We start from the raw sequence: 112897 nt of genomic DNA, 5'->3' as shown, positions 1-112897 counted from the left end.
GGTGGCGCGCACCTGCGCTGCGCCCTCGGCCTCGCGCCGCGCCGTGAGGGGCGGCCGGTCGGTCCCGTCTGCCGCCTTGAAGGGACCACGGCGACCCCTCTGCTTCTTCCTCATCCTCTTCCTTCCTTCCTTCCTCCGACTCGCCGGGGGAAAGCCCAGGTGACCGCTGCCGGGGTTGCGTGGCGTGTGTGTGCGTGTCCGCGTCGAGTTTGTAAGTTCTCAGAGGATATCGGCCTCCCCCCCCACCCCACCCCAGGCGGGGTTTCCTCACAGGGGGTCGGTGAAGGATATCCCCCCCTCCCCCCATACTTGCCGCTCCCTCCGTGACCAAAAATAATCCTACTTTGAAATCGTGGCTGCTGAATAACGGGGGTATTCAGCACCACAGCCGGCCCCCACCCCAAATTACAGCGCTTGGGGGGGGGGGGGCGTTTAGCTGTTTTATGGGCTCCCTCCCATGCCTGTGCTTTTTTTCCCTATGCAGGTGAAGGGAATTACCGTTGGGATCACTCAGCCTCTGTGTGTCGGTCCCTTGGCAGATAATCTCGGGCAGTTTTAAATATTTCCCCCCCCTCTGGTTTTGGGTTTGGTTTGTTGTTTGGTTGGGGTTTTTTTGTCACATTTATGTAACAAGTGCCTGCCTGCACATTAGCTTGGTGTTACCGTCTAGGGCGTTGCATGCTCTGGGGGTGCTGTATCCAGTGCTGTGTCTGAACATTAAAAAAAATGTCTTTCCGTTGAAGAAGACAGGGGTTAAAATGAATGAAGATCTGAAGGTTAATTTGAGCTGGCTGCCCCAGGATCATGTAGAAGCCAGCTCTACCGAGAATGCCTCAGCTGCAGGCTCCTCCCTGGTTCCTGTCGTAGACCCAGAGCCAGAGCTTTTGGTAAACCCCTGGGACATTGTCTTGTGTACTTCAGGGACCCTTATCTCCTGCGAAAATGCCATTGTGGTTCTTATCATTTTCCATAATCCCAGTCTTCGCGCCCCCATGTTCCTCCTGATAGGCAGCCTGGCGCTGGCAGATCTCTTAGCGGGCATTGGATTGATCATCAATTTTGTTTTTGCATACCTTCTGCAATCGGAAGCTACGAAACTGGTTACGATTGGACTGATTGTTGCCTCTTTCTCAGCATCTGTCGGCAGCTTGCTAGCTATTACTGTTGATCGTTACCTCTCCCTGTATTACGCTTTGACTTACAATTCAGAGAGGACTGTCACTTTTACCTATGTCATGCTTATATTGCTCTGGGGAGCATCTATCTGTATTGGACTGCTGCCTGTAATGGGCTGGAACTGCCTCAGAGATGAATCCACCTGCAGTGTTATCAGACCACTCACTAAAAATAATGCAGCTGTCCTTTCGGTCTCTTTCTTGCTTATGTTTGCCCTCATGCTGCAGCTCTACATTCAAATCTGTAAAATCGTGATGCGCCATGCCCATCAGATTGCCTTGCAACACCATTTCCTGGCCACTTCCCACTATGTGACCACCCGAAAAGGAGTGTCTACTTTGGCCATTATTTTGGGGACTTTTGCTGCTTGCTGGATGCCTTTTACGCTCTATTCTTTAATAGCAGATTACACTTACCCTTCTATATACACCTATGCCACCCTCCTGCCAGCTACCTACAATTCCATCATCAATCCTGTAATATATGCTTTTAGAAACCAGGAGATACAGAAAGCACTTTGGCTCATCTGTTGTGGCTGTATTCCATCTAACCTGTCTCAGAGAGCAAGATCACCCAGTGATGTCTGATTGGCAGCTAGGAGGACGCTCCTTAACATGTTGCTTTCCAGACATTCTTGCAATGCTGTTTTTGGTTTAGATGCATTCATTAAATGGTGTGTGATGGGTTCATATAAAAACCACAGGATGCACTGACGTTTTGTAAACAGAAAACCCCAGTGACCAAAATGAATCAAGTGGTTTAAGGGAGATTTCCAAAATCAAAATAACCAGTGTTCTTACAGATTTATAATGTTGCTCAGGGTCTTTTTGTTATATTACCCAGACTTTGCCATGTTTGCCATAATTTTACATTGTTTGCTAATTAAAATTAGATTGAAACAGCATACCTCCTTTGAAATTATGTGATTGAGTTTAGTCATACTGCATGTTACAGTCTGTCAGGATATTTTTTTCTCTCTAATTCTTTCTGAAACAGAAAAAAAAAAGAAAAGAAAACCCAAGTCCTGTTACCCCATTTGTATGTCATCAGAATACTCTTCAAAATAATGGCCAATTGTACTGATTTATATGGTATTTATTGCAATAATCTCAGTGCAACAAATTTGCTCTAAGTGAGGAAGTACTTGTAATAGCTTTTTATTTTACATCTCAGCAGGAATTAGCTTGATAATTGTTTTAAAGGGTTACCTGTTCTCTCCTGAGTTCTGGCTGGATGTTAAAACAGAAGATATGCTTTGCCTTCCTTTTCAAAAGTCAGCCATATGTTTTCACTTAGATATGGGATAACAGAGCTCATTACAGTGTTAATTTTAAAAGGAATTCAGGGGAGATCTTCGAAATTGATGAAACAATATGGCCTCTTTTGGCTATGCATTTGTAACAGATGCGAGTTGCTCAGACAAGTTTATCTTTTCAGAAGTGTATAAGAAAATATCTAATAAAATAACCTACAAATTGCTTGTGACACGTATTTAGCACCTACATGAAATGGTTCCCCTTAAGTTTGTTACAAAGTAAAAAATATTACCACTTGTTTTCATTGTTCTGCTATATAATTTCAAATACTGAAGTTTATAAATACTGAGAGCATATCTAGTTCATAATTGTATGCAACCAGAACATGAAACAATATTTTCTCCTTTTCTGGCAGTTTCATCCGTTACAGATTGTGATTCTTCGCACTGTACGCATGTCAGTTCACTTCATTATAGGATGATAGTTCTGGTCTGAAAAGCAGAGCTTCCTCTCATGAATGGTTAAATTTCAAACCGCTTCTAACCTTTTACTGAAGCCACATTTGAATGCACTAGAAATAAATCATTGTTTTCTAATTTGAAGACATGATTGTCAGAGATGAAATTTTCTTGGCACCTGTCTTTGTGAAACTTAAGGTGTACCCTAATGACAGTGCATGGGAGTTTATAGTACCACTTCCATTAGTGTTGATGGGAGCTCAGTGTGTTAATGCCCTGGCATCAGTAGGAGGTTATATTCCCTTGAATGTCAAAGTCAGCATACTGTATTGTTGCTTCAGTATCTTCCATTACAGTTTAAAAAAAACCAACAAACTCAAGTGTAAAAATAGCAATATTTACAGTTCAATGAAAAAATATACCTGTATAGTATAGATAGTAGAGACAACTGTGTTGCTGGTCTGGATTTTTCCAAATGGAATCTGTCCTTTTTACATGGACATTTGGATGACTGTAGCTTTTTGTGGTAAAGTTTCTGTGACATTAAGAATCATACGCTATACACAAAGCTGAATCTCAAATGTGAATGAGTTGTCTGTAAACAAGGCTCTGTAGAGGTTTTTATGAGCAATAATTAATTTTAGTTGCAATGCTGGGTTCAAATTCCATTATATACTTGGTTCAACCTTCATAATATTTGGCTCTTACTTTGTAAAGTGATTAGTTTAATAATTGCATGGCATGGTCCAGTAGAGCTGTGAACTTGCAGCTCCCTTGGCTTCACTGCAATTTACAGATGCTCAGCACAGTTAGACTATGGCCCCTGCTCAGCATAGGATATTGGTGTTCTTTATCTACTTCCAAATGCTAATGAAACTCTAGTCATTGCGTTTTGTTATGAATTTTTGTATAAGAAATAATCACTTCCTAAATATCCATGCTATGTATGCGTGCAGTTTTGCAAGTATGCAAAGTATTGGGAATAAATGGCAGCAAAAGCCATGAGCTGAATAATGTAGAACGGCACTTCTAAAAGCAAAAAATAAGTTAAAGTCATGCAAAGTTTACCCGCCCCCTTTTTCCCCCCCATTTGTTCTTCTATATCAAATTGCCAAAAAGTGTTATGAAGATGAGCAGCTACAACTGTGACCAAGATTCAGTCCCGAGGGCAATTGTTGGTTTGCTTATGCAGACCTGTTCTCATCCTCTTGGGTAACCTCATAGGCACTAGTGTTTTTCTCTCCACAACACCTGGGTAGTAGGGAAGCCAGAAGAAAACAGCACAGAGGGAGAAAATGTAGTCCCCTCTTCTCTTGCTGGTTCACCTGGTGTCCTTGTCATCTTCCTTGCTCCACAGGCTGTCAAATCCACAGAGACTCTCCCGAGTGCCGGGGGAGCCGACCTTTTCCTTGTGCCAGAGCAGAGAGATTTGTAATTGGAAGCAGCTCTCCTGAGGAGCAATGCGAGTCAAACGGAGGAAAGAAAGATTAATTATAGAGGTCCCACAAAGCTAGCTCATAGGGATGTGATTTGCCCTTGTTTGAGGAGTAGCACATGGTTACCTTTCACCACAAACAGATGAGAAACATGATTATGCCTCCCAAGCTACTGCTGTGACCTCCAGTGAGGGTATTGTATCTTCCAGAAATACGTTCTTAAATTGAGACTGTGCAGCATAGGCCAGAAAATTCTTCTGGAAGTCAATGACATAGGTTTGCCCAGTTGTCAGACCAAATGTTAACATGGTTTGTAGTACCGGATAGATGCTATGTAACACACCTGTGAACAAACTCCTGGGAGTAGGGGCAGAGCTGTGGGTACAAAGCTGCCTACCTCACTTGCACAAAAGAAATGCTTGACAGACAGCCACTTTTCAGACCCTGCAGAGTTAAGCAACTCTCTACTATCACCTCAGAGTTACAGTGTAAGCCCCAGTTCTGTATGGTGAGGTGCCAGTATCCTTCTAAGATCCATCTGAAACTGGCAGAAATCCAGCCAGCTTGCAGGATTCTGTCCTTTTGTTGTCCCATCAACCACCACCTGTGCGTAGGACCAGAGGTGTTAGATTCACCATTCTATGTACAGTGAAGTATCTTTCATATCTCTATTGTAATGACAAAAGACATTTTTCTTAATGCATAATTTAGTTTAAAGAATTGCAGTTCATTTTTATTTATTAACACACATGACCCAAAGTCAGTAACAGGTTGTATCTTGATGGGCAAAATTTACTGTAGTCAGTTTTTTCATATATTTATCCTCAAAGCTTAGGAGAGGATTTTTTTTAATTGCCTCTTTTTTTTTTTTTTTAAATATTTCTCCTAACAGTAAGATTTCAGCAATAAGGGGAAATATGTTTTTAGCACAAGAGCAATAAAATCCTCCATGTTGCGGGTACTATAAACTGCTGAGTAAACTCAGAGCAACAGAGAGGAAGCAATATATTCTTTAGACAAAAAATAGTAACTTGCATAAGGACTTTAAGTAAGCAGAAGTCTTCCTTTGTTAAGCAGTTGCTATCGGACTGATGTGGGACATCGTTTCTGGTTGGTTTGTGTTACAGTTATTGAGTTCCTGAACAGAATTACTCAGCAATAACCTCTTACCTTAGTTCTTGGATCCTGAATTTGTGCTATGTGCAAGAGAGGATTATGTACTGCAGTGGGGATTCTTATTCTTTTCATTGTTTGGCATTTAGTTGTACAGCATTCTATGGATAAATTCACTGCGTTCAGGATTTCCGATTGTAACTTAATACTGACAATACTCCTCACCAAACAAAAACTGAGAATACCCAAATTTGTCATGCCCATCAAGATGGACATGATAAATGGTGCTAGCCCATTCTGAAGACAGCTTGGCTTTTAAAAGAATAAGATTATGGTATCATTGAAGAAAACCCCTAACAATGCCCAAGGTATTTGGATGCAAGCTGAAAGGCCTGCTGTCGCTGCTCTATCTTCCTACCATGGACACTCAGTGACATAAGCAGCTGTGTCCATTCTTTGGGTTCAGGGGCCAGCCTTGAGGCATCTTGGAGTCACCAAAACCCCTCCATGGACAGCAGTGAACTTTGGCTTAGACCAGCAGCCATTCTATCCCCAAAGAGTTATTTTTCTGTTGCCTCATTTTCTTAGGGTTTGTTTAGCTTTTGAAAATGAGGTACTTGTGGATTCATTTCTCCAAAGTGATAAGCAACCTGCCCTATAACTGGAAGTTTGGATAAAATAGCATCGCTACAAATCAAGCCCCTGAAACATAACTACACACTCCTTACTTTTAAAAAAAATGTGGTTCTGTAACATTCTGAACCATATTTTCAAAATGTTGGCCCTGACTTTTGTGGAGAGAAAGTATGTATGGTCTGGTTTTTGTATGTACAAGAAAGAAAAATAAGAATTGGACTGAGCAGTCACTATTTAAAAAACCACCAGCTATTCTGTCACTGTATCCAAGATACTGAATGGTTCTTAGTCCTTGAAACAGAAACCAACTCTGGCAACTTTCTAGAAAATCCTGAATACCCACAAGTCAGTGTAAAAGCTTTGTAGCAAAAGTAGGAGGTCTAGCATGGTTGCCAGTGCAAAAGAATTTGATGTAATGGCTCTCTTGTGAGTGGGAATAGGAACAGTGTACCTGTACACCAGCTGTAGACAGCTCAAGTCCTAGGTGTATAGGAGTAGCGCCAGAAAAAGGTGAACAGCATTTCTTTAAATTGTTCTGCTGCAAGAAGACAATATCAGGTAGACTGTCACTGGTACGGATCCTATGTTGTAAGAATTCAAGAATATTTTAAAGTGCTAGTGCCCAGCTATTCAGGAAAAGGTATCATGGTGGTGTACTTTTTGAGGGGGATCAAGAACGCAGCTAGATCTATGAAAGAAGTAATTAAGGGTGATGTTAAATACCTACGTGTAGACTCATCGCCTCTCTTTGAGAGAAGGTCTGAGAATCTTTTTAAGGTTTTACTTGGCTGCCTTTTGGAGCAGCTGATTCTAGAATAAGAGGTTGCTCCAGTACATACATTAAATGCAGTAAATAATCTGTCCTTCTTTACGTATTTATCAAAGGGAACAAATAGCTATTTGCAGTCAGAATTGTTGTTTGCAACTAAACAATGTCTTTTTAATAATACTACAAGAAGCCATTTTATGAAAACAGTTTGATAACTTCAGTAGTAAACTTAGAAAAACAAAATTTTCACATGCTTAACATATTGCAAACTTAGCATATTGCATGTTAGCAAGAAGCCCTGTAACTTGATTGGTATTAGGCAGCAGGGCTACTCAAAAGCGTGTGAAATTTGGTGCTTAAACAAAAAAAAGGCCAGTGCAGATACCAGTACATTGCTATAATTGAGAAACACAATTTTAAATAATATTTCGATTTCCTGATTTTTTTTTTCTGGTTTTTGAATGCTATTATATAAAGCAGTAGTTTACCCTCTCTTTCAGTGCCACATTTAGTTTAGTTCAGTGATAGTTCAGAGATGTGCAATGGAGAAAAAAAATAAGATGTCTCAATCTCTGCTTATAGAGAGGGGACTAAAAGGAAGAGGTGTGATTTATACGTCATGAATAAGCAATAGTACAGGAAAGGTAAATTAGGCATGCATCTCTCCCCCATCTGTCAGTAAAAGAATGATGGGATTCCCAGTAAACTTGAAAGGTCTCATATCTGGAAATACTTTTTTGGTGCAAAAGGAAATTACCCCATAAAACTGGGTGCTACTGGCTTCTTCAGACCAAAAATTTGCAGTCCTTTTTAATGGATCAGAAATCTGGATGAACTGCAAGGATATCTGCTTTCATATTAGGTGCACAATGAAAGATGAGAGGGTGGAAGTCTATGGCTTGGCAGATCAGCCAGGTACTCAGTGCTTGAGCTTGGATAGGAAGGATGCTTGAATAAATGTGTCCCCTGTGAGAAGGTTATTTTGAACCGTCCATTTTGAACATTACCTGACATACATGGAGCATCTGAGAGGGGCCCTGGGGCTGCCATTGTTCCAGGGTGTAGTGTAGCTGTCCCGTGTCCTTGAGGCTGGCAATATTGCTGTTCTCGTTGAATGCTGTCCAGAGAATAGAAAGGAGGAAATACGATCAGAAGTGAGGTCCTCCTTCCTCGAAAATGTGACCTCATATTTTGTTCAGTTTATTACTTGTCTTGTTACCAATGTCTTACATGGCCCCATTTGAAATCAGAAGAGGGTTTTTTGTGGAAAAATATTGAAAATATGAAAGTAGAACCAACAGCAGATTATTTTACAGTAAGTCGTTATGTATTTCTTCTGAGGAGCAGCTGAGTCTGTAAATTTGCAGTAACTGTTTCTTTGAAAACAATATGCCTTTGCACTAAAAAACTAAAAAAGTCCATGCTGCAGTTTATTCACAAAATTATTGTGATCTTCTAAGCCAGACAAGAAGAAACAGTTGCGTATTTCACCGTGTTACACAAGCTTCTTGTAGAAGAGAAGGAAAAAAACCAAACCTGAATGTAGGTTAGATGAAACCATATTGCAGTTAACTAGTGTATCACTGCTGTGATGCAAACTAATTCAGTGCCATTGAAAGGATTAGGGGACATTTTCCAGAGGAGGTTCTTTCTCTGCAAATGGGTTGAGAGAGTAAAACTCATTTTAAAATAACAGAGGTCAGTTCAACTTGCCATCCCACACTCCTTGAATTGGCTTTTAAGGAAATTGTCCTCACCTCACCAAACCTTTTGTTTTGCACTCTACATGTGCCAAGGCAATTTTTACAAACTTGCTGACATGCCTAGATATTTAACTGGACAAGATAGTGTTATGGGTTTCCCCCCTCCCAGGTGGGGGAAGACTTTTATGTCCCAGAACTAGTGAACTGATTTATCTGATACCTCCAAGTAACACAGACCTTTCTAAAAAGCACAGAGTACTTACAGACATCCACTGCACAATTAGGGGCTTCATTAAATTACTAGTGTAGAGTAATTCAGTTGATGGCCATAGGATTACAGGGGGTGGGGGGTGGTATATTTTCCTTTTTTTTTTCTTCTTTTTTTTTTTGGTGTTTTTTTGTGTCGTCGTCGTCCCCCCCCAGTAGTAAGATGTCTGGCACAGTCCTTTTTGTTTCAAGATAAACGTTGCTTTATGGTTGGACTTGATGATCTTAAAGGTCTTTTCCAACCTAAATGATTCTATGATTCTAAGAACCTGCCTCTCATAAGTACAATGCTGTGTTCTTAGGTAAAAGCTTATTTACAAAGGTTTTAATAGTTGGTTATAACCCTTTCAAATATATCAGCAGCACTTTTTCATTGAATAACTTCAGTGAGCATTTGCCTTACACTGGAAATTTATCTGATTCACCTGCGGGGGGGAGGGGAGAGGCAAGTGAGCTGCTACAGTTTTCTTTACACTGGTGATACTCTTTTTTTCCCTCAAACCATTTGATCCCAACCATATGATCTACTGTGATGTCTGAGCATATTCCTGGTTTCTTGAGGAAAAAGCAAGCCAACTGCACATGCTGAAGACTGCATCCTGCAGGGATTTACCTTAGAAAATGGAGGGACCTTCCACTTTTAAGGAATAGATGCCAACAAAAGAGATTTGAGGTTTTTTAAAAAGTATAAACTAATTCTTAAAAGGAAATACCTGTGTCCAGGTTTAACTAAAGAACTTAAGTACTAGTTATATTACATGCTGAGTGGAGAAACAGTTTCTTAGAGTATTTTGGTATGCCATTAACTTAAGTATTATGAGCTATCATACTTAAATACTTACATAGCATAATTACATAAATATATATACATAATCATTCTGATAATTTAATTTACTTTTTATACGTATGATATGCTAGATGTCATGCTTTATACCTTCAGTGTTGTAATGGTCCTGTAACCAAATGTAACCTCTTTGCTGAGGCAGTTTCATATGATTAAATAAAAAACATTGCCAAATTTATATGAATGTTGGAAACACTGAAAGATTCAGTGGTAAGTAATCGATATTTCAACAAAGACAATCCAGAAATTTTGGAAGGGAGGTGAATTCTCATGACTTTAATTTGGACAAATCCCACTGCCTGCTTTGGGATTGCAGGAATGTGTTATATGGCCACATATGGGACAGAATACAAGAAGGATATTTATCATTAACATGAGCCTGTATAGCAGTTACATGTTCCTGCTCATGCTGTTCCCTCTCTCTCTGTCTTTCATAGGTGATTTGGTAACAGGACTGCATAGATCATGAGCCTAAACAGCAGTCCACACAGTCATATGACACAGGTGCACATTTTGCACTGGCTGATGCTAACCTGGAGAATATTACAGTATCTAAAAAATCTTATACATTTATTTTTAAAGGGCACATGAAATACACATATGCTTCAGGGGCATTCTAGGAAAAGGGACTAGGACCTGTAAGATTTAGGGCCAAGGTATGGAGCTCTTAATGCATTGATTACTTATGGTCCCCATAGAATTTTCCTGTTAGTTCAGTGTTTGCTAAGATGAAAATCATCAAAATAATCAGGAATTCAGCTTCCACTGCTTTCAGGGAGGATATATTTTATAGTATGTAAATGAAAGCAGCATGACCTGGCCCTTCAAAAATTGAGATACCCACATTCTGAAAGGGATGTACTGTTGTGTCCCCGTGGAGCTCGGGGAGTTGTGCCCCATCCATGGGTTTTTGTTTTGCTGCTCTTTGGTTGCCCTCTGACAGTGTACTCCCTCAAGGTATGAACAACACTTGGTCTACCTTGTGGTGCCTCTGCCCCAGAGGGCTCACAAGAAAATAGCACGGAGGTGAGGCTTTTCCGCAGTGTTAATTGCAGGGTCAAAGCATGCTGGGTTTGGAAGGGAGTTCTGCTCTCAGCAGAGAGCTTTCTGAAGACGTGATAGAAAATAGTGGGCCTTCTTCAATCACATTCCAACCAAATTTCAGCTCCTTTCTTTTGTATTTGCCTTAAGCAGAGGATTCCCTTAGTCTAGGAGGAGGAGACTAATTCATTGCTGGGAGTTAGCACACTCCAGCATGCAGCTCTTTACACGGCAGCTGTCCCAGAGCAGAGCGGCTGAATGTACAGTAGTCTGCTTCTGAACTCAGGCTGGTCCCGTAGGTTAAAATGTATAGGAGGAAAATGTGGTTTTCCAGAATGTGGAAACAGTATGTGTGATTTGTGCCAAAAGTGTGGAATGGGTATTGCAGCTGAAGAGGCGGGTAAATTGCCTAGATTACATATACAGCAAAATACTCAGGCAATCTCTAGGGTTACTTGCCTGTGCTCAACTATATTTTCCATTGAAGCTGATAGCAGTCCCATGTATGTATGGAGGAGGAGAAGAATATGGACTTTCCTGTTGGGCCTCAGCCAGAGCTGAGGGCATTCTTATTTGTGTCATTATTTCTAGAAAGAGCCACATTAGACCTCTATCCATTTTGTATGTCTACATCTTCTTACTCTTTGGGGCTAAAATCTACACTTGTGTTGTCCTTTTTTTGGTCTCAGCTTTACTAACACAGCCAAAACCTACAAAAGTTGATTGTAAATGTGTTTATGAATAAAAAGAAACTTCATACCATAAAATGTTATAACTGTGCCTCTGAAATAAAGCTGTAAAACTCTGTATTTAACTTGAGGCCATGAAATTTGGAATACCCTGGCCTAGTAGAACCACTCCTAATTTTCTAGACTTACTAACTAGACCCCCTACTTTTTTTTTTTTTTTTAATTGCCAAATGCAATTAAAAATAACCTGTGGTTTACCGTGCTCATCTCATGAAATTCTCAGAGAGAGCTTTTCCTAGGAAACATTGTACAATTCATGTAAACCACTGATATTACTGACTGCAGTGTGGTTCCATGTTGAATTTAAGAAGCTTTAGCGAAAGCAGCTGCATGGATGTATTTCTCATGCTACACTTCTCATTAGGAGCCAAATGGCTTTAAACCAGTAATTTAAATTCTGCATGTTGTGCTTTTCATGAGAGAACCAATTACTGGTTTAGTACATGAAGGCCTGTGGTTATTTCTTATACTAATTTAGTTGGGGTTTTTTTTTTTCATTTAACTGTGGTTGAAGTTTGAACCATAGCTTGCCAGTATATGAAGTAATTTTAAAAGGAAGTGAAACATCTTTGCCTCAGTTTCCCTTCAGATTAAAGCTTTGGACTGCAACTACAGAGCTTCTTGTTGTATACAAGATAGTAATTTAATGCACTTTATTTAAAAAAGGCACAAATTATTTTGTTTATAAAATGTTACAATTGCACTATGCTGTAAGAATCGGTTACTAAATATGAACTGTACAGTTTTGTAGTCAACATTGTAAGTGTTTAGTCATAAATGATTGAAACAATTACATGTTTCAGTTAAATGTTAATTTTATATGTGGTATATGTAACCATAAATAAATTTTCCTTTCTAAAAAAAGAATGGTTGTCTGTTTAATTTCATTGAATTTCACATTCTATTTCAAATAACAAAACAATATTCTTTCTAAAAATATAAAATTAAATATGTTCCAGTGCAAAGAGATGGCAGATGACACTAACTAAACTTGGGGGATTAAGTTCAGATGTGTAAACTTCAGTTGAACTTCTGTAGATCCCCTGCAGCCACTAACACCACAGGAGGAAATACCAGGCACTACAGTTCTGTACAGAAAGTCTGAAAGAAGAGCTAACAGGAATTTTTGAATGTAAAGTTGTAAATGAAAGCCAGGGTGCCCTTCCAAGTCTACCTTTCTTATCCAGGTTGGTTTACCTCTACTGCACTTCGCTTCTGACACACAGCCATTTATTGTCATTGTATACACTCAGTTTTTGGGAACAAAATTCAACATGGATGTACAAGAGGGTCTGCACTGGGTCTTGCTAAATGGATTTAAATACTTAATAATTGAGTTAGTGATCATTAACTGGGAGAGGTAAGAGTTGAAAGAAACTATCTTAACCTAGATTTTTTTTTAGAAGTTTGGTCCTGATCCTCCAATTACGTAACTGCAAAATCAGATGCATGATCAGAGTTCTGTTTATTCAATTTGACTGTTACAGACAGGCTAAAAGAAAATGGTGGACTTTCTCATCTTCCAAATTAAATTTTTTTAAAAAATGTTTATTCCTCTGAATGGTTTTCTTCAATACTCAACTTATTTTCCAGGCATATAGATTGATGGAATGAGCTACATCTCGAACCATAAAACTGACTATTGTGTACCATAGCCAGTGAAAATGTGACTTCTGAAAGAAGTTGACCAGTGACTGACAAAAACCCAGGTAAGTAATGGAGAGCCAGGCTGCTTCCTTTATACTATGCAGGACTGCAGTCCTGCAACTCAGGTGTATCCTGGAGGAGATCTTAGTGATGTTCACTTCTACCAGACACAGCTATCCTCTCCACCTCTCACCATCAGACATTCAGGCACCAGCTACTTTATCTATAGAAGAAGAAATTCATATCATGGTGCAGAGATAGAGTCCCAGTTTGTCTCTCTGCAGTTGAACTGCAGCCAAAAGGACTACAGCACAATGGTGATCAGGATGTATTTGATAAGTGGGTTTTGCTTAACTAAACGTGAACTGCAATTATACAGTATAGACCCTTAGAAACTATCCAGCAATCCAATCTACTAAACGGGAAAATGAATAAATATTAATGGGAAAAAAATTAGAGAAGGAGGGGAAAAGCCAATACTGAAATCATGTGGTGAGGGCTGTTCGGGGATCTCTTTGGGCTTAATTGCTGGATCCTAAAGTAGGACAATAAACTGAACCCATTCTTACCATACAATGTGTGTTTAACCTGCTTCTGCAGTCAGGAGGACCAGGAATGAGCCAGGAACAGCAGGGACGGATGGTTCAAGCATCTTGGCGTTGCTGTGTTGGTGCCCCTTCCTCACCTGACAGCGTTGGCATCAGCTTAACGGCTTCCTAGCATTCTCTGGTGGAAATATCATTAAGATGGCAAAATAGCTGACCAAATCAATAAACAGAATAGTAAAAACCTGCCAAAACTTCGTGGTACTCAGCCAGAATTGTGAAGGAATTCCTGTTAAAATGATGGAAGTATTAATGGCTTTACAGAACTGGTAGGTATCCTGGCTGTGTTTGTTTAGTGTAGATAATGTCCTGCTTACGAAGCAATCCAGCAGTATCAGAAGCTCAGGAAACAGCACTGTTACTAAAACACTGTTTTGGATTAACGGGGAACTTCAGGCATTGGCAATGCTTAGACCACCCAGTAACAACTACTTTGTGCATCCTGCCAAATGTATAGTGCTTTATGCACTATGGTTGGATACCAGATATGTCAACTAAATCTGGAACTAAGCAGAGGGTAACAGCAGCAGAATTTTTAATAATGTATATGCAACAGAAAACTTCTGTGGCCAATAATAAATGGTCAGTGTATTTACAAGGATAAAATAATTGAAAGCTGTCAGGACATCAAATAATTTCCATGCTACAGTAAGCAAAAGAAAGTTTCTTTATATGAGGCCCACAAGTGAAAATTAAAAGACTGTAGTCCAGTGTTGTTCTTTGGTTCAAGGAGGCTCAGCTACAGCTTTCCAGGTGCACATGCCTGTTCTTACATTCCTTCTCTTAAGTGTCTGCAAGTCATGTCAGAGATAAGCTGCTGCATTAGCTGGACATTTGGACACAGTGTAGCTTATCTTACCTTCTTACTAAATTCTTATGAATCATCTTATTTATAGCAAGATATCAAAGAGCATCTACAACCTCACCACTGTCCTATAGCATGAATCTTTGATGTCTATGCAAAGTGCGAGGCCCATGCACTTAATGGATATTTACATTCAATCTGTCAAGTATGACAAAGACATTTCCATTTGCAGGTACTCAGGCTTTTAAAAAACCTCCATATATACCTTTAAAAATGATTTTGAAATTATTTAGGATCATATGGGTCTAAATGTTTTTTTCTCTAGAATTGCTTTTAAAGCTAGCAGCTCAAACATAATTATTTTTCTTTTTTTTTTAAATTGAAATATCCTCCTCCTAACAGAATTTCTCCCTGGGGTTGTTACTCTTTGCATTCCTCTGACTTGGATGCAAGCTGAGCAAACCCAGTGCTGTATGGCATGTTACAACCAACACTTGGTTCCTACATGCAAATCAGCTCTTACCTGAGCATCTTCTGCTTGAGGATTTTGTTGGGATTTTGTTCTTTCATATCTGCCAAAGTGTTTAATCCCCTTATTTTGTGCTAATTGTAAAGATGGTGGGCTTTCAAAGCAAGACATTCCTTATCTGAAGACAAAAGGTATTTTAATGTACCAGGACACTGTCTTTCCACCAGTAGCCTAGCAGAGCTGGTTTCATCTTCATTTTTTATCATGATGTATGGGGTTTAAATGATGCTTGACAGAGAGCCTATATAAATATGTTTTTAAGCTGCATCGAGTTTGCCATCATCATCATTTTGAGCTGTCAAGCTCAAAAGCATCCTCTTACAATTTCCTGAACAAGGATCATCACACTCCAAATCATTCAGCTTACAAGGGGAACGCAGAGGACGTGGCAAGCTAAGGTGGGAGAGAGCCCTCACAACTCCAGTTTCAGGCATTAGGCAGGTCTAATTGGGAGCAAGAGGATTCCAGAATCTCAAACTAACCTAAGGATTCCCCTTGCTCCGCTGGATATTCTTACCCTTTCACCTTCACAAGAGGGCTGACAAAGAGGGGGCTGGTGTTCAGGAAGCCTTCATGTTCCCCTCTTCTCTCTTACATACCATCCATCGCTGCAGCCTCCAGTTCCCATTTAGCTTTTTCCAAGAGCTGGCCTTTCTCAGTGGTGCCACTGGCAGAGCAGTGCAAGGACATCCATGGAAATTATTGTTAGCCAAACCATGCATCTCCAAGGGCATCAGGCAGGAGAAGGAAGCATTTGCTATTTGCAAATTTAACCCAACAGAAAAATATTTCCTTCCTGACATCCAAGCAGATCAGATAGATAGACCCACTGCTCTTGAGAGAGAAGCAAAGGGAAGCTTCCACTTCGCTCCCAGTGACCAAGAGGCAGGGGACTATTGGAGAAGAGGGGCTGGTCCCTGCACAGCCTGCAGACTCTCCCTTGGCTCTGTTACTCTGCAGATACAGTTGAGTTCACCGCCTGGCAAGGTGGCATATGCTACGCTGAGCCAGGGCCACGCAGCAGCAGCTCATCTCTCCCTTGATGCTTTGGCTCCTTCTGCAGCCTAGTTTTCTTTTTGAAATGGACTCCAGGATTTATTGTCAATGCTGGATTGCCAGTCCCTTCAGACAGCTTTCAGTGAGAACTAATAAAGCAGATGTGGGTTTTGTTATTGTTGTTTTTTAATTAAACAGCTGATTTTAGGGTCCCTGGAGTTCTCTGTGCTGAGGTTGGTTTTGGTGTGTTTTTTCCCCCCCTTCTAGGAAAAAGTTACAGAAAAATGTCATGATGCCTTAGTGCTTGGTCCATTTCATTCATCCTGCTCTTTCTGGACAGTGCTTACCCTTCTATCCAGCCACAGCTTGTGCACAGCCTTTACAGCAACACAGTCAGCCTTGCCAATAGATCCGTCTGGTCTTAGATCTGCAAACCCCTGGGTCTGCCATCACAGCGTAGTTCAGGCTAGCTCAATGTCAGCAGCTGCATGTCAGCTCTGGGGCTGCTCTCGCAAGCTGCCCACTTCAGCAAGAGCAGTGGCAGCAGCAGCAGCCGCCTTCCTCAGAGGGCGACAGCAACCCATCTCTGCACCCCACAGAGCATTTGCTAAAATTGACCGTTTCTGCTAGAAGCAGGGGAGGCTAAGAGAGCATTCCTGAGGTGCTGGCTGCTGCTGCTGTGGTCACTGCATCCCTGGGGCCTGGGAAGAGCGGGGTGTGAGGGGCAGACAGCAATGGGCACTGGTCAGGGAGGCTGACTTGCCTTCCCTTGTGATACCAAGTTGCAAGCAGGTGCAGGAATAGACATTTACCTGTCCAGGATACGTTTGCTGCTCAGACATCCACAATGCATCTCCTAGAGGGAAGGGTCACCAGGCTAGACAGGTATGTGTCATAAGCCAGACTTGTCCCATGGACGTGCAGCTAGGCTGTGCTGGTAGGAGTATGTACACAGCAGACCCACAGCAGCTTTCTGGTTTCCAGCTTGTATCAATTCAGTGTTTTCTTCACATTTACACATAATTTGTCTTACTAGGCAATGTTGTATTCTTCTTCAGAGATGAAATAAAGCATTCATCAGAGGCCGGTAGTTTCCCCTATTCTCTTTAGCGTTTTTCTGCTTTGACTTGATTCTATTAGAGACTGTTTTAATGAGCACTCATTAAACGCATGCGTCTCTCTCCAGAGATGTAAGCAGCGGAATCTCCATTTCTGCTGCTTCACAAAATGATGTAGCGCTTTGTTTTAGTTAAAAGCAGAACAAAATGCTGCTCTGCATCCCTTTCAATCTTCTCACCTTCAGCAGTCATTTGCAAAGAGACTGTTGCTTTTTCCTCTGCTTAGAAGTTATTTTTTACGCCATTTAAATGACAGTTTAATCATGCGATAAAGGGCTTCCCCAAGCACAGGTCTTTCCCATGTGTCAAAATATCAGTGGATTCCATATTTAACATCAGACACAGCTGCGTTGCAGCCGTAGGTGAAGTTTCCCCTGTGAATAGCTTGCATGGTATCATATCACTGCAGAGCGCACTTCCTTTTGGAAAGCTGTTCTGAGACTAAAGTCAGCAGGGCTCTGACCCCCCCAGTGGAATCGGCAGCAAAAATCCTGAACAGCAGCTAAGTAGCTGTAAAGATGTCAGTATACATGGAAAGGTAGGGCCATGCGTAGAATAATTCAGGCCATTTACGATAAAGTAGCGGTATTGTTTTCAAAGATACGGAAGTCTTGGCAAACACATGTAAAGTGCTTCACAGCAGATGGCAATGTGAGCCGAAAGAGGTCACATCAAGCACGCAGCAGATATACAAATATCTGCTGCTCTTCCTTCTTGCTTCCCTAAGTGTTTGCTATGAGAATGTGGCAGATAAGACTAGTGCTCTCTGTCACTGTGCATTTGTGGGTTTAATGACCCAAATAAATTATTACAGTGAATTTAACATCTACTTAAAAGTTTTGAACAATTTCCACTCCTGCAAAAAAGCTAGGTTCCATCACATTACCTGTACGTCTCCCTGTCAGTAGCTTACATCATCTGGAAAAGCGCACCACTGCATAGCAGTAGTGAAGCTTAATATAAAATTACCATGTTGTCAAGCTTACAGTGCAAAACAGGCTGTCATCAGCCTTCTGGTGAGGCAGAAGCAAATAGCAGTGTAAAAAAGAACCGGTAACTTGAAAGGCTTCCAGTAACAGGGCAGGGGAAAGGTACAGATACTTCACGGATTCTGTGAAGCTTTGGGCACTGTGTGCCACCTCCACTTGTGTACTGTAGACGTGTCTCCAGTCTGAACCAGTGAAAAACCAAGGGGAGACACGGAAACCAGGAGTTTCTGGTCAGTGGATCAGGTTAAAGGCTATAAGAAGCCTAAGGTTTACTTGACCCATTAGAAGTTACAAAAAGCCTCACCTCCAATAAGGTTTTACCAGATACTTGCTAACGCAGATGAAGAATGGGTTTATTTTTTCCTGGTGAAGACAGAGCCCAAGAGGTATTTTGCAACCAGCGTCCATTGGTTCAACTGCAGCAGAGGTACTATTTCCTGCAGAAAGGTCACAGGCTATTTGCAGCTTTCTGAGTCAGAAACAATCCTTAAAACTTCAGCTAAAAACCACCTAGCAGCTGTGTAAAGCACTGTAATTGCCCCTGGGCTGCAGCAGCAGACTACAAGAACCAGAACTAGAAACCAAATCCTGCCCAGGAGAGATTACAGGTTTGTTGCTGATGGTAAAACCAGAGCAAATCTGTAAGTAGAAGAGCAGGACTGTACTTTGTGTGCACAGCATTGCAGCTAGGATGTGGTGTTTCAGAAATAAATGGGGCAACAAGCTGGTGCCTGTGTTATGTGGGAGCTCATCCTTTCTACAGTGAACATTGTAAAAGAATTCAGGAATCAACGCGGAAACCTCTTGATAGCTCTGCTTTCCCACTGGTTCACCATCAGGAGAAACAGAGATCTGGGTAGCTGGCAAGGTATGGAGATGATATTTGAGATGATGGTGAGACAAGATGGTGGGAAGCCAGCAGGGCAGCTGAGAGGGACCCAGCTTGGACCAGCCTGGAGGAAAGGGTTTTAATCTTGATGCCTGAGCTTTGAGCTGGAGGGAGGGCAGACAGGTAGCGAGAGGAGAGTACAGTCCTGGCGGTACCAGTAACCCAAGACAACATCTTACCAGTGTATAGAATCAAATTTAGCAGATGAAATGAATAGAGGGGAACTGATGGGAAGCCTTGACATTTATATAAAAGTGTATAGACATCTGTGCTTTATCCTACAACAACTTTATAATACCCAAATTGTCATCAAGATAACTGAGATCAGACTGCTCAACAAATCAACATCACCTTGTGCTGCATTCTGATGTTAAGGGATTTGTTTTGTAAACACACACCCATGTGGGAAGGTAACAGTACAGGTAAGTCACGGGTGCTTCCACAGCAGCCCCTGAGGAGACACTGGGGGACCTCGGCTCATTCAGCCTGGAGAAGCGATGGCTTCACAGGGACCTAACAGTGCCTATGGAGAGGTTATCAAGACGACAGATCCAGGATCTTCACGGTGGTGCGTGATGAGAGGCAACAGGCATAAGCGAAACAAGTGAGGTTGAGACTGGATATAAGGAGAAACTTTCTACCTCAGGACAGTCAGGCAGTGGCACAGGTTGACCAGAGAGATTGTGCAGTCTCTCTTGGACATTTTCAAGGCTCCACTGGATAAAGCCCTGAGCAACCTGGTCTGACCCTGCTTTGAGACAGAGGTTGGACTAGAGACCTCCTGAGGTCCCTTCCAAACTGCATTATCCAATGGTCCTCATGGAGATACAGACACACCTGTGCATGTCTAACCATCTTACCCATCAGTCCATGAAAGGCAGACTGAGATATAAAATAAGGGGGGGGGTTGGTTGGTTGGGTTTGGTTTTGGGGTTTTTTTTTTTTGCAAAGTTTGATCTAAGCTGTCCCATAGTGCACTAGTAATCTCGAGTCAAGAGACCCATACCATGGTCCAGAAGGCTTAAACCTTGGCAGAGCAGTAGTTCATAACAAGGAGGCAGAGATCAAACTATGTCCAAGTATCAACCTCAAAACCCACTGCTCACAGCATCAGAAAATAACTAGGATTGGATGCAGTACTTAATGCAGTGCTCCAGGTGCATTTTCAGACCTGCTAAGTCAAGGAAAATAATCTCTGCTGGCTGCGCTCTTGCTAGTGCCACCCTCTATGTGGTATCACTTCAACAGGCCACTGCTGCCTCACATTCAGCTTGCTGCCCACCAGGACCTTTCCAGCCTGGACTGATGTGTGGATTTATTCCATCCCAGGTGTAAGAATTTGTGTTTATCTTTGGTGAACTTAATGCAGTTTTCCTCCAGTTTACCAACATCCCTGTGAAAGGCAGCCCTGCCCTCCAGCTTACCCATTCCTTCTCCCGATTTGGTATCATTTGCAAGCTTACATGGATCCTGTCCTGTTGTTCAGGTTACTGGTGACAATGTTAGGCAGTATTGGCCCCAGTGTCTGCTTCTGAAGAGTAGCTCTTGTCCTTAGCTACCACCTGGACTTAAATCAATGACCCTTTGAGCCCGATAGTCCTTCCACTTTTTCCACCCACACTGCAAGTCCGCCCATCTACTCCCACTTCTCAGTCTGGCCACTAGTATCCCACAGGGAAACAGTGTTGAAAGCCTTGCTAAAGTCAGGGTAAACAGCCTCGCAGCTCTCCCTTGTCCACACACCCAGTGTTTCCACCACGGAGGACGCTGTGACCTTGCTCAAGCTGTGCTGGTGGTTCCTGATCACCTTCTGGTCCTTTGTGTGCCTGGAAATGGTTGACACAGGACTTGGTTCAAAATATTCCCAGGGTCTGAGCCTGTAGCTCCCCATATTGTTGCCCTTTTTGAAGATAGGCATAAAATTTGCTTTTGCCTAGTCTTTGGGAAACTCCCTAGATTGCCATGACTTCACAAAGATGTTAGAGAGCATCTTCATGTACTGACAATGGCCTCGAGCTTCCTCAGCACCCATGGGTGCCTGCCATCTGGACACCCTTAGCACTAATTTCCTGAAGGAGTCTGTAGCTCAGAGTCGATATGAGGACAAGGCAGACAAAATTAAATGGTGCAGCTTGACGCAGCATGCCAGATTTTATGGTGTGACAATACCTAGTGAGTTTCTATGCAATGGCAGGGTGCCTGTGCACACTGCAGGGCACGAGCCCTGAGGCAGCAATGCCATGCAGTAAGTCCAACAGAGGCAGCTCTTCCCACCACGCTTTGAACGCAGCTTCCCCTGCAAGTGTGAAGATGCACAAACCAGCCCTGGGCGGGAGAAAAGCCAAAGGCTTTTACCCTGAAGCCACATTTTGAGATGAAGAGTCCTACAGCAGCTGCAAGGCTTTGGTCTGATCACACATTCCTTTTCCAGACAGACGCTGTGCCCCATCAGCAAGCAACACAGCATCACCAGATGGGCTGTAGCCCCAGAGCTGCTGTATCTTGCAGCACCCGCTGCACAACATCTCCTGCCCCTGCCCTGAGCCAGCCCTTCAGGGGTAGGTTTGTAACACAGAGCCTTTCTCGTCTGGGAATGACCTTCAGCACCAACAAACTCCTCTTCCCTCTTTCTCCTTGCTCAGCACAGCTGCCCAGCCCTGGCAGGAGGTGTCTCTGGATGACATGACACATTGGGTGCAGGTCTCTTGCTCCTTTAGAGCAAAACCTAATCAGGCTTTTAAAAAAAATCATTGCCCCAGATGAAAAATTCAACTCTATTTTGAGCAAAGCTGTCACAGGAGAAATACAGCTTGTTCCTCCCCAGGGGCTGGAGAGCTGCTTCCCACCAGCCATTCCCATCAGCAGTGCTGCTGGCTCTCCCACCCTTCTTGCTCCTGCTTTCCCATCAGCAACCAGTGGCAGCAGAGGACATCTTGATTTGGTCCCGTGGGTCAAATCGGCGCATCAGTGTTCAAAGAACACTCCCGGACCAGGTACCCCCAACCACTTCTTCCTATGTTGAGTCCTTGAATGGGAGGTGATCTTGCCTTTTTGTTTTGTACAGCTGAAGTGAGACAAGCCCCAAACACTGCAACCCAGTCTGTACTTGTAAAAGTATGTTTTACATAGTCTGAAAAAGCACATTTGATGTTCGTATGTAGGAAAGAGTCTGAAAAAGAACATTTGTGGACAATGGGAGGCTTGAGAACACAAGTTATTTTGCTTATCCAAGGAAAGCTGAAAAGTGACATGAATATAGCATTATGGGAAACACCATTTGGAGAAAATAAGAGGCATGAGGAGCACATGGGTCAAACAGAAAATGGTATAACAAGAGCTAATAGATGGAAGCAGATGCAAGTTAGATCCACTTCAACAGCTAGGTGTGTAAGCGTTGGAAGACACTCCCCAGAAAATGGGGGATCCCCATCTGACATCTAGACTTGCTGATGCGATGGCTTGAGCCAAGCACAAACTACTGAACTGGGTTGAGGAATAAATGGCTGTAAAATTAAAAGACCCTATAAAATATTGGTAGTCTGGCTCGATGATCTAATAGCCATTTCTAGTATTAAATGATAGGAATCAATGACCATGGTAACAGCAGAGTCATGGGCACAGCCTCCACAGGTTACACACTGGATCCTCCTCCTCTAGCTCGTGGTATCAGCTGCCTTAAACAGTAACAACCAACTTCGGTGCCTGCATTTTGGGGGAGGGCAGAGAAAGGATGGGCCCCTAGCCATTTTTTTTCACTTTTTATGTGATGCCTTTCATAATTTTAAGTATTTCCCCCATTATTCATAACATTGGGTGCACACAAAAGGTAACACAAACATTTTAAAATTTTAAATGTTACATGATGGTCTGCCTTGGGACATGAGCTTTGGAAATCCTTGGGCTACAATGTGTTTATGTCATATCAGAGGCATAAGTGTTATTTAAAAGAAAAAGTTAACACTTGTGTGTCAGTCTCCTCAACAGACAGACCAGAACAGCAGAAGGATCAGAGTTACGGCATGAGGCACCATTAGCATTTGAATTCCAGGTGGGAAAGATCTCCCGATACCATTAAAAGCATATCCTTTGTGAAACCGAATGGCTCACAGTCACTCAGCTCCAGCCCAAGTTGTAGACATCTTTCGAGTCCTCAGGTCCTGATCATCTGAAAGAGTTAAGGCAGGACTTTGTGTCTGCAGAGTACCTGGCACAACATACCCTGGTCCTCACCTTAGAATCGTAGATTCCTATGCTTAATACAAATAAAAAAATATGAACATCAATCACAATTACCAGGTCACCATGATTTAGTTCTCTACTTGAAATAATTTGGGTGTATCAGTCTAGTTGGTGGTGACTGACCCATAATTGCTCTGACATTTGGCTCTTTTATTCACAGACTGGAAAAGAACCAAGAACACGTAAATAACTTAAAGACGTCCTGTCCTCCCTAAGACTGAGGCACAACGAGAAGCTTGCACAATTTCTGGATGGAGTGAGACTTCCAGTCTCCAGGACTACCAACATGACATATTCACAAACACTGAAGTCACAGAAAAAAAAGAAAAAAGAAAAAAGAAAAAAATCCTGCCACTGCCAGCATTACCGATCAAGTACTAATGTTTATGAAATGAAAATTTTCTATGGCAGCTGGTGTTTTGCTAAACTAATATATATTCCTTAATACTATTTTCCATATTATCTCTGACATTGTCTCATTAAATATAATATAATTTTGCTGCAGTAATAGAATAAAATACTACACATCCACAGTTTATAGCAAATCCTGTTCCCTGCTCTAGCTTGACAATGGATCAAACCGCCTGAGTAAGTGAAGTAACAGCTCATTTGTTACTGTCCCAGATGGTTGTATAAACCACTTGCTAGGAGTCCTGTTCAAACTGCTTTTGTATCTGATTTTAGGCTTTTGTCCTGTTGAAAAGTTTCACTGAAAACCTTGAATCTGCAACAAGAAATTGTTCCTAACTTATATTACATGCATTTTTACAAAATTTTCACACTAAAAAATATCTGATTGAAATCTCCACATAAGCTGCCTAGACTGATTGCAACAGGCCCACTGCCATCCTACCCAGCCAAAACCTGCTCACCTGGCAGCTTCCAAATCCATCAGACTGGGAGAAGAACATTTCCCCAGTTCATTTGCAGTACTAACTCCTGAGTGATGTGTTAGTCCTCCTTGAAACACAGCACAAGTTGCCCTGCACCAAACTCTCAGCAACTTGCCCTTGGAGGGGTGTGAGGCTGCCGGTGAGGTTCGTCGCTCAGCCTGGGGATGAAGGAGGATGGGGGGAGGCTTGTCCTAAGGAGAATGTGGCTTATAAACTGTGCAAAGTTTCACCTTAAAAGAAAAACATTCTTTCCTAACTTTTCATGTAGAAAAGGAAGAACCACACACACCAAACCGTAAAACATGTCCCTCCCCGCCACTGAAACCCACAGCCTCTGACCTGGGTTACGTTACTGGCCACCAAAACCTCTTTTGCTTTGGGTAGGAGGGAAGTCCCTGGGAGGATGCAGAAAGTGAGATTTGGGGGAAGGTGTACTCACATCACTCCCCAAATACTTGTGGAAATGAAGGTGTGTGGAGAGTCCTGTCTGTGCGGAGTGTATTCCACAATGGAGACAAACAACAGAGAAAACGTGAAGATCCAGATGTATCAGAAATAGCAGCACATGCACATTTACATCCATCCATAAGGTGAAGCCCATTCATCACCACTCTGCTCCCCGACAGGAGGTGGAGCAGCTGAGGAGGAGTTCCTGGGGGAGCCTGCTTAGTATTGGTGTTTCCACAACCCATGTCTATGCAACAAAATGAAATATAGCTTACATACGCCCAGCAGAGCTGCATACACGCTAGCTGGGTGTAGTGTAATGGCCACCTACCTCTGGTAGAGCATGAAATCTTGCATGAGTTAATTCACCCTGCCAAGAAGCCAATCTTAGGATGCACCAGAGCATATTCTCACTTGAAAGACAAAGAAACTGAAATAAACTGAAGGAAGAAGATTTGTCTGGAGTACAGCTCCCAGGACAGTAGGGCTTTTCCTCAGCTTTATAGCACCAATAAAAAGGAATTACAGAAACTACATTACTAAAATTATCTTAGGCGCATGCATATTCCTGCAAGAATTAGGCAAAGATTAAAACCAGAGCAGCTAGTAACAGCACTATCTCATCTAAAAGATTTGCCTACCGATGAGAGACAGATACTGTCTGTGTCATCTCCCGAGGAGAAGCCGAGCACCAGGGACTGAAGGACGCGCAGCCGCAGCGAGGCAGTCCTGGCACAAGCGATGGGGCGGAGGTGCCCTTACCAAAGCCCGGGGGGGCTGTGCAGGACAAGCTGCGGTGCCACCTCCCTTTTTGTCCTGGTTTTCTCTTCTTTACCCATTCTGGCAGGTATTCTCTTCTCCCTTGTTTCTACTTCCTCTCTGCCTCCTGCCAAAGTAGTTCAGGAATTAGCAGGGGATGCTTTTTGGCCTCTGTGTCATTACATTTAATTAGAAGACACCCTCATTTGCTTTGCTTTCGCTCTCCTGCTTAGCAGAGTAATTTGCATTTCACAGGCAACTCTTGGGTCTTGTTGAACATCTTCTACCTGAATTGAGCAGCGCGGAGAGTCGCACTGAATGGCACGGCAGCAGCAGCTGTGGCACAGCCAGAGCCAACAGCTGAAGGACACCTGGAAAGTCTAGAGGATGGTTAAAAACTAACAAAAAAGGAAAAATGCTGAACATGCGGTAGGCCTAGGCTGTCAAATGTCAATGCAGACACAGAGAGCATCACGACTAGGTGGCACACAGAGAACAAACCAAAGCCCTCAACCCCTCTCCAACATAGAGTGCTAAGAAATTTATAGCAGCTGTGCCATCTACACCCTCTGTTTGTAATCATGTATGTGCCTGAAATTATTTGACAGAGAACATAGTTCTTGAATCCCCACCTCCTCTTTGAATGGCACAGCAGTGAGGCAGTGCTGCAGTTTCCATGCTCCTTCGTCATCAGGTTTTCCCAGTGCTGCTACCCAGAGCGATAACTCATACCAGATCCAGTGCTGAGTCGCTTTTTTGGCTTTGTTGCATATTTGCGTCACCAATATTGTAATAAGTCATCTACTTTCAGAGACCAGATAGCTTTGCAATGCCATCCCCCCTACCAGCAAGTTAATAATACAGTAACTGGTAGGTGCTCAGGTGAAGATGATCACAAACACTTCCAGAACTTACAAAGTAAATTGGATTTTTCAGGGACAGTTACCTTCTCAGTGGATGCTGAATGCTAAAAGCTTTTCAGATCTTTGCTATAGTAGTACAGATTATGTTGTACCATTTCAGACTGCTCTTGACTTCAGTTTTGTCCATGTCTATTAAGCTATGCTTCCATCACTGGAGCTTCCAGCCCTCAATAGTCACAAGTGAAATTTCCAACTTTTGCCATACACAGACTTTTCTTCAGGTCCACTCTTAAATTGATCCTGAATTATTAAAATTACTAGCAGGCCAGGAAGAATCAGTACATTGCTATGGATGTGTCAAATACACCCTGTGTGGTATGTGTATACATGTGTTCACCCAGTGCCCAGCACAGGGCAGCCTCTCATCAGAAAAAGTGGATCTTCACTGGAAGCGAATTAAAAAGCAGCAAAGCATGTACACATCAAATCCTAAAAGAGGTTCATTGTTGAGAAGGTACTTTAGGAACAGGATGATGAAAAGGAGCCTGTCTGCTGTATTTTTTTGCCACCTGTTCACATGAGGTTTTTGGTCTAGTTCACTTCAAGAAACTGGAATCATCTGGCAGAGCTGAAATGCAAATACAAATTAAAATGTCAGCCCTGGAATTTGTTTTGGCTAGAGATCTACAAAGATAGGAAGATACAATAATTGTACAATTCGCAGACTCTAGGCACTTCAATAGAACTATCTGTGGATAAAATGAAGCAAATTGCCTTGAAAGAAATAATTCATTGAAATAACAAATCAAATGGACTGCATCTTTTAAAAAAAGTAGTATCAGAATCTGCTCTCTTTTCTATAAAACATCAATCTGTTTAATGGGATTTGCAGTATCTAAAGCTTTCTTCCGTATTTTATTTGCCTAGATAGGGCATAACCAAAGAAATTAAATCACTTGCCCCTGACAGCATGATAAATAAGGAATGCAAAGTAGATATAGGCTTTAAATGCTGCAGTAGAGACACAGTTTTAGAGAAGAAATAGCCTGTCTAACATGTATTGGCTGTACACACAAAAGTTGCCTTACAGAAGGTTATTAAGCAAGCTGGATCAACACTTTAATTTTATTCTCCAAGAAATTCTGAGAAAGCCTTAGTCTAGAAAAGTCAGTTTTGAGTAATTCACTTGGAAACCATTATACATACTCTGAAAAAGGTAATTTTTCAAGCTATGAAAACAGCCCACCTGGAAAGCCTTCCAAAATTTCATCACGCACCCAGCACTGCCATCCCAAGGGCGAACCCAGCTGGACTCTCAAAATTCCTCACAACATGAGCTAGCGGACAACGCGCAGCAACCTGCGCCCGTGTTCGGCTCAAGTGAGGCACGCAGAGATCAGCTCTGCGGCTCCACCTGAAAGCATGGCAATGATTTGTCTAGGAGGCACAGCCACCCCTGTCCATCTCCCTCAGACGCTTTTCCTTTGCTTACCTTCTCCAAACCATGCTCATCCCACTTGCGCCTTGTCCTTTAGCTGACTGACTGTACCAGGTTTCTCTACTTTTGGTACCAGCAATCCCAGCTCCATCCTTTCAAACTCCCCAGACCCCTCCGTTCCCTGCTGTAGCCCCCTTGCCTAGCTGTCCCCCATCCCTGCCTGGGCAACCAACCCTCCTCCCACCATATCACACGTCTATTCTCCTCCCACTCCCACAGTTTTGTCATCCCCCCCCCCCACTTCAGTCCTCTCCCACCTGCTGGTTCTTCTTGCATCTTTGCAAGTTCAAGTATAGCAGATTTAAGACAGACCTAACTTGTTTGTGCAAAGCTGATTAAAATCAGAGGAGGAAAAAGTGATGAAAAGAGTCTGAATAAAGTCAATCTTGGACTAACGACTGTATTCATCATACAGAAGAGAACACGTTGGGGGGGGGGGGGGGGAATAGTACTGCAACTTGGACTTGCAGAAGCTGCAGAGATCCAGCCAGGGAGCATCAATACTCTGGTGCATCATGTTCACTGTGCTCTGCTACTGTGAATCACCATAAACTGCATAGCACAAGATTTTATGTACCAACTGTGGGTATTCAGTCAATTTTAATTGTACTTCATGTTGTGACAAGCCTTTGGAAAGAGACATTGTTCTGATGGAAATGTTTTCTTTCGTTGTCACCTTTCCCATCTATTCAAGATCAAAGCAAACTGTAGAAAAATAGAGCCTGAAGAACAGAACAGCTGAAGCAGATTGTTATACAGCTCCTGTCAGCTCACAGGAAAGAACAACAAAATCAAGCGGCAGCAATGCCCTTCCAAGACGCGGTGCAGGCGGCTGCTGTGGCTGCCCTATGGGCAGACCCAGACCAGAAGCAAGCTGGACTGGGAATCGCAGCATACGCTGTAGGAACGCACTGGCAACGTGGTCCTTCCTGAGACGCCTGGGTTTAATCTGAATCCACTCCCTGCTTGATAACCATGACTGCATTAATTGGAGTACAGTTTGGTCTACAGCAAATCTCTCTGCTCATGGGTGGGCTTTGAATTAAGAGCCAAGGCTCCTGTTCAGGTAATGTAGCTGCCCACCAACTACCCCTCAAATTCAGGTTAGACTGCAGGGATCACCTTTTCTGTCTGTGTTTATACACCACCTGGCATCGCAAGCTTCTGGCCATAACCTCAAACGCTAATAAAATGACAACACCTGCAATACATTTCTAGTTCTGAAAGAACAAAAATCCCATCAGGAAACTGCAGATATATCAGGTTTATTAAGAAAGGAAAAAATGATCCTTTTTATGCTATTAGTACTATTGGCTTGTAATCTCTTGATGCAGTTTAGGTATTATGGAGTTTCAGATTTAATATTCCGCCCAGAGGATGATATAAAAGCCACTATTGATTTCCACTCCCTGTAAGCAGGCTTCATCTCTATGTAAATTAAAGATTCTATAATATATTTCACAATATAGATTAGGTGTCATTCAAGCGTTGATCTATTCTCATACCAGCAGGCTGACATTGGCAAGTCCCAGACAATAACACACCTCATGAAATCCGGTTAGGCCTTTGCGTGTTAACACCTGCATCTACAGACACATCATCAAACGCCCTAAGGAACATTTGGGATGGATTTCTTATGAGAGGAGGAGTGGTGAACACAGCAATGCTGCAAAAAGCATCACACACCGTCATTGTCCCAGGGGAAGAATTATCCCCTTTCTTTCCACCAGATGAGGACAGGGGAAGACGCCAACATCTTCCACGTACCAACTATTCAAAGCCTTCAAATATTTGGAAAAAGTTCCAGAAAAGAGAGAGGGAGAGGGAGAAAGCGAAGCACCAGCATAAACGTGCTAAGGTCTTCCACGCAACACCCCAGACGGCTTCTCCCCTGGCAGCACGGCTGGGGAGCAGGGAAGGTGGGCACTGCCCACAGCTCTCCCCGGACCACGGTGCGGGTTTTTCCTATGTGCTCTTCCCTTAGTGACCAGGAAACATTTGCTTTCTCTTCAGAGCGATGGTGGAGGCAGTGGTGGGACCTGCATCATCAGTCATTGCACTTTGGGTGGGGAAAGCTTAGCCTCACCTTGAAGATCCTTGTCACACACTGGAAAAAAACAAAACAAAACAAAAAACCAAACCAAAACCAACCCACAAAACCCAAACAAAAAACTCAAAAGAAAAAAACATCTTACCGGAGGCACCAGGGACCACATCAAGCCCCAAGGAGCTTGGTCTGACCTCAGGGCTGACTCTGCTGTGAGCAGGACATTGGACCAGAGACCTCCTGAGGCCCCCTCGTGCCTGAATTACCCTGTGATCCTATGAAAAATCAGAGGAAAGGCTTTCTACCAAGACTTATTTCCACCACACAGGAGGGTACCGGAGTCTAAGGAAACAGCATTAGCTCTGGCTGCTGAACACGCTTCCCTTCTTGGCTGGGAGATGGGTTCCCAATTACCTCCCCATCCAAACCTCTGCTTGCTCACAGAAGAAAGGGGAAAAACTTAGGTCTGCCAAAACCTCACTCTGTCCCTCCAGTCCTTTTAGAAAAGGCAGCCTCAAAACTCTCTCCTCCTCAGAAAATACCCTCATCAAAACCAACCTAATGAGAAATAATCCAAGAGCAGTGCCTCCACAAAAACCGCATTTCTCAGGGGGAAAGAAGTTGAAGAGACATTGTTAATTATTAAGACAATTAGCAATTCTAAAGACACTGAAATTTCACCAAGGTACATAGGAATATTTGCTCTGTGGTTGTATAGAAAAATAAAGGCATTAAGAGTTTGGGGAACAGTGAAGTGCATGAATCTCCACATCTTGAACTTCATCTCCTGTCTGGGTTCTCATACAGCTAAATTTTAATTAGAATAAACTGTTATGATTGCTCCACTTGTCCACTGGAGGTCAGTATCTTTCTACAGAAAGACAGTCCCTCTTACCTGGTGTTTGCAGGGGACAGAAACCTTACAGCAACACCTCATTTGCCTGCCACAGGATTTTAAGGCTTTGGGTACAAGATGAAGACGGAAGCCTAGTACAGCTCCGTCGTTGCCAAAGAAAGCCCTCTCCTCACTTATCCCTTCTCAATCAAGCCAAGGTTTTAAAAAGGTCACACAAAGAATTGAAGGAACCTCAAATTTATTGTTTTCCAAGGTATTAAGCAGGCTCGAGCAGGGCAAAAGCTGTCGGGGCCCTCCTGCAGCTCTCCTGCCACGGCTGCGGCATTGTCGGAGCCCAATGCCTGGCTCTCCTCTTGGGTAAAACAGCATCTAGCTGGGCAGGGAATTCCTAACTGATGAATAAACCTGTTCAAACATTTTCGTGCTTCCTGCATTATCTGGCCTTGTATTTTAATCAAATACTAAAGCGTAATTGCCAGCCAACAGATTTTTACTATCTAGTTAATCCTACTTGGCTCGTTTGCTAGGATGAGCTCCAGCGAAGGCGCCTGTTTAGGCTGCTACACACGCTGCGTGGGAGACGTGCTGCACCACCGCTTTCGGAAACACTCCCTCATTAGCAATGCGTCTTCTGCAACTGCCAGCACTTCGCCAGACGTTCAGCGCACCAAAGATACGGGTGTTTGCCTCTCCCAAGCTGAGCAATAGATGATGCTGAAGGATGACAACAGCAGAGGACAGGAGCGATGGAGTGTGGTGGGGAAGAGTGAACAGACATGAGCCGTTTGGCGGTCACGTGTAGATCACAGCCGCTGTTTAGGCACTGTCCATACCAGTATTTTAGTTTGGATCGGAAGCACTTTTGAAGCAAATCTGCTCGTTCCCACTTACCACGCTTTAATTTCCATCATGGAGCAGCGCATGAATTCGATTCCTCCCAGACGCAGCTAAGCGCGAGACCTGCTCTCGCTGCAGCAGCGGGCGCTTAGTTCGCACGAAGCAGAACTCCTGAAACGTGGCGAGTGCTGCCAGCACCCGCTGCTCCCTGGTTGACAGACTCGCTCCCTTTGAGGTCCACTTCTGAGTAACATGGACACGGTCTGACAGACTAGCTGACATCATGGCTGTTCAGGCTGCAGTTTTGCCTGTTTCCAGTAGAAGACTTCTCATCCATAAATCACAAAGCAATTCCAGTGGAAGGAATGAAACACTACCAGGGACTCTCCTTGCCTTCATCTCTCTAGTGTGGGCACCAAATGGAAAAACCGAGGCATTAAGTCTGATGAGGCAAGACAGTCCCCATGCCACATATCTCAAGACCTAGAACTTTGTACATTCTACATAAACTTCTGTTCTAACAAATTAACGGTGCCTCCGAGACCTTCAGTTCTGTCCTGCCAAGAGCACTGATGTTCTCAGACACACTTTGCTCTCTCCATTCCACTGCCACTCCATTTCATTCCGCATGTGCTTCCTGAGCTAACAAATTTTTCTACAGCCTTTCTACAGCACTGGCATCCTTGTTAGCATTCAAATAGATGGGTGAGAATAAACCGTTGCTGCCCGAAACTCAGAGAGAAGCAATACCTGCAGCAGGCTAGTAATTACAGCAACTGTGCAAAGCTCACACCTGGAAGCCTTAAAATAGAGCTACATCTTGGAAGCACGCTTTACCCACATATTCCTTAAATATCCTACCATCCTGAATATTCATGTTTTCCTTTCTGAGCAGAAAACATTCCCAGTTCACTAGACTCCTTTAATGATTCTTGTATTCATGAATTTTAAAGAAGACCTATTTACTATTTAAATGTCAACTTAAGTCTATTTATCCTAATCGGGTATCAAGGCCAGCAGCACTGCCAATTCCGTTTGTACTCTCATTTCTCATCTGATCAGTGAAGGAAATAAAAGCTGAAGCAGGCAGATGGCTGAATTGAAGAGAAAGGTTATTACATACTGCAGCTAATAAGGTGAAGAGAATAGAGCAGGGAAGGTGATCTTCAGGGAGAAGGTTAAAAGTTAACCTCACCATTCAGAGGGTGTTTCTGTATGGAGATGAAACAAAGAGAAGTATCACCAATTATCACCAAAGCATCTTCTACACTTTAGCACAGGAAAAATCCTGGCCCCCTTCTCTTCTTCCCCAACTCTGTCCTAAATATCTCTATTTTCCTACCTCCCGTTTAAGAGACAGAAGAATGCCACAGATCTGTGCTGTTATTCTCCCCATTTAAGTCAGGCATCCTGTACTTAAATGCTTTTTCTCTGGTAACACAGTAAGCAAGAAGCAACATCACAGCTAGACAACTCCCATGTCTCTCATCTCAAATAATTCTAGTTGTTCGCAGCTGCCTCACAATTTGGTATATTTTAACTAGATTTGAAAATCCCTGAAGTGAGGATTTATCATCTCTTTCAGCAAAAACTGAAGTAAATCTATCATGCCATATAAATAATTCATACAAATTCTAGAAACATAGCAAGGAATATAGGTCAGGAGGGGCACCACAGGAGAGGAATTGAGCATCCTTTACTTAAAGCATGTGGTAGACCTAAATTCAGTTTCCTAGACAGACTATGTCAACTTGAAAAAAAAAAGAAGATAGCTCTTAAATAATTTAAAAAGCAAAGGGTGACTTGACAGTCACTGGTGGTTTTGAAGAGAATACAGAGGGTAAACAAAAATGAGATAATTAGATTTTTTTCAGATAAAAATTTGTCTGATGGAAGTCAGAAATCTTTACTAAAAGATTTGTGAAATATTACAAAGGTAGTTTTCAACAGTTATGGCAAATCAGTGACTGGTTACTGGGAAAAGCAACAAGCCAGCAGGATCCATCTATTTTAAAGTAAACTCCAAATACCCCTAGGAACCATTGATATTTATAAATAATCAAGATCCAGGTATATGTCAGTATTTCAATATACACATTGCAACGTGGCGCTGCACACATTACATACCTTAATGTTCTCTTGTCACAGTCAGATTAAATATTTTGATGAACCTATACAAGAGTTCTTCAGAGCAATCGAAAAAGTTCACTAAGTGCTATAAGCAAAACTTCTAAATCTTTGTTAGAGGAAAACGTGCCATAAACAGAAACCATGCAGAAATAAATTTATGGGAAAACTTTTACAGACAGTCTAGAAAGTTAGTTTGATTATCATTCTGAGAATATGAAAGACACAAAACAAATCCTTCTTCCTCAAACAGAAATGATATTTACAACATAATGGCAATCAGAAGCAGTTTAGCCGGCTATGTGCAGGCACCCCACGAAAAAAAGAGTTTTAGGGAGTATGCTGAATTTGGAATGAAACCCAAACAGAACAGAAACCCAAACCAATACAGGTGTAGCTGAAAACACCACAAAAATCAAACCAGAGAAAATTAATACAAACAAATCTGAAAGAGTGTCCCAACCAAAGTTAAGGTGAGGCCTCACATGGTTGGAAAGAGCAGTAACCTCAGAAAGATTCACATTTCATCACTACGCTAAGCCTATGATAAACAATCCTGCTACTACCATCATCCTCCTCAGTGGAGGAGAAAGGCCCTGAACCCGGAGGCAACACCCTTTGTAACATCTACTGTTACCAGCACAGTCACGTAACAAGAATCTATTCAAGGGAAAGAAACCACAGCCAAACCACCAAACCACAAGTCCTGCTGAAGCAGAGAACGGGAAGATCCTTGGCTGGTAACATGCAAATTATCCATCAAAAACCAGAAGGAAGAGACTCAAGACAGAAGGATGCAGAGGGACAGGCTGCAGGTGGAGATCAGCACTGGGCTATTGACTTCAGGCAACCAAAGGCATTTCTACAACGGCTGGTGACCCACGTCCAGTTTGTGAAGGGTGAAGCTGTGGGTGCAGGCCATTCGGCAAGTCCGAGAAAGGCAACTGGTAAGGGACTAGAAAGCTAAATTCACTAGGGAAACAAAACATTAACACCAGGATTACTCAGAAAACCGAACAAGGAATTCAGCAGCACTGGTGGACATCAAGAGCGCACCTGATTTTCAAGAACAACGGAGAAAACTGTTAGATGAGTTCTGCCACCCCCTTCAGTATAGTTGGTAGGACGCCTGTTCAGAGTTGCCGTGAAAGACAGATGCGACAGACTGCCCAGTATTGACTGGCATTAGGGTAACTGTCAGATCCCCAGCCCTCTCTTCCTTCCTTTAACCTACAATGGCAACGTCAGTGATTGCTGAACAGGGCAGATAGTTTTCACGTGGTATGACAGCATGTGAGCGACTGAAAATGCTGAGTGACTCGGAAAAGCAACACATCTTAGACAAGCTGTTGAGACATCTCAGAAAGAGCTGCCCTCAGCTCTAATCTCCAAAGTGCTCTGCCTGTGACCCCTCACCAAGAGAAATGCGCAGAAGTACGCCCTGCTCTGGCTAATCAGGTAAGAACTTCTCTATTTATCTGTAACAGTAAGAATTAATCTCCAAAGAGACTACTATATTTAGCCAAGAATCTCTTAGGGGCTACTTGTTTTCTCATGAAGCTGAAAAAAAAAAAGCCCAGTCCAGCACAAACACATGAGACTGCTTTCCCCACACAGGAGCACGCACCTCTGTGACCCACAAATGAGAACACATTTCTCCAGAGAAACCTACAGATATTTGACAGCACATGAAAAACCATTCTTTGCCTCTACCTATTAGTAGAGAAAGCAAAATACGAAATTTCTTCTCCCTGTTTTGTCCTGAAAGGATGGTTTTTTTCAGCGTTCTCATTCTTTCTCTTCACCTCTTTAATGGAAGATGATGGTCAACTGGAAACCCACAGTCCTTCCAAAGTTCCCACACTTCCTTTAAAGTCCAAGGGAATTGGGAAGGGTGTTCAGTGACAAGCTCAAGTCACTCCTGACTATTCTGTGGCAGACAGCAGGGCCTGAGGGATTCTAGCAGGGATCATAATTTATTTTCATTCCCTGTATATCACTGAGCACACCGACAATGCTTAAGTACCTGAATACAGAGCTGCCGCAAGATGCTGAAAATCCTTGGACTTCTGTGTGCATGTGTGTGTCTGTGTATGTACGTCCGTACTCGTATCAGGAACGCCTCAAACTCAGACTCAGAATTAACAATTCAGGCCAGCTGCCCCCACAGGGCAAGAACCTTTCCCCAAAAGCAGACTACAGCAAGTTGGATTTCTGTCTATTTGTTTTTTTCAGGAAGAAAAAAGTGCAATGTCACCTTAGAATAATAATAATAAAAAAAAAAATCACTGTCAAAGCCATCTTTGGATAAGCTGTTCTAACATTTTACTCTGCTGCTAGGAAATAGTACCTCAGCTCAAGATTGAATTCATGCAACTTCAGCTTCCAGCCACAAGATTCTAATGAACTTTTCATTATCATCAGGTTTATATTCAGTTCAGTTTACAGCGACATTTTAAACATTTTTAGAAATTACACATTTGCTGTATCCTTAGGCATGTTGCTTCAAGCAGAAGGGAACACCTCTTTGTTATTAAAACAATGCCCAGCACATGAGAAAGAACATACCTGCAAAATACATCACGAGAACCAATTTCCCAAGGAGTCATTTCCCTTCCTCCCAACGTCATCTGCATACTGCAAACGAGCTCAATTTTGAGCTTGTTCTGAACAGCACGCATCTCTCTTATAATAAAGATTTTTTTTCTTCTTCATGCAGTTCATCTTAGTACAGAGAAATCTGAAATACCTAAAAATCCAACTGATGTCATTTTAGTCACATGGAAATATTTTTTAACATTCAAAAGACAACTATAAAAGCTGCAGAGGCAGTATACTGAGTGATCGTTAGTCCTAACTCCAACCCCAACTGATAAATGAGCAGTTATAAATGCTTTACTAAGCCTTTAAATCAAAATTGCAAGCTCGTATATTCAGTTTCTATGTAGAATTGGTGTCTTTGCTCTAAATTACCGAATTAAGTTCAAATCAAAGATGGAAAATTTCAGCGAAATAAGAATTGAGCTTCAGAGGGACTGGAATTTTCAGATGAACGGAGTAAAGATTAATTTATGTTCCCAGGGAACAACCACAGCTAAGATGCATAAACAGATCTGTTTAATTTACAATTAGGCTACTCTATTACACAAATGGTTTATGTAAGTTCTTCCAAACATGATGAAAAGCCTCTCCTGTTACCATACCAGGTTTTAACCTGATTACAATTAAAAAATGAAATTAAAAATATTTTTCTAGTAGACAGACATGGGTTTGCATTTTATAATAATTTGCTTGGTGTCATTAATCTACAAAGAATCTTTCTTATTAAAAAAAGTGGGGAAGGGGACTTGCTAATACAACTCATATTCTGCCGTGTTCTTCCTGGAAGCAAAGCTGCTGTTTAATGCTTTTCACCAAAAAAAAAAAATAAAAAATTAAAGCTACCTGTAGGGAAATTAATACCTGTTTACACCAGCCAAGAATTTCAACTTGGGAGCTTGAATCAAGGTCGCAAAAGAACAAAGAAGTATGCGTGTTAGGAGGAGCAACAGTACCATAAAGGAGTCTGGTTTTGTAGACTCCAGCCTCCATCCCAGTAAAATTGTGGTTCCTGGGATCACAGATACCATTTGGAAGCCTTACATTTTCATTTCCGTTATTTATCGGTAAGAGATAAAGATTAATAGCAAAATCTTACTAATCTAAGGAAAGACAGACAGGGTCAAAAGTGAGATTTTATTCATATTTGTTACTTATTCACAACCCAAAGTATGATAAAACTGATAAAAACAGCCTAGAATAATGTTAGTTTACATCACTAAATTCAATTCACATTTTATTAATAAAATACTGAAAGGAAAATGACAACATTGCAGGTTCAGAAAAACAGGTTGGCTACTATGACTGAAAAATTGACACTACCTTAACTGGTCACAACTGATTGCTTGTTTAATGCTTATTATTTAAAATGAACACAAATTACAAAATTTCAGACACACCCAACTTCTGTGCTCATAAAATATATCTTCTGTCATATCAAATTTCAGTAGATTGGAAAGAATTTTCTGCTGAGATACTTCATTTCAGCACGTATTAAAAGAATACTGAGAGTACTCTCCCCACCTATACAGCGATGTAACACTGCAGTCCCAGTTGCACTTTTAGCCTACCCGTCCGAAGAATCCTTTTGGAAGCCACTGTGCAAGCACACCGTGATGATCAGAACAAACCGTCTCTCATACAGTGATGAAAACCACCATCCAGCTATGGCCTAAATTCTGTCCTCTGTGGTGGACACACAGACCTCAGACTCCAGGACACAAAATAAAGCAGACTTCAGCCCTGTATTTTAAGGCAAAGACAAAACGAGCTCCAACTGAAACAGAGATGAGTACCTTCAGCTGCCACCAGTTACCAAGAGCTGTAGATGCTCACCATTATGCAGAGATTGGTCATACTTCATGTGATAAATTTTAACACCAACATTGAGGCAGCGTGTTACCACCCCACCATAAAGACAGCCACCACAGTTTGAAAAATCATATGCAGATTAAACAGCAATGCAATTGCCAATAGTTTGCACACAAACATCGTGTTCTCAGGACTAAAACTGTTAATTGTGTAAACACAGGTTAGATAATTATCTTCCATTTCTCTTTATTTTACATTTTTTTCTTTTTTTTTTTTTTTTTAAGAACAGACGGGGCCTCACAGAACAAAAGGAGCTTTACCAAATGTTAGACCTGGAATTACACAGACTTCAGTTACAAAGATTAAAACTGTAATCTGGTAAGGAAAGAACTCTTCCCCTGCTATATATTTTTAAAAGCCTCATTAGGCAAAGCAGCAGCCTGACTCTCAGTCCAGAAGGGAGAAGAAAACAAAAAAAAAAGCCATTTTAATACTGTACTGAAAAAAAAAAAGGAATTATTTTTAAAGAAAACAGAGACAGCCAAAGCAGACTGTATGGCAGCAACTGTTTCTAAGGAAGGAGAAAACAAGGGTATATATACGGCATAGTACCTAAACAGCCAGTAAAACGGCTTTAACTGCCAATGTTTTATCAATGGGATGTACTCGGAAAGAAATACATTCAAAGTAATAGTAGTTTTGAGTAAACATGCTACAGGAAACACAAAACAATCTGTCATGACTATACAGGTACAAACCACCACCAACAAAACTTATTTACAAACATTTATACCGCCAGGCATAAAGACCAAGTTTAATACTTGTGAAATGTATCTGATTGCTAGATCTGGACTGTTCCAATCTTTAGTAATAACAGAGTAACATTTCTACACTGCAATAACCATATGGCTTCAATCAGGTCTACCCTGAAGTCTTTGCATTTAGCTGATCTGTATCATAAAACTGAAAAGCTCTACAGGTATTTTAACTTTCATTTGTGACATGGATGTGCATCCGCTACCTACCTGAGACCCCCTCCAGCACTCTACCCAACAAGCAGCCAGCAGCCTAGAGCTGACACTGTTACAATCTTATCCAGTCTGCTCACAAAATGTTAATTTTGGATCAGGTGGATTCATCCTTCAAAGCATATATTTCATCATCTGCTACATTTTTAAGATAAAAAGAAAATTACATAAAATCAATTCTGTATGCAAAAAACCCCTAAGCCCTAAGAAGTGATTAAAAATAGACTAAGGTGGGCATAATTAGTAACTAATAAAAAAGCTAAAAGTCATATTTATGGAACTCAACACTTCACTCAGTCATACAGTTAACTGTCCTCAAAGACTAACAACCAGACCAATTCACAAGTACCTAAGCTGCTTAGATAATTAAAAGATTAAGATGTAAAGTCAAAAAATATATCTTATCCCTTCAAGATCAGGAAAGTAAAATAAAATGCTGGTTCTGTAACAGTGCAACAACTGCAGCATATTTTGCACGCAGCACATGATTTGCTACATTTAGTGGCACTTAAGTATTATGCGGTAAATACTGAAAGTAAGACAAGTTTCTGATCTGCATAAGCATAATCACATCATTATTACCAGAGTTGCTAAGCTACAGCATTCTGAATAATACCAATTCAATTTTAGCACTTCGATCACTAGCCTTAATACATGTCAATGTCCTGCTTTACATCTTGCTAAGAAAGCAATCACTGAAGCCAAGTATTTAACGAACTTGCCACTGGGCTTGGACCAGGTTCAATCTGACCAATCGTTCTCATCAAACTCTGAATCATCATCTGAATCACTGTATTCCACAGCAATGCGTCTTGAAAGGATGGTGGCCACATCATTTCCAACAGGCTCTCGCTTTGCTTCTTGCTCACGTTGCTCCTGCACCTTTTTCAGCTGAATTCCTGTAGAGACAACTACTCTCAGACAAAGTTTTCTGCACAAGAGATTTTAAATTTCATATTGTTATTGGTGAGTTTTTTGTATTCTAACATATACTCAGGAAGAAGGAGAAAAAAAAAAAAGAAAAAAACATTGAGTTAGCCTCCCTGAGCAAGGAAGAGAAAAAGACAAAAAAGGCAGGTTGGAATATATTCTCAGAGACTGAATACTTCCAGACTTCTAAAACTGCCAACAATATGTTAAAACTAAATATTCAAGACTGCATTGGTCCTTTTGATCTAAAGATGAAAGTTTTCATATTTGTATTTGAAATACCATTACACCTACAGCTCCACATAGTAAGCAAAGACAGGAACAGCCATTAGTCACTGGTTAAGTATCAGAGGGCTGAAGCCTAGTGTTGGATAACTCAGTTCTTCTGAACAGAAGCAAAAATCCATGTACATCTACTGGCTACTGTGCATAATGAACACGAGTACTGTTTTAATTTGATTATGTCCACACAAACACCAGAACGTGTTTGACAAAGCTGTACATCTTTAGGCATTAGAAAAAGATCCAAAGTCAGGGTTGACAGATGTTAGCATAGGTGGGTGGTAGCTGAGGTTAACTAGGGTCTCGATGACATTCTGCCCAGCTGGGAACAGAAGCCATGAACTCAGATCACTGGAAAACACAGTGCTTTCATTGAAAAAAAAAGAGAAATATCTAAAACTCAGCGTCCACTTACCCATTCGAATGGCAGCAAGAAGATCACTCCGTGCATCACTTACTGGTGGCTGCACAGGTTCATGACGTTTTGCCTCTGTAGCTGGAGCCACATGCATTGGGGAGGAAGAGAGGGATGAACCTGTAGCAGGAGGGCCTGGAGGAGGAGGAGGTGGACCGGGAGGAGGAGGAGCAGTGACAACAAGCCCACTAGAAGGAGGAGGATGAGTAGCTGCGTATGTAGAGCCAGTAACCAGTCCAGAATGGGAAGGTGGCACAGGAAGCTGAAGGGGACTAACAAATGCAGTTTGTGCTGAAGGAATCATAGGGGGAGGAGGAGGAGGGGGAGGACCTGTAGGATTGTAATAATCCACCATCTGAGCTGGAAGCATCCTATATAAAACAGAACAAAAACATTTAATGCACTGAAAGTTAGGACTTAGAGAATCATCACCCCTTAAACTGCTCTCATCCAACCTCAGCTAAGACAAAAAATCAAAAGGAATTTCAACTGGTGAGTTAAATATGCAAGCGATTATAAACATATGAATTGTCAAATATTAATAATACATTGAGATTTAAGGCAGATGATTAAGTTAAAGGCAGTGTCCTTTCAGCACTCCACAAAGTGAGATTTTTATCTTAATACTCCTGCCTAGTTAAGTATAAAGCTGTATTTATTACTAAACAACTACTCTGTGAGAATATTAAATACAATGTCTATGATGAAGAATGGACCAAGAAAACTGCAGACTACACATACCACTTCCATAGAAGACTGAGTGTTAGAACAAATATTAAGAGATAATAAAAGACATAGGCATGGAGGACAATGGAAAGTATGAATAGAAAGATTCACCCAAAGGTATATCATGCATCTCATGTGTTGCTTTTGTCAAGTTTATCAATTTAAATATTATTTAATTAAATTGATACATTTGATTGATACTTTAAGGAGGAAGAACAGGGAAGAGCTAATTTTTCTGTTAAAGTGTCATTAAAAGAATTCTGAAGCAGAAAAAATGGGAGTTAATGTAAGAGTTTTGAAGTAAAGAATTAGATATAGGAGACAGGAGTTGAAGGAAAGTTACTGATGACATTCAGTGATACATGTCAATGTATCAGAACTGTGATACACTGACAATGGTCATGTACCTGGGGACTAAGCACAAGTATTTCTGTTATAAACTGGAAATAACAGAGAAAATGCAGGTTGGAGCAGTCAATCACAGCATAACTGAGTCATCTACAGCATGATACAGTCATGAATTGGGCAAATGCTATTCCAAGATGCATCAAGTGAGGCTGAAGAAGCTTGGCTTGCTCAGTTTAAAACAACACAGGCAAGAATGATTACAATTTTCCTGGGGTTACAAGTTGAAAGTTTAAGCTATTTAAGCAAAAGAACAAACAGGCACAGACTGCTTAGAAAACACATGTTTTCTTGCTATCAGAGAGCCAGTACTCTGGAGCAAGCCTTCCTTCAGAATGCATTCAGGCCAAATATCTACATAGGAGTTCAATAAATTCATATCTTGAATTATGGAGATGTCTGTGGCATTACGGAACTTGATCTTGTGTCTGAGGAGATCCCTTCCAATTCTGTCAAACTCCTTTAAAAAGTAATTTCAGGGATGCAACACATACTGCCATGTTTATCACCTTCGGCAATACTTATTCTGAATGCTTTCTAAAGTTTAAAATATTACTCAAATTATGCTGTAACTATTTTCAGCTTTAAAGGAAAAATTATCCCCTTTTTAATATCATATTAGGAAACTGTAATATTTTACAAGCATATTGATTTCACCACATTCAATACACAGTTCATTATTTCTGCTTTCACTGCTACTTAAAATTCAGTTCATACATAGAAATTATACCAATTTTTTTCTGTCCTCCCCAGGGAGATAACTAATGTATTTGGGGTTTCTTGTGTGTATGCATTGTATGTTATGATCGTTATGAAAAACATGCATCCCTCTAGTTTTGTCAAGAATCCACTGGAATAAATCAGGAGTTTTACCCATATTCTGCTGGTACCACAGGTACTGAGCTATGTTGGCCATCTGAAGGCTGGGGTGGAGGTGGAGGTGGTTGCTGAGGTCTGTTTAAAGTAGCATGTCGTACAGTGGTGGAAGGTGGTCTGTATTCATGCTCATGGCTTTGGGATGTTGCCATGTACTGTGGACCATCTCCTGTTCCATATGAAGGCATTACTATCTGCTGATGGAGGGAATGATTCGGAGTAGCAGGATAAGAATAATCTGTAACATCAGATGCATGGGACCTAAAATTAAAGTAAATGGATGCAGAAGAACAGATTATGTGAGTGTAACATGGTATTATCTAAATAGCTCACAAGAAAAGCTAAAAAGAATGCAATCAGAATTATTTTTCTTGCAACAGGACTCCCAGATTATCAAGCACCATTCCCTTGTAAGCCCACAGAAAGCACAAGAACAAATGCAACAAAAACCCATGGTTCAGCTTAACCCAACTTGAAAATAAATTAGTCTGACAAGTCAGCATAAAAGGACTGAAATTGAATGTTTTCAATATTTCAGCATACTAGCTGCATGCAGAATGTCCTCCTATAATGCAGACTTTTAAAAGGGCCAAAAAATTCAGAGCTTTCTCCAGAGTTTAGACTTATTTAGTAGCTAGAAGGAGGCATATTTTTTTTGTCAATGATTTTGACAGTCCATTGTTTGAAATGATAATACTTATCAGGCCTGCCTTAAGTTAACAATGGCAGCAGAAAAAGGAAAGCAATACTGCAAGCACTCGCAATTATGCAGAAAAATATATTTTACCAAAGCAGAGAAAACCAATTTTGAAAGTTAGAAAATGCTTTTTATTTTGTTCATATAATTAATTTTGCTGGAAAGGCTTAGAGAAACTGGGAAATGTAAATATTAGTTGAGCAGAGAGTTCATAAAGATACAAAGTCTAGGATGCTCTGTCAAATAAGCCCAAGAGAGGGAGCAAAAGGATCTCTTCATCCCATTACTGCAAGCAGTTGTTTTAGTAATGAACAATCGTGCAGCCTGGCTTTTAGTGAACACAGTAAACTGATGCATTATCTGTAAGACTGGAAGCAAGGTAAGCAACAAAAAGCCAGGGCTTTGAGTAAAACAAAATGACAAACCCTTTGGGCATTTTGTCCTCTTTCATGCTTCCTGCCTGTTCCATTTTCTTTGCGTCACTCATGAACTCAATGCCCATTTTCCTTCTCTCCCACTCTTCTTTTCTTGTTCTTACTTTTCTCACATTAATTTGCTGGTTTCTGTTTGGATTCAGCTTGTGTTTCTCTCTCTAAAGTACAATAAGTATAACAAATACATTGTAAATTGCCACAGTCCAGACACTTGGACATCAATGTTCAATGCCCAAGTCTTACAACTAGCAAACGAGAAGAAACATGAGCTTTTTTTTTTTACTTTAGCATTAAAAAAGAACCACAGTATAGCCAAATACACTTCTTTAGGACCTTATTTGTAAAACTGCTCATGCAGTAGCTGACAGCATAAAAATGTCTCTGAAACCAGTACTCATTTCTATATGCATGGGAGTTTTTTAATAGCTTAGTTCCTACAGTTAAGACTACCCAAAGGCAAAAAATAGAAAGCCTTCTCTCCACCTCACTACCACTCACAAAATTAACCCTTCATGCATGTAAAAATGCAGATTTCAGGATTCGATCACTGATATTTGGTTCACTGAAATTTAAACTTCTCAGTACATTATAAAATGTGAAGGGATTATATTAAGTACAAGATATCTGTCATACCACAACATCTATATCCAACATAATGATGCAGTCTACAATTTCTGCTTAAAAAAATCCTACAGGTTGCAAATACTATGGATATCTGCAAACAGTCAAATACATGTTGACATTGCTGGGAGATAAAAACAAATTACTTCAATATGATTATTTAAAACTTGGCAATCCTGGAAGCAAGGAGTTAAGGCTAGAGAAAGACTCAAAATGTGTGAAACGCAGAACTCATGATGAAAAAACCCACATCTTGCACTTGACAGCTGAACATCAATGCCATTCTATCAGATCAACCTATGGAAAGCATAGTCTTAATGAAACATTACAGACTGACAAAAAGGTGACAACGTTTTGCATTAGAAACTGTAAAAAAACCAAACTGGCAATAAGGCGTCTGAATAAATTATTGAAACAGTGGTAGCAATTTTCTTTCTATTTTTTTTGTTTCAATTACAAAATGATCACTCTTCACAAAGACCAAAACACTACATCTACAAAGTTCTGAGCAGATTTTTTTTTAATTAATAATTTAATTAATTTAATTAACCTCCACTGGACAGCAGACTAAAGGTATCAGTCCGCACTTTTGCAGTGGTGGCTGCTTCCTCAACCTACCCATTCAACAATTTGAACACTCAATTGTCACACGCTTTTTCCAGAAGATTCTATTTATTCCTAACATTACTACCAGCAATTAACCACAACAGAGGAAATAAAATATGTGGGAAAATCCTCTATGGAGACCAGCTTAATAAAAAAATAGAAAATCAGACTTCCATGCACACCAGAAGGTAACTCCCACTGAGCTCAAAGGGAATCTCAGCCAACAAAGATGACTTCTGCTGTGTGTCTCTAAGCAGAGATTTATGCTATTTCAAGCAATAATGTTGCATCTGGTTTTGTAGCTTGCTTTTTAGACAAATACAATGTCAATAAAGCTGAACTATTCCCCCATTAAAGCATTCTGTTAGAGGCAAAAGTATGCTTGACTGAGTAGATCACAAAAATATTTATTAAGCTATCAGCAGCTACATGACAAACTAGACACAAATGAAGAGGTACTGACATTATCTAGTAGACGCAGGCTTAAATGCTTTTGTAACTACAACTACTCAAGATCAAATATAAAGCATGCAGCAAACACTTATTTCACTACGGTGTATAACATTATGATGACAAATGCTCATCTGAAGCTGAGGAAGAAAAAATCATTACCGCATTTGTTATGTTTTTAAATAATTTTCAGAAGAACTTTAAAACATGCATTGTATGTTTTGTCTATTCTAACTATTCCCAACCTGCAAAAACACCTAATTCTACTCAGTATTTCTGAACACAGAACTGTGGTATAACAAACAGCTTTGCTGTAAACAGACCTAGTATCTGGGGACAGTGATCCCTCGGAAGATGCTCCATGGTACACACTTTGAGACAACCTGTTGTCAGGTCTAAGCTCTTTGTCATACGCCATCATATTCCACTCCTGGCGTCTGTTCCTGGCTTTTCTAACCTTTTTCACCTCACGGGTGGTGCCATCTATACGCTTTTGCTCCTAATGTTCAAACAAAAGAAATAAAGCATGCAAAGAGAGAAAAAAAGGAAAGGAAAAAAGCTGGTTAAAACGCAGTTAGAGTGCATGAAAATAAGACCAGATTTACAGATGAAGCCAAGTCTTCAAAAAATTTCTCTGCACTGAAAATGAGAATATCTCCTTATGCTATAAAGCTCATTAGTAGTAAGACTGCTGCTTTGCCCTTCTTCTGCAGGAACATGCTAGTATGATACCAACCTACTGTTTTTCCCAATTCAGAAATGTGACTGATTTTAAAAGCCAGAAAGTTTAACTTCTTATGACATCATACGTCATTTATTTAGACTGTCCTGAAGCACTTGTAATTTCCTTCTCCTGCAAATCAATCTTATGAGAATATGTTAAATGTGCTCAGGGTTATTTTGGTTATTCATTAGGGTCACAATCACCTGAAGCCTTGGGGAAGTATGGAAAAAATTAGAAACACTTTCTTATTTCATAGTCTACATGAAATTATTTTTTGTTTGGTCTTTTGTTTTAACTTCCTCTCCCTTCTTAGACCTGATTAACTACCAAAACTCCTCCTAGTTTTTCCTCATTGTTGTTTCCCATTATCTTATCTAAAAATGAATGACACTAATCCTCTCTGCAATGTGTCAGTAATACTCTGGCCAGTAATATATTACAGCTTGATAGCTTCATGACAAATCAGTGTGTTTAGTTTTTTTAAATCTTTCTATAGAATTTCAAGCTCAATCAACGTCAGTGTTTATCTATCAGTAACTTCTCCTAATAGTGGGACTCACTGCTTTCACACCTCTGAAATGTTGTCCTCACCTACTTCTGACTACTCAGTATGAATAGAAAAGCCTTACTGGTGCTTCAGTAGAAAAATAAACGTGTTTGCTCAACCCAAACTGAAAAGGGTATTTATGTGCTACTCCTTTTCTGAACATTTATGAGGGCATTGGATGTTTTTTAATCAGCTTTAGAGCCCATATCTTAGAATACTAATTCATAAATAGGTTAATCATGTTTTATTTATTAATAAGTTGGTATTAGGCTTTTGGCTGCTAGAAAAATAGTTTCTCAGGAAAGAATTACGTTGATATTCCAAGAATGCAGTCATTCAATTGTACTTAGGAGTTCAGTAAAATGCCGATATGCAAGCATTTTGTTGTAGAATCTCTACCTTCAAAGTAAGGGATAATAGTTGGAAAGCCAGTCTCGCCAAAAAGAAAAAAGCACACCACAAACACAGGTATTGTACTCCAACTGTTAAATAGTACTGAGTTAATAATTCTGAAATAATGTATTTGGCATTATACAACTAACAAAAATCCATCAAATGGCTTGTTTGCCCTTGTTTTGGATCACTTGCTTGTTCATGCATGTCCGCATGAGGGACTTCCTGATCCGCATCTGCTAACATTAAGAACGACAGAGAAAAGTCTTTTTGAAGTTCAGCACCCAAATGTTCCAACAACACTTGCTCATTCCTGGCCTGTGCAGTGAGTAGGTTTTTGATCTGATGCATGTTAAGTAAAGATTGTCATCTTCCTTCTTAACTACTTCCTATAAAATCTTTTTCCTCCCCAAACTTTTTAGAATCACACCCTTTATCCAGGTTATGCAAGGCTTTACTTTCTCCTTTGATACCACTTCTTCACATAAAAATTTCCCAATACGCTAACTGAAGCGGAAGGGAAACAGATTCAGTCATGCTTTATTTTAAATATATACATTTTTGCTAATTGCAATCATTGAATATATGATTTTTAAAGGCTTGACATCTGTCTTTTTCATTTGATTGCTCCAAAATTTAATTTGTTTTAATTTCTGACTTTTATCCTGGTTCATTTACTAGGATTTTGTTACTCAGCCATGCTAGATTTGAGAAGAAAGTACAAGTAAGCCTTTTGGTTAACTGAAAATACACTTTAGCTTTCTCTTCTCACAGAATAGTAACTCCATCCTCTAAGGGTCACAACTATGTATTTCTTGGAAGTTTCTAGATGAAGTAAATATCCACCTTTTGACCAATGTATGATGCTGCTCAGAAGACAACCATGTTGATACAGTTCCTGTACAATCAGGAGTGCTTACATGACTGCTTACATATAACCACCTATTTAAAAGTTTGGTTTTAAAGAGATGACTATGTTTTTTATGAAAAAGGTTGCTACATATGCATGTATAAATAAACAATATAAAATAAACACAAAGCTTAGTTTGTTTTTATTGGATCAGATTTCAGTTGGATAGGTTGTTCCAGACCAGAATCTCTAAGTGTGCTAATGAATAAATATGCTGGAACCCTTTTTACTCAAACAGTGATTTTTTTTTTATTAATTATTATATAAATACATCTCTAAAACATTCAATTTCTTCCAAAACAGTGGGGCAGGCCAATTACTAGCAGCTGACAAAACTATATATACCTCTAACTACATATACCTCTAAGAGCAGTTTTAAGTTCTTCCAGTAATACTTTCATTACCTTGACAAACAATGGTGATAGCTCTAGTTTTAGTACCTAGGGCAATGACAGAGTTCTAGGGGAGCTGAAGCCTTTCAAAATAACTACATTTAGAAATTTCTTAGGAAAGTTAAGCAACATTAAGAAGAGTTACTTCCTTTAAACCAAGTGTAATAGAAGCTGTGGCAGACAAGTGGATGCTGTAGGTTAAGCCAGAAAACAGGTACGTCATTCAGCTGTTGGCAGGAAGTGATTTCAGCAAACTCAACGAACATATTAGAGTCCTCAAACAGGGTTAAGTTAATTTTAAATTTGATATTTGCATCAAGAGTTAGCAAATGATATTTCAAGCGTCTTAATAAAGAATAAGAGCTAGTAACAGAAAGTAGCTTCAGCAAGTATTTGCAATACTTTCAAAAAACTGGAAGCATGAGCCTGAAGGATTTTCTTGACTTCACAAATTTACAAGATCCTATCACTCACACATCATTAAGAATAGTTTTTGAAATGCAAGCCCTCCTAATTTAAAGATTTCTACTTATTTAAATAACTAATTATTCCTCAGAAAACATGGGGAACAATAAAAAGTAAAGTAGAACAACTTTCCTTTGGTTAACCAATAATTAACAACTAGTCTACTATGGTCATTCAATTCAGAATATTACTGATATATGCACAAGTCAAAACTAATTTCATTGAACTCTTAAGACACTGATCTACTGAGAGTTTGACAGAAAAAAAAAAAAACAAACCGGAGACTACATCACAGATTAAAATTACAGTTTTCTTCAGAGAAAAAGTTCACCTGAAAAAGCCAAATCAGAGAAAACCTGTGTTAGATTTCTTCAGTTAACCTGAACACAGAAACAGTAAATAAGTATGATATTTGAAGTTCGGCAGGAAAATGAAACTTCTCACAAACCTGCTGCTGCAACAGCTCAAGCATTAAGGCAAATTACCAAAATAATATTGGAAAACTGATTTCTCTGGTGCAAGGAGTACTCAGGCTTCACTGACCACCTGAAAAATTGAGGTTAAAAACCAGCTATATTCGGTCAGCTGAGTAGGAGTGCATTTGGATGTCTCATTTATAATTTGCTAAACAATACACATCTGTTTCACCCGCACAGTTTTTCATATTTTGTGCTTCTCTAGAGTGTAAACTGTGTAAGGAATTCTCACTTAGCAGATTCAAAATACAACTTCAGCCACAAACTTGTTAATAGATGCTCTGGATTCATTCCTCGTCACTGCTATCATAAGGACAAGAACAAAAGAAAATGACAGTCTGTTAAGCCACCTGTGGAATGAACGGTGCCTGTGAGACATCTCACCCAAACTCTCCAGGCCTCTAAAGGTTCCAGACGATAAAAAGCTCATTTACACCCCAACTTCTGGAAACCATATTTATTCCTGTCACAAAGTCACACGTATCCATGCAAACTCAAATCTATGCTGCTTTCTTCTTAGTTGGTCTGTTATATATTTAATCAAATCAAATAGCACTTCAGGTAGAATTTACCAGGGGGTATTTCTGTGATGTATGTCTATAATCCTACATGATTGGAATTGAGTTTGTAGACTGTAATAAGACAATTAAAATCTACAAAAATATACCATGGATGGAAATAAGTGAGATGTGTTGCCTAAAATACATTCTAAAAGCAAGTTTATACATAAAGTGGTTTTGTAAAAATCTCTCTAAAGCTATCAAAAATTTTCAAGCAATATTGTTATAATATTTTTAAAAAGCGTTTGTATTTTTTTCTTTTTAATATTAAATCAGAATGAAAAAAATAGCAGTTGATAGTTTCTTTTTATCCTTCTCTCTAGTGAAAAGATCTAAATTTGAAGGGAAAATGGTGGGAGGAAAAAAAAAAACCCTGAAGGGTACAATTATCCCTATATGTTTTTCATAAAGAAATACTGAATGAAATTAAAAAAAAAACTAAACTAGAGAATGAAAGCTGCTTTAACTATTTCCAGTCTTTTAATCAGCTCTGTGACTTACCACACTGAGAATACGGTAGGATTATAACCTTGCATATACATTTGTATATGATTACAGAAATAACCAAGTGAATATTTTCCAATACTTAGCTTTAGACAGTAACTTCTACTGAAAATATTTACTCAGCTTTTTAAACTCTACTTAATATTTCCATACTGAGATACCTGTCAAAACAGAAAACATTTTTGACTTATACTCATAACAGGAAGACCCACTTTATTTCTTCCAAAACTTTTAAAATCATGAATTCACAAAATATTTTAGTTAAAACAAGTCTTCATGTTTTGTCTAAAAATATTGTGTTCAGAAAGTATTGTCTAGCAACAGGAACAAGGAATTAATAGAATTTTATAAAAACAGAATAGTAAAGCTTCCCAGCCATGCCCTACAAATTGATTTCTAAGCAGGTACCATATATACCACACATGATGTATATACCCAAATACATGTTAGCAGGTATATTCATGTATTAGACATTATGTATATACACATGTATAATACATGTATATACGCTCATATATTATGATACCTGCTTATATATACACATGTATAGATATGCTAGTATATATGATATATATGTGTATGTTTGTGTGTACACGTACTGAAAACTAAGTAGCTTCCTTCTTTTTCCTCTGAGCAGTCTGTGCATCCTGTTTGGACTTTTATTTTAAATCCCTTATCTCTCACTGAACCCATCTACAAGGGCACCTTCTGCCAGATAAGATAGGCAGTCATTGCTTAAAACTTTCCTTCTTAACTTTTTTTTTTTCAGTATAATCTGCAAAAATCTTAAAGCCCTCAGATTTGATAAAAACATTGACGGCAAAGAAGCTGCAGAAGTAGCAACTAATTTCTTCATTCAAAACTAAAATCCATGAAGAAAATCTTGATTGCATCAGAATACACATCTTGGATCAAACTGCTGAAGATATTCCAGAAGGACTGAAGACACTTTTCTATGAAAAAGCCTTTATTTGTTGGTTTTAAACTTAAAGGAAACAGAGAATATTACTCCTAAAATTAATCTTCTCTTGTTGCTGAACTGCAGAATAATTTTGTGTATTATCTTACTAACTTGTAACAGGTGTAGAAAAAGTAAAGAGTTACTATCAAGGAATTAAAAAAACAACAAAATATTTATTTCTGGATAAGTTATGTTTTGCTACAGGAGTTGATACTGCTGGATAAAGAACTATGAAAATAAAGGAAACCATAATTCAAATTCCCCTGCCCCCTGCCAAAATCACAGTGTCTTTTTCCAAAGAACAACAGGGCCATTTTGCTGAGGACTAATAAGCAGATACTGGCAAAGGATTAAAGAAAGTATCTTGGAAGATAACTACAGTACTCCTAAAATTCAGTTTGCCAGCTTCTTAAAATAAACAGTATGAGCTATAAAAACTGAACCAACTGAATCTACAGCCACATATAAGAAGGAATAGTGTTTCCATGCACACAAACTAAGTATGACCTAGCAATTTTTATGCCTGGACAACTGTACACAAAACTGCAATACATACATTTGCTATTATGTTTCTGCTTTTACCTTTTGTCTCCTCTTTTCTTTTCGCTTATCTTCAGTATCTTGTAACATTTTTTCTTTCCACAGATCGAAAAAATAGGAAGGATCAGTATAGAACTTCAATCCATCTTTCTTATCATCCCTGGAAATACAGTAGAAGAAAAGCTAAGAAAACATGAATTAATGTTTTTCAAACCAACAAAACTCACCTTCGACGATCATCCAAGCTTCATCTTTTTGGCATTATAGAATGACAGCATGCCAAGTGCGTTAAATGCTGCTCTTGGTAGTTACAGCTTATGATCAGCTTGATTCATGCCAAGAATTTCAGGGGAAAGGTGTGGAAGCCACAGCCTTTTGGGAGGCATACTCCCAGGCTATGCCTCATCAGAGCTCAGCAGGAGCTGACTAGGCTCCGGCATCAGTCAGCTCACAGGAACGGAATTCACTGGTGCTGCAAGATCAGTGCCAAGACAGGATGCACAGGGGACAGAGGAGCATAAGAATAGAACTCAACTGTCTCAAAAGAACTGGAAAAGGAGTATTTGGCTCAATCCAGATGGGTCTTAAGATCTGAACTGAGGAACAAGGTAGGTCTGAGTACCTTCGCCCTTATGACAGGAAGCACAAGACAGTCGCTGTTCTCAGTGGGACTCTTCTCACTAGGGGAAGGGCTAGGAAAGGGGTAGCAACTATTCTAGGAGGGTTTGAGACAGAGCTGATCTGGGCTTGCCAGCTCCAATTGGCAGCGGGAGCCAGGGACACCCAGACTAAGAAGCCACAAAAAAGGCATGCTATCAATTCCTAGTTTGGCCTGGATATAGGGAATCTTTTAATATCCCGAACTCCTGGAAAGCAACGGGTGTAGGGGGAGTCTCATGGCAGGGCAGCTGTCATGGTCCAGACAGCATATAAAGCTTGCTAAACTGCTGTCCTTCAGAGTCCTTTTTGGCTGTGGGTCCTCACTTCTTGCCGGGCAAATTTTGATGGCAGCTGAGTACTAATTTCTACCAGCAAGATCAAGAGCAATGGAGATCCAGCACATGGAAACCTTACAACCACTGCAGCAGGGTACAAAAAGCAGATCTTGTATACTGTCTGGTCATATGGCCATAAACCCCTTACTTTCTCTGCACTAGATCTCCTCACTACAAACATCTAACCTACTGAAGGGGGTACTGGGGCCATTTTTCCACCCCTCCAGCTTTGGTCAGACTACAATGTGAAGTTTAAGTCTTGTCCAAGGCAAACACAAATAATTTAAATTCAGCACATGTAAAAGACTTAGTAAGAAATATAATTTAAATAAGTTTCACCAAAGTATCCCTAATAAAACAGGTCACTGACACTGTCATCCAAATACATTTTAGGACATAGCTGTGCATCACAGCTGATCGATAACTCTTGCTAACTGGATGCCTATAAACAAACGCCACCATTTGCCGCTGCTACGGACAAAAACATGTCCTTCAGCTATAAATCTAACCATTTTACCTTCCAAGTAAAAGCTCTCAAAAATTAAATACACTGCAAATGCTCTGCTATGTCATTCCTAAAAAAAACCTTCAAATTATTTACTGCAGATTGTGAGACAACTATGTAAAGCAGGCACTCAACCTAGTACCTCTCAAAAGTTGAAGGACACAGTAAAAGCATATTGTTCACAACCCTTCTGACAGACAAGTTATACTCCTTTTATGAACAACAATAAACTTAAAAGGAAACAGGAAACAAAGTCCTGCTTGCTGCTTTTTTATTCACCAATGAGTAACCAGGAAAAGGTAAAGACTGTGTGCGGGCACACATGTGTATATGTTGGGGGGAAGAGGGAGAATACAGGGAAGGCAAAAGCAACAAATCCAGCTTTCTGGATAAATGAACCAAAGCAAGCAGTTTACTCTATCTTTAATTTTTTTTTCACTTTTTACATAATCAATGGCCCTTCCTCTTTGATCCTGTGCTGCCATGTAACACTTATGCCGAAATATGATGGTTTTTGTCAGGAACAACTTATGATTTTAAGTGTGGTAATAACAATTTTTGTTTCCATGAACAAGGAAGTCCCTGAAAAAACAAATCTCAATAACCAATACAGCTTTTCCCTTCTGCTGTAATTATTCTCTGCTTACAACTAGGAGATAAAGGGCAAAGTAAGAGAACATAAACAATATTTCCATACCTATAAGGTGAAAGAATATTCAGAGGTGGTGGTTTGTCACTCTGATTATAAATATCAGCCACCGGGTTAGGAATGCTGTTCTTTGAAACTACCTGCTGATCTTGAATTGTTGAGCTCTTGAATGCTTTTTTCATGTTGATATCCTGTAACGATACTGTTAGAAACAAAAATACATTTATCACAGGCCTGAAATTAACATAAGCAGATAAACAAAGTCCATTTTACACTAGCTATTTAAAATACTTTCAGCAAAATATAGAAGGAAAACTGAAAGATTTTTCTTTAGTGGATAATCATGATATTTAATCACAAAGGCATATAAGAATTACCACAATAAATCAGATTTAAGTCCCACTGGGTCCAGAACCTCACTTAAAGTAATGGGACCATGGACTGTGTCTTGCAAGATGATGCAAGAATCTTGTAACATGCAGATGTCCAATGAGCTCCCCTTATTTGAGGTTTAAGCTGGACTTATAACAGCAGAAAGACTGGCTTCAAGCCTGAAACACAAGGTCTGGTATTCCTCTGACACAGCATGTTTTACAGTTACATGTGGTATCCATACACATTCAACCACATTCTAAGTTTAATTAAATTATGGCCTCCACAACCTCCTGCAAGAGAGAGTTTCACATTTTTTAAATCCTTGAGTTGAGCATCCCTTGATCTTCAGTTTTCCTCATCTCTCCATCAAGAGAAATACTTAACCTTCTTTATACAGTCCAGTAATGTACTGCCATTTTATCTTTTCACATACACAATTCTGAGGGAAACAATACTAGCCTCTTCATTCATTCTTTTTAAATGAAAGATTTAAGTTGCTTTTAATTGTTCCTGTCACTTTTAGCAGGACTTTCTTTCACTCTTAATGTAAATTTTCCTGAGATGGAGTGACCATTGCTAGAAAGATCCAGATTATGCCAATCACAATTTAAAGATGGCAGTAAGCTCTCCACATTATCTTCCATTCTTAGACAGTCTGAAATACAGGTTTTTGACTGCAGTTGAACAGAGCACTGAAGTCTTCACTGGCTTATTTACAATGACAGTAACCATTTCTTGAATTGATCCAACTGTTTTACAACAGCGGAAGCTGTAGGAGTAGTGCAAACAAAATGCACTGGCTTGTTTTCTTTTTATTCCCATTGACATTTCATCTAATTTTTTTGCCCATTCGTCTAAGTTATTGAGTCTTGAGAACAAACTGTGAGAACTTCACATGGTAACTGAACAGTACGAGGCAAAAATGTAGTATATTGATGACCTGCAAAACCAGAAAGGCATGAAGTTTGATACAGACCCTGTAAGGTACATTGTTATCCTTTGTCACGATGGAAAACAAACCCCACTCAGACTTCTCTACCCAACTATTTTTGTTATCTGTGCTGAGGTCTTGCCCCTCACTCCAAGACCACTTAGATTCTTCCGTAGCTTTTAAAATAGCAAAAAAAATTAGAAACAGAATATTTCATTCCAAATTGTCATTTCCCATCCATGTCATCTGAAGCATCAAAACATCATTTTTGAGAAACCACTTTATTTAAACCTGCCTGTAAGTAAACCAGTAAGGTATTTCAGGCAGTTTTTTCAGATGTATCTCTCTGAATTGCCTTCCTTCAAACGAGAATGTAACATCCAAAAGAGCAAAAATCCCATTTTTCTGGAGCTTTTTAATGTAAGCTATTTATGTGCTATTAAAAACTATTATTTTAAAATGTTTTTTCAACTGTAGTATTATTTATATACATAAAATATTTTTATAGATACACTATATATTTATACCTAAGAATGTAAGAAATCACAGATGCAATTAAAACTAACTACCCAGAAATATACTGAGCATTAATAACAGTACAATGAATTATTATAAAGACTTCAACTTCTACAGCTAAATAGCTAATAAAATTTCCTATTGACACTAAAGTGACAGCAGTTTTTATATATAGCTTCTTAATGTGAAAGACGATTAGCAGTGCAAGAGTAGTAACTGCTGTCAATTTAAAATAAAAACTAATTAAATTCTCAGTCCATACACTAGTTTCCCCTTCCAATAGGCTGCTTTTAATTACTCTCCAAACTCTGGAAACTAGCCAGAAGGTATTGCATAATACAAATTAGACGTTAAAAAAAGAAACAAAAGCAAAAACAACCTCTGATGAGAACTGCGCTTCCACAAATGTTGGGACTTAGAAGTCATGAAGACTGACATGATCCACCTCAACACGGAGCAAGTACAGCATATGAATATTATCTAGTTTGCTCATATTACCACCACAACATGCCTCAAAAACTAGGCTGAATAGTGAACCCATAATAGCTTAGTTTATGTTCCCATATAGCTCTTGACATCCAAGACATCAAAAGAAAGGTGCTAGTATCAACTGTGATACTCTACCAGTTAACATGTTCCAAAACCAGAAAAAAATCAGACATGTAATAACTTTCAGACAGTAACAAGCTAAAAACAGAAGGCTAAAGATTACACTATTAGATATCAACAGTAACATTTAATATTGGCATAAATAGTAGTATTAAATGTAATACATAAACTATGCAAATATAAATATTACATGATATATATAAAACATATAAACAGTACTATTAAACATATCACAAGTAGCATTAACTACTACTGAGTAAATATTACACTACTGCCTTGACGTAACAAGCTTTTACATTTTATTAAATGTCAGGAATCATCTAAACAGGGCGTACATGCAGTGGCTGGCTCAGACATGTAAATGAACATGGAAGCAAACATGCACATTACAGCTTTTAGAGCCAGACAGAGAAACATGTTTTACTTACCCAAATAAGCGCTTTTGAACAATGTAATGATGTTACTTAAATCCTTTGGTTTTACTGTGTATTTATGAAGTGAATGACCAAACACGTCAGCAAGTGAGTACATAACAGCATTTTAAAGGAAATACTGTTTCTAGTGACTAGAAGTCCCTAGAGAATTTCACCTAGTTGATGGAAACATGCAGTGCCTCATTTAGGTAAAGAGTATTATAAGATCTTAGCTGACTACAGAACAGACACTACTAACACAGTTTGTGACCACCCTACCCTGAAATAAATAGATCTACCATCTCAAATGTCTTCCGATATTCTGACTTATTTCCAGCAAGATCTAGATTTATTCACTTCCGATTTATTACACTCACAAACTACAAGTTTTCCCTGTGAAAAAGGCAGCTTAATGACTCCATTACTACAAGGGCTTCTTGAAGTAACACTAAGTCAAAAATCAAGACAGTTATACGACTGGAGAATATTTTTTCTCGCTCTAACATGATTTTCCCCAGCTTTCCTTACTGAGAAAACAAGATGAAGTATTGGTTCAGGATTACTTTGATAAGACAGAGATTGTTGTGTAATTAAATACTGTGGTCTTAACATCACTTCTGGCTCAATGCTTTCATGCAATTACCTACCCTCTTCTACTGTTGAATCCAGCTGGGTAACTTTGACAGCAAGGCGATCAATTCTGTCTTGAAGGGAATTTGCTCTGATGTAGAAGCTGTTGGCCTCATTAAACAATTCGCCAAATATGTCTTCAGCATGTTTGCCTGTGTAAGAAAATAGACAGGGAAATCCCTTTGCTAAAGGCTTAAAAAACACAAGACAAATGCCTTCAATATCACGAAGTTATAATAAAACACAGTAGCTGTAGGATTATAACAGTGCAATTTGTTACTCAGCAAAATTCTGGGCAACAGATTTGTACAAAAATCTCAAAATATACCATAAATGCCACCTGTAGTCTGTTTTCCTGGACATCCTGGTTAGTATTCTACTTAAAAAACAGGAAGACTTTCAAATTTTAATCCTTATGTAGCTGAACTACTGCCAACTGATGCACAACTGATCATTAAAGCCTGCCTCTGATGAAAATAAAGTCCCATCAAAGTTACTGCTGTCCATAAAAGCTTCTGAAGTAAATTTTGAAATCTGAAATCTTGCAACCCGTAGTCATTAAGATTTAATTATAAGCATGAACACAAGCCAACTTCAAAATGAAGGCAAAGTGAAGCAGATAAAAACCAGGATCCTCATGCAAGGCAGCCCACTTACCTCTACAAATGCTCACTGTATATATGTTGCTGTCACTGGAGTCACTTGAGGGACTGAGTAAGACAGCACTGACCACATTTACCCATGGCCAGTCTGGACTCCATATAGCACAAAAGAGAAGTCTACAACCTTTTCAGCCTCCCTTTCAGCTGCTGTATTTTCTCAAATCACTATAAGAGTGGACAGTCCAGTTCAGATCTGTAGCCTCAGGCCCTACCCTAAAAGTGCTACAGTGGACAGGAGTGCCACATGATAAACCCAATCCTCTCTTGGTCCACAAATCCTTGTGCATGCCCGTTCCTTTCCTAAACTTCCCAAAGTACCAGGTGTTTGACACTCTGCCCCAGTCCGAACCTCTCAGCCACTCGGGATCAGAATCCCTGATACAACACTTCTCCTGCCCCAGAACTTCCCCTACAAATTTCAGATTCCACCCAAATTCATTGCTCTTGCTCACTCAACTGACAGCACCACACCTACTTCTGTCTCTGTCCTTCCTACCCAGATACTGCTGCTTCATTTAAGATCTCCCCCTCCACAAATTCTGCAGCCAACACCCCTCTCAAGACATCCACACTCCATCAGTTCTCCATGCAAAAAGCAAAATCCTGCTTTCTGCATTTAACCATGCTTTTTAAACAAAAAAAAATTTTAAAACCCTAGTTCTGAATTAAACTCATTTTGTTATGACCTGTATCAATATGACTCTGAAGAGCAGAAGTGGAGGGGAGGGGGAAAGTGAAACTTTGTCTAATAGTTGGAACAATATGGAATATGTATTAACCACCTAAATGACAGTGACATCCAAAAGAAGAGCAATTGTTGACATTTTAAGTTGGGTCCTATAACCAACCTTAATATTTTACAAAGAAAAGTACAGACATAAGTTACAAAGTTACAGAAAATTTCAGTGAAGATCCCATCCTGTGAACATCTGGAGACCATAATTCAAAGTAAAAAATAGCCAGACTTACAAAGTCAACAGGATCTGTCCCTTTCTTGGATCATTTAGTTGTGGGAAGAGAACACCACCACCACTAAAACAGTATCTGAAAGCACTGTTTGTGATTACAAATGAAAAAAAAATTAATTTGACTGCCTTGCTTTGAGTGGAGGACTTGACCAGGAACAGATTTCTTCACTAAACATAAGATCAGCCAATAGTTAACCCAAAACATTAGATATTTTGGTGTATCCAAGCTCTGCTTCATACATACGTGGAAAGTGGATGGGCAAGGTGTGCTGCCTACCCCTCCTAATCTCCTCCCCCTCCAAAACAGAAGTCCCACAACCACAGAATAGCTGAGGTTGAAAATCATCTAGTCCAACTCCCTGCTCAAAGCACGGTTAGAGCGAGCAGGTTGCCCAGGACTGTGTCCAGATGGATTCTGAATACTTCCAAGGATGGAGGCTCCACAATTTCTCCGGGCAACCCATGCCAGTGTTCAACCACCTTCACACTGAAAGTGTTCTCTAAGTGCTTCCCAGCAGCTAGTTGAGATTCAATTATAACCCCCATTTGATTTAGTTGCTGCAAATGAAAAGGTTATTCCAAGCTATGGAACAAATAAGCTTTTCAACTCTTGAGCTAAATATAGCAGGTATTACGTTCTTCGGCTACCAGTATTCAGAGCTCAAAACATCAATAGATTTTAATAGCTGTTAGTTTATGTTAATATATTGAAATCAGCCTGCTGAGGGAAGACTGCCACATTCTAGGATTAAACACATCACCCCTAGAGAAGTCAAGCAGACAAGTGCTTGTCAGTTACCTTTCAGGAGGCAAAATAAGTCATAAAGTTGATTTGTTGGAACATACTTCTTTTAATACTGAATTCTGCCTTTTTTTTTTTTTTAAACACTTGCTACTCTAAAACAAGTAAAAGACAGGTTGTCAATCTCCTGTCAGTAAAAACAGTGACACGGTAAAGCAATATTGGAACACGCTGTTCTGATTAACATGATGTAGTAAGTTTTAGAAATAAAGTAATACTTCTCTAATGTAAAAAACTAATTTAAAAGATGGTAACATAGAAAACAACACAAAAAACAAGTAGAAAAAACTATCTGAAGTTACAAGCATGTATCTTTCAACTTAAGAGCTGATTTTGGTACCATTAAGACAGTCATTTAAAAACACGATGTGATCGCAACATACAGGCAACCTAAATATTAATTTTAAAAAAACACCAAAGAAATTATGCAGTTGTTCCTTCTAAGTTTCCCTCCAACCGCAGAAGTAGTTGAAAGGAAATTTAGTCATGATACTGCCTCACCAAATCCCCACTCTCAACAGGTTTTAATATCAATTAACAAAAGTGCCTCTTTCTAGCACTTCCACAGGTCATCTTCATAGAGCTGTATTATTTGATTGCTCACAAAATAAATTTCCAAGCATTGTGAGACATTTCTGGAGATCAGCATTTCACAAGTAATTCAAATACCTCTACCCAAGTTCTACAGTAACTACACAAAACATCATCTTGCCACATCAGTTTATAACATTTCTAGCAGAGACTAGACACCACCTGAATTAACTACAGCTGATTTTCACACACTGCATAAAAAGGTATGCATTAACACATTGAATACGTTGCCCCAAAGGTATCTTTTGTCAGCAGTCAAAATGCTCAGTAGTGTAACAGGAGAGGAATTCAACAATGGTGCAGGCTTGCCTGAAGACCAGAAAACACAACAGCGTTTATTACTTTAGCTAGTTTCCTTTCACATATTTGAGTTTAAGTAGTACAGCTTTCCTTTGAATTCCTTGTTCCATAGCACAAGTACATGGAAGAACACATTCAAGTTAATAGAAAGATTTACAGTGCACTAAAAAGGGTTTTAATTTTTCACACCATAAACATGCATTATCTAAGAGAAAAGGTAGAGCAATGTCATCACCTGGATTCAGGTGTCAGTGCTACAAGACACTGGAAGAAAGATGACATTAGGGCTGCCCCACAAGGAGCTAGCACTGCACTCAGGGTCCTAGGTAAGGACTGAAACATCCCACAATTAGCTGGTGTTTTGTAAATTGGAGTTCACCCAGGACATGACCATTCTATCACAACATGAAGCAGAAGACAGTGATTCCACCCATCCATTTGTAACTGGATTAATTAGCATTAGAATCATGCTTCCCCCTGCCCCTCTTTTTAAAAAAAAAAAAAAAAAAGTGGTAGGCTGTTACTGACCAGGTCTTGATTCTTATCTGCCTCCTCATAGTACCTCCAGCGTGATACCTAATGCCAAAAAAAGCTAACTTCCCAACTCAACCTGATTTAGCAGTGGTAGAGAGCAGAGTCACACAAAGCTGGATGCAGTATGCTCAGGCCTGCATGCAAACTAGTGAATCTGAGCCAACAGCTAATCTACCCAAGAAAATACTAGGAGGCAAGTTGGTGGACATTGCTCTCTGCATGAAAGAAAAAGTATTCCAAGTCCCCACAGATCATACTTCCCTCATTTGTAGTTGTACAGCAAAAAAGTTTGGTATCACTTGCATATGGGTCAATGAAAGTAGCTCTGCACCCATGTATAGATGGTTTATACCCATATAGAAACAAGATTTCAGCCTGACAGGTAGTATCTGAATGAATGGAGAAGCCAAAGATACAAAAATACAAAATATTTAAAGACTGACAGCAAGGAAAGGAAAGGAAAAGAAGTGATAATGCAACTTGAAACACGAGTATGTTAATGTACAGACTGAAATCTAATTAAGAAAAGCTCAGTAAAGGAGTACATATACAGTTTTTAATATTTAGTCTTCCAACGACAATTAGATGTAATTTATTATTTCTTCCTCATATATACAGATATGCAAAACACAGGAACAAAACCATGGCGCAATGGATCCTGTTGCAGAGAGCAGCTTTCTTCATTGGCTGGAGTCCTCCAGCCATCAGACCAAACTTCACTGCCAAAAGTAAGGGAGTATTTTGTGGAAGCTTTTTTCAAAGCCTTTGCTCCATGACACTGTTTACTAGGGTATAGCATCATGGTACTTAAAGGTACAGGCTGCAAATGCTCCCAGTGCCATCCCAGATAGATTCTCTCCTCCCAAGTGGAGGTGAATCCCCTAGTCAAGCTGTTGCCTTATATAAAAGTGCAGAGTTTCATACAGAACACTGCTCACTCTGCTTGTGCTCTAAGCCAGCTGGCTGCAAACAAACCCAAATCTGAAGACATAATAGAAAAAAAACTTCACTGAGAGCACATTCCCTTTGGATAGGAACTTGTTCATGTCTCCTGAAAAGAGCAGAGGCAGAAGCTAGCCAAATTTGTACGCAACAGCACAGATCTGGCAGTTTTTAAAATCCACACTGAACTCACAGTGCAACATTAAAAAACAGTGTGACTTGCAAGATAGACCTGTACTTGCTCTCTCTACGCTTCAAGCTGTGGGAACACCAACGAGCTCTGATGCTGTCAGCAGGACATACTACATTAGCTCCAGTACAGCATTTTTCTATGATCATTTCCTTGCTCCCAGTTGGCTTGAAACATAGGCAAAACAAATGCTGTCTGCAAAAAAAATCCCTCTGCAAACATGACGGATTTTAGACTGTGGACAAGCCTCGTGGTACATTTCACTTACTAAATACCATGTATTCATCTGTTAAAACAAAGGATACATCATTTATTTGCATAGATCTTTAACTTGACACTAATAAAGTACTTTAGGGCTGTCTACGGAGACTTCTGATGACCCAAGAAATCCGCTAAGGGAAAACTGCAGGACATGGATTGTGTAAGTAGCCAGCTCCTCAGCAACAATCCTAAGAGGATCTGAATATGCAATGTAACAGGCAGATTAGCCACAAAACCAGATCTGGAGAACTGGAAGCTACACATTCCTAGCAAGTCAGACAAGTGAAAAGTGTATTATCCACACTTTGGCAACCATTATACAATACCAAAATGATGCCTTATCAGATATCCTTGAATGTAATTAGGACATTAGCCATTCTTCTCAATTTTCTGAAACTTAAGGATGTCAATACTGAGCAACTGCCTGATAAAACAGAAACTGAAACTCAATGACAATACAAACACAAATTCACTATAAATAACATTAGACACTAAATCAGCAGCTACTCTTCAAGAAAGATCAGAGAATCACTTGGAAAATTCTCTAAAAATATCAGCTCAAAGCTTAGCAAGCAATCAAAATTCTCTAAATTCTTAGGGAACTAATGATAAACCAGAAAAAAATCTGTTGAGGCCTTCAGATCATAATCAAAACACTCCACCTTAAAAAAAACCCAACATACTCTAACTTATATATCTAAAGCAGAAGTAACAACAATCAGAAATACAAAACAGTTTCTACCCAAAAAGAGTACTAGCAGATCAGGACACTCCAACCTGGAAAAGATATCACTAGGAGAACACAATAAAGACTTAATAAAGTCACAGATGATTACAGAAATGCATAAGATGAAATCACCTTCCATTATTTTTCACAACTCAAGAACCAGAAGGTATCAAAAGGAAAACACAGATCAACTTCTGTTGTGGGACATTCTGCCACAGGTTATTGGGCAAAAAAAAAGTGCAATCCCTGTTTGAACACATCTAAGCAATTCCACACAATAAGTTTACAAATGCTCAGTACTTAGGATGATTCAGATGGACCTCCAGCTCAGAAAATCCCCAAATCACTGACTGCTGGAAACGGTAACATGCTGTGTTTCTTTTACTCTTTCTCTATGCATATTTCCTTTCATCACAAATTGAACACCGGATTTAGTGGGACCCATAGTCTAAACTCCATTCGGACTTTTTTACATCCTTAAACTACTTCCATTTCCAATGTGACGAAACTGATGAAACGATAATTTCTTTTCTAGGACCAGAGTTACCAGCACAAACAACAGCTGCAGATTGTTAAACACTCCGAAGAAATCTCTTTTCTCATTCATTAAGAAATATTCTTCTTCTTGCAAACACTCCAGGCATGCTTCCAGAACTGCTAGTTGTAGTGTCAACTAACAGGTGTACTGTGTAGGCTGCTCTTTACGGAGCTGACTCTAGCTTGCCTCAACAATAGCCTAGAGGTTTGGTCAGTGAATGCCATTCTTTTGAACGCTTATTTTAATTGCTTAATTTCACTCATATGAATTGATCACACACATATATGAAGAAAAGGCTTAAGAAGCATTAGCACATTAAGATGAACTGAAATTTCAGTCAAATGTGTGATTTGATGCCAAGAGGCAGAAGAGCTTGCTGGCTTCGTCTTGTACAACTGAACACCAAGAATAACTCAAGTGCTAGTCTTGTTTCTTGCACCAATTTCTCTCACCTTAGAAAAATTCCTGGGTTTCTATACCATAGTTTTTTGATTGTTCTTTGGGGGTTTTTTTGTTTGGTTTGGTTTTGGTGGGTTGGTTTTTTTGTACACTTGTAAATCTTAGAGAAGCTCTCCTTGTATAAGCTTCAAAATACAGAATAGCATAAAAGCAATGAAGTAGCATTATATTATTATATTACATAAGTGGCAATGCCCTGTATCATAATTTTGCTATTTAAAACAAGCCATCTTACAGCTTTTCATTTATTCAGTTTTTCATCAGGAATCAAATACTTGCAGGAAGTTACAGATACTTACTTAAGCTGCTTAGCTGGCGTATGATAGCAGCAAGGGTGCTATTCGTTACACATTCCAGTTCACTAGTAATTCCCTCTGGCAGTGCTCCTCGGCAGAGATGCCGTGGTTCAATGTTCCTTTTCACCAAAGGCATGGCTCACAACCTGGAATTTACAGAAAAATATGTATTATATTTACAAAAATGAAATTAAGAAGTATGAATCTGTGTAGCACACATTCAGCTTTTCCTACAAAATGTACTTCACCTTTCTTCTTTTAAATGAGTTGCTTCAGCATTCCTGGCGTGAGCTACTGTACAGTTCCTACCGAGGCACTGGAGTCACGCACCCAAGCCAGAACATGACAAGAGCACCGCAGAAAAGCATAGAGAATACAATCCACGTGAATAACGCCCACCTTTTGTCTTGGATTTGGTGTAAGATTTACTGTATACACAGACTCGTGCTACAGTACCAGAATCACTGGACTAAAGTGCACATTTGCATTTATAAAAAAACTGGCAGTCCCCACAGGAGTGGCAGGAGAGTTCGCTGTCTGGAGCAAGCTGGCTTGCTGCCTTGGCAAGCAGGCCACCGGCAGACTGTCCATGCGTTACAGCCCCCTGACTACACCAGACACTGACCTACCCTCGCTCTGACAGTTTTCAGTCAAAATGATAAACTCATCTGACGGATAAGGGCAAGGGCCTCAAAAATAGGCTGGGTGACAATAAGGAAGAAGCTGCAAGGTGAGGAAGAAGGTGGTTTTCCACAGGTGGTGCTGAATGACAATCTGAATGAGGTAAGAGCACTTAGCGAACAGATTCTGGGAACATGCCAGATGTGGAAAGACATTCATCTAAGAAAACAAAAGGTTGTCAGAACTGGTTGTCTTGGAAAACTAAAAGAAACTAGGATGGGGAAAACAAATACAAAAAGGGATCTCAAAGCGTTGCGAAAGGGCACAGAAAACACTATCCTGCAGAGAGAAGCTTAGAGAGCAAGGATGCCCAAGTGGGACAGAATTCCCACAAAAGGGAAATGAGACCATATAATTTTAGAAGTTCTTAAGCAGTTTTCTTTAAAACGGCATTAACACAATTATAATTATATGATTACCTTTTTTTAACACTGATAATTCAATGTCCATGCACTACTTCTGAATAATATTCTGATTAAAGACCATGTGGCACCAAAATTTTCTGGTATGAGAATTTACAGTGTTACCAAGGACATTAAGTTCTTTTGGAAAAGACTTAACTGAAAATTTCTTTTTTATTGCACTACAGCAATTAAAGTAACCTTTGAATTTCTCTAATTAAAATCACATTAGTGATTAAAATACCTTTTTGCTTTTCAAATGTTGCATAATGATTTTTGTAATTAAGACCCCCTCTGAAGATTTAAAATATTTTCTTCTCAAGATCATTTCTAAAAAACTAACAACTGTTAAGTAATTAGCAAATAGCAAATTATTTACCTGTAAGATTATTTCAGAACAGGCCAGGAAGAAACAGAATCATGACTTCTAAGCAGTAGTCTTGAATTATATTTTATATGTTTCTTAATATGAGACAGTTATTCAAATATGTCAGAATTTAAGGCCGACTGAGTTTGCTAATTTTTAAACAATACATCAGAGATAAGAGAGGAACAATTTTTATATTAGACCGAAAAGCTTCTTGTTTCTGTTCTGGTTTCATATTCCTCTATAAACAGATGCATTTTAAAATATTACTTAATATTCAATGCAGTCAGTTTCCTGAACTTGATCAAAAATAGGTAAAAACTGGAAATTCACGGTTATTGAAGAGCAACATCTAACAACATCACACTGCAAACAGGCTAGCACATTGCAACAATGAAATAAAAGTCATTATGAGGCATTGTTTCACTATGCAGTAAAATGTTCATAAACGTAATTAGTAAGTAGTAAATTAACAGGAGCATAAATCAGTGCTAAAGCAGCCAATTCCAAGTCTTAGTATTACTCCAACACACAAGCTACAATTTTTGTTCTTCTCTAACGTTAACAACACTGCCATACAAACTAAAGGCATAAAGATTCCCTACAACTATGACAACAGAATTCCTGAAATACTGGTGGGTGATTAGACATATCATAAAATTGTCTTTCCTTGCAACTAATTTTTACGTGCAATTCATCAGTAAAACACTCTGATGAACAAGGCAACCATATTACTGGTTTGGGGGTTTGTGGGGGTTGGTTTGGTTGCTTAAAGAGAATTACTGGGAATATGTTTTGCTATACAAGTTCATACCCGAGATTTCATTTTTTTAACCCTTCTTACATAAATTCTTATATGAAAAGACCAGAAGTCCAGGAGAACAGAGCCTAGCTTCCCATGGCTTTCTGTCTAGCATTCAAGGAGCTGGCCCCTCTCTTACCTTTTGCAGTTTACCTGACTTTTCCCCACCACCCCACAGAACACACTGGGAAAAGTCAGAAGCTGGCTGCACGCTGCCCAGCTCATCACCTGCTACCTCCTGAAACACCTACCACACCAAGCATCATCAAAATGTTTTTCACCAGGAGCACTAATTTAAGTCCCTTCTCCACATCATGTTCGTCCTTGCCTATAAAAGCTCATTTGAAGAAAACATACAACTGCGGTTTCATTTTTTCATTTTCTCATCAATTCTTTATGAATGGGTCCAATGCGTTCAAGAGCTAGAAGGGGAGAGACAGACCAACCCAAGACATCCCATTTCTTTAAAGAACAGGCTAAAACACAGTAGTGCTGGGGGGGGACAACAACTTTCATTTTTGAATGCATTTAAATTATTATGTATCCACCTCATTTCAGTGTGAAGTTTAATTCCAAAAGTTAAACTGAACACTGATGAGTAAATATATGCAACAGATTAAGCAATGCATTAACTGCTCCTGATCAGAGGGGAAGAAAAAAAGAAAGAGGCTTGCGATTACGATTATAAGTTTCTGCTAATTTGAAACCTTCAATTATCTGAATCAAATGCTTACAGACCTATTCAGCTACTAACCCATTAATAAGTAAAAAGGCTCTTATCACTATGTGTTCTTGCTACCAAAGCACTACCACACTTTTCTTCACCACACACAACTCAAGTTAGATGAACTTAATCTTTCTTAAAAGACAATTCATGAGAAGCGAGGCTAAAATTTTTTCAAAATTATGTAACAGGAGGTTAAACAAGAAATCAGGACAAAATAAGCCTCTAAATTACAGGGGCTTCATCAGGCTCAACCAGGCTGGGGTGCAGTACGTTACCAGGTGCAGAAAAAGAGCTGGCAATGGCAGTTTCACTGACTTCCACCTGTTTCGAGTCACACTTCAGCCCCAGTTTATTACTAGACAAGATACTCATTGTGATATCCTGCCACAGTATTAAATACATTGGCATTTAGTAAAATCACACTCAGTTTTACAACATGGAGGTTAAGGAACTTCTCTTCCCTGCCATCCCTAAATAAACGGAAAACATAAGGCAACTATGTTGTTACTATTTTAAAAAATTGTATCAGTTCAGAAGATTGGGACCAATCATAGTTGATCATTTTCTTACACATTTTACCCCAGCTGAGTAGGCAATACTGCTATAAATTTACAGCTAGGATAAATAGGTCCAACTCCGCTCCCTGCATGGAGCCACCTACACCCGGCACAGCTGGCTTTAAACCACCAGCTGCATCTGGCACAAGAGATGAAGGACCTAGGAAGATGCTATACTGAATATATATAACTGGCTGCACTAGAAATGTATGAGACATTAGCATCAGACCAGAAAAATGGGAGCAGGAGTCAAAGTGGGAAGAAGAAAACTAAGAGGGTGAGATGTCACTTAACATCTCACTAAATCCATGCGTGCTTCATTGGACATGGACCAAACGCAACATCTGGCTGGACTGAACTCTGACTGGAGCACAAACGGACACTGCTCTCCAAACCCAACAGGCATCAGCAACTGCACAGCTAATCTAACTCGATTTTCACACACATTCTGAAAGGACAGGACATCAGAAGCTTGAATTAATTTAGATCAGTCCATTAAAAATTCACATTAGGCATGCTCCCTCCGTACTCTCACCTCCCTTTTTTTTCTTCCACGCCCCCCATAACAACTTTCATAACTGCCTTTTATTTTAAAATTAGAAGGCACTTATTCCAGTTGTTATTGCTGTAGAGGCAAGTAGGGTACAGAAAGAGATAATTGAACCATTTTTGCTTTTCTTTCCACACCTCCCCTGCAGTTGCAGGAGTATCACTCCAGGTCAGCTCAGACCACCTTCCTCTGGACAACAGCTGTTAAACTGCATGTAAGAAGTTTGACATTGTCTTGGCAAGTCAGATTTTAAAAAAAAAAAAAAACAAGTAGAAAGCAGATGTACAGTAACAAACATGAAAGAGGACAAACACAATGTACAATCTTTCCAAACAACAGCAGAGCACAGCTATTATAAGAGACAAGCTGGGTTTTCAAGTATTTGAGCAACTGGCAAAAACTCAAAGCACCAGCTGTTCCCCAAACCTGCCTTTTGCCCTTTCACATCCCCAAAAAGGATTTACACTATCGCTAAAAATATATTCACTAATAGCACAAAACGAATGCCAATTCATTATACAGCCCCTCTACTTGTGAATGTTTCATTATTATATTTTCTCAAAGACATTGTTCAAAACCTTTTTTAAACTCTGAAGAGGTTTCTTCTTATATCCTCTAGCAAAATATAACAAAGCTGAACATTTTTACCATGAAAATGAGCTTTCCATACATCCATCCTAAATTCTCCCTGAATATATTCTATTATTTTCAGGGAGCTTTAGAACTTTTCATTGATGACTCTCACAGACCTCTATAAAGAGAGAAATTACCATAATTCTCCTACTGTGGAGAAGAAAAACAAGAGATGGATTGAATATGCAGCTTGTCATAAGTGATGTACCAGATGGGATTCCATTCAAAATTAAGCACCTGAATTTGTATGACTACATATATATGAGCTCAGTGTCCATGTCCCTTTTGAGAGCTCAGCAGAAGCCCAGATAACAACTAAATCACCCCATCTATTGATAGATAGATACCAGAATGATACGGTGAGCTCAGATACCTCATGTGTAAGCTCTGCTATGCACCTACCTAAATTTAGGTGTCTGAATCTACAACTGAATTTCACCTCATCAAAACCAGAGAAATACCGTCGGTTTCCTGCACCTCTAGCCCCGCAATCAAGTTACACTACCTCCTAATCACACTATCTCTATGCCTAGGGCATTTCAACATTTCAAATGTTTGCAGACAGTTACATTTTCCTATGCCTAATGTCCTAACATTCAATTCAACATGCATTTCCATCTCTGAATGGCACCCAGTTTGGTAATATTGCCCATTTTCCTATTCAAGTTTGTAATTCTAGATAGTCTGCAATCGCCTCGCCTTCAAAATATATGTACGTCCTAAATAGAAAGAGAAGGGAAAGCAGGAAGATGAAAGACCCCGAACAGTAGTTTTGGAGATGCTCTCCATCCCCATTTTTTTTCCACAGAGTCACTATTATCACAGATCTCCCTGTCCTCCAAAGGCCCCTCATCCTTCACTACAAGACACAAAGGAAGGGCTACATGGATAGCAGACACTGCTATCCTTTTATCTCAAGGGAAAGAAAGGAACAGGCATGCCTTTAATGCACATCCCTTTCTGTTTTTTCCTTGTCCTAAATGACTGGGAACCCAATGTTCATGAACCTTTCCTATTTATCATCTGTGAATGTCATTTAGTTTATCGGTAACAACAAGTTAAAAACAAATAAACTGGAACTAGCATATAATCTGGAAATCATTATCTTAAGCTCATGATTTAATGTCATTCATCTATACTTTTTAAAATTTGGGGTTTTTTAAATTCACTTCATTCAACCAGAGTTTGAATCAACATTTTGTATACTGCCAAAGAATATAAAATATGTAGCCATCAGTTACTGTATAACACTGCTTCAATGCCCCAGAATTATGTGATATTTATTAAAAAGCATCTTAACAAGACTAATTTTTAATAACATGTTCTAGTTATTCTAGTCCTATCAAGTATGCAATGCCTCTCAGCCATGTTACTATGGAAAAAATATCAAAACAAAATAAAATTTTACTAAACATCACAATTACGGTTTAAGTACTTCTATTAGAGCTATCCCAATCTAAGGGACAAACAGTCTACTTATTAGTTAATATACAGGGGGTTTTTCCATGTTTCCCCTGATTTTTAATGCAACTCTCTTGATTTTGATACTGAGTTTGCTGAAGCAAGGGCAGACATTTGTAAGACATATGCACAAAGTCTAATAGAATTCTGTTCCTTAAGGATAACTAAAAATCAAGAACAACTTTCTTACCTGCAGCAAAACACGTCTTTCAACAAGACAACACATGTAAAGTGAAATGCCTAGAAAACATCTACCTCAAAAGAATAGCTAAAATTTAATTTGTAGCCAACTCTAGCAATGTCTTTTCCACAGATCTTCCTCCTGATTGCCAGATCTACATGAAAGGCATGACAGTCAATACTGGAATGAAAACAGGTTTTTTCTTCTTCACATCAGACCACCACTTCTGATCTTCCTTTCACATCATACCAACTTACGTATTAGCAATGATTAAATGGGCACAGAAATCCCTAAAGCAATTTTGTTTCTTCAATAGAGCTCTTATTTTAATGTCTGTTACAATTAGCTATTTCTGAAGGTTCACCAACTTGGAGGGTTGTTTTCTTTTTTTATTGGCCTAGGTTTTTGTCTGTGCTGAGCTCTTCAGGGCAGATTTTATGGTCCAGTGATATTATGAAGGAAATCAAAATGTTAAGCAATGACAAGAGAAAGGACAACAGGGGAAGGAATGGTGTTTGGTTTCAGTTATTTACAACCTATATATATTTTATGGACCTACATATCCCTAGCCAACCCTCCACACCTACAAAACCCCTGTAAGAAGCAGAATGAAAATTTTGAGTCGGTAGTTACCTCTGCTAACACTGTGGACCTGCAACACAAAAGTTCACAGAACCATTAGAAGATGAACATATTAATTCAGAAGTTTCCTCTAATTAAAAAGTTGGGAAAAAAAAAGTAAATGGATCTCCGCAGCACTGAACATTTAGAGTTACCTTAAATTTAGTTCTCATTGGAATTTCACACCAACATTAACTCTAAGCAAGCATACGTAAGATGACATTCACTAATGCAGGAAAAAAATTTCCTGAAAATGATTTACCCTGAAATTAAGTAACTATTCTTTCCATGAAAGTGTAAACTGTAATATAAAAGAAGTTTTAAAATACTATCAACAACTATGAAGACAAATAGGAAATCTGCCTCATTTTCTCTAAAGCTTGCTGGATGATTTATTGGGGAGGGCCTTTGTTTTACAACCCCATCTTTGCATTACCAGTTGACTGTGGTTCAAGAAGGTATTTGTGCATCTGCCATGCTGTAATAGCGTCAAAGGTCTCATCAACTTCCACTTAAGTACTTGTGTCTACATTTCACCACCTAGTAAGTGTGCCTCAATGAACAAGACTGAAGGACCACTTTAACATTACTGCTTTAATTTTTTTTCTTTCCAATAGAAATTAAATATTCCAAAACTACAATCCCAACACTAGCTTTTCTCCATCATAGTATTTTTCCCCAACAGTTTCTAATGAAATTAAAATCTTATTATGAATTACAGACAGATTATGAAAAAGTTTCATCTTCTGCTCCAAAATAAAGGATCATATACACATCAGCCAATTAAATGGCTTCCCCATTGTTAAAGGAAGAAAGATAGATATTTCTCACTCTCTGCTAATGAAGCAAGTGTACAATCAGTAGCCTAACTGAGGTTACTGCATTCTTTTACCTCCATTTCTGGGTATACAACTATAGTTCTTTTCAGGCCCAACTAAAACATATCTATGGAATATAGAATATATCTATGTATTTTCATTTTTTCCTGTATTAAGTTCTTATAATCCAATTAATGGATTTTGCAATTTATATTCACCACATTTTGTCACACTGCCCAATATGCAAAAAACTTTGCCAGTAAATTAGTTTGGATTTTTTTTTTACCCCTCTGCCACTTAAATCTTTATACTTTCTAAAGATGCCTTATAGTTTTTATAAAAATACAGGAAAACATATACACACTATATTTTTCATGTTGAAGTACTTTTTTTTTTAAACACTAATATTTACTTAATTTCATCACTCCATTTCTTCACAGGATAAACTTCCCCCAGAATATCTGTCAATATCCCTCAGCTAGTTTTATCCTCTCTTTTCTCATGCATATCTCTCCTGTGAAAGCTGAGATCTTTGGTTGTGTCACATTCTTCTGATTCACCTTCTCACTTAGAATAGCTTACCGCACCACAGTAGTACTAGTTTCAGGCTTTAAGCATCTCATTCTCAAGTAGCCTTTCTAAATCTAAAGTCAGATTCCCATTCCTTAAAATTCTTTTCATTGAAACACAACACAAATGGAAAAAACCCCACTGTGGTCCCATTGAAGCTATTTGTTAAGCTTTTAAATAAGATTTCTCCTTCACTAACACATTTTAATCTTCCTTGGTACACTTAACGTCACAAAGATATCTGTTTAAGAACAGATTTGCTTACCTGAAATCTAATATAGGCTCACAGATTGCACAATACAGTAGCTTACTGTACTGAATCCAATCACTCTGCCAGCATCGGATCCACCCATCCCTTTCTACTCATTCTGTATCAGAGTACAGATGATCCAGGACACCTTCACACATGACTACAGTCTCTCCTTTCTAGATCATAAGCTGGCCTTTCGCTAACCAAATTTTGTTCATTAAGCCAAAACACTAATCATGCTTTCTCCCAAAAGAAATTAGGCTAAGGGGTACTAAAGAAATCCACCTGATTAAACTGGAAGACATCCACATGTGGTATAGTTGTTGCTGTAAAAAAAAAATCAGGGTAAAAAATAAAAAAAAGTACATGAAGAGCATGGACTGAACAACTCTGGAAAAATGTGTACAGAAGCTTTTACCCAAATAAACCAGACTTAAATTTACTTAACAGAACAATATTACTTGACACTGTGCTTAAGGGTAAAAGGTGGCTAGTCACAGTAATACAGCATGCTGAATAGGGAAAAAAAAGTTGATTTGTGCCTGTGTGGGTCCATGTCCAGACTGACCACCACTTACTATTTGTTCTATATAAATTGTTCTATATAAATCACTTTTTCTCTTCTGTCTTCCTTCCATATCCACATGGTTAATGTAACCACACACCCAATGACGACAACTCACTTTGTTGCTTTCTGCTGAACGAACAATGACCAGTTTAAACCATCAACAAAAGATGCCGACACGTTAATCTTGTTCTTAGTGTGATGGCTGCTCATCCTGCTCATAGTCCCTTCCAGATGGCTCAGTGTGAAAGGGATGGTGGGATGGGAAGAAGGAATATTCCATACTGTTCTGAACATCTGTTCCACTGCGTTTATACATTTAAAAAACAAAAAAACCTTACTGCCACTATCAATTTTATTACTTCAACCTAATACTACTAGGCTAACACCAAATATAGTGTAAATGTTACATATGCACACAAGAAAGGAAAAATGTGTTTTCAAGTCACAAGAGCATTTGTTTAGATTTTGCTATCTTAAGAATGGACTTGTCTCACTAAGGAAGTACTTACGCTGCACTGAAAACACGTTTTTCTTTCATATGACCTCTCTTGAAATCTGTATTATACTCCAATAATTTATCACCATCCCTTCTCCTATTCAAGCAAACTGAACTGAACTGAGTCACCATTTGTTTTCATTTAGTTTTATTTGTTTGTCTTTACTGAAAAGATATACACTATGCATTTGTTGGAACTTGTTTAAATTCTATTTGAACAGTTTTGCACAGCAACTCAAAAGTATTTTCTGTGTGCATATACAGAAATAGTGGTAGCTTTTTTTTTTAAGCAGAGTTGAAAGAAATAAAAAGATAAATATCTTCCTACAGTATACAGTCTACCTCTCAAATAACATTTACCCTTTAAAAATACCATCTGTTGAAAAGAAGCACTCAGCCAGAATAAGAAGGAACTCAGCACAGAGTTAAAGAGGAAGAAGCAGCGCTTTGTCTTACAGCACAGGAGAAAAGACTTAGATTGATCATCCTCCCCTTTTATATCATCTTGACACATGCAAACCATACAGCTGCTGAATTATTCAGCTCTTTCTATTCTGAATAACCAAACAGGTATGAAAATTTAGAAGTGTTGATACACTGATTGGGAAAGTGGCATCCTGTAAAATCTGATTTTGTTTTAACCTTTGGGACCTAAATGGCAATATTCAGTGAGGACTATAAACCGGATGAGGTCAAAAGGATCAAAATCACAAAGCAGCAAAGAGCTAGTTATAATGCCAAGCTAATTAGGTCAGAACAGCTCTCCACTAGCAGGTCAAAATATTTCCAGATGTCATCAGGCTTGGATCTTAATCAGATTTGAGCACAGAGTTGGTTGTGTAGACAGAGCCACACAGTTCTCACTCTCCATAGCCAAACTCAGCAGCCCAGATATCTGAGAAAATATCTACAGGCCACTCTTTCAACAACCAGAAGTATTCCCATGAAATAGCTAAGAAGAATTCAGCCTTAAAGTAAATCATGGTTCAAACATCTTGCTGTGCACTTCAACTAGTGATTCCCACCTGTTTAATGCCTCTTAAATTTTCTAGCATAGTAATACCACAGGGCAATAAAATTAAAAAATTACAAAACCAAGAGAACTGGTATTTAATAAACACTATTCCCTAACTAACAGTCAACCATACCAGGACATTTCCCACCTGAAAGAAGTTTCTTTCTTGTTCACCACCCACCTCTTCCAGGATCTTTCTGGACTACAGTCCAAAGAGCATCATTATAAACACAAATTCCTTCTTCGTCCATCTGACAATTCAAATAAGAGGGCACAGAGTAGCTTTTCATTTCTCTATAAACTATTGAAAGACTATTTTAAGTGTGATTCTTTCAATATGATCTCTTGAATGACAGCCTTATACATGTCAGAGTGCTTACTTTAAAACTGGTTTGGATATCTAATACACCATTCTTCTAATAGTTTAGCTTGAGTTAGGGAAAGTCACATTTTATCTACGTTACAGAAATTGAGTAATTCTGTAACACTAGAATCATTACTGTATGGTATTTTATGCTACTTTAACCAATTTGATGCTGGAACAACTTGTAACAAAATATGAAAAGTCTGCAACTATGAACAAGCCTTTTCTTAACATTTAGACTACAATAATGCACAAATAGCTTTTAGAGACCATTTAGAGAACGTTTGTCCCAGCCTCCTTCACAAACAGTAAATGTTATCAGAATTAAATGCCTTGATTATTTAAAGAAAACATAAGTTGCAGCTAGGCCTTGCTGACTTACATTGATCCCATTTAACAGAGCCTTACTGGATTTGAAGTGCTCAAAATAACCGCCTGGGTCACAGCCCACATGACAAAGGCCACCCAGTAAAGGCCTCAGGAGCTCACCTGCAGTGAGAACATGCCGTTCGGATCCTCAAGTGACCTCAAGCTAAACCAGAAGCAAATTCAGTAATTTGTTTCTCAGAACTCCAATTAACCCTAAATTGGAGGGAAAAGCACAAAAGGGATGAAGGATCCACTTCGTGTCCAATAATACCCATTTTATGGCAATACACAGTGTTCCCTATTTCCCCTATCTAATATTTACCATTAGAATCCTTTCAGAACAGTATTTTTCAGGAAAAAAAATCTGTTCTTAAACTCTTTTCCCCACAGCAGTTGATCTGAAATGTCACAGGGAAGTGTTACGTTTTCTCATAGTTCAGTTAATCCAAAACCTAAAATGTCATAGGGAAGTGTTAAGTTTTCTTATAGTTCTTTTCCATACTTAAAAACCTCCAAAAAATGACATATGCATATATACAAGTACACAGGTTGTGTACATATATATTTGATATACACACACACAGATACACATTTATTATACATATGACACTCTGCAATGATGTAAGAGAACAATAACATAGGTCAAACAGCAAAAGAAAAAACACTTTGCACGACAACTCAGCATTAATTTTGCCTGCCTTGACTCCTAATGTGCCTCCTCCACTCCCAGTTCTCACACCAGGCAGGAGACACTTTCTCACTAAGAAACAATGAAATGATGCTTTATCAAGTTACCACCGTGTATCACGATCCTTAAAATACCTTGCAGTCAAGCAATTTCAATGTCCACCTGAACAACCAGGTTCTTGGAGACAGCAGCAGAAATTTCCTGGCATGTGTCAGAAAACACACAGACAGCCCATAAAGATTTAAATTAATACAAAATAAATCAACATCCCTAAAATCCCTCAAGGTGGAGCTTCCCACCTACCCACGCCATGGAATTTCAGCAGGAAACTCAGGACTTCCCTAATTCTCCTTATTATAACGCTACTACCAACATATCACTTTCCCTAAACAGCAGAAAGCTGGAAATGGCAGCTAGTCTATGTGGGGGAAAAAACAGATTTATTTTGGGTGCATTTCAAGGAAAAACTGAACAAAACATTTCGTGTTTAGATCCAACAGCTGAGTCTAAGTGAATCAACATAAAAATTCCTGACTATTTTCATCCTGAGCCAAGCATACCATCTGTTCCCATGAAGTCCATCTTCTGGTGGCTACCGTACTACAGCATTATTACAAACTGCCATGCAATCAAGGACTGGTGCATAACTCAGAAAAGATACTACATGTAATAGAGTGCAACACTCAAGACAGTAAAAAAAAAAAACACAAAAAAACCAAAAAACCAAAACCAAAAACCACCACCCAAAAAACCACTAGCAAGCACAAGCAGCCTTATTAAGGCCCAGCATTAATGCAGCCAGGCATTCTGCAGCTTTGTGTGTTGTGGTTATTCCACTCTGGTACCTAAGGAGGGCTGAGGTCTGATTAAAGGTTTTTCCAGGGTGGGAATGCTTTTCATATCTTTCCTACACGTTATCTGCCTGTGTATGGTAACTTGAGCACTAACGATGCTATTTCTCTCTACCAGGTAATCTTCCTCTCTTCCACACAGTTAACATCTCCAAGTTAATCACAGAAACCATTCATGTTTGATGCACAAGAAGTTAGCAATCTGTAATTTTCCAGTTCATAAAATAAAATAGTAATAGTTATAGATGGAACAGCAAAACATCCAGTTATCAGGAGCACAGGACCTCCATATACCCCAACAACAATCACAAGCAAGTAACACAGGGTCCAGCAGAAACCAACATGGATCATACCCCCTTTCCCTGGCCTTACTGATACCGAAGACATTTTTACAAATTAAGTTACATGGACAGATATCCATTTATGCCTTACCAGGAAGGGAATACCAAGAGAAATAAAACCGCAGTAAAAAAAAATCCAAATACACTTGCTGTATCTAATGTGTTGTTAATATATGAAGAACATCAAGATTGAAAGCAGCTACATCCCACCAAATATAAAACATTACTTTCCCTTGCTGTTTCTGGCTCTTTTGTGACAGATCCTCCTTTTTACTAGCATCCCAAATTTAGATGTCAAAGTTCTGCCCACCATTTACTTCCTAATAATTCAATGTATAATCCTTGTCTCAGGTTTTGGGTTTTTTTGTTTTGTTTTGATTTTTTGGGGGCAGGAAGGTAAATAAAGCTTAAAATCAATGTCAGGCATTAGTAAAAGTAACATGTTTTGATACAGTAATGCTGGCTTACAAAACCTTATTTGCAGCATTAAACAGATTTTCTCGTTAAACATACAGTAACTCCCATTATGAAACAAATAAGCTACTATAAAACCATAGTGAGTCTCAGACCGAACACAGCAGTTAGCCTTCTCTAAAAATCCCTTTTCAAGACTTGAAGGCTGAAAAGTTGTGTTCCATGAAATCTGGCATTGTATCAACAGATCTCCATGGAGCTGGCAGGGTAGAAGTGCTCCAGAAACCAGCTTCAAGGGAAAAAGAAAAAAAAAAGGCATTCTTACCATGTATAATCAATCACTAAAAAGAAGCTTAAGCAACATTTTTTCCCGAGCTAAAAGCATCAATCTTAGCTAAGATTACTGGGGATGCAGAGGTTACCAATGATAATACTGACTAATTTTTAAAGTCTGCTTTCTTCCAGCATTTCAAATCAGTGCACTTAAATATCCTTTGTGGAACCTTTTGTAAACACAAGTCTTTGTGTCTTTCTTCAACACATATATGTATATATGTCTTGAAAATGTAAATGTAGCTTTTTAAGAGTCTATGAAATTTCAGAACCTAACATTGAACATTTGGAAGTATCATATTGATTTACAGCTATCTCTATAATTCTCCACTTTTAATCAATGCCAAGTGTGGGTGAGCTGGGAGGAAAAATAGTATAATAGTATTACATAGTACAATAAAAGCAGAACTGAACAAAATACGTGGAGTCCACAAGAAAAAGAGCAGCACCATCCACCAGAGGTTTTCCACTTGTGGCCCTCTGGGGATGTTCGAGGACTTCAAAAGGAATCAGGCAAACAGTAAGGTTAAAGGCTGCATTAGCAAGTTGTGTGGTACAATAGGAGCAGAGACACCTGCAGAGCAGAATAGTTGGTGCTGATGATCCTGTGTCCATCTTATATACTTTTTTTTGGTAGGGAAGCAGGGGTATTTGTTCCAAACTAGCTCTTGCCTGGTCTCATGGACCATTAGATGCTGAACATCAGGTATGCTCCTAGAGACGACCTTTTGGTTTTAGACTCATCAGAAAGGAAAGGAGTTCATATACTCCACAACTGGGGAATCTTCATCATAAACATACTCCTGGATCCAAGCCAAACCAATAGCATAATGCAGCCTAAAATGCCTGTTGTCATGTTTTAATTTGCTACATAAAGGTTGAAAAAGAACAGTTTTCTTTTGTTTTAATTTTATGAGGACAAGGTAGAAGAAAAGAGGCAAATACCGGTTGAAAAAATCAATCATCTTAAGGCTGAAAACCTGTCACACAGTATTTTTTTAATTATGGCTCTTCCAATATTTACAAATGAAGGCTCCATGGGAAAGGAGGGAATAATGACTCTCATGCATAGACTGTCTGTTTCATCTATTCTCTCCTTCCATATAATGCACTCTGCCACCCAACACTTGGGGAAGGAGCTCCTTTTCCTCGCTAGCCAGCAGTCAACCACATACCAAATTCCTGGCAGTACAGCCAACTAAAACCACTGAAGGGGGAATGGACTGCCTAAACTTAGCAAGGCTGCAACTGCAAAGCAGCATTAGAAAGCCTCTAACAGTAAGGTTACATAAAACCTGTGTTACTATGGTATCTGTACACCTAGACATTAAATTTATTCTCCAAACTTGAGAAAGGCAAGAAGCAGCATCACAATTATACAGTTGAGAGGCACAAAGCTACTCGATATTGGCCAGCACACATGGCCCATAGAATGATCAGAAATTGGACCTAGATCACACCAATACTTAGCAATAAGTGCTTCAACCACAAGATGAGTCGTGTTTCCTTCTCAGAAGCAAAACCCAGTTATTGCCTTAGGACACACTCCACTTAAAGTTGTGCTTTTTGATACAGCTGTAAGCCAACCACTCCTTGATTTAATTAAATGGATTCTTTTCCCCTTTCCCTGTTGCAACATTTCTGCTATTATAGCTGTTGCTCCTGGCTGAGCTGCTTCCACGGCTGGAATCAGATTGGAAGTGAGCAGAAACTTAATCCAGAGAAAAGAAGTCAAAGCAGTTTATGGAATTACTGCCCTTATAGCTGAGACCACACAAGTGATAAGAGCACTCAATCTGCTTCAGCACAAAGGAAAAAAAGAAAAAAACCACCACCACAAACCAAAACCCCAAACAGCAATTCAAGCAAACCTCCCATTTCATACTGAAACAAGACAGGGGCATTCAAAAAAAAAAAAAACCAGTTACAACATTAAGCTGCATAGGTGAATAGCAAGCTAAACACAAGCGACTACCTAAAATGTGGTAACTAGAACTGAAAGGTTAATAAGTGCTTTCTACAAGAAATGGCATCAACATTGTCATAGAAAGAGGATTTAAGTCTACTCATAGAATTATAGACTATTCTGAGCTGGAAGGGACCCATGAGGATCATCAAGTCCAACTCCTGACTCCACACAAGGCAGCCTAAAAGTTAAACCACATACCCAAGAGCGTTGTCCAAACGCTTCTTGAACCCCAGCCAGCTTGGGGTCACAACCACTTCCCTGCAGAGATTGTTCCAGTGCTTGACCACCCTCTCAGTGAAGAGCTGTTTCCTAATACCCAGTCTGAACTTCCCCTGATGCAGTCACTCCCTTGTGTCCCATCACTGGACACCAGAGAGACAACATCAGCACCTCCCTTTCCGCTCCCCCTCATGAGGAAGTTGTAGACAGCGATGAGGTCACCCCTCGGTACCCTCTTGTCCAAGCTGAACAAACCTAGTATCTTCAGCTGCTCCTCATAAGTCATGCTTTCTAGTCTAGTCCATCTTATTGGTACAAATACAGACCTATAACACTGAAGAGCTCAGACCTGTTGCAATTTTCTGTCAGCCTCTGCTGCCGCATTTCCCAAAATCACATAGGAGTCCCAGAAAACTCTGAGAAGGTCAAGAAAACTCTTGTTGAATAGAATAGACATTTCTTATATATTTATTCCTCAGGCTCACAGAGGCATCTGTCACATCCCAAGGACTGCATTACATGTGTGATGGTTTAAGTCCAGCCAGCAACAAAGCACCACGCCACTCACTCTCTCCTCCTGCGGCAGTGGGATGGGAAGGAGAAAATACAACGAAAGGCTCATGGGCCAAGACAAGAACAGGGAAGGATCACTCACCAAGCAAAACACAGACTCAACTTGGGGAGGGAAAAAAACGAAGTCAGTATAATTTGATACCAATCATATCAAAACAAGGGCAATGAGAAATAAAACCAAATCTTAAAACACCTTCCCCCCACCCATCCCTCCTCCCTGGGCACAAATCCACTCCCGATATTCTCTCCCTCCTCCCCCCCAGTGGTGCAGGGGGGCAGGGAATGGGGGTTGGGGTCAGTTCATCACACATTGCCTCTGCCACTCCTTCCTCCTCAGGGGGAGGACTCCTCACTCGTCCCCTGCTCCAGCGTGGGGTCCCTCCCATGGGAGACAGTCCTCCATGAACTTCCCTGGCATGGGTCCTTTCCGCAGGCCAATCTTCAGTCACAGCCTGCTCCAGCGTGGGCTTTCCCATGGAGTCACAGCCATCTTGGGGGTATCCCCCCGCTCCGGCGTGGGCTCCTCTCTCCCCAGGCTGCAGGTGGGCATCTGCTCCCCCACTCCCCTCCACAGGCTGGGGGGGGACAGCCTGCCATCTCACCATGGGCTGCGGGGGCATCCCTTCCTCTGGCACACCTCCTCTCCTCCACTGACCTCAGCATCTGCACAGGTGTCCCTCTCACATTCCAATCCCCCCACTCACTACCAGTTCCCCCCTTCTTAAATCTGTTCTCCCAGAGGCGCTACCACCGTCACTGACTGGGTTGGCCTTGGCCAGCGGCCGGTCCGACTGGGAGCCGGGGAAGCTTCTGGCAGCTTCGCACAGGAGCCACCACTGTAGCCCCTGCCCTGCTACCAAACACAAACCCAACACAACATGACATCTCATGTACACGTTACAAATTCTGTTTACCTTGTTAGCCACATAAGTAGTTTATGCCTGCATCATTCCCATCTTTTTCATAAAATGATGCTTTTGCTGGATGCTAACTTGGTATACATTGATTTCTGTGGTTTATTTACAGAGAGAAAAAACAGCATATACCCATAAATATTTAAGATTAAATTAATTCTAAAATCATGAACTATTAAAGGATAATCTTTTAATAAATACACAGTACTCTGAAACAGGAGAGTGGATAGAAACTCAGCAAAAAATTGGTTATCTTCTTCTCAGCAACAAAAAGTCACCAATCTGATGAAAGGTACTATCACATCTCAAGAAAAGCAGTTGCTCTTAGCCTCTGGTAAAGGTCCCTTTTTTCTTTTCCAAGAGAGTAAGATGGAATCAAGGACAAACCATTAAAAAAATTTTAAAAAATCAAAGGAACCTATTCTCTATGTTTTGGATCTAAAAAGGTCTTAATTCTTACAATTCATAGAGAATAGAACATTACTTGCTTCCCATTAGTTTAACTGTAAATGTCAAAATAGTGTACAAATAGATTGCACGTTGAACTGATCGCATTCATATTTCATAATTTCAGAGAGAAACACCCATCAAAATTCAGTAACCAAACACCTGAAGAGAAGCCACTCACTTTTATACTGAGTTTTTTATACTGATAAGATGCCCTGCCCACATTTTAGAGCCATAGTCCTAACGTTTCCCTCCCTTGTAAGAGCCCTACTGACTGTGCTTTCTTTCCTCCTTTGCTTCTAGCACCACTGCTTTTTGCATCGTCTCTACTCCAGCTGACGATACAGCAAGGAAGGCTGTTGTGTCCTTCACACACCCTACAGCCGCTTTCCTCTACCAGATAGAGTTTACAAGCTTGGACTCTGCTTCACACACCTCGCTTTTGGCAATGTCATGTCTCACTACTAGTTTAGAAGTTGCTAACTGGTCCAACAAGAGTTGGAGGCATTGGTAACTAAGGGGAGGGGTATAAACTAATGCTTCCAACTACCCTTCCCCCACACCGCAGTTTTACATTCCAGTGTTTGCCTACACAGCCTATTTGGTATAAAACCTTGTTCTTAACTCTTTCTTTTTTTTAATTAGAACTGTTTTCAAGCCATAGACAGATTCTAAAGACTGTTTCTCACTCTCAAAAAAGTCCAGTAACTAAAAGAATGGGACAGGGTAGTTGCTCCTCCCTCTATCCTATCCACTCCCCACATACATCCCAAACTCCCCTCCCACTGTCAGGGTAAAATATCTTATTCAAATATTGTGTTCTTATTTGAATATGAAAACTCCTCAGACAGGCCCCATAATGTCAACTCTTCCCACAAACCCTCAAGACTAAATGCAGCTTCTCTCCAAATCATGGGGAAAACGTACCTAGCTAACTAAACACTGGCAGGCTACAGATCAGGCAGCCGTCTGCAAAGACTCTCACTGCCTTTTTTTTTTTTAAACATAAAAGACCATTCATACCTATTTTTAAACTGTTTTAATCATAGCTGAGGCAGCTACATAAAGAAGCTATGTAGCTGCAACCAGATGAACAGAGTTTAAGGGCAGTCTGTTTAATCCTATAAATATACAAACTGCACATAAAAAATAAAAAAGCTTTACAAGTTAATGTTTTATTTACAAGAAAAGGTATACAACTACAATGAGTATTGTTAAAACATACTTTAATTTTATTCCTGAAGTTAAAGAGGAAAGGACAACCATCTAGAGCCTGATGATCACTGCAGTCTCTTGTGAACTTAAAAGAAAGCAGTTAGAAATAAATTTTAACATCTATTGCCAACAAATTTTGATTATTTTCCCCACTCCAGTTCCATAATGGTTAGTCCTGAAGCTTGCCATGAGTTTGCTTCAAAATATTTTGCATATTGGACCAAAATACTTTCAATATTGATCTATCATTAAATTGCTTTGAACAAAAAAGTCCCCTAGGAGTAGACATTAATTCTTAACACCACTAAGTAGATTTTGAACCTAAACATGCTAAAGTGAAAACAAATTAAATCCTAGAAATTTTATGTCCAGGATGTTCTTGGTTTTCTTTAAACAACAGAAACAAAGAAAGATGTAGAATTCTGGAGTGAACTTATTATAAGCTTGCCTCCATCCCAGCACTGCTGTTGCCATTATCCTGGTGGTAAAATGCAATTATTAGTTTAAAACCCATTGAGCTGATGAGATCGCACAATCGAAGAGGAATAGATTTCTTGACTTTGGCTGTAACCAGCTGGCTGATGAGCAAAAGGAGGACTGCTCTTGCCATCTCTGTGATAAGGCTCCAGGAGGCAATATGCTGGCACCCTACCTAAGCTATTGTGAGAATCGCATCAAACTGAGCAAAACTTGTGCAACTGCGTTGGAGACATGAGTTTTTGTGGACTGATAGGGTAACACTAGGCACAAACGCATTGACTCTGATTCTCAAAGACTGTCATTTAAAGTTATCTACGATTACATGGATCTTCCATACATCCCACCAAATTATGTAACAAACCTATCAATGCTCACTTTACTCTGAACTACACTTCAAAATAGTCAATGTAATCTACAGAGACTACAAGCTATATGTACGGAAAAAAGAAATCAAGCCATTTGAGACTAATCTACACACAGTTCAAGAAGCAATTTAACTACATCAGTTAAATTTAGAAACTGATTTGGTTAATCACTGCACAGGCAACCAAGATTTAAACCTCATCTTCAAGCAGATCCCTACGCACTAGCTGCATAATTCAGAAGGGAACTTACTATGATGCCAATCATAGAAAAAGTTCAGAGAATAGGCCAGAGACTGCATTTATTTGTAGTATTGAAGTAGCACTGAATTTCCCACAGTCTCAGACAGCGATAATGAGAATATTTCTGTATGCGTTCATATCACTATCTTGAAAACATGATGGGCATGCTAAAGCTCTCATAGCACAGATGTCAGTTTTACCAAATTACTCCTCCTTGTATATTAACAAACCCATTTTGCCAGGCTGCAATTTAAAAATACAAAAGTCCCTCAACTCCACGCAATCAAGTCCAAAATGTAAAAAAATACACACTCAGAGTTTAACCCAAGACAGGGAAGAGTTGAGCCCAAATATTCAGCCTCTTCTGATATCAGGATCAGACAGAAAACAAGAAAAGCTCATAGAAAATGAACGCACCTCTTAAGATCAGAATCTGTGATCACACTCCTCTATCACTTCTTAAGTCAGTCTCTCACAAAACCAGTTCCACCTTATTTTGGCTTTACCATTTGTAATGCAAGGATTCTGAGATATTTTCTCCTCTCTCATAGGCCTTTTTTTTTTCCCCATGAGACCATTTGGAAAACATCGTTCTACCTCTCCCCCCATCCACTGCTACGTAATAAGTGATCTTCAGCTTCTGGCTGGCTAAGTAGTCCAAAAACCTTCCACCATTCTCCAGAAGACTATTTCTCTCTCCTGCCCAACTTACCCTTCACACTCACTCTCTCCTATTCTGAAAAGCTTCTTTCCTTCAGGGAAAATGCAAACTGCAGCCTTCTGAAGAAAATTCAGAGCAAACTTTTCTTACTAGTTTGTTTTAAATCAAGAATTTAAGTTACTAAATTATTCTATAATTTGCCAGCCACAAACACTACAGGTTATGTAACTGAAGAGTCACATAGTACAGGCAAAAGTCTTTGCGATTAAATTTGGTTTAACCCTGACTAAAAATATCTAAGTTGCTTTCACAATAGAAGTATTTCTGAAAACTGGAACAGTCTTATCCACACAGCAATCACAAACATAATATTAACATCTTTCTTCAAAACATTTAACTGAATATGCAACATTTTTATATGCCAAACTAACTATAAACATGTATTTCTTGTCATTACATACAAGCAATTCTAAAGAAGTTCTTCAGCTGGTCTAGTGAATTGCCTTTTGGGGCTGGTAAGCATCAGGGTCCATTTTCAAACCCTGCATTTGGTATCTCCTTTCTGACTACAGGCTCTCTAACCTTCTTTGTGGGAAACACTTTTGTAGTGTAGTATTGTAAGATTACAAGGGAAGTTTAGAAAAAGCCAGTGCATGCTACTTAACACAGGACAGCACGTTAAGGAATCAGCAGCTTTCACAAACATCTAACAGTTGTATTTTATTTTGAGCAACTTGACTACTTCTGGGGGCATTTATATTGGCAAAACACACCAGGAGATCCAGAGAAGCAAGAAAAGACAGGGCACAGTTATAATCCAAGTGACAAAATGAATGACTCGATTTAAAATGAAAATGCCTTACTATGCACGCAAAACAGGTGAATTAAACGATTTAGATTTTTAATTATGAATTGTAAGTGTGTCGTGGTTTACCCCCAGCCAGTAACTAAGCATCATGCAGCCACTTACTCACCTCCCTCACAGTGGGATGGGGGAGAGAATCAGAAGGGTAAAAGTGAGAAAACTCATGGGTTGAGATAAAGACAGTTTAATAGGTAAAGCAAAAGCCATGCACACAAGAAAAGCAACACAAGGAATTCATTCCCCGCTTCCCAAGGGCAGGCAGGTGTTCAGCCATCTCCAGGACAGCAGGGCTCCATCACGCATAATGGTTACTCGGGAAGACAAACGCCATCACTCTGAACATCCCCCCTTCCTTCTTCTTCCCCCAGCTTTATATACTAGATATGACATCCTATGGTCTGGAATATCCCTTAGGTCAGTTGGGGTCAGCTGTCCCGGCTGTGTCCCCTCCCAACTTCTTGTACACCTCCAGCCTCCTCACTGGTGGGGTGAGAAGCAGAAAAGCCCTTGGCTCTGTGTGAGCACCACTCAGCAGTAGGGAAAACATCCCTGAATTATCAACGCTGTTTCCAGCACACATCCAAAACACAGCCCCATATCCCAGCCAAAGCCAGCAGAAAGTGAAATTCTTTGAAGCAGAAATTTAAAAAGAAAAATGTTGCATTTCTGTAGAAATCAATCATGATTTTAAATACAAGCTTGTCACTTTATTGACCAGCTAGAGTTCCCAAATTGCATGTCCTATTAGAACATTTGTGATACATGAATGATCAGTGTTCAACCAAAAATTAGAATTTATGTCCACTAAAACTAGTTTTTAATATTTTTTTTAAAATCAAAGGCTGATTATTTTCAAGTATGTTCAGCATTCTGTATTTAAATACCTGTCCTGGTTTCGGTTGGGATAGAGTTAATTTTCTTTCTAATAGCTGGTATAGTATTATGTCTTGGATTCAGTATGAGAAGAATGTTGATAACACACTGATGTTTTCAATTGTTGCTAATTAAGTGTTTATACTAAGTCAAGGATTGTTCAGCTTCTCATGCCCAGCCAGCAAGAAGGCTGGAAGGGCACAAGAAGTTGGGAGGGGACACAGCCAGGGCAGCCGACCCAAACTGGCCAAAGGGGTATTCCATACCGTGTGATGTCACGCCCAGTATATAAGCTGGGGGACTTGGTCTGAGGGGCGGATTGCTGCTCGGGAACTAACTGGGCATCGGTTGCCAGGTGGTGAGCAACTGCATTGTGCATCACTTGTTTTGTATATTCCAATCCTTTTATTATTATTGTCATTTTATTATTGTTATTATCACTATTAGTTTCTTCCTTTCTGTTCTGTTAAAGTGTTCTTATCTCAAACCATGGGGTTGACCTTTTTCCTTCTGATTCCCTCCCCCATTCCACTGGGGAGGTGAGGAGTAAGCGAGCGGCTGCGTGGGGCTTAGTTGCTGGCTGGGGTTAAGCCATAACAGTCCTGTTTGGCACCCAACATGGGGAACGAAGGGTTGAGATAACGACAGATCTGACCAGAGTGCGTTAAAACGAATTTGTTGCAAGGATTCATTATATTAGTTTAGTAGTCACTGGTCACAATGTCAATGTATTGGCTCTTCGAGTTGTGGTGCTCGTTTTTAGAGTTCTGTTATGTATCACCTCACTTGCTGTACATAGTCCCTGTGCTGCTACTTATCTTCTGTGAGAGGTGGATTAAGCTTTTCACTTTGATGTACTCGTAACACTGGCTTATGGTACGATAAAATTATTGGTCATGGGACTAATCCGGTATTTGTACTCAGCACTGTCATCACCTCTACACTTCCGGAGCCATCTGTGGGAAACTATTAATAATTACACCCTTTACTTTTTCTCCTTGGAGAGCAAACCTATGGGTGAGATACCTGTCTTCACCTTCCCCTCCTCCTCCAACCTAATTACAATGGCATTTGAGAATTTTGAAAAATTTGGATGCCCTTGGGATGTTGAAACCAGCATGGTCCTATTGCCAGAAACTAACATGTTCCTGAATGTGGTTCAGGTCTTGTTTAGGGTTAAACAACCATTGAAGAAGATCACCCAGAGATCTGCCCCAAGGCTGGATAATTACAAGTGGCACAGTGTGCGGGGTAGTACGGGCAAGTACCTAGAAGAGTGGGCACCTACAGTGTTTTGGAACTTCACCCTTGAACAAGTGCAGAATCCTGAAAAACTAGTAGAACATTTGGAAGAAGTATGCTGTCATCCCAACCATTCCAGGGAGACACAAATTACTGCAATGTGCTGGGGCCTGGCCCACGCCTGTCAAGCCCTGTTCAACACTACTCAGTACCCTCAAGGGGAAGAGAAGGTCTCTGGATCTGACAACAAGGCGACTGGCACTGCAGCCACTCCAACCCCGACCACAGGCACCACAGCTGAACCAGCAAACTAACCCATACCAGTATCAGTTGCCCCCATACAGACGAAGAAATATACAAAAAAATCAGTTCACTTAGCAAAAGATGAACATGAACCAGGGTCATCACAAGAACAGGAGGAAGAGGCAGAACCAGAGGTAATCACCCAATCCCTATCCCTGAGTGAGCTGCGGGATATGCAACAAGATTTCAGCCATCGTCCAGGTGAGCACATTATCATCTGGCTGCTCCGATGCTTGGGCAATGGGGCTAATAGCCTGGAATTAGAAGGTAAGAAAGCCAAGCAGCTGGGATCACTTTCTAGGGAAAGTGGCATTGACAAGGCAATTGGAAAAGGGACACCAGCCCTCAGCCTCTGGAAGCAACTCCTGTCCAGCGTGAAGGAAAGGTACCCCTTCAAGGAAGATGTTCTATGTCAACCAGGCAAGTGGACCACCATGGAGAGAGGTATCCAGTACCTAAGGGAATTAGCCATGCTAGAGATGATCTATTATGACCCGGACAACACACAATTACCCAGAGATTCAGACAACGCACACAACCCGTGTGGCAGAAGTTTGTACCGAACGCACCATTGTCATATGCCAACCCATTGGCAGTACTGACCTGAAAAGACGAAGAGACACCAGTAGTGGATGGAACGGCTCACCAACTCCAGCAATACAAAGAAAATCTCTCTTCCCCCCTACGAGCCTGCATCTCAGCTGTGGAGAAGCTGTCCTGGGATTTCCAGCAATTCAGAGAGGATACCTGTACAGACCACTATCTCAGCTATTAGGAGTGAGTGTTCCTCTGCCCAAGAGAGAGAATATAGAAGGCAGACACCATGGAGTACCCTGTGGTTTTACCTGTGCAACCACAGAGAGAACATGAAGAAGTGGATGGAAAACCTACCTCGGTCCTAGATGTATGGGCACATGAGTTATGATGACAAAAAAAAACACAGAAGGGGATTCTTTCAAGCAAAAATGCCACTCCAGTTTCCAAACAGAGTAGAAGGGCTGATCTTATTTCTGATTCTCTTGAAGGGACTTTGAAGTCAATTTTACAAGAAGAAGGTAATGGATACTCTGAGCAGGATTAGAGTGGCCCTGCCTCCAGCCAAGTGGAAGAAAGGGACAACCAGGTTTATTGGACTGTGTGGATTCGATGGCCTGGCACGTTAGACCCACAGGAGTACAACGCTCTAGTAGACACTGGTGCACAGTGCGCTCTAATGCCATCAAGTTACAAAAGGGGCAGAACACATCTGTATTTCTGGTGTGACAGAAGGATCCCAACAGTTAACTGTATTGGAGGCTGAAGTAAGCCTAACAAGGGACGAGTGGCACAAACACCCCATTGTGACTGGCCCAGAGGCTCCATGCCTCCTCGGCATGGACTATCTCAGGAGAGGGTATTTTAAGGATCCAAAGGGGTATCAGTGGGCTCTTGGTATAGCTGCCTTGGAGACGGAGGGAATTAAACAGCTGTCTACCCTGCCTAGTCTCTCTCAGGACCTTTTGAATGTGGGGTTGCTGAGGGTTGGAGAACAAGTGCCAATTGCTACCACAACAATGGTGCACCGGCAGCAATATCATACCAACCAAGACTCCCTGATTCCCATCCATAAGTTGAGTCATCAACTAGAGCGCCAAGGAGCGACCAGCAAAACTCACCCTTTAATAATCCCATACAGCCGGTCCAAAAGTCTAATGGAGAGTGGAGTCCAATAGTTCACTATCATGGCCTGAATGAAGTCACACCACCACTGAGTGCTGCCATGCCAGACAGGCTAGAAATTCAATGCGAATTAGACTCAAAGGCAGCCAAGTAGTACACCACAATTGACATCGCTAATGCATTTTTCTCAATCCCTCTGGCAGCAAAGTGCCAGCCACAGTTTGCTTTTACTTGGAGGGGTGTCTGGTACACCTGGAATCGACTGCCCCAGGGGTGGAAACACAGCCCCACCATTTACCATGGACTAATCCAGACTGCACTGGCAAAGGGTGAAGCTCCAGAACACCTACAATACATTGAGGACATCATCGTATGGGGCGACAGAGCAGAAGAAGTTTTTGAGAAAGGGAAGAAAATAATCCAAATCCTTCTGAAAGCCAGTTTTGACATAAAAGAAAGGTCAAGGGACCTGCATAGGAGATCCAGTTTTTAGGAACAAAATGGCAAGATGGATGTCGTCAGATCCCAATGGACATGATCAACAAAATAGCAGCTATGCCTTCAGCAACTAATAAAAAAGAAACATGTTTTCTTAGGTGTTTTGAGTTTTTGGAGAATGCACACTCCAAATTACAGTCCGATTGTAAGCCCTCTCTATCAAGTGACCTGGAAGAACAACGATTTTAAATGGGGCCCTGAGCAACAACAAGCCTTTGAACAAATTAAATGGGAGATTGTTCATGCAGTAGCCCTTGGGCCAGTCCAGGCAGGACAAGATGTTAAACATGTGCTCTATACCGCAGCCAGAGAGAATGGCCCTACCTGGAGTCTCCGGCAACTACAATAAACTCCAGACTATTAAACACATATCAATTAAACTCTACAGGAAAGTTGTGCTTAACCTGCACAAAGAAATTGAAAATATTTGATAATACTACCCTGAGTATGAACAGCAGATATCTCAAAACAATTTTTGAAGTTTTGTGAATAAATACAACCTAGGTAACATATTTCTAAACCTAGGTTCTTATTCCTGTAACAACTAATCTCTACAACCTCCTATGAATAAAAGCAAGCAATGTTGTTTCCATGCAGCATGAAATGCAACTGAAATATAACAGTGGTGTAACAATTGTTAAGCTTATAATAGAGAAAAAGGAACACCAGAAGTTAAAATATGACAGCAGTAACTTCTTTAATCCCAAGAGCAGCAGAAGTGGTCTGTAAAACCAGCTACTAGAGAGAACGTAAGTCTGGGTGCCAGATACTGGAGATCAGGGCTCTTAAAGTCAGCTACTGGAGTGACCATAGATATGGACTACCTACTGGAGACACCTTTGCACAGACATTCATGTGTGTGCACACCCCTGTTACCACAGGACACCTCAGGACACTGTAAATACATATATAAGAGGAATAAATGTCACTTTCATTCAATAAGCAATATGCTAATCCAATAATCTAGTAGTGAAGCGTATTTTCAGTCTTTGATATGACCATTTGGTTTACCAAATTTTTTGCAGACTATTTACTTTCCCTGACACACTTCCTCTGCCTTTGAAATTTACAGCAAGTGATATTTTTTACAAACAATTTCAGTATACAACCATCAAGTTACCTTAACATTTAATAGGAACAGCAGGAGGTGCAGAAGGGGGAAAGAATGGGGTTTTGTTTATCCTTCTCCCTCCAAGGCTGCTACCATACCTTTCACATTTTTGTGTGTATCATATTGCTTGCTCATCCCTTCATCCTTTACAATAAAGTTTCCTGCTTAACATTGTGAATGCATGCATACATAGCAGAGTTTTCAAGAACTCCTTTCTTTGAGTTTCTCCTAATTTAGGGTGCAATCTCTTCTACAACATACATACTGACAAGCATCTTGAGTATCATCAAGCATATAATCAGAACTCCAAATTAAAATAAGCATATGTGAATTTCAGCTGAGGGGACAAAGTGTGCCAAAGGATCATAGCCAGGGTCAGCTTTAGGACATGGGCAAAGTCAACAGTATCCTAAAGCACTGCTGCATACTTTGCTTATTTCAGAGACCTTGAAGCAAGGCTGGCTGCTGTTTCTGCCAAAGGCAGCACTGTGGTATGCAATACAGGAAGAAAGCCACCTCTCCTACAAGTAGCTAATACTACTTCTAACCTCCTCATACTCTCAGAAGAAAGAGCAACAAACGTGCTCTCCAGCTTCTTCCTCTGCTCAAAAGGTTTCTCTTTCCCACTGCAGAAGCAGACAAGCTACAGTGCCCCCCCCCCCCCAAAAAGTTGTAATAAGCAGATTTACTTACATTCTAGCAAAATTGTCTGCACTTTGGCAGTAGTCCTTCATTAGCACCACCCAGTTTAGCCCACATCTTCCATTACACAGTGAAGGAAGTGCAACACAGCTGTTTCCATACTTATCCACCAACACAATAGTTCTCATCTTAAAGTCTCTGGTGCGTGTGTGTTGCAGCTGAGACAGACTGGGGGACAGGGGGATTTTTCCCCACAAAGTTAGTTTAATATCAATAAATAGAAATCTTATTATCCATTGCACTTTGAGGCAAACAATCAAACATTTAACCTCAGCAGATTTAGTTTAAATCTCCAAGATGACACATAAGCAAAGTACATATTATGCAGGGTAAAAGTAATTAACAGATGCAAATTTACAAATCCGATATCTCATGAACATCCATGAATAAACTAAATTTATTTCTGTTTCCTACACAATAAGATTAGCATTTAAATGATACTAGTCTCCTGGGCTAGCAGTACTTTTGACATTTGTTTCAGGGCCTAATACAGCACATCATCAACATCACAAAAATATAAACCTCCTTCCCAATGACAACTCAAAACCTTCTGAACAGTTTCCAAACTTTGTGACTGGTCTTCAGTTTAAGGACTTACCACAGTTTTCAAAGCTATTTGTAATAGACTCACACAAATGCAAAGTAAGCAACAAGGTATGTTCAGCAAGACATCCCTTGAACAACTTACCATTTAAAATAAGGGAGTAGAGAATACCCTTTCTGGTTACACGTTTGAGAAGACAGCTGTTCTGTAACTTGCTAGCACACTCAGGTGGCTTTATCTGCAAACAAAAAGAAATTTCAACTTAGTTTTTCAGTAATAGAATAATTAAAGATCAGCATTAAAAAAATCAGGTTCAGTGATCTGTTAAAAAACTTACTAAAATATGCATGAGTAGATTCTAGACACACTTTTAACTGTTTTGAGCTAAACATTATTCCATGTTACAGCTTAAATTTTTTCAGGATCCAAAAATAGCTTGTGTTATTTTATAACCAATGCCCTTTTTTTTTAACTGGATATATCTGCAGAGAAGGTAACACCACTTAAAGACTGTGGGGATGGAAAAATGTAAGAAAATGGCCTATAGTGAAGCATAAGACACCAGGTTTGAGTCCCTCTGAGATTACTTTACAGTAAATTAAATATTACTAAACACAAACCTACTAAAACAAAACACACTAAAAAAAGCAATAAGAATCTCTTGCAAAAATTAAGTAATGAGATGTTTCCATGAAAATATTACAGATCCTAGCATCAGGAGAATATTCTGACTTATAGATGAACATTTAGTCATACACTAAATTTTTATAAAATAAGTTTTTGTGGTTAAGACATAGCTGCCCTTTCTGCAAGAACCATACAAAGATGATCTCTAAACTAGATCGTTTGATTATAAGAGACTAATATTACAGCCATATTGTTAAAGGCTGCTGCTATACATTCCTTGGTGGAACTTGATTAGACATTTTAGACAATAAAAATTCACAAAAGAGATATAAAAACTTCTCTATTTCAAGAGCACATTTATAAAATGGGATTTACAACAAAGCCAAAGCATCTAGAAGAGCAAGACACTGTTAAAGTCACTGCACACAGATTTCTCAAAGACAAGACATGAGTGTCCTTATACAACACCTCTTGTTCACTGTCACCACTCTAAGTTTCCTTCATCCTCCCCCAAAATATTACAGCTTTAACATCATGGTACCCTCGCCTCAATTCCAGTAACCGTTGGTGCAGTGGCCACCTACTCCAAACCTAACACGGCCCTCTGGTTAGCATGCTACCAAAACATACCAGTTGGCCACAGCCTTGGTCTTCACCTAAGTGTTTACATGCTTAACAGAAGGAACTGTTCTGAAGTCACACACTGTAAAACGCTCAGGTACATACAGTTCATCCACATTCAGAGATCTCCCTATCTTATCACTAGGATAGCTATACTATATGTGGAAGAAGGTGCCTTCAAAACACAGCTTTACAATCCTGACTAAAATTAGGTCAGAAACGATCCTATTAACCTAAGTGATCTGAACCAACAGTGATTTATTCAAGTGTATCTGTGGTTCAAGAAACAGGGTTCAATTCTAGGGCCAACAATCTGGATGCAGGAGTTGAATGCACCATTAGCAAGTTTGCTGATGATACCAAACTGGGAGGTGCTGTTGACTCTCTTGAGGGACAGGAGGCCTTGCAGAGGGATCTAGACAGATCGGAGCATTGGGCAATGATTAATGGGATGAAATGTAACAAGTCGAAATGCCAGATTCTGCACCTAGGATGGAGTAGTGTCAAGCACAAGTATAAACTGGGAGAGGAGTAGCTGGAGAGCAGCCCTGCAGAAAGGGATCTGGCAGTGCCGGTCGACAGCAGGCTCAATGTGAGTCAGCAGTGTGTGCCCTGGCAGCCAAGATGTGCATCCTGGGGTGCATTAAATACAGCAAAACCAGCCGGTCAAAAGAGGGGATTATCCCGCTGTATTCAGCATTGGTGCGCCCTCACCTCGAATACTGTGTGCAGTTCCAGGCCCCACAACTTAAGAAGGATGTTGGGGTACTCACACGTGTCCAGAGGAGGGCAACAAAGCTGGTGAAAGGGCTGGAAGGAATGTCCTACGAGGAGCGGCTAAGGACTTTGGGTTTGTCTAGTTTGGAGAAGAGGAGGCTGAGGGGTGACCTCGTTGCTCTCCACAGCTTCCTGAGGAGGGCAAGTGGAGAGGGAGGTGCTGGTCTCTTCTCCCTGGTACCCAGGGACAGGACTGTTCAAAGCCGCACCAGGAGAGGTTTAGACTGGACATTAGGAAGCACTTCTTTATGGAGAGAGTGGTCAAACACTGGAACAGGCCTCCTAGAGAGGTGGTTGATGCCCCAAACCTGTCAGTGTTTAAGAGGCATTTGGACAATGCCCTTAATAACATGCTTTAACTTTTGGTCAGCCCTGAAGTGGTCAGGCAGTTGGACTAGAAGACCGTTGTAGGTCCCTTCCAACTGAAATATTCTATTCTTATAAACAGTCCTCCCCAATATGTACATACTTAGGTATGCAAGTAGATATATACACCATTGCAGTTTAGTTCTCACTAATAATAAAGCCTTTTGTATCTATAGATACTTATCTCTCTATATACACCTACATTCAGTAGGACACACACTGGAAGATACTTGTGAAAAGTGTGGGGTTTTTTCCCCAATTTGAAAGTCTCAAAAACCATTTAAATTGGTTTTAGACAGACATAGGGATCATACAGATTAATCATTAAAGAGCCACCATTTATAAAATTAAAACTCAATGGAATTAAATGGTGACTCCTTACAGTTGACCTATGGGGTTCAATTAAGGACATTACTATGTAAAGAAATGAGGGTGAGAAGGGAGGGAGAGAAATGAAAGCATTTTTAACAGGGGAAACTCATGTATTTAATTATTCCATTTTACACCCTAGCTGCAGAGCTATCCTTGAAAGAGATTAGCATACTCTAGTATTAACTATTAACTACATGGTTCCAGTTTATCACGGTTTCTCATGGTTTGGGTTTTTTCCCCCCCTCCTCCTGTTTTTAAAGAGCCAGAGGAGAAACAGGTTTGTTTCTTTGGGGTCTTTTTTGTTATTAACATTTTTACTTATAAGGCAGTTAAACTAAGGCAGTTTTGCATGGATCTGTGACCTCAAATTTTGTTCAATATAGAGGAGCTTAGTTTAGGAAGATCAAACAAATCACAGAAATCCAGAAGTATGTGAAATAAAGTCCACTTTCTCTTTCGAAAAGGTTAAAGTGGCTTAAAGCCATCATGCCTGCTGTTACCATGAGATTTTTATGGTTTTAATTAAGCCCTGTTTTCATAAAAGGGAATTTTAAAACTACTTCTACTTCACACTGTTTAATATGGTTAAGGAAAAGTATGAACTTCATTATCCTAATCGCATAACCCATCCAGGTTATCTACTGCTTTACCAGACTCAACACCAAGCAGTTGATACTAACTCAAGAGATCAGATTTGCCTGTTCCCACTAAATATTCTCATAAATTCAATAAATACTATTCTTCAGATTACTTCAGTATCTTTTTCACAGCCATATTTAGTATTTTCTATTGCGGGGGGGGAGGGGGGGGGGGCAGTCAGCTGCAACAAAAGGCGAATTATATAAAAGTAACTTCCACAAAGAGATTTTGAAGCAATGAAAAAATCTTGATCTGATAATCAAGTCTAAAAACCTAAATTTCTTAATACATACAATACTGCATGTATATATATACATCCCAGATCTCTCTTAACAGTTCATAATGTGATTGCAGGTGTGCCATCCTATTCTCTCACAGTTTCTTGGCTGTGTCCCTCCCTCAGTCTTCCAACAACCATAAAATACCCATTTCAACTACATTTTCAAGTCCTGCTCCCTTTGCCTTCCTCTACTGAATATTTTGAAAACTACAAATAATGTAGATTATTTTCAAGAATTAAATACAGATTTACATCATGTAAGACACAAAATATTTTGACTTTGGGAAAAAAAAACCAAACATTAAATGTTTTGAAACAGTTGCAACTGGTGCTGAAAGGCATGGGCCACCAATAAATCCAACCTAGCTTCTTCTCATTTGAAGAGCAAAAGCTATTCTCTTTAACACTCTGCAGACAGGAGTGGAGGCACAGAACATATCACAGGAAAGGAACCATGCCATGTCCCAAGACAATACCATGCCTGCCCAGGCAGCAGCTGACAGCTCCAAAGCAATGTGTGGCTTACACTCAGGAATGGAAGCAACCAGATGTTTTGGTTATTACTGACCACTCTGCTCTGGGATGGGAAGAGAGAGAGAAGGGACAGCAGGAAATCTGGCACAGCTTCAAATCCACCTCTTCCCACCTCCATACAGGAAAGCAGAAACCACACAATGCTTTGGGGCTCCAGCTCCACTTCCCAGAGGACAGGGCTGAAGCTGCACAGCTGTGACAAATTGCTTCCTCTTTCCCTCTTCATTTAACAGCTGCTTGGTGCTGGCAGAAGACCAGGAGAGGAACAAACTATTACCAAAAAGGGAGGTTCAGTTAAAAGCTTGAGAACTACTGATGTTCAGTGTGTTAAGCTTTTGCTCAGAGAACACAAGCACATGCACTGCAGATGTGTGGAAGCTAGCAAGTAAATCAATACCAGATTGAGAACTTGATGCCTTATCTTTACTCTCCTACCACAAGTAACCTCAGTTTGAAATGCTCATGTAGCTCTTCACAGGTGACCTCTATGACCAACATGTGGTAAGGTGGTATAAGCACCACAATCATCTGAGCTGACCACTCATGTTATTACAGGTTACAAAATTCCTGGCAAATTCTGCATCAAGTACAATGAACTAAAACAGATCATCTAAGAAGGCATGGAACCTTGTTTGTTTTGGGGTTTGGTTTTTGTTGTTGCTGGTTTTGGGGAGTTGGGGTTTTTTGTTTGGTTTTGTTTTTTTCAAAGCTTCCTTTATGGGGAACCACTTGAAAGTATCACCTGATCCCACATAATATAATTCTTCTTTCAACACAGTACAGACGCATACTGGTTTTCTTACTTTAGCAACTCTTGTTGCAGATTACCATGGGAATCACACTTTTTTTTTTTTAAAGAGGTTATTGCCCCCACCACTTTTAAGATCCTATGTTTTCACAACTTACTGCCTACAGAAATAATGGTATTTTCCACTAACTAGCAGCATGAACTGGCATTTCCATAAACTACTGGCAACACGCTTCCTATCTCACCAATTTTACTCCTGCTATGCAGGTCTACTTTAGAAAAATCAAAGCGTTTCAAACCAGGTTTCATTAATGGTTTTCTCTCGTCTTTTGACACACACGGAAGATCCAAGCTCAGATCTCAGAATTGCAGATACTCACTAAGTTTTAATTTTGTTACCCTTGCATCTTTGGGACATTGACACCAATGGAAATGTAAAATTGTAAATTTTAGGCATTTAAAAACACCTAAGTTTCACTAGTCAGCTGTATCCTTGATGCCTGTCTTTCTTTTTTTTTCTTTTTTTAAAGCCAAGACTTCCAGAAAGTGAGATTTAGCCATGCTGCTGGCATACACAGAAGAAAACCAAAGGGAACAAAACCTTCCACTACCTCATTTTCAAGCATGACAATAGTGCAGAGATGCCCTGCCCTTGAAAAAGGCTTTTATTTAGGAGTAGCCTATTATCCGGTTAACATGTAAGTAACTAAATGTTCTGCACCAAAACTACTACTTTAAAAGGGAATCTTGCAACTTTCAAGTGGACAACTTAAGCTGTTATTAGGACAAGCCCATCTTCAAGTGCTTAAAAAATAAAACAAATAATCAACCATCAGGACCAAGTAGGCAGTCATGGGGAAAGGACATTTTCCCAATAAAAAGTCACAGTAACAACAACTGGCATCCACACAATGATCTTTGCCCTCACGTGGCCCACTGAAAGACTGAGGTTTAAGATCTTACAACTTGAATCAAGATAGCTTTCTAGATGTATTCTTACTGCTACAAAAATAGTCATGTCCTCTCCTAAACATAAAGTAAAACAAAAGTAGAATAAAAAGTCCAACCATGAACCAGCACCAATCCTCCACTGGTAATGTTTTGCTGCATTTTTCAGGTAAATAGATCACTGGCTGTATGCACATTACTTAGGATTGTACAATTAATCAGAATTTTAAATCTCAAAACCCCTTCTCCATCAGACTCGCAGCATCTGATCACTTCATGTCAGTCATTTTTTCTGCTTTTATTCAGGTAATTAACAATTAGTAATGGAAAACATCATTTGAGTAATAACAAAAAGTACCACAATATTGCATAAAATTTTGGACAACAGGTCAATGGGATTTCAGGTACCAGTAGAACTGTCTTTTCTCCTACCAGCTTCTTGCTCTTTGAAAGATGAACTTGCCCAAACAAGAGTTACAACCTGTTCTCTGGAAATTTAAACCCAATCAGACTAGTACACAAAGTGATACTGCACCAGTAATGGGAACCCACACAATACCTATTCCCACTAAGACAAGCACAACCCTCTTTTCCCTCTAGAGGGGTTATGGCACTTTTTTTAAACCAAGCCCAGTAAACTAAGATACAACTAACTAAACTAAGACTAAACTTCCCAAGTTCTTGTACAGTTACAATACAGCTGAAATATTTCTCTACCACATTGTAGTTTTTGTTAAATAGTAAACAGAATTAGGAGAAAAAAGTTTAACACTAAATCTTGTACCAGATGCACTTCTGAAGAAATATGAAACAAATAAAAGGCATTAGCCGGAATTCAAACAAAAGCACATGAGAACACACAAGAGATGTTTTGAGATTTCATGCCCCTTTGCAACTTTCATTTTGCCATCTCTCTCTGCATAAAAGAACACCGATTTAACGGCTGGAAGTGATGTTATGCTATCAACAATAATTTTTATCCCCAAGCACAACCAGCTCTAAAGCAATGTATCTGTGCATTAGGAAGAAAAGCTATTAAAAACAGAGTAGGTGAAAACTGTTACTGGATCAGCTGAGTGATTTATAAAGCCTCATCTTGGCTACCAAGAATCTACCTGGCAGAGACTACTCATTAATAAGGAAGAGAACTTCACTTTCTCCTAAGCCTTTGGAGTATCAGTATCTGTTCCTGGATAGAACTGTTGTAAATCCCTTTCTTACATAAAAGAGTTCACAACTAACATTCTTTGTTTGAGGGGAAGGGAAGGACAGGGCACCTGCAGCTACTGCATCCTTACGGGCCAGCTGTTCACACAGGTCACGTTCTTCTCTATTCAGACTCACCAAAAGTTGTTTCAAGCCTACAGAAGAACATAATATTCAAGCTTCCCATTTTGGCCAAGTTTATTCTTCCTCTAACATCCAATAAGAACTTGATTTAAATCAGCCAGTCCTGCATGCTTTGAACCAGAAAAGAGGATCAACACTTCATTATACACCTGCAGAAATGAGCAAAAAAGCATAGAAGGCAGATTTTATAAAGCACTACTAATATCATGCAAATTAACTAATCCACAGTGGAATTTAATTATATCTACAGTCTTATCTTTCCTACAGTTACATTTATTTTAGTATTTTGTTCAAAGTAGATTTAGAAGACTCAAAAACACACTTCTGACAAAAGAACACTTGTCCTTCAAGCTTTGTATTTCAAACAAGCTTTTGTTTCAAGGTTTCCTCCATATATTTTAAGTTGTTCAACCTGATATTTTAGAACTAATGAGAATATAGTAACTTTCAATAACCTTCAATTAAATTCACTGGTTTTATTCCTCTAGATTCAACACCCATATTTCCTATCCTCACAGTTAAATCTCCCTAATGTTTCCCACTCAGTGCTAAAGCACATGAATTTTCTCCATTCTAAGCATATCCCCGTAACTGCATGAACCTAGACAAACTTCCTTGGTTAACTAGGACTGTTCTATGCTGTATTTATTGTTCTGCAATGAGGCATAAAGAAAGTTATCTTTGGCCAACAAATCAAAGCTCTTCCCTGTCAAGACTGTCATCCCTTAGGTTCACAAAACTTACTTCAATGTACTTTCGAATGCTTCATATTCAAAGACATTAACAGCCATAATTCTACCCAGATGAACAAGAGTGGTGATACTCAAACTACAGATTTATAGCTATGGGTCTTACAGTTAACATCACAGTTTACCATAAACATAAAACGAAGCCTTATTTATTTATACCTGAACCTCAACATTTAAGTCTAGCTTTGAAAAACTTCAAAAAATTACTACAGGCTGCCTGTGTGCTTCTCTGGAGCCCAGTAACTCTCGACAAGCTATGATTAGCATTTAGCAGCTTAAAGGCTAACTATGCTTGTTGTTTCAACCTTGACAACCAACTGTAAGGACACACCATTAAATTTAAGCTTCCAAAAGCATTTAACATTTGATTCCGCTGAAAATACAGTTTTACTACATGTTTTGAAAATAAAATCACTTTTTCCTCTTTTAGAAATCCATGATGATGCCAGACATATGCTTGTTTTCCAAACAACAACTGTTTAAAAGAAAGAATACTCTTTCTGATGTTCCTGCCAAAAATAACATTCTGTGGCTTAAAGAAATCTGATAGCAGGCAGTTTACTCAGTTGAGGGAAGAAGGGTTTGCATTTGGTAAGGGTTTACATTTCATGTCTTGCATCTATGTCCCTCCATTTTAAGTTTGTTTGGGGATGAATGTGGCAGTAGGGAGAGGTTTTGTTGTGGCTTGTTGGGGTTTGGTTTTTTTTTTACATCTCCAAGCACTTCACTCTCTAAAAAAAGGCATCTGTGGGTTTTACCAGAAATGACACGAAGCAGAAGTTCATCACAATGCATTTCTTTCTTACAGGGAATACTAGGATATAAAAGAAAGAGTTTGAAAGGGAAGTAAAAGAAGACTTCAGAAGAAAGCATAGGAGAGAGTTTGCAGCAGGAGGAAGCGGAACAGAAAATTCAAATGAGGAAGTAGCACACAAAGAACATTAACAGCTTCATCTTAAGACATAGGAGAGGGAGAGAAGGAGATGGATTGAGGGTTTCAGCTGCTGTTGTCACAGGCAGCAAAAATACTACCTGCCCAATAAAGGTGGTTATTTCACTGCTGCCTTGATAGTTTCAGATTAAGGGACAAAACGAGTAACAGAAGCATGCAAATTGGACTATATACTGCATAAGACTTATTTCTGTACATTTCAGAACGCCACAATTTTAAGACAAGGGTTCTATCTGCTACCATATTTGACTTCATCCTTCATTAATTACTCACAGAAATAGTAATTGGACCAATTTACTAAGTAATGTAAAATATTTAGCTGACTTGAGGCATCTAATAACACAACAGAAGTTCTAGAATTTTCCCCAATTGCGGAGTTTTACTTGCTGCTTCCCAGCAGTTTTTGAAAATAGTTATAAATCCTATTGAACAGAACCTTGCCATCACTCTCCAAGATACAGAAATTCCTGAAGGCTTCTAAACCTGCTCCAGTATCAAGCCAACTAGCCAGACAACACTTCAGCCAGCTGAGTGAACATAATCTCCTACACAACAGCAAGCTGCAGATCCATGCAAGCTTAGAGGCACTCACAATTGTTAGTATGGCACCAGAACAACATTATTGCAAAGCATGTACCTTCTCCAGTAGGATAGCAAATATTTTAGAAAAATAAGGTCAGAATCCCAATGAGCTCACAGTAGTATTTCAGATGCAGCTATTTCAGGCTAATAAAAATCCTTAAGGTTAAAAACCCAACCACTTATTAGTCCAACATGGAAGCTTTTCCTGTCATTAGCAGTGCAAATCCAGCAGAGAAATTCAGCAACTAGACATGAAGGTCTCTTTACAGCATTATTAGCTTGAGCTGTAACTAGGTGTTGCTCCTATCTTATCTACACACTTGTGTAGAATTACCCTGAATCAAAGGATGCTTGAAATTTCAAGATAATCTACAAGAGTACAAGCAGCATTTGATGACAGAGGCAAATGTTATAATAGGTACATTTCATTTGAGGGCTGGAAGACTATACCTCAGTGCATTCTCAGACACTCCTCTTGAAGGCATTTGTACCTCATCACTTCAACATTCAGGTATTTCATGCTTGCCATGCACAAGCTCTACAACTCTTTACTTGCTATAAAGTCATTCCTACAGTGAAGATGTACAAGACCAGTGGGATCTGAAGAATGGAGAGCTTCAAGAGAAGCAAGCTAACTGAGCTGAAAGAGACAGGCTCCCCTCCATCTAGTAAAATGAAGCTGCTGAAATGCTAATTCCTGGTTCTTTCTGCAAAAAGGGTGGATAGAAAGCACATGGTTTGCACATCTGCTTGTCTAGCATAGCCTGACAGGTACCCTTTCCCCAATACACAGATAACCCGAAGTGTAACAAAACCACTTGTATAACTGTACCAAGACATCCTCTTTAAATATGACAGAGTTAACTGCAGCCCCACTCAAGCTCTTGAGTTGGCATGCAGAGGTCAGAAGGAACTTCAATATTCAAACTGTGCGCAAAAAATAGTAATATGTGTATGAGTGTCTTCAAATTCAGCATAAAATCAAACGTAGGTTTCATCTGAAGTGATGTGTTATCTCCTCCACGTTTGCAGCTGTTTAAGCATTCAAACCAGCAGCTAAGCTTTAAAAAGAACAGCACTTTCCCAGGAAATAACTCTACAATAAACCTGTGCTGATATGAGTTCCAGAGAATTTCAACATCATATAGAAAACTCAGCAGCAAACTCTAACCGCTGTAGAACTAAAAAGCCACATTTTCACTAAAGCCTCCCTTGTAATTCAGAAGTTCAAACTTCATTTCTTCATTCGCATGTAATGAGGCAGAAGAACTTCTCAAAAAGTTGTTTCCAAAGGCTGTTTGAAGTTTCAAACTAAAACAAGCTTCCCAGGCCTTGTCTTGTAGCACACTAGTCCCCACAGCTGCCTGTTGCTCTGTTAGGACAAAACCAAGACCACAGCAGATGAATGGTTTTCCTCAGCATCACCGAATACTGACCTTTTCCACTGTGGGATTTCAAAACAAACATCAAGAAATCAATTCCAACATTTGCTGGAATACTGTTAACATGTTTTGATATATTATGCCTGTCACCCACTATGTAAGCTCTCCAACTATTACTTTTTACAAGCAAAGTGGTTGCCACTATGAAGATGCACAAGAAACCTGGGATCCATCAGCTGAAGAACTAAGGTCTCTGGCTATGAGGAAAGCACGTGTCCTAATGCCATTTCATTTTCCAAGTCACAGGAGTGCAGAAGAGGATCTGTTTATACCTTTTTTATGAAGCAAGTTATGGATCTAAGGGTTATATACTGCTCGCTTGCTCTAACCAGCCTCTCCGCTCAGGTACACAACAGTGACCCAAACACCACTGTCCTTATCTTACAGGACATCAGAAACACAAAACAGAAGAGACAAGTTAGCCCTTTCTAACTTTCAAAGGCAGGCCTTGCAACAAGAAAAGCAGTGCTAGGCCACAAGAAAAAGCTACTGGAAAGGGAGGAGAGGGCAACAGTTGCATATATCAGCTATGACTACAAACATTAACTATAAACCTTCAAATAAAGGAATACTCAAACTCAGCTGGCCATTACAGTCATCAGAACTGGAACAAATTTCACCTCCAGATTAAATTTGAACCCCAGCCCCTACTAACAGCTGTCAATGGTATCTCGCTCTGCAGCAAGTGAAAAGCAGATAACTGATTAACCAGTCCATGGCAGAAAGTCCTGATGGTCACATTTTATGACATGTTCTCCACCTATAAATATGGCAGAACTCCAGTAATTCCCAACTTATACTAACTGTCCTTTAGACACAGCCTTAACATTATATTCTCTTTGCTCCGGCAACCAGACTTGAATAAAACATTTTTATGAGATTATACATGCTTTTCAGTCTTCTGAAAACAGAGCACTGATGAGGTGCTTTGTTCACTTTTAGTTTCTATGAATATATCAACAATAAAAGGAAATATTTTTTCCACACGCTATCTTCCAAACAGCCGGTGAAACTCAAGTCCCCTAAGGCCTCTAAAATACTATTACATTATACCTTCCATACTCTCATAGAATCATAGATTATCCTGAGCTGGAAGGGACCCATGAGGATCATCAAGTCCAACTCCTGACTCCACACAAGGCAGCCTAAAAGTTAAACCACATACCCAAGAGCGTTGTCCAAACGCTTCTTGAACCCCAGCCAGCTTGGGGTCACAACCACTTCCCTGCAGAGATTGTTCCAGCGCTTGACCACCCTCTCAGTGAAGAGCTGTTTCCTAATACCCAGCCTGAACTTCCCCTGATGCAGCTTTCAGTCACTCCCTTGTGTCCCATCACTGGACACCAGAGAGACAACATCAGCACCTCCCTTTCCGCTCCCCCTCATGAGGAAGTTGTAGACAGCGATGAGGTCACCCCTCAGTACCCTCTTCTCCAAGCTGAACAAACCTAGTATCTTCAGCTGCTCCTCGTAAGTCATGCCCTTTAGTCCTTTCACCATCCTTGTTGTGCTCCGTTGGACACACTCTAGTTTGCATCCTTATATTGAGGAGCCCAAAACTGTTGGTATATTTTATTCCATCAAGGACCTCTGCCTTCATAATCTACCAATACATTAAAAACACTAAACAGGCTTTGTAAATCATGAAGAAAGCACACTAATTTAATCCAGAATATTACTGTATGCTAAGGTCCAACTAATTACCTAGTAACCTAGAAGACAAGACAATAAAAAAGAACATAGACAAATATGAGCAGAAGTAGCAAATAACAGCATTCCAAGAAAAATATAATATCATCTCAATTCCTAACAAGGAGATACAAGTGTTTCCTGAATGAGGAATCTCTAACATATTACTGGTAAAACAGTAAGTGTTCAGTATTAAGAGACATGCCCCTAAAAAAATTGGGGCTTCCACTCAGGTAACCCAACAGGAAAATACAGGCAGCAGCCATTGCGCACGGCCATCCAAATAGAGCACTTCAACTCAACAAGATGCAGTAGCCTCTACACCTTACTAGCACAGCCCCAGCCCAAACACCACCCCATTTTAGTATTTAACTGTTCAGCAAACGGCTTAAATATACATGAAATAGTTATATGTGCCCATAGACAAGCCAGGCACCTGAACACACAACAACATTACCTTAGAAAGACTGAAGGAGCCAATTTCAAGAACATCTCAACAGAAAAAGAGTTAGAAAAGGCTGAATGACAGCAAAGTATTTCAGCATACTTCTTCATTAGGTAAAGTATCAAATAACAAGCTTATGTAAAATTTCCAATGTCTGAAAAATTGTAATTGCTAGCAGCACTTGAATATTTTATCAAGTTAATTTAGATCATGCATTAAACAGCATTTTCACTATTTATGATTTAAACTTTCCTTCCCAGTTTTAAAGTTCTATCAGCAAACAAAAGGTTGACAGAGGACTTGAGAATCACCATAATACATACAGAACTCTAAAGCAAATGCATATTCAGGTACCAAAAAACAACCCCCAAAACACATTAATGAATAGTTATAAGAGCCAAACAAACCTTAACTATGCTTTTACACCAGCATAGGAAGAAACATAACCATCCCATAAGCCTCCAAAAAATCTGCCTCGTTCAAAATTAATAATGATAAATATTTTTCATCAATGTGAATTTATCTGTGCATATTGCTGTGTAAACAAGCAGTGCTTGATACAGTTTTACCATATGAAATTATTCTATAGTTTCTATGTTGGGCAAATTTCAACAACAGGGATGTGCAATAAAAGCTCATGCCAGAGAAACAGTGAAATAGAGTTTTGATTTATGGAACTAGAGAAAACATGCCAGGCTGTAATATTGTGCACAACATTTGAAAACCTCATTTTTTCTTGTCCTGGAGAAAAATACATTTAAGTCAATCAAAAACTCTGGTTTTGACAGATTAATGGAAGTTACAACTGCCTTAGCATAGACTACTTCTATTTATATCAATTATGATGACTGTAAAATATGAGTTCTGAACAGATTCAAATTACCACTGATATCTATACATACTTTACTTATGTCATTTACCAGCATTTTAAAGGTTGCATCATATTCTGAATAATATTATAAAACCAAAGCATCTACAGAACGCAAGATTAATTCAAAAACTAAAGCAAAAATATCTGCCTGCCAGCCATGTCCAAGACACTTATTTCAGTTACGCTATTATGCTCACTAATGCTTAGCCAATTCTCTTAACTTGGCACTCAGTCTACATCAGTTCTTTCCAGTACTTCTTACCAAAATGCTCTTGCAAGGAAGTTTGCAGTTACAAATGTTTAGAAGAAAACCTACACATTAAGTATAATCTGTTTGATAGTATACAAGTGATGGGGAAATATTTTGCTTTATTGTTTTCATTATAGACTGATGTCTGTTCAAAACAAACACAGACATCAGTCAAGTTCAACCTAACTCAATTTTTCTGCTTCTAAAATATATATTTTAAAATACAAAAGATTAACTCAGTGTTGAAACATGCCTTTGAGTAGCACAAGTATAATGAATATTCAAAAATAAAATATTAAATACATTTGGCATAAAGATGTTCTACGCTTAATAGAAACACACATTGTCCCCTATCACCATATTTGGCTACCAAATCTCTATAGGAATAAGGAGATTATATTTGTAACCAAAAGGCAGGAAGGAGCTCCAAGAATCTTGAAAAAGAGAGTAACTAAAATTTTGCTAAATGGAGAGATCCACCAAAAAAAAAATAATCCCAAACACACACAGCAATCAATTCTGGACCCAGCAAACACCATTACTTTACTGGCAGATTACTTCAGTATGCGAAAGGAAAAACTAATTAGCAATGTGTTGAAATTCAGAACACCTATAAATCCCTAACACAAATAAGTTTGGATTCATTTTTAAAAAAAAAAAGAAGCAAATCCAACAAATGCTTACTATATTAACAAGCCTTCAACAACAATTCTCTAGCTATCTCACCTGCCAAAAATAAAGAAATTAAACCAGATAAGCTCCTAGTTTTACAGCCTAAATGAGCACTAAGACTTCCATTTTGATCTCCAGCTGTTTCTACACACAAATTTCTTAACTTCTTCCCAAATGTTTTGTTTCCCCTTTTGGCAGAGGAAAAAGAAACAACATCTATTAGCAGCTAAAAATATTTCAGTTATCAGAGTTTTCAGAAAGGGGTGAAAAACAACAGTGCTTTTCCAGTTAAAAAACACCCCAGTGCAACATTTCAACAGCTTTTACAAGAGGCTGACTTCTGTACAATTAGATCTAAATAACAGTAAGTGTGAAGGAAAGCACTTACAGGTTAAAGTTGAACAAATAAATCTGGTGTAACTTCAGGTTATTTTCATTATTACTTCTAAAGGCAGACTGAGTTCTCAGGAGATAATCTGTTATAGCAGTTCTGCTACAGAGCTAAGGCTCAAGATGCCTCAATTTAATTCTTAGTCGAGCAACTGATTTTCTTGCATTACAGGTATTCTGCAAGTCTTCCATACGGAGAAGTTAATACTCACCCTCTACCTCTTTATCTGTTCTTTTAAGGGAATAAGTAGTTACGATCTGTGACCTGTAGTATTCCTTGTACAAGGAAGCTTCTGAAGACAATGTGCAGTTATATGTAAACACAAAGACATTTATTTGTCATCTGATCCTATTAACGATCTTCATATACTGAATGACTTTAAGATTAGAGAACTAAGAAATGAGTCTGATAAGAGCAACTTCTCCCCATCAGTACTTTAAATTAGTATCTTTCCAATGTTGATGTAATTCACAACACTCAGTGTCATAGCCCACTGGACACTCATAGCCTGGCTAGTAACTTAGGCTAGTAGTGCAATTCACCTGATACGCAGCCGGTAGCTCAATATCCTATGCAAGCAAAAAATAAAATAAAAAGGAGTCACAATAACAACCACAAGAAGCCCAAAGAATTTTAACTGGAGCCACACATGAAACAGGAAGAAACCCATACATCACCATTGAATTAAAAAGGCCAAAAAATGCTTTATTATACAACCTGTATTAAATTCAAGCTCAGTTACAAAACCATAGGAAGTACACACCAACTAAAGACAAGCTTGCAAGAGCAGACTGCAACTAACTGCAACAACATTTCTTCCTCATTCCTCACTAAAAACAGTCAAGGGAGCTCTGGAAGATGATGCTATGGGAGGGCTCAAAGTAACAAAGATTTAACTGCATATATTTATCTTTTTACACCATGAGTCCTCCATGCAGTTCTCTCAAGGCTTTTTCCCACTCCAATTACTACAAATTACACCAAGATGTAACTGTCCATGCAGAAAATTTAATCAAAAAGAGAAGACTTGCAAAGGCATGAAAGCTAATTCACTGTACAGGTGACACTGATATAGTGACTTAAACACTCGGCTACCATCAGCTCTTCTGGAATTCTTCACCAAAGTATCTGTTCTTGCTTGGTCTGGTTTTCAGAAGTCCTGTCCTGCTAATCACTGTATATAAGAAACTTCAAAATAATATTCCTATCATCTGTCACACGATGGCTTTTCTTCCTCTTTCCTCCATACAGAAGCATTGCCTGCAGACACTGTTATTCTTGTTTCAGAGAAATACATGGTGTATACCTTCTCACTGAAGGATAAAGTAAATAAACCTGAGCTAAAGTAGTCACACCAAAGAGCACCTGGTCTGTAAGAAGTTTATATTACTACTCCTAAAATCATAATCCTGAGGTATGTTGTACAGACAAGATATATAGTGAAAAACAAAGCAGGTTTATGCTGCTATTAACTATGAAATGTCATGTGTTGTACCATATAAATCAAACATGAAGCCTCAATAACTTATTCCTGCTCTGAATGCCCCCTTTTAAAGCACAAGTAATTCTATTTCTGACATATAAGGTCATCTTTTATTACTTCCATAAACAAATAGGAAGATCAGCAAAGACCAAACAATTTCAGTAACTATTCTGCATAATCAAGGCTATTGTTTTAGTATCTATCTGATTAAAAAATGTTTTCTGTTTTTCTTTATTTGAAGAAAATAGCCATGGAAAAAAGAAGAAGAAAGGACTGGTTCAATTACATATTATTTCATGTACAACAAAACCTCTGTGTTCACCACCTAACAACTACATTCACACTGCTGCTAGCAATACAAACACAAAACTAATCCTCCAGGAAGCAGCAAGAGAAGTCTGCTTTGCACAACTCATCCCCAAAATTCACCTGGAAATAAACAGAGCTTTCACATTGCTCAAGGGGAGCATGGTCTGGTCCTGGTCTCAACTGAAGAGCTGCAGATAAAACATCCTTCTTACTGAAAGCCACATTCTTACTGGGCAAGAATGACTTAGGGCGTTTATTTTAGAGTAGGCAGATAACTGTCCTTCCAGCTTAATGTATTTTTTTCTGATGAGAACTTAAAGGCAAAAGTAAGCTGTAACTGAACATAACACCTAACAAAGCTCAGTTCCACAGCTCAAATAGAGGGTTTAATCTTGAATCTTTAGTTTGCAAGCATTGTAACTTGTAACTTTAATCTAACAGGTTTCCAACTTGAGTATTAGTCTACATAATTATTCCGTATCATGTCAACCCCCATATATTAGAGGCCACACAACTTAGCATCTAAGCAACAGATCGCTGTAGCATGGGAGAGCATGCTGGAGAATAAGGATTGCAACCTTATTCCATTACTTCATTCCCTTCTTCAAGCACACACACTATTAGCTACCATGGAAAATATTATATCAGGCAAAGTCAAAACAACAGTTTGTCTCCTATAAACTTAATACTTTGATTCCCTAAGTAAAGCTTAAAAAGAAAAAAAAACAACAGTCTTACATGATACGCAAAGCAAAGAGACCTCCTCCTTCTCACCCTCAGATTTCAAGTCTCTTGAAGTTCCTGGCTGCTTTCATAATCTGCCCCCATCTTTTTCTAATAGGAATACTTTCCCCTCATTCCCTGTAGTTTACAACAGAGGCACAAAGAACCACAGCTAGACAGCTTTTTCCCATTCCTGCACAAACAGCGCACAAACTAAACCATTTGTTCTTTGAAGTATTTTCTATCAAGGAATCTCACAACTGCATCCAATAACCCGTCACTCAAGTACTGGCCCCACTTCACAGATTGTTGCTCACCCTTAAAACTACCAGCCCTTCTCCCGTTAGTTATCTGCAGCGATTACTGAACTGTATCAGAAACAAGAAGAAAGAAAATAGATAAAGCATTTCTTAACCACTTTCCAGCTAGCATTAGGCATTCAGCAGTTGCAGTAAACCCCTGTCTTCACATGCCTGCGCTCACCCAGACTCCCAGCTTCTTCTCAGCGACACGCTCACTTAAATAAGTGGGGAAAAAACAATTAATCTGCAAAAAACACGAGTAGAAAAAAAAAAGGGCGGGGGGTGTTAAAAGTTCCCGAGCTGTCAAGGACTCCCAGCGCCCTTCAAAGCCAAAGACGATTATTTTTAAGTACTTCAAGACCGCCGGACATCAGAAGAGACTTGCCAGTGTGACGCCGCGGTGCTGGGGCCACTCGCGGGGGAAACACGAGCGGGGATGAGGCCCCCGCCGGATTTGCGGTGCTCGGGGCTGGGCGCCGCGTTCCCCCGCAGCCCGGTCGGAGCCCCGACCGGGCTGCGGGGGAACGCGGCGCCCAGCCCCGAGCACCCTAAGTCCGGGGGGCTCATCCCCGACCCCCCACGCGGGAGTGGGGTGGGGAGGGGGCTCCACAACCCCCACCCGAGACCGAAAGGGGGAAGGGGGAACGCTCCCCGCGGCTCCAGGGTCTGGCGAGGGGCCGAGGCCGGCAGGAGGGCTAGAAACAAAAGCTTCCCTCCTCCCCCCCGCCGGGCTGAGGCGAAAGGGCCCCAGGACGGGCAGCTCAACCCGGGCCGGAGGAGAAGGAGAAGCCCCGGAGCGCCCCGCCGGCTGCCCGCACCACGGCTGTGAGGAAACGGGCGCCGCCGCGCTGAGGGGGCTCCCACAGGGTCAACGGCGGGATTAATCCCCGCGGAGCGGCGAGAGACCGTTAAAAAGCGGCCGCTCCCCCTCAGCGCCCCTCCCGGCGGCCGCCGGGCTCCCGGGGAAGGGAGGGGGGAACGGACCCCCCTGAGAGCTGCC

General features: G+C 39.8%; 2 protein-coding genes across 2 annotated transcripts; one reads left to right on the top strand and one right to left on the bottom strand.

Annotated features, from left to right (window-relative positions):
* The first annotated feature begins 758 nt into the window (after nucleotides 1-758).
* Nucleotides 759-1763, top strand: GPR12 (G protein-coupled receptor 12). The gene has a single exon (XM_010572677.1). The coding sequence runs from the start codon at nucleotides 759-761 to the stop codon at nucleotides 1761-1763; it is 1005 nt and encodes a 334-aa protein (XP_010570979.1).
* Nucleotides 1764-39417: 37654 nt separating this feature from the next.
* Nucleotides 39418-94013, bottom strand: WASF3 (WAS protein family, member 3). The gene is made up of 9 exons (XM_010572676.1): nucleotides 93920-94013; nucleotides 64841-64983; nucleotides 57585-57719; nucleotides 54142-54295; nucleotides 51987-52104; nucleotides 45796-45971; nucleotides 42662-42925; nucleotides 40658-41028; nucleotides 39418-39929 (listed from the first exon to the last, which is right to left on the bottom strand). The coding sequence occupies exons 2-9, from the start codon at nucleotides 64971-64973 to the stop codon at nucleotides 39772-39774; spliced, it is 1509 nt and encodes a 502-aa protein (XP_010570978.1). The 5' UTR covers nucleotides 64974-64983; nucleotides 93920-94013; the 3' UTR covers nucleotides 39418-39771.
* Between the last annotated feature and the right edge of the window lie 18884 nt (nucleotides 94014-112897).

Source organism: Haliaeetus leucocephalus, unplaced genomic scaffold (genome assembly GCF_000737465.1).
Source record: "Haliaeetus leucocephalus isolate CR32 unplaced genomic scaffold, Haliaeetus_leucocephalus-4.0 Scaffold351, whole genome shotgun sequence".
Taxonomy (NCBI): domain Eukaryota; kingdom Metazoa; phylum Chordata; class Aves; order Accipitriformes; family Accipitridae; genus Haliaeetus; species Haliaeetus leucocephalus.
This window is presented reverse-complemented; position numbering and strand designations above follow the sequence as displayed.

Bases quoted from the DNA above. Each gene is read 5' to 3' on its own strand.
- GPR12 (XM_010572677.1), top strand. From the start codon at position 759: ATGAATGAAGATCTGAAGGTTAATTTGAGCTGGCTGCCCCAGGATCAT.
- WASF3 (XM_010572676.1), bottom strand. From the start codon at position 64,973: ATGCCTTTGGTGAAAAGGAACATTGAACCACGGCATCTCTGCCGAGGA. The intron at 54,296-57,584 runs GTAGGTAATTGC...TGTTTCTAACAG, and splicing joins GGATTCAACAGTAGAAGAGG to TATCGTTACAGGATATCAAC. The intron at 52,105-54,141 runs GTATGGAAATAT...CTGTATTTCCAG, and splicing joins AATATTCTTTCACCTTATAG to GGATGATAAGAAAGATGGAT.